We start from the raw sequence: 144,179 nt of genomic DNA, 5'->3' as shown, positions 1-144,179 counted from the left end.
TGGACTAAAATGTGATTAAACTCAGCACACACATTCTGAGCTTTAAATTAACTTTTAAGTATATATTTTTACATTATATCTGAAGGAGGAGCCAGGTGAGACTCAGTTATATTTTTTCCAAATAAAAAAGCTAATCTAATAAAATATTACTTCTAGTCGCTAACCTTGCTTGTCTTATCTGCTTAGACTATCACAGCTATAGTATCACTGCCCTTGGAAGTATTCAGACTTTTGTCTATTTGAAGATGTCTTTGATTAATTTGCTAAATTAGCACTTGTTTTGAAGAAATAAGCACTTATCTAATGTGGTTTTATTGCTAGTACGTAATCCTAGACAATGTCATCTAATCCTAACTCAGTTGTCTATTTTTGACATTTATGCCCTCCTGCAAAACTTTATATGACATAGTGTAGGCTCTTATCTCAAACCAGCTGATGTTATGTCCACCACATACTTCCATGAAGTGCAAGCCTAGTCGAAGGTATTGATTTGTCCTGTTACTCTGTGGCAGGTGGCTGCACACAAGTGATCGTATGAAGCACTAAGTGTATTTTGGTGTATTGTTTATAGCTGCTCTGTTGTCAAACTGTGGGTTGACAAATATCAACAAATAATGATGAGTGTTCAACGATATTACAGCTTCACCATTAGACTCTTAGGCATATATATCTGTCATAATTTATAAGGTGCTATTTTAAGTATTAATTTGTGATTAGGAGATATTATTTATTATTAATATTTCCCAATAGGGTGCACAAGTCATGGCTATACTTATTCTCATAAATAACTGACTCCTACAGCCGTTCTTTTAAATGTATATACAGCATACTATTTATGATAATAACGAGAAGACTTAAAACATTTGTTAATCTTCTACTAACCATTTATCAGGCCTCCTTTGGATTAAGGCTTCATTTATAAATCATGCTTCAGTCATCCTTGTTCTTTATACCATTACCATTTCTTATTTTCTGTAACATACCTTTTGCTGAATGGTTGTAGAGAAGTGTTGAATGATTTGACTCAGCCTTGTGGGCCTATTGCAGACTTGGGAATATAATCACAGACTCACAGAATGATAGGGGTTGGAAGGGACCTCTGGAGATCATCTAGTCCAACCCCCCGCAGAGCAGGTTCACCTACAGCAGATTGCACAGGAATGAGTCCAGGCGAGTTTTGAATATCTCCAGAGAAGGACACTCCACAACCTCTCTGGGCAGCTTGTTCCAGTGCTCTGCCACCCCCAAAGTAAAGAAGTTGCTCCTCATGTTTAGATGGCACTTTCTGTGACCAAGTTTGTGCCTGTTACTTCTCGTCCTGTCACTGGGCACCACTGAAAAAAGACTGGCATCAGTCTGGCAACAGGCTTAAGTCAGTCTTTGGAGAGTGTTTTGCTGTTACTTTCATTGGTGCTTTTTTTTTTCGTAACTCAACTATTTTTTATTGGCTATGGAATATATTTCAAGAATTGAAATGCCTTTAAGCAAGGTTTTTTGTTTGGTGGTTTGTTTTTTTTTTACTCAGGGAAAATATTTTGACTTACAATAGAGACGATACAAGCTTTTATTGTTAACATTCCAAGCAGACTGCATACATGTTTTTGTAACTAAAAAAAAAGAAGTAAAAATAATAATAGTAAATCCTATCTATCTTAACTACTTACACTAAGGTTACATAAGTAAATACTACTGTATTACAAAGATATCCTGTCTTGTACCTAAATCTGTCTTATGCCAGCTGAGATGAATTTTAGAGGGTATCATATTTTGCTGAATGTCATTCTTTGTACCGGTTTTTTCACTAAAAAAATGTCACGGTACAGACATCTAAACAATTTGATCTTGGGTTGCTTAGCTTTGGCTCTTGATTGAGACCAGACGCTGTGCAAACACTCCATTGGGAGCAAAGGTCAGCTACTTCAACTTAGGTAAAACATAACAGTTGGATTTCCTGAAGAAGTTATCACTGTAAAAATAAAAGCATTACTACTTTGAATATTGCCCCAAATGTTCTTAGTGGATACACCAGTGACAAAGGCCCTTTCCAAAGGAAACCTACAAGATGTAGTTTTATCACTTGTTGTTTGCAAGACTGTTGATATCCATAGTTTTCTTCGTATAGCTGTCAACTTCTTTTTGAATGTTATCCATCCACTTGTTGACATACTTTCCATTTCCCTTACCAGAAGTACATTTCCTCAGCTAAGGTTGTTTCCCTTGCAGTCATCAGATCACCTGGTTCTGCTCTATTCTTCTTCCTTGAATTGCTGTCTATAGACTTTATTTAATCTACCTGCCAAAGACATCTTTCTCGTGTTATTGATATGGAGGCACTAGGTCAGCCTTCAAAGAAATAAAGGAAAAAAGAAAAAGTTACTGTTCTAAACCAAGAAGAAAAAACACAAAACATTAGCTAGCGTAAAGTAAGAGTAAGATTTGCTTGTGGTATATATCAAGTATCTAAATGTGATGATTCCCTGAAACTATAGTTATTTTCTCCTCTGTGATACTGTAGGATTGTGTAGACTAGCCTAGTGATGTATTTTGGGATCCTATTCGTGGTGTAGGTCCAGTGACTTCTATACAATTAAATGGGGAATAATGTGGTTTATTTTTTAAAAAAGGATGTTGCTTTTTGAGACTGACATTCATAGTGGATATTAGTGGGAAAGGGGATGTTTACAGCTAGAGGGAATGCCAAGGGAGAGGCAGAGAGAGTCAGATTCAGCATGGGAATTGCTGGGATGCTGCCTTTCAGGGAAATACTTGCACTTCTGGGAAAAGACAGACAAATATGCAGAGCCTATCTCTTCAAGCTAAGCTCTTGGGAATAAGTATCGCTGTAAAGCCAAGGAGTTATGGCAGAGATAATAAACAGACACTGACCGCATCTGACTTCTGTACTGCATAGCAATGCCATTGTTTTTTAAGGTGGAAAAGGCCATTATCTGGTGACAGAATTCGGGGGGTGGGGGGTGCGTGTGATTGTGTGGGGATGTCTTAGTGATGTGTGGGCTCTTGTAACATGGTAAGATTGGGCAGAGGCTAGGAATCAATGATGTTGAAGTACACCTGTGTTTCTGATAGTGATACGGTTGGGCTGACTATCAGCTGCGTTGATTTTGGGGACACTTAAAATCAGAATTTGGTGAAGACATTCTGGTACGGAATAGGTACCAGAATAGGTGAGGGATCTTTAGATCCTACCTAATAGGTGAGGGATCTTTAGATTTAGCTTAAGCTGTCTGCGTTATCCTTGAGGTAACCTTAAATTTAGTTTGAATTTGGGATGCTGCAAGTTCCATCTGTACTTGTGGTTGGGACCCCTTGTAGAAAGGATCTTGGGATGATTTGGCTAACTATGGTTAGTTGTGTGGCAGAGCTGTGAGGGCAGGTGGTATATATGGAAGGAGAGTGTGCACCCACCAGGAAGGAGGTGCTGTGCTATCACAACAGTGGTCTCCAAGCTTTTCTAGCAGGAAAGTAATATGCAAAGTTGGTAAGTTTATTCTTAAACACAGCCTTGAACTTGTTTCTACAAGGGAGTCCAGCCACTTGACTACATCCTGGTACTGGCTGTCAAATCCTTAGGACTGCTCAGTCACAAGGCTTCTCCAGACTAAACTGTGAACTGGGGCTGCAGATGTGACTGGCTTTAGGACTGTGCTAAAGGGAGAAGCCGCCTTTGTACATGCTAAGACCTGATCCTAAAATTCTGTGTAGAAGAATGGCCTGCCATGTTGTAGCTGAAGTATAGGAATGAGGTAAATAAACTAGTACTGGTAATGAACTAAAATGTGAAGAGACTGTTCTACTGTTTCTCCTTTCCTGAAACTGAAGGCGTAACGTAAGGCACTGGGTAATGCAAAACAACAGTCACAGTTCTTCAAGGAAGTTCAGTGTTAATTTTGTTCCTTTAAGTGTCTGAAGTTAAATTGTTGTTACTAATGTTTTAGGTGATAAAATACTAAATCTTAGTAATCATAAACCAGAATATGCATGCAAAAAAGAAACCATTTTGTTGACATTTGTAAAACTGCCTTACACTGCTCTGGGACTGGTTTTCACACCAATGGTCAAAAAATTCCATTTCTATCGCTGCTGAGCACTGTTTAATATTTTGATCTTAATCCCAAAAATCTGCTAATGTCCATAAGTTCATGTGAACCAGGATGCTGTATCTTTGAGAGATGGTAAATATTTTTAGCCATGTTCAAGATGATGCAGAGTTGTACTCTGCACAGTGCAGAACAGAGCTAATGAAGCAAATACTGTTTCTGCCTCGGAGCCTGATTCTCTAGCACTAGTTCAGAGATCACTATGTGGCATGCTATAGCCATGCTTCTGATTCAGCAAGCTGAAGTCCCATTTTCTTTTAGGACTTAAGATTAAAGCACTTGTTTCAGTGCTCAGTTATTTCAAGACTGAACTGAAGAAAGTAGCTTTCTGCTTAAGGACTCAGCTGAGGCCCTACTCTGGTTTTGAAGGTGCTGCTTATAAATTACCTTAAGTGTAATGTATTAAGTCTAGGAGAACTGTTCTGTACATTTGGGAAATTCCTCTGCTGGTATATTGCTATAGTTTGCATCACTAAAACTCATTAATATATAATGTACCATGTGCATGATGCATATTTCAATATCCTGTATTTTTTAGAGCATAATATATGTGCATCACTGGATTTGTGTATACTCTACTATGATATATTCATTTCTGAACAGCAGTATTTGAAGTATGTTCCCAGCAGACTCTTCATGAACAGCTGAAGACTGGCCTTAGGGCAAAGAGCTGAGATATAATATCAATATGCTTGTGTTCAGATATTTAGCTGATGAGTGATGAGGGATTTAAAGGCTTTCTGTATTTCTCTGCTGAGAGACTGAGGGGCAGGTAGGGGGGAAGACGGGGGAAGTACAGGCAATCCAATTGTATGTTGCCCTAGAGAGCAGGGGAACCTGCTAGTAGTGAAGATCAACTAGGAAAGATTCAGGCTCGTTTGCTAGACTGGCTGTTTTCTTGAGGTGTTCATAAAAAAAAGTCACTCTATACATCTCTGGAAAGTAAGGATACTGCTAACGCTGAGCCTTTGAAGACTGCTGAATGAACAGGTGACACAGTGATGAGTCACTCCCTGAAGCAGAGAGAACAGATCTGGTCGTACAGTCTGGTGCTGCAAAGACTATCTTCTCCAAGATCCACTCCTCAGAAAACACATCAGCAAACACGTCTCTATTTCTGTCTACCAATGCTGAACTGTCTCTCTTGCACCTGATAAATACTAACAGACTGACTTATCCTAGGTTGGCTCACTGCTGTTTATGCAGACATGTAGGTAATGGTACTTTGGAGTAGAAAGCTATGTACTCCTCTGTCAGCCTTTTGCTAACAGTGCTGCAGTAAAATGAATTACTTCAGCTCCCTGTTCCAGAAAGGTTATGCAAACTAATAGTTTTTCTTTACTGACCTGATTTGATCTGCATTGTATGCACTCTTTTGAGGAAGCTTGGTCAGGCTGAACAGTATGACAGGGTAGCAAGTGCTTTTACATTAAAATCACCATCTCTCTGTTGTAACAAAAAAACCCCACTTTGTCATGATGACAATGGCCAGCAGCTCTGCTGGTTTTCACTGTCATTTCCAGCCTTCATTCTCTTTGTAACTCTTGACTATAAATTATCTTCAATGCTCACTATACACAGCACATGTCAGGACATATAAAATGCTGATTATTAAACTGTTTTCCCCAGTCCCATTCTGCATTAAAGGCCATTCTCTGCTGCCTTCAACTTAGTAAAATATTTTCCTGTCAACAGGAAATTATTCCCTCTTTTGTATAGAAAGAAGATGAGATTATTTTGTCATATTCGTGTAATACTGTGTTCATCTGGGACATTCTATAGACCGTTGAACTTTGCATAGCACAATAATATTTGATGCAAAGAAAATAAATCAGCTTCAGACTATTAGTCAAAGACAGTGGTAAGAATGGAGATAAGAATTTCCTACATCATATAAGGGTATTGCTGGGTGACTTTTTTTTAATTTTTATTGTAGTTGTTGTTGTTTTTTATTTGTTTCCGGTCCTCATTACAAGTTCTGCAGCAGTAGTTCTAGCTTCCTCCTATTCCATATCCTTCCAGTAACAGCTTTTCAACTATGGGGTGATGAAATGTAGACACTGGACAGGAACTGGGTTGTAAACCATATAAACTATTCTGGTTTTCCACACTGTTATTTATATTCTTGTACTTCTTCCCTTTTTAGGTCTTCCCTACCCTACTCCGCATTACAAACTTCTCTTCCTCTTTCTTTGCTCCATCAGGAGTCTTCACCTACATAAAATCACTGCCTCATACATACTCTCCACACAGAATCTTTCTTGTATTTTATGAGAAAATTGGCAGAATCCAGCATGACTCACCGCTTACAATAGCTTTTACAATTTTCTCCTTTTTCCTCTATTTGCCTTTTTTATCTCTCCATCTCTTCCTTTAGCGTTCCCTCAACCTCCTTTTCTTTGGCTGTCTTCATTCACAACTGCAAATCTGCTTTATTACTTCTTTACTCTTGAAACAAAATAAAAAAAGTTTGTTTACATACATTATTTAATTTTATTTTTTAAGTTCTTAGATGACCACAAGTGTTGTTCTTAAACCATTTTTATTTGTGTTCTAGTCAAAGCTGCAATGCATCCTGTTTTCACCAACTGTGCCCTGACAGGAAGCTGCAGTAAACATTTAATGCATCTTGCAACTTTTCCTTCACTATGGTTTTCTGGTGCTTTATAGGATGAGATAAACAGGAGTTTTCTTTCCAGGATTTGAGATTTAGTCCATGAGCTTTGTCTTCAGTCCTTTGCTCATCCTCTACAGCTACTTTCAAGGTAGTATCCTCTGCCAGCCCAAATTAAACTGCAGACTTGTAAGCTGCTTACAAATCCAGCTAAAACTCTTAGCAGATTCTTGCTTTTTCATTCCATGCAACATCCTTGTTTCTAGGCTTGACATTCTTCTTGTATGCATGTGACACAGTGTATTTGTGGCTGATTTTCACTGTATTGCCATTTACTCTGCTGTTCCACTATCTGTCCTTCTTTGTTGTACTAAGCGTATGGGACTTGCCTTTTGTTTCAAGTCTCAGGAATTAGATCAATAGTTCCCTATATCATGGGTAAGTATTGAGATGCCAGCTTCCACCTTCAGTCTCTTGTTGGTTATCTTCTTATCTTTTACTTTCTCTTAAGTTGAGCTTACTTGTCATGAATATCTTCTTTACACACATTGAAGGAGTTTGCCTTTAGTATCTTCAGAGGCATGTGGTGTATAACAGGAAGGTTAAACATGTTCTGCTTGGGTGGTGCAAGGAATCCTGTCTGGATAATTTGGAAGTCATGCTATCCCTATTCTTATACATAATTTCTTATGCAAAGACATCAGAGTATAATAATAATACATATTATAATACTAATATGTATAATATATAAAATAATATATGTAATAATACAAATAGACAATTTATTGCTTTCTTTACCCAACTAATGGGTGGGTTAACTGAGCAAATAACAGATATCAGATTCTAAGCTGATAGAAGGAAGTAGAAGTTTTTCCCATTGGTTAAATACCTTTCCTAAAGTCATATAGTTTGTGGTACTCATGGGAATGGAAACAGAAATTCTCAACTTCTGGTCCAGATTTTCAATGAGATATTACTAACATGAAAAATCATTGTGAATAAGTAATGTGACTCAAATGGACCTGATGGATTCTTGCAATGAGGTTTTTCCCTGTATGCACAATGCTGTTCCTAGATAGTGTAGGCACTTTGCTCTTTTCTCCATTCCCTTTAAAACGGCATTTCTAATGTCTTCCTAAAAATGTAGGGATTTTTTCTTTGCTGTGTAACTTCACAAATTTGAAGAGCTGGACATCAAGTATGACTCGTGCCCAGTACATTTGTGCTGTTGTAATGAAGTCTTGTGACCTGGATTTGCCCAAGAATTACAAGCTCTTCCTTTGGAAGACCTGCCTCATGAATGCTGTTGTAGTCTTACTGAATCTTGTGTTAAAAAAAAAAAAAAAAAAAACCAAAACAAAACAAAAACAAACAAAAAAAACCCTGTTCTTCACTTAGCTTTAATTATGAGTAATTTAAACAGATAGAAGGCAATCTTATGCTACTAATAACAGAACAGTCCTCAGGCTAAATTCTGTTTACCTCATCTCTGGTGTGTGGTTTTGGGTTTTTCTGGTTTTGTGTTTTGGTTTTGCCTTTTTTTGGGAAGTGTGGATTAGTCTTTGTATTGCAGTGCTCAAAGGCAGTGACCTCACCATGGTTGGTGTTATATACATGCAGGATATAAAGGCTGTTTATTAAAAAAATAACGTGTTTTTCCTTAATATTGGATAGACTGCCTCTTCCCCTGTCTCCCTGAACCCCCCCATCCTTACTGGTATTTTGACCCTGAGAATGTAACTTTCCAATTGCCACTACTTTAATGGTGGCATTCACCATTGCTTATAATAAGACCCTGGTGTGGTGTAAGAAGAGAGTCAGACATTGGTTGAGGTTGGAAGTCATTGCTGGTGATTGCCTCATTCAATCCCTCTGCTCAAGCAGTGCCAGCTAAAGCAGGTTGTCCAGAACTGTGTCCAGTCTGGTTTTGACTATCTCAAAAGATGGAGACTCCACAACCTCTCTGGGTGACTTTTTCCAATGTTCAACTACCCTCAGAGTAAAAACCATTTTCTTCCTTCTTGCATATGAATGGAACTTCCTGTATTTCAATTTGTGCCAATTGCCTCTTGTCCTGTCCCTGAGAAGAGTTTGTCTCCATCATCTTTGCTTCCCCAAATCAGACATTTACACACACAGTTAGCATCTCCCTGAGTCTTCTCTTCAGGCCGAACAGTCACAGTTCTCTCAGTCTCTGCTCCTATGTCAGACACTTCGGTTCCTTATTATCACCTTACACTTTGTGTTGGTCAGACCCACAGACGCTCAAATTTTACTTATCTGGGCAGTTATTAACAGCAGTAGGAATACTTGTGTGTTAAAAATTTTTGTCTAAGATTTCAATAGTCTGAATGGGGCAGCCGGTACAGTCTAGTACGTATTTGAAGGGAAATACAAAATTGGAATTTTCTCTTCTACTTTCTGTTCTACTTCAAATTGCTGCATCCTTCTAGCATATTGATCTGCATTGCACTAGACTGCATGCAGTTGTCTGTGCAGAAATGTTTTAAAGGGGAAAAAAAAGAAAGAACATGGTTTTAATGTGCTCATTCTGATATCTGACCTCAGTATAGCTCTCACAGTTTAATGATGGTTCTGTGTCTTATCAGAATCCTAACCAAGAAGCCAGGTCAGTCAGGTGAGTTCTGGTTTGCTTTTTTTTTTCAGATTTTATTCTTTCCTTTTATCGCTTTTTTTCAATCAGTACATTCATTTCAGTTGTTTCTCCTGTGTTACATTTTTTGGCTTTCCACAATTTTACTACTTCTGTGTTAAATCTAGAGGCTGTTTCCATGTAGGTAAGCCCTTCTTCACGTCTTTTTGCCTCAATTCCCTCACTAGCATCCTGCTCCATCCTCTTTTTTTTTGTGTGTGTTCTGTCTTTCTGCTTCTGGCAGTACTACAAATATCTGCTACAAGTATAAGCACCAAAGGTCTTCTGATACATCTTTTTTCTTTCCAAAATTGTTTGGGTATTTATACAGGAGTACTCTGTTATCTGCATCTTTTTCCTTTCTCTCTCTTTTTCCTTTTTTTTTTTTAATCTTTTGGCAGGTAGCAAGAACTTATTCTTTGGTGTTAGAGTTGAAACCAAAACCAAACCATTCTGACACTGAGGTATCTAGATCAGAGAGTAGATCTCCTTCATGGAAGACATCTGTACCACTCCTTAGGGTTAATTTAACAAAAGAATACTTCTAGTGAAAAGATTAATGTTGCAAAAGTCATTCCTGTGCCTCAGACTTTACAGTATGTGTGTAGGGACACCAAAACAGCGCTAATGTGACTTAACTGACTCAACTGAGTAGGCAGGACTGAGAAACAAATGACACTTAACAAATGCCTAAAATTAATGTGAATTATGATGCTCCACCTCTAATGTTACCTTGCAACCCGATTCAAAATTTTCAATGGAAAGACCATAATTGAGATTAGGAATACTCTAACATCACAAAGTTATATCACTATATCTTGTGAATGAAAATCTGGGTGTGTGATCTCAGATTTTTTTCACCCCTTTTTTTTTTAGCAGGAAATTTCTTTTTAGTGTTTTCTTCTTTTTCTAAATTATTTTTCTTTTTCATGGCTGGGATGGTAAGTGGAGGGACACTACTGAACTAGAACACTGTGAGAAAAGCTATTTTCCAACAGACTAAAATAAGAGAATTTTGCAACAGGTGTCATCTTTTTTTCTATAAGGCTATTGTTGCAAAATCATTATTTCTGTAATTTCACAAAGTAATTAACATAAAATTCCCATTTCCTGCGGCAAAAAGAAGATTTGACATTGTTGCCATGTATTGGCTTTGGAGTCCCTTACTTACTTGAAAGCTCTGGAACTTCCATCTCACTTAAATGTGGTCAGCTATGGAATGGGAACGGATCTTCCATTGACTGTAAGTGTTGGGTGGTATGTGTGCTTGGGGGTGTCATATTTAAACTCTTAAACCTGACAAAAGTTGGCGTTCTCTTTTTCTCACACAGCCATTCACTACTTTATGTGAACTTCTGTTATGTCAGCACAAGTGTTTGCGAAGTTGCTTAGTTAATTGGACCAGAGACCTAATGCAGCTTAAAACTACCCTTGAAAAATGTGTTACTTCCAACCTGGATCGGTTTGCTCCATCACTATGAAATGCTTTTGCTGACGTGGAGTGGGTATAGCAGAGACAAGTATTGTTTGGTGGCAATGCTTGTTGACAGCAACTTCACCTCTTCATTGAAGTATGTGTAAGGTGTATCAGTTCTCTTTTTAAGTTGGAACTTCCCTAACTTGCCAGGAGTATGAAAGTAGTATGGTTGCCTTAACTGTTGTTAAATATGTGTATTTGCAGAGGAATGGACTGTGATGAAATTTAAGCTTCTTTGAAGAGCTAGGACACCAATGACCTCTTAGAATACTTGTTAGGTTACATGTTACTTTACTAAACCTTAAAATTTCGTGCCATCCCAAGCTGTTCTTAAGTCTTGTTATATGAAAATTATATATTCTTATAGAAAATAAAAATGTTTTAATTCTCCCTTGCCTCCCAAAACCAAAAAAAACCACACTAATAAATAACCTTTTGCCACTGGATCTCTCTGCTTGTATTTTGGACATTAAATCAGTTACTGCTCACATTCCTTTACTCTACTGATAAAGCTTCACTAACCTCAGCAGCATGTTCTTTGCTTTCTTCACCTTTATCTTCTGTCTGCCTCATGTGCCCCACTTTGTTACCAATAAAGCTGAAGAGGTCATCCATGTACATGCTAGCTCTACACTTTGAAATCGTGAAGAAGGAATTTCTTTTATTGAGACCTTTTTCTCAATATTGATAGTGTTGTGAGCGTCTGCAGTATTTTTCTTTTGCAGCAACTGAAAATTAAAGTTCAGTGGAGAGCTCTGAAGGCATTAAGGGGATTATTCTTGGAGGTCTTTACATGCTCTGGGCTTGATTCATTTCATTTGCACCGTTCTAACTGAGAATAACACTGACAGAGTGAGAAAAGAATCAGGCCAGAAGATGTTCATTTACATTTTCAGCTTCAGAGCAAAACACAAATGCACTCTTCCAGGCGAATGTTAATAAGCTTTTGGTCTTTAAAAACGTAAATAATTTATTGAGGTTCTACTGCATGTGCCATGTTTCAGAAGAGCAAACATTAACAACCTTGCAATATAACATAATCAAAAGCAGTGAAAATGAACGCAGCAGTGAATAAAATGTGCATTTTGACAGTAAAATGTTAGTTAAAATTAATAATGATACTAAGTGTAATTATTAAATGTAAAACAAAACATGAAAGATATTTCCCACTTCAAATTTAATCTTAAAAAAGCAGCTTCTAGTGAGACACTTTGCTTACCTCTAACTTTCTGCTAAATCATGCTTTCAGTTGCCAATAGTATTGAGACATATAATGGATGGCAGAATTTGGTCTGTTATTATTTCTAGTGAAATGTCCTTGAACTAATCAACTCTTTAAAATTACCATCCAAAATTATATGAGCCTTTGTGGCATTTCAATGTTTGAGTTGTTATTATAATGCTAGTTATTCTCTAGGTGTAATCCTTTTTTCATTTAAAAGGGTAAAAAAAAAAAGTGGAGGAAACCAATCTCATTTGACTAATGTATAAGTAAAATCTGGCTCTTTAGCACTCTGAAATCTGACTTGTACCTGCTGTTATGTGCCAAGACGACTAAGGGTGATGGGTAGCTCTGGGCTATCTTTTCCAACTCTCTCTAAAACGAAATTGAGTGGACCAAATGTTACAGCATTAAACCTTTCTCAAGTTTGGATTTTGGCTTTTGTTACTATTATATCCAGAACAGTTAGTGCATTATTTGTAAGTAACTGCTCATTTCAAACATGTTATACAGCATTGACACTTTATTCATGTGAATTCATAGACTGTTTTATTATGAAGATTTTAAGCACCTTTTTCTAGCATCACATTTAGGCAATATAAATTTGGTGTTGTAGAGTGCAATTGCTAATTTTTCATTACTTTTCAACAGAATTATTTGGCCTTTCTACTTCCCCATGTCCATCAAGTGGGCTTTCTAATAGTAGTAAACTGTGACACTCGTTTTATGGTGTATGATACATCAGTACAGAAGCACAGGGATGCAGAGTGCCAAATTCTTAAAGGAATCCTGGAGTCTGAATGCAAAAGAAACTGACTTATAGTCTGGGTATAAACTGTGGGTTCTGCTTTATTCCTATTTAACTTAAATCTCTCACATTTTTATTTCTGTGTAATCAGGCCCGTAGGATTTCACTTGCTGGAGATGTCTCCATTTTATTACTCGTATCTGTTAATGCTCACAAAGGAAGAAGCGGAGAGGGGATAGTTGGCAGTGTAAGAAACATAAGTAGCTTAATTGGGTGTTGCTAAAAGTCCTGCTCTTTCTCTTTGCATCTTGTAGAGGTTACTAACAGCTGGGGTGTATTACAGTTTCACAATTTTTGTGCTAGGTATTTCTGAAGAAAAACCTTCTATAATAAAAATTTCAATATATAGAAAATATCTTAGATGTAGTTGAAGCTTACGGATTATAAATGCACAAGCTGGAAAAAAAACCTTCCATTGTATCAAAATATTCCAGCTTTTCAAAACTGTGGCTTTGGTTTAATCTGCTTCCTCTTCGGTAATGTCCTCTGGCAGGATGCCAGTCTGGCAAATATCTATCTTATGAACCTGAGAAAGGCTGAGCTGACCTTAAATTATACACCCAGGACTTAATGGATTTAAAATAAATTCTGGTTTTACTTTTGAGATTGCAAAATTTTCATTCTAATTTGGATGAGATTTTATCTAAAAATTACTGTTTAAATTAATTTGAAATGTTTGTAGAAAACACTTTTTAGAAAATAGTATTTTCTAAAGGTTGTAGGTGGAATTTAGATTTGGTTTTTTGCAGTCAGATATTGTTAAATTATTCAGAGCAATAGCTTCAAATAGAAATAAACCTTCTCATTCATGATTCTTCAGTAACAAGTCTGATGTGTGCTACTCAGCCAGTTTTTTACTTGGATTTAGTCCACTTGATGCAATTGGTTTAATCTAAATGTGATATAATGTTGATTATACCTGCATGCCCAGGAAAGAAAATGGCTATGTTCAGCAAGAGTTACCTTCCATAAAACTGTGCTGAAGGTGGTTAATTATATTTTAGCTGAGAACTAATTCTAATTATTTTCTAAGGTTTTTCCAAAACATCCTTTTTCTTTCAAGGAATAAGTGTTTGCTTGCAGTTTTTGGGGTTTTGGGGGAAATATCTATATTTCTAAACACATTCAATGTTTTGTGAATCAACATATCTTACAGGGTTTTCTTGTTTTCAACACCAATTCCTTTGTTAGTAACTCACCTCTTGAGAAGAATTTACAAGAGAAAGAATAAAGCATTATTTTACAAATGGAATATTGAGAGATGGTATTTCATCTTAAGTCTGACTACTTTAACTTAGCTTTGATCCTAATGTGCTACTGTAAGTGTAATTTTATTCCTGAACAGAACTGAGTTTAACTGTGGTTAAGGTTACAAATATGTTGTTCTCAAGCGTACTGAATATAATGCAGGATATCATTGGGTTTAAAATGACAGTTTAATAAGGGTCTGTTCTGATAGACTGAACGTGTAGTCCCCATGTAGCTTATGAATAAAAATTTCATTTATTTCTATTCTGCCTATAAAAGATAAACATTATGTATGTATTAGTTTAAACTAGGAACCATATTTAAGATGCATATTAACTCAGAGAATCTCTGTAGGCCTAACACAAAAACTTGCTGTGACAGTATTTCTCCTGTTATGCTAGAAGAGTAAAGGCATACTATATAGTATGTGTCCTCATTGTGAATGTGTAAATTATTTTAATCCTTTGATGTAGAAGCATGTCATGTACTAGTCGAGTGTCCACTTCCCTCTTGGATAGCAGTTTGCTACTTCTGTGACTGTTATCACTCAATACCAAGAACAGTGCTTTGAAACTTGGGTAAATGATGGTTTTATATTTTGTACAGTCTCGTAATAGTTACTTATGTCCGCAAGCAGCATTGCAGTCAGCCTGCGAATTCATGTTCTATATATTATCGCATTATTTACTGAAGTCAAAAGAAACCAATACCAAAATAAAGTATAGAAATCTATAGGTGCGTAATCAGTACTGTGGATATCTTGGAGGTATGGGGTACCTGAACAGTGTCAGTGAACAGCTAGCTGCCCACAGCTTCTGATGGCCTGCATATCCTTCAGCATGGGATTGTAGCTGAATGAAATAGATGTCTGAAATAAAAACTACAATGGTGACCGGGTGGTACTCCATTTTAAAGAGGTCTAATTCCTTATTTTAGGGCTTTTGTTATCCACTTTCTAAATAGTTTGCAACATACCTTGCAAGGGAGTATTCTCTGTATGCAGTGTGGAGTGAGCAGCCAGCATAAATATTTTAAAATAAATACCATTGCTGATCCAGTACCCTTCTGAAATATTTTAGAAAAGGTGGCAACCTTATTGCATTTTTTTTGTAATGCACATCTCAAGTCAGACTGATACATTATTCCTTCTTTGTTTTTTGCTCTGGCATTTTTCCTGTTTCCCCATCTGCAAATGTTTACTGAAACAGGCACAGATGATCAAAGATATTTGGGATTCAGTATTAACACCTTCCTAACTTCTTGTGGATGCAGAATTAATTGTGTTCTTATCTTACAATAATGGTAAAATTGTGTCCCTGTTGATGATTAGTTAGAAGATTTGAAAGAGATCTTATAGCCTTTCTTTTTCTTTCTATTCTTTTCTTTCCTCTATGAATTCTCAGCATGAATTAAGGGTTTGGGTGGTATCTTTGAAAACAAGCCTTATCCACAGAATAAACACAACATGATGCTAGCATGCAAGCTTCTCCACGGTACCTTGCCCGGATGCAATAACCCAGGGGGAGGAGTCTTGGCTCCAGTTTTGGTTATCTTAGATTCAGTATGGGTTCTGACTTGTTTCGGTGACTAGTTTGCCAGTTAAGCCTTGACACCACACATAAATAGACCAAAATTACCTATAAGGGTCTAGTTGCCTTGCATCATCACCCATAGTGTTGATTGTGGCCTTTGTTATCTTATAGGTTGGATCTGTCATTCCAGACATTCTGAAGACTGAAACAGCTCAAATTGTTTCATACAAGCACTCTGGTTAATCACAGATTTCACAATGTATTAAACATTCATTGCTTCAGTTTCATTTGCTGGTATATTCTACTTAGTTAACAAGCATCCTGCTGAATCTTCCCCCCGCCCAGGGACATATTGAACCAGTAAGAACAGAGGAAACCTTTCCTTTTGTGGAAGTGAGATGGTACAATTAGAGAGTTTCTTTAAAAAGTCAGATTTATATATGTATCTGTCAGAATTATAAAGTGGACATTAACTAAGCTCGTATTAGACAAAACCAGTTTGAGAAAAGAATACTAAAAGATCTGAGGCTGTTCTATCACGGCCCCCCCTTCCGATGCCCCTGACTCCCTGATGGTTGCATTGAGTGCTACAGAAATGTGATGAAACAATTCAGTTCTGTGTGGATTTGGAAGAATATAAGATAAGTAACATTTCCCATGTTTATTAAATTCTGGAGCTTGATTTATTTGGGTCTATTTATATCCATGTAACTAAACAATTATCCAGGGAAAGACAAGTAACTGCTTCAGACATTAAGTTCACATTTAAAATGTTTTTTTTTCCTCGTTGTTTTTAAGTGAACTGCCTACAAGAAAGTTGGAGTGGTTTCTTAATTCTGACATTAATATACACTGGGATGGCATTATAAAGTTTTATGAATAATGATATCAAGCTAATAGAAATCAATTAAGTTCTTATATGGAGAGGATAAATTATGTCTCTTGATTCCTGGCATTTTAAAGGAAGATTACACAAGTTTCATCTTGGTGAATTTCAAGACATTAATTCTGCCTAGGATTTGGTGTGTTTATAAAAGTGTGCAGCAAAATTTAGCTTCAAGATGCATTTTCCTTTTGAAAAAAAGTAGCTCTAAGGCTGAAAAATAAGCAGTACATAGTTGTTGTTGCTTCTTTTTTCAGACATACAGTATTTATACTTAGCTGTTCCAGAACCTGAATCATGCCTCTTCTGAGAAGGTGATAGCCATTTCACTTAACTTTTCAAGTATTACTCTTCCTCATGCTTTCAAATAAAGCCGGTTGAATTTGTCTTTTGAAATCTATATCCAAACATGTTGATTCTTTTGTATTTCTGAACTGAAGGAAAAGAAAAGAAAGATACCAGAATGATTAACAACACAGTATTTCTTAAAACTTCTTGATGTAGGGATACTTCCAAAATAGTATTCTTGATTTGTCATGGAGAAAGATTGGTCAGGAACAATAGGCTTGAGATAATAGGTTTGATCTCAGCACCTCTATACTGTTTTTGTACAAAGTATGTCTGCATTACCTTTATGGTTCTTTCCTTCCTTAGTAAAATTTCTTTGGAGGCTTTTTGGACCATTGAAGCTTTTGGCTTCACTCCGAATAACAGGTTTAAGGTAGTTGGGGGGTGAAAAAAGTTATCTGATGCTTAAGCACACATGAAACAACCAGTGGAGACCATGCTCATTACCAGGTGTTAAATTCCAGTTTAATGCTTTTCACCACCATGGGGAACGACGCAAGAGGTCCATTTCTATTCTGACTTGAAATACTGAGCATCTAGAGGAATCAAGATGCCTGTTTGTCTCCTTTTTGTTATTACTTAACATGTTGCTGTCGTTGGCAAAAAAAAAAGTCATGATATTTCCCTCTCTTGTAAGCCAGTATAGGATGTGTTTTGATCTCTCACAACCTGTTCACAATTTTCCAGTCAGCAGTATGCACTAGTCTGAGCTTATCCCTATACAAATCCAATATTCACAATTATTTAGAGAGTGTGAATTCTATCTCTAAGTAAATCTGCTGGGGAGGTAAAAACAGTACGTGTTTTGACTCCGTTACACATTGCGGGTTTCAAATGATGAAGAGAAAGAAGCTTCTGTTCTTCAAAAGCTCTGCATGACTGCTGGGGTGCTGGTGAGGAGGTACAGGCTGAAGTGCAGACAACACCAGTTTCTTGTGTCCTCTTTACAGACTCTGCAAAAACTCAAGAGTGTGTCAGCCCTCAAAGGCTATCAGAGCCCTTCCTGTTTTTATGGGTAGAATGCTATCAAGGAGATGAATAAAGATATGAATAGAACCAAGCATGTTTCTGATCTAGGATTCTTTGACCCTTCTCAAGCTCTGTTTGTCTGAATAGTCATGGCTGTATAAAATATTCGTCTAACAGCATTTGACCAAAGTTTTACCTTCTCTTTCAGATATATACCTGTCTATTGTAATCCATGTACTAACAACCTTCACACTTGGTTATTGCCATTCGTTATATCCAGGAAAGAAATCATAACCTGTGGGGAAAAAGCATAGTGGTTACAAAGTTAGCTATACTGATACAGCATAGGTCAGTGGAATTATAAAACTGCAAGTTGTAATCTTTGTCCTGGCTGCTTATGGAGTATAATAAGCAGCTCAAGGTGGTGCTGTTCAAGTTAAAGCTGATTGGGAAAAACTTTGAAAACAATTTCATGCAAAATTTGCTTTTTGAAGAATCTAGTTTTCCCCTGAAAAGCAATTTCAACTCACAGTTTTCAAGTAGCTGTATACAGTGCCAAGCAATGGCATTCATGCTAACTAGCTGAGCAGCTCATTCCTTGAGAAATGGAGATTACCTGACTTGGGGCTGTGGGGAAGTCACAGTACAGAATTTCCTTCTGGGGTAGACTGGCTGACAACCCTCAGATTACACACCTTTGTTATGCTAAAATCGAAAAACAGCAAAAATATTATCAAGGCAAACAAAAAATATTACGGACTTTCCAGTGCTTCTCTTCAAACATTACACTCTCAGCATCTTTCACCTATTTCAATGGCTTCCAGTATCTCTGATTGTCTGGGGTTATATATTACCAGAATAGTTGTTTGACACTATCCAGCATGACGTCCTTGTCATTAAATTGGAGAGACATGGGTTTGATGGAAGGACCTCTCAATGGATGGGGAATTGGCTGGATGGTCACACTCAAAGAGTTGTGGCTGGCGGCTCAATGTCCAAGTGGCGACCAGTGATGAGTGGTGTTCCTCAGGGATTGGTATTGGGACCGTCGCTGTTTAACATCTTTGTCGGTGACGTGGACAGTGGGATTGAGCGCACCCTCAGCATGTTTGCTGATGACGATAAGCTGTGTGGTGCAGTTGACGTGCTGGAGGGAAGGGATGCCATCCAGAGGGACCCTGACAGGCTTGAGGGGTGGGCCGTGCGAACCTCGTGAAGTTCAACAGGGCCAAGTGCAAGGTCCGGCACATGGGTTGGGGCAATCCCAAGCACAAATACAGGCTGGGCAGAGAATGGCTTGAGAGCAGCCCTGAGGAGAGGGGGTGTTGGTTGATGAGAAGCTCAACATGATCCGGCCACGCACACTTGCAGCCCAGAAAGCCAGCCGTATCCTGGGCTGCAACAAAAGAAGCGTGACCAGCAGGTCCAGGGAGGTGATTCTCCCCCTCTACTCCACTCTTGTGAAATCCCACATGCAGTACTGCGTCCAGCTCTGGGGCCCCAACATAAGCAAGACATGGACCTGTTGGAGCAAGTCCAGAGGAGGGCCACAAAGATGATCAGAGGGCTGGAGCACCTCTGTTATGAGGACAGGCTGAGAGAGTTGGGGTTGTTCAGCCTGGAGAAGAGAAGGCTCGGGGCAGACCTTGCAGCAGCCTTCCAGTACCTGAAGGGGGCCTACAAGAAAGCTGGAGAGGGACTTTTTCCAAGGGCATGTAGTGAATAGGAAAAGGGGTAATGACTTTAAGCTGAAAGAGGGTAGATTTAGATTAGACAGAAGGAAGAAATTCTTCACCGTGAGGGTGATGAGGCACTGGAACAGGTTGCCCAGAGAAGTTGTGGATGCCCCATCCTTGGAAGTGTTCAAGGCCAGGTTGGACAGGGCTTTGAGTAAGCTGGTCTAGTGGAAGGTGTCCCTGCCCATGGCAGGGGGGTTAGAACTAGATGATCTTTAAGGTTCCTTCCAACCCAAACCATTCTATGATTTCTGACTTCTGGTATTTTGGTATTTCATTTTGCTAGTGTATTTTTACATGTATGTATCTGCCATTGCCGAAAGTAGATACTTAATACCCATCTCAAGTGAGATCTCTCTTAATAACAGTTTGATAGTTTTATATCAACTACCAGACAGATGACTAAATAATCTCACTGCTCCCACACCCAGTGTATTTAAAGCAAGCCACTTACCTACAAACAAAATTATAGGGGGGTTTTATGATTTAAAAAAAAAAATATATGTAGGCTGTTAGATGCCATAGAGTTAATGGCAGTCTGTTAAGAGAATGTAGATATCTTAGAATTTACTTTTATCAGGGCCTCATATTGATAGACTTATCTCTTTCAAATGTTCAACCTCTTTTCTCCTTCTCAGTATTTTGATAGGCTCTCCCAATAAACATGTTTGCAGTGTAACCTGATGTCTATACTGCAAAATTACAAAACAATAATAAGAGGTAACACCAGGGAGTGATTTATCTAGTCAATAAAATAAAGAATGACCATATGCTTCATGCAGGGTCAGAAACAATGCTCAGCAAGTGACTTTGCCTTGCAATCAATTCCACAAGAGGTTTCCCAGGATTCCTTATTACAATGGGATAAATCACATTCTCGGCTTTCTCTTACTCTGAATGGTTACCGCTGCTTCATATATCTATACAATTTGCCTTCCATAACCAAAGCTTGCTTCCATCAATCAGTGATAATGACCCCACTGGGAAGTGAATGTAGTCTTTAAGGAGACGTATGCTTGATGTGCAGCAAAGAGGACAATTGTGTCAGCTTAGGCTGTTTCCATACTCCTGAAATTTTTAACAGCAGATTGCCAGTCCTGTCTAACTTACTTTTAGTTCTATGTTTTCTTCCTATCAATGGTTTTAGTTATCCTCCATAGCACATTAACTCATCACCTCAAAGAGCAAGTTGCCTGCTATCTTTCCACACTGTCCCTCCCCTCTTGCCCACAAATTATTGTGGTGTGGTAGGTGATTAAGGCTGCAGCAGCTACAAACTGAGTCAGTTAAATTCAAGGTTTATTGTTAAAACAGTGATTTAGTAATTTTGGACTTTTTTTTATTTCTGGCATGTCTTTGTTTTCAAAACGAAATGTCTAATCATTTCTTTCTTGTTTATAACTTTGCACAGGGAAAATAAAGGTCGTAAAATAATAAACTAAAAATTTAGACAATTTGTAAGTTTTTCTATTTTCCTCTGAAAATAAATATTCTTTATGAAGAATTCATATGATATTCCCAATAGAAAAAAAGCAGTAATAAATAAAGAGAAAATAGCATGTTTGTACAGCAATGAAACTAAAAAAGTGGTTTCTTGGCATGGAGGGAATCTTGCACCTATTAAACCCCACCACCCCCACCCCAAAAAAATCTTGTATAGGAAGAGAGACACTAGTTTCAAGCAGTTTTTCTACAAGACTAGTTTTATGTGAGCACTTGTTCTGGATTTACCTTCAGATGGATATTGTGCCCCTGTACTCTATACATAATGAAGAATAGAGCCATGAATGGGGTACACAGCTCTCCTCAGGTGGAAGGCAGCAAAGAAAGACTGTATTTTTTCATCCTGGAAATACTGCTTTGAACAAGGTTCTTAACATGCTAAGTGTCAATTTGAGCAAAATAAAAATTGAGTTACTTTTAAATGCTGGTAGCTAAACATGCATTGCCTTTGTGCCTAAATAAGTTATAGTTATTACTATTTATGCAAGCTGCCTTTTGCTGAGGTGCATATTGTCATGTGGGTGAGCTCATGCAGTGTTGTTTTTCAGATGGAACTGACACTATTGGTATGAGGAACACACTCTTGATTTCTAGTGCCTCCTGCCTCTTTGCTGTCTCCCATTTCTTAAGCCATTTAATGCTTTTAAAGAGTTTCTCTGTAACGCTGCAAAAGGCAGTGCCTGCATGGATTGTCTGCGTTATAATTGCCAGTCACAGAAAGCTAAAGCTGTTTAGGCCACTGTTCTCTGGCACTTTACATTTTAATCTAATTCTTTTAAACTGCTTTGTTGCATGCATGAATAGTAATGAGACAAATGAATTTCCAAATATTGGAGTGGTTTTGTGGCCCATCTTTTTTTTTTTTTGTAGTGATGGTCTGGACTCCACTTAGTCAGTGTCTTATTGGAGTGGAACAGTGTACGTGTTCTATGATAACACAACAAGACTGAGGAATTTTATGGCTCAGGGGGCAGAACAAGCAATGAGTACACATGTAAATCTTATGGGTTTTGGTCTCAGTTCTAAAGATCTTTATGAAATAAGACCATGTAAAATATGCAAGTTAGGTGGGGTTTGATTTTTGGCATATCTCTGAAAATACATTACCCTGTAGCCATGAGAATTCTGTTTATCTGTTGCAGCAAATACATGAGCTCTCTGGAAATAGTTTGCTTTGTAACCCTTCTGTAAAGACATCTATTTCCCCCATCCCCATCTTTTTAAATTAATTTGGTTGCTCCTCTTTTTATTAAATAGTCTGCCATCTTTGCATACGTGGTATTTATATAGCGAATATATATTTTAGTATTAGAGTTGGGGAGAAATGTTTTTAAAGCATTTTAGTGACCACAGAATTTCGTGTTTTACACCATTCAAGATTTCTGCTGAAAGTTGAGCCTCCTTGTAATTGAAAGCTTGTACATTATACACATATAAGGCTGGGAAGTGAGGAGTGGCTACTAGACATATTGTTTTCTTGTTCAGTTTTTTGTACAGAAGCTAAATTACTTAAACAACATGAGTCAACTGTACATTTGGCAGCTGCAGTAGACAGTTATTTCACTCTTATTTGACTCATACCTTCTTCCATTGTATTAGTAAATATGTGTAACTATAAATTAAGTTCCAGATTATGGTTCCTGTGTGGACAGTTAGTGATGTTGTATGTGTGGAGACAGGTGCAGATTAACTCAAGATATGTGTGGTTGAGAGAAATAACAGTTTCCATTAAATACACTTACTTAAATCCGTAGTTGGCTCTTCAGGATTGATGTTGCTATTTAGGTGAAATCATTGGTATAGCATTCACATTCCTTACTGTAAATAAAGAATTCTGCCTTGCAAATTCTTCTTTAATTTAGATCAAGCTTGACCAGCTGTTAAAAGCAGGAAGAACAGCCTATCCCAATTCAGTGGCTGTCTGCAGGAATAGGTCAATGAACCTCATGGACTTCTCCAAGGTTAAATGTGGTTTTTATTTTCGTCTGAATTGTGTGCAGTCAGCGAGTAGTCATGTGACAGTCACCATGAAGTAATAAACCAGGCTTGCTACATAGGTTTATTCACTTTTGATTAGTGTAATAGATCAGGCAGGCTGTATTTTTAAAGAACTAGAGCAGCTGTACAAGGTTAACTGGATTATTTTAACGACTGAGTGATTTCTGCCCCCACAGTCTAGTCTGGCTAAAAATATTTATCTAAAATGTTCCTCCTGTAGTCAACATTTAGTTGTGCAAAGCTTGATAAAAACCAGAATGATTCAATGTAATAGACATCCATCAAAAATAGACTTCGAGAAAAATGCATGCATCAGTAACATTTTAATTTTACCAAGAGCAGAAGATCTATTTTTCATGCAGCCTATCTAAATGAAGAATCCTCTGCCATAAGAAAGAAAGCATAAACGAGTGTGTCATTCTGTACACATCCCTTTGCAACTAAGTACTATGTAATTCTAAGCTTAATGCTTGGTCCTTTTTAATTCTATCATGAAATTTTTATCGAATTGAAAGAAAAAGATATTCCAGCGCCACAAATATAAATATATTGCTCACCAGTGCAAGGATGAGAAAGGCAATAGTTATTTCTGAAAGCTATTTTCCAATTGCATATATCAAATTCATTGCAGGGAAATTAAACTGTAGAAGCCATTTTTGAGAGTAGATTGTTGTCGTAGTTCCTTTGTATTGTTTTTATTGCAAGAGCTGAAGGCCCAGTTTGAATACAGGTTAGCAGGGAGAGAAGGAATCGCACCTTTGGTGTTGAGTATCCTGCAATTTGGATACTCAATGATATGTTGTGTGACCAGAGTTCAGCTGTTATTTTGGAAGATACCTTTTGTTGCTCTAAGAGACCAAACTGCAGGTGTCCATCATCATTAGGTGTTGATTGCTCTCAGTTATATCCTCTGAAACATGATGATGATACCAGAGCCCTTTTCTAGAAGCCATGGTAAAATAAGCAACCATAGATTACCTATCAGGTAGAAGATTAATGTATGCTGTGAGCAGTGCAGGAATTAGCAATATTATTCTGTATGCAGTGTCAAGTACAGCAATCTATGTTTCATGTTTCTTGTCTCTTAAATTGTAGTGAATATACAAGTTGCTGTTTATTCACTTGGGTAATAAGGATCTTTAGCAGTATGTCTGGGACTTAAAAAATGCACTGTTCTGTATAAGAACAGAGATCTTTCATTGGCACAGAGAAACTAGTGGTTTCCAGCTTTCAGAGACCTGATTGTTGGGATACTGAGGTGGTTCCTCTTTTGTGTCTTAATTACTTTCATTGACTGTTTAAATAGTTAAATATCTGTTGTGCTAGAGAGCAGCAGAGAAGCACTGATTTTATAGCTCAGTGGTTATAATATTCACGTGGGCTGTGGAAAACCTTTGTTTGTCTCTGCTGCAATTAATATTTATTCATCTAAAGTCAAATCAGTCCAGCAGAAAAGATTGAGAGGGACTGTTCCCAAAGCAGCCTATGGCTTATGGAGAGAAACCTGCCCGGTGAACACAAGGCTAAGCAGAACTGGGATCTGAATGTGGCTCTCCCACTGTTTAGGTGAGCCCTTTGATCAATAGTTTAGCGGTTATTGCAGGGCTACTGCCTCTCCAGTTTTGCTGACCATCTGCAAAAATCAGAAATGTTACTCAGTGGAGTTGTTAACAAAGCTATTTTGTTCATAAGAAAAAAAAAACCCACTTTTGGCAAATTAGTGTTTCCAGTTAACATTACTTTAAAAAAAAAATCCAATTTTTTTTTTTTTTTTTTTTTTTTACTTGAAAGCAGTGAAGTTTTATAAGGTTTCCTAGGCAGACACCAAGCTGCTGCGTGATGCATATTTGAACCAGGGAAGATGTGAGTGCTTATTGGATTTATTCAGGGAGATGCACAAAATCTTCACTGGGATTGTTCTCTTAAGGATTATATACTTGAACTGTGTCACAAAATGTGAAACTCAGTATTATTCCATCCCAAGGGGTCAGCTGAAAAACTGCAAAGTGACAATCCAACTCTGCAAATATCCATTTTCTGAAGATAATTGGTATGAACATTTTCTTTCGATGAGAGAGAAGATTATATTTAGCATAAGCGATTATTGTGCCCAAAACAATTGTTAGTGCTGACAATACTGTCAATCTGGCGCATGAATCATCAGAGCATTAAACACATTTAAAACTCCACCAAAACCAAACCTACTAAGATTGCCCAGTGATGGATTAATTGTCATTCTGTAACCATAAAAAAGCTGTGAAATTATCTCCCTTTTAATCAAAGTAACAATTGTAGCCCCTCTTTCTTTTAATTTGTTTTATATTTTCTGCCACAATGTTGGAGATATTAATAAATAAAATTATAAAACTAGAATAAGAAACATGTAAATTAAATATACAAATGTGCCAAGAGTTGCAATTTGACATGGTAATCATTCATTTATTAATTTGCACTTTGGCAATAATGAAATTCATAAATAGTTAGAAAATTCATAAATAGTTATGAATAACAGCGCTAAAACATGCCAGAAAAAATGATGCTGATGTTATCAGGTGTCTAAAGTTCTGATTGTCAGCTCCAGAGGAGAAACAGTTCGTGTAGCTGAGGAAGACAAGGTGAATAGCAAATCAATATATTTTGGAAATGATCTCTGTAACCTTTAAATGAAGTCATAAAATGTACTTACAGGGAGAATGATGAGTCTCAGATCAAGTGCCTGGCAGCTGAACGCATATGAAAATTAATATACTTTGAATACAGATTAGTTCAGTTTTTGTAGCTGAATTTTTGTCAAACCCTAAATTCCAGTTGATGTAGGATATATGCGTATGACACAAATTTTAAAGTCCCTCAATTTGAGAAGTATGTCTTGATGTTGAAAACCGTCAAAATGTTGAGGTTCCTCTTCACGTCAGTCTTCCACTTTACTTGGATTATATAGATGACACTTTTTTGTTGCATATATTTTCTTGATGAATACCCAGAATGCTAAGAATTTGCAGATTCCCTACTGTATTGTTACAGACAAGGTCTTTTTTGTTTATTTCAGAATTTTTTATAGCAATGTGGGTGAAGGTACTCAGAAGACGTTATGTGCAACATCGCCGACAAGACAGGCCATAATTGGATCTGTAAGTTGTGTTCCTTTCTAAATGGTCAAAATAAAAACATGCACCTAAATGTTATACAGACATGACCAAAATTTTGATGTAGAGGTTTTCTGTTGGCGTGACATCAGAGAACTCACTAAGTCTAGTAACAGTGCTAGAGACATGCCTCCACTTGTGTTATAACTTGTGTTAAACATGGCATTAGAGTTACTGGATGATTGTCTTAACAGAAGCACAAGTATCAAAAGATGGCAATTTTATAGCAGCTTCGGAAAATGGCTTCTTTGTTGTTTCGATGCCCTTTGCCACTCTCATCTCCTTTTCTGGTTCTGTGTGGGTTTACGAGTGGTGTCACCTACAGAATGTCCAGCTCTACACTTGGGAGGTGCATTATTTCTCAAGGTATCTAGACGCTGGTCTTGGATCTGTGTTTTGAGATTAATAAAACAAATCATTAATTGTGTGGTTACATTTGGGACTAACATGGTTTTGGAGAGGGTTACATACACGCATCCTTCCTGTTCCTAGATGCCGAACTTCATAGCACAAACCTAGTAATTGCCCCAAGACTCGTGGTGTGTTATGAAAGTTCAGATATTTATTTGCAAAACTGTTTATAAAACCAGAGTCCCAGATGGGGAAAAATATTGTTCAACCTAGAGCATAAGTATCTCTTTTTAGAATGGTGAAATGTGCTGTCAGGTCTATTACAACCTTTTCACCCCAGGCACTGTCATTGCAAAGAGGCTACTCCCCAAGGATTGCCTTTGATTAGTGTGCACATACATGAAATAAGATGTGTGATTCCTCAGAATTAAATTCCAGGAAGAGAAAGTGGGGGTGGAGAAGATTAAACTGTTCATACTTTATCCAAGTTTGATAATTACCTTCGTGGATTAATTTTGTCTAATCCATGTAGCTATTGATTTGGCAATAATTTGTGTTACATCACATACTTAGCCATGCCATAGCATCTCTTTCTTCACTTATGAATTATATTTCAGGAGGCTTTTTGTACTAAAACATTGCTGTTTGTATGTAAATTAGAATAATTAGTAGCTTTCGCAGTAGATGGTACTGTAAGGTGTTACCTTAATTTATATGATTTTCACTGAAGATCTGAATTCTGTCCAGCTTTCAGGATGGAAAATATATTGTTACTGCACCTTGAACACACTTACAGAGACATGAGTTGATAGAAATACTTTTCATTGCTAGTCCAACTATTTTTTACTTATGCTTTCAGAAAGACAGAGCTCTGTGCCTATTTCATCTGAAGGCACAACAGGTGCTTTTTGGTGAAGGTGAGGAATAATGGTTTCTTGTTTTTAGAATAGGCAATTTACCTTTGTAATTAATTGTTCTTGGTATTGATTTCAAGCATTTATCCACACAAATGGAGCAACTACATAAAGAATCTGGAAGTTGAATAGATGTGATTGCTAGAGTTAATTCTTCAATGGCAATATTATAGAAGTTGTAGTTTCTGTTTCCACCGATGAGCAAAATAGTAGTTAACCATTAAGAAGTTAATGGATTACAACAGTTGTTCTTGCCAGTGTTTCATAATTGATCAGTTGTCATTATGATGCAAAAAGTTAGTGTGAAATATCAGATGTCTTGTGGAGAAGTTTTTTTTGTGATGTTAAGAGCACCTTTTGTGAACTTATTTTGGTGAGAATTGGTAACTGGAGTAGACTATGAACTTGAACGTGTGTAGTAATTGGTAGTTTGTGCAATTAAACTATGAAGCTGAAGTTATTCATATGAATATTGATGGGATGAAGGGATTTGCAGTCTGATCTTTTGCAACCTAGTCAATCTAGAATGAATTTATGGGAGAAATAAGAGATTAATAATTGTATTTTATTATGTTTGTTTTTCAAAAAGTCCCAGAGGTATGTTTTGAAAGTTGAATCAAAAGACTTTACTAACCATTTGATGTTCAATAGCTATCAAACTTTTCACCATGGAACTTTTTTATGGCTCACAATTGCCTTTTTCTGGAACATAAATGTTCAAAATCGAAACAATGTATTAAGACTCTTAGCTTGTTTAACTTAACAGATGATAAATAAGACTGCTTTCTAGAAAAGTTTTGTATATTTTCTCATTACATGATGAGAATACCTGTACTTTCTCATGTTTTCATAAGTTGCCTTTTTCTCCACGTCATATTGGCCTTTGTGCTAAGTGAATTCAAGAGAAATTTCAGTTTCTGACTAAATCTTTTAGAAAAAAACATTTTGTTCTGTACTGTGCTTTCAAAATATTGGTATCACTGCTTCAGCAATCAAATCCCTGTGAATGCCACTGCCGTAAATAACCATATCGTATCTGCTGGTGGTTCTTCTACATTTTCAGAAGGTATTGAAGCCCCAAAATTTGAAAGGTAACAAACTGCCAGCAGAATTTAAAAGAAAAAGTGCATAGGAAAACTATTAAGAAATGTCAATGTACATCAAGTTTTCTTTTCCAGATAACAACTTGTTTTACCTTAGACTTTAGCTGAAAGAAGGAGAATTTCAGGCCCTTCAGATTTTAGCAACCATAACCCTGAAAGTGATGGTGGTTTTGTCCTTATATAAAGGGAGACTGAAACAAACCTTACATATTAAATAAGGAATCAGAATTTGCAAAAGTTTGTTTTCTTGCCAATTATAACTAAAGATAGCAAAGGAAAATATAGCACTTCTGCAGTATCATAAATCATATAATTAACTGACATTGGAATTTTGCTTTGATAGAGACTCTAGGGAACATCTGTCTCCTGGGATGACTTACAGTAAATGATGCCAATATTACCTTGTCTTAATAAGATTGATTAAATATTCAGATTATTGACTGAGAACTTTTGTTTGTGTTTACTCTAAGTTTGGATCTGTCTGTTCTTCTACTTTTATGTTGTATACCATGTTCATTCTCCTTATGCCTTAATGCAAGCCATTAAATTGTGAAAGCAGAAGAATATGACTTTCCTCAGTCCTCAAAAAATTTAGGGAAATGGTTAATTTTATGCACAAATGTAGACCTATTCTTTTTCAATAAGGCTGTTGCAATAAGTAAAGTTCAGCATAAATGTTTTTTACAGGATTGGGAACTTCAGAAATGTGCATTTGTCCCCCTCTTATTTCAATTCTCTGGTGATGGATTATTCCAGCACAGACCCAAATAAGGACTTTTTGGAAGCTGTTGCTCCTGTAATGTAACTAATGATAGCTCTCTGCTAATGAGATGATAATTTAAAGAAAATACAGAAATGTGGTAATTCTCACATTCTTGTTAGTGGTTTAGAAGATGATAAATATTAATTTTAAGTGTCTTTTTTCCTGGTGAAGTTAAGGACTATGAAATTGGCTTCTAAAGCTGGCTTCTATTTCTTTTCAGTTTTCTGCCTATGGACCTACACTTTAACTCTGATGTTGCAGTTCATGTGCCGAATAAATGCTGCAGCAGATAGATTTTTAACCTATTTACATGTTCAGGGCTTTTGGGGTTTTTTTGCTTGTTGGTTTCAGGACTTTATTTGGTCCATGGAGCAATGCACAGTTTGGACTAGTCAACTGTGAGTGCAAAATCATCAGTGTATTTTTCACCCTTGCCATAAAGAATCGGGCAAACATAATTATTTTATTTTCTGTTTGTATGTGCCTGGAATCAGTGGTTCAAATGAAACCACTGTATCCATCATCTGGAAAACTAACTGTTTATATACTGAGACATTGTACTCAGAGTACATTATTGTTGCACATCAATGTAGATTGCAATGTTTATCTCGGAACAGGAATTACGCTACCAATATATAGTTTCCCCTTGTGGAGTTTTCACTCTTGGAAGATTATATTCTTTGATTCTGTTACCTTAGTAGTGCTTTGTTTCTTTGCACAATAGGTTTACTGAAGCAAGAAATGCAGCTGCCTGACACGTAAGAGTACAAATTTTTAAAGTTTTGTTCTCAGATTTGGAATATTGTTGTTTCTTTTGTGGGAGGATGATTGTCATTTTTGCACAAAAACCTCTGTGTTCTCCGTTTACTTCGGCTGCTTTATGGCCACGCGTCGCAATAAGTATTGATCATTTTATTTCTACTATTAGATGAAAGAGGTAGTAATTAACAGCCAGCCAGTACATGTGAATCAGCTGTAGTCAATCCTTTCATTAGTTTTATGGTTTTGCTTCCTATCAGTTTCAGTATTGAGCCAGAACAACCCTTTCTGTTTGTTGTTCTTCATTAAACACGACCCTAGGTGTCCCCCTTTCTTCATTTCAGTAATGATTTCTGACAGAAAGTTGAAAAACAACCTATGCTATAGGTGACTTGTAGCATTTGGCCGTCAGGGGAGAATCTCAAGTGTCTTAAATGGAAGTAGTGATTTGATACCTGTTGATTTCAGCTGAAGCTGTGCTGATGCATGACTTGTTTTGACCTCGTTGTTTTAATGTGCTAAACATTTTCCCGTATGAGACTGCGAGCAAGGCTTGTAGGTATTTTCCTACCTCTCTTCCCAAACTTGAGTTTGAGTAGTGTCAATTCTGCTTCTTCCCATTAGATTTTGTGCTGATAACTCTGTTTATGTCTTGATGTATCAGAAATACACATGGAGTTTTGCTGCCTTTAAGGCTCAAGCTATGATCCATGTGATCAGGGCTGCTATTCCATCAAGTCTGTTACCAAGGCATTTAACTGGTTTTAGGAGTGTGTTTAGTACTTTCATAGGCAATTTTTCTTTGACTACCAAGGCATAATGTTGGAAGTGATATCAAAGTAGAGAAATCTTTGAGGCATCAGCTGAAAGAATGTAGATTTTTGCAGCTTGTTATATATAAAGAAAGTGCAAACAATATTTTATGAATAGAGCACCTGCATTTAAAAAAACCCAAAACAAACAAAAAAAAGGCAAGCCCACAAAAAAACAACACTCAAAAAACCCCACAACCTACCACAGTTATTTTTACAAATGAGTATTTGAAAACTTAAAACTTAATTTTAAGTTGGTCCTGCCTGGAATTTCCTGCCCTCTTTATTAATTTTTCACTGAAATCTATTTGGGGAATTTTCTTTCTTTTATTCTGATACCTTGACTTCTTTTCAGACTGGTAAATTTGTGGACAATCTGGCTCCTGTTAGGTCATGAAATATGTAAACTAAATGCCTGATCTGTGAGACTGAATGATTGACTGATATACTTCTTCATAAAAAGTTGGCACCATTCCTGGAACTGCTCAGTGATTTGACTGTACTCATTTGCAGAGTAAAGCAATATGAGACAGTATAAAACGTGTCCCCTTGGAAATAAATTTGGTCTTGACTGTCCGATCTATAGTCAGGCAAAACCACCCCTGAAACCTGTATCATATTTGCTTGTCTTCCATATACACAAGTTAGATAACTGTTCTACAAATATCCTTTCTCTCCTGGTGCCTCATACTCTTACTGTATTTTCTATTTGTTGTTTCTCTAACATAACAATGTCTTGTTTCACACAATTACTCAAAATTAAAGTTAAAAAAACACCTACAAAACATGGGTTACACTTAAGATCACACAGCCTGTATTATTTAGCCTTCTGTGTAAAGAGAACAGAGCTTTCAGCAATTGAATATTGGTTGTTAAGTACAAATGCATTCCTTTTCAGCCCTGCTTCTGTTCAGAACCCTACCATACAAATAAGGAAGAATTTTCTGCACTGGGACAGGAATGCCTCATTCAGTGTCTAATATCTACTTCGAGACATTGTGTATATGAATGTATTTGAATGTACTTATGTACATATTTGCGTTTACTTCATTAAGACAGAACTTGTTTTATGTCAATGTCATTGGCTGCTTTTCTGAATCACAAAAGTACCTGTCATGGTTTAAGCCCAGCTGGCAACCAAGCCCCACACAGCCACTCGCTCACTCCCCCCAGGTGGGATGGGGGAGAGAATTGGAAGAGTAAAAGTGAGAAAACTCGTGGGTTGAGATAAAGACAGTTTAATAGGTAAAGCAAAAGCCGTGCAGGTAAGCAAAGCAAAACAAGGAATTCATTCACTGCTTCCCATGGGCAGGCAGGTGTTCGGCCATACCCAGGAAAGCAGAGCTCCATCACGCATAACGGCTACTTGGGAAGACAAACACCATTACTCCGAACGTCCCCCACCTTCCTCCTTCTTCCCCCAGCTTTATATGCTGAGCATGATGTCATACGGTGTGGAATATCCCTTTGGTCGGTTGGGGTCAGCTGTCCCGGCTGTGTCCCCTCCCAACTTCTTGTGCACCCCCAGCCTGCTCGCTGGTGGGGTGCAGTGAGGAGCAGAAAAGGCCTTGACTTGGTGTAAGTGCTGCAATAACAAAAACATCCCTGTATTATCAACACTATTTCCAGCACAAATCCAAGCCATAGCCCCATACTAGCTACTCTGAATAAAATTAACTCTATCCCAGCCAAAACCAGCACAGCAGCACTTTGCTTCAATAAAGATTTTTTTAAATAAATAATTATCCTGTGATAGAGGAATTCTTCCCTTACAGGAGCATCTCCTAACTGTCCTTAATTGAAGAGTGAAATTTCAAAAGTAAATGTATATCTATCAGTGGGTGACAAGCAGCTGTAACAAGCAGCTAATGTAAGGTAGAAAATGGCACTGCATTTCAATGTTTGTTCAAGTAAATGCAACAGTAAAAAGTTTAAATGCTGTTAGAATTGGGCACACACACGTGAACATGCCCACACACACAAAAAAGCTGAAAATAAAGTTAGTCTACAGGTAACTTCCAGACAAAGTTGGTTGCCTCAGTTTTGCTTCCTGTTTTCACCAGAGAAGATTTCAGAAACTCAGTAAGAAATAATAAGGAGATTATAGTTAAACTTCAGAGGACTCATTCTGACTGTTCACATGCTTCATCCTTTAATGACTGTATCTTCAAAGAAACAGTGGCATCTTCATCTCAGAAGAGGCTTTATGAAGTCACTTTTTAAGCAGCGCTCACTGTTTTTTTGATATGCTGGTCAAGCAGTGATTCTAAATGCAGTCATTTAGGATTACAAGCTTCATATCAAACCATTTTGAAAGTCTTCCCATTGTCTTCAGTGAGTTTTGAATTAAACCATTTATCAGGCATTCTTCATTCATCCTTAAATCATATTCCTGATTTCTGCCTTCTAGACTTTGCGCTGCAATGTTCCTGCTTCTTTATCTTTTGCTCTGCGTCTGCCTTTTCCTCATGTGTTTTTCTGTCTATCCTTCTGCCACCTCAGGCACTTCAGGGACCAGCTTAAAGAAGTAGAAGACTCCTCTTTTCTATTTTGCCAGCATTCCTCTACCTTATTTCAGATATATCTGCTAGATAGCTAACTTTCAGATAGATTGCCAACAAACTTTGAACCTGATCTTTCAGAAGTGTAAGAGCTGGCATGCTGCTTATTGCTAGATATCCTTGCATTGAACTGATGACTTAGGCTTTGATGATACAGCAAGGACCATACAAATACAGTGTCTACAATGTATCTTTAGACTGGAACTGTAGGTGTCAAATTCTTGCTTTCACTACATTTGCTGAGGCCTCTGTTCTCTGCTTTCAACAGACAGTGAAAAAATAATTGCCATTTCCCTAGTGTAGACTGTTTTACAAGAAATCAATGTCATTAAGTGATTGTTATCTTTGCATAGAGATGCTTTTCTGGTGCTTTTCAAGATAATGTGTGTAGTTATGAACATAGGTATATATGTGTTCACTGTCTCAAGTAATTAGTGTAGAGAGGCAGATAACGCTGTTTGGAGTGTGTAAAGTATCTTTAAGAAAAAGTGAGAGCTGTACAACTATTGTTTTATAGCAGTCCAATTTCCTACTGACTTATTGTAACCCTAAAACTAACTTTTTATCTTATCAAAAAAGTTATTTTTTACACTATTTCACACAGCCTCAGAAATGCATATCATCACAATTCCTGCTCTCGCAGTCATATAATATATTTAAATGTCTTATGCATCTCTCGTACATTTGGTTGTGCATTGTTTTCTTTGTGCTATTGTGTTTTTCATAGCGCACTTACAACTAGAGACCAAAGAAGCGGAATACTTAAAGTTGAATAAGGCCTAATAATTTTCAGTTTAACTGTAATTTATGAAGAGGAAAAGATTTTTAAAATAATAATAAAATGATGTCATGGAAGATGAAGAAGAGGAGCCTGTAACTTCTGTGAGTAGCTCCTCAGAGTTTAATCTGTAGTACTGTAATGGTTGTTAGCACAAAGATTGAACTTGTCTTGGATGCAGCTACTAGAAAAGCAGGTCTGAAGTTCAAAAGGGTTGGATCTGGGGTGTTTATTACACCATTTACTTTGTTATTACCTCTCATTAAAAGTTAGATATATTTTGTATGTGGTTAAGATGAATCAAACCAGAGTCTAGAGATTTTGAGTCAGGTTTTTAAGCTGGGAAAGTAATCTTAAACTGAAGTATTGTGTGAAAATAAAAATATTTTTAAATTCCTTTAAATCTTGGTCATTAATGAAAATGGACTTTTTTTTTTCCTGGCCTCCTTACAAACTTGTTCTGCTTGACTGTTTGGGTGTTGTTTTTTTGGTTTTTTGTTTTTTTTGGGGGGGGGGGGTGTTAGGCAGTTTCAGGATTTACTGATTGAAGAAGCTTAATTGTATATCTGGGAAGGGTTTTTGTTAGATATTACACAAAACAATAAAAATATGCCTATTCATAAGGTGATTTATTTGTGAAACTAGCAAATATATTTAAGAATGATAGACTCCTAAAATATTCAGCCCTAGAGCTTTAATACAGGTAAATATCATAAATAATCATGTTAAATTGGTTACCAAGGAGGTGTAGCAGTATCAAGTTGCTATGGAAATGTTTGGTCCCTGCTCAGAGATGCCAGCACAGCTAATGCAACAAGGAGAGATTGCATCACTTTAGCCAGATAAAAATCAAGATGGGGGAAATATCAGTGATACGTATTGGATACAAATCAGGATTCTTGGAAAAGGACATGTAGAAATCATAAAACTGATATGTTCTGAGTTACATCAAACGTCCAAATTTTACTTCATATCCAGAGTATTTCACAGAATGGAAGAATATTCTTCATCTTGACAGTTAGAAAGGTAACAGTCATATTAAGGTGTGTGTAGATTTTAGTGACCAAGTTGCCATGAATCAACTCACCTTATCAGTCTTCAGCAAATCTCCAAGTACGATTTCTTTCATGTATGTTGTTGTTATGGAATGTATAACTCTCTCTGTAGTGGAGTTCTGTCATCTCTTTAGGATTATTTTCTGAAGCATGCAGTTACACCATGGTATTCAATAATGAATAGACACTGAAAAATGACATGTGCTACGACAGCCGTATAATGTGATGTGTGTCACTCTAGTTTCATAATGGACTTTCTATGTCATTCATTTTGAAAATAAAGGAAACGTGGATTAGAATCAACATGATGGCGTTAGTTCCCACGGGTAGCATGAAGTAAAATACCTGATTTATGGAAGATCATGCTACTGAAATGTTTAGCTTGGAGTAGAACAGCCCATTCTCACTGCCCATTCAACCATCCCATCTGAATGAATTGATGCAAGTTTCTACAACTGCTGTGCGTACTAACAAACTTGTAGCAGATGTTGTTTGTTTGAGACAGTAAGTATTGTATTTTCTTCTTGTATAAATAAGAAGAAATAAAGGCTTTGAAGCAGATGCTAGGTGTAGAAACAGTGACTATTACATAGCTTATACCCATTTCATTTGAAACAATAGTCTTATGCTTCAAAGAATGTGAGTTGAAATTTTTCATTAGTTCAGGATTGCTGTAGCTTGACAACAGACTAGTACTATACTTGGATGCTTACCATGTGTAAAAATGGTAAGTTTTCTATTCCCCTCTTCCGAATACAAAATTAGCACGTGTAATGCTGCTTTTATTGGTCACAGGTAGTGTGTTAATAGTACCGGTGGCCAGGCAAACGAATTTCTAATGACCGAGTGTTCTTGCAGAAAATATCATGACAGCACGATTGCAAACAAATGGTTTGAGTAATAGATCTATTAGAGGAGAAAAGGTACTATTATTCAAGAATGTTTTCAATAATTTTATTGTTCTCTTTAACTCTTGGCTTTCTTGGAATTTGGGAGATTTGGCTTTGGGGTTCATGGATGGGACTTAAGGGAGTCCAAACCAATTTCACTTGGAGAACATGCTGAGTGTCTGTAAAGTGCTCCCTGATGATTCAAGATTATAGGTTCAGATTAGAAACTAGAGTTAGTATCAATACTTAATTCAGAACTTTTATTCATCACTGTGTTTCTCACAACACAAGAGGCCTTCCTTTTCAAGCTGTATTGTGTCATATTGGGTTTCTTAGATTACTTTCTCCAAGTAGCCATATCTTTTTCTAGAGAGCCATTTTTATCCCTAATTATCTTCTGGTGATTCTCCTAAGCTCTTTGACTATCTACTGCAGTTGTCTTAAAGAAGTAAAACAAATATGAGATGTTTGCTTGAAATTTGCATAAGGATGACATTTCAGAGTGCAAGATTTACATAATAATGGAATAAACTGGAGGAAATAGGTGAATCAGAAGGATAGGGATATATACTTCAGGATAACTAAGCATGGTAGAACTCCCCTGGGGACTGGGAGCAGTGTTGATCAAAGCAGATAGGTAAGCCAACAGTGGTGTATGTGTCATTAAATATGTATGCCATTAAACTGCCACTAGAACTTCCTATTCTATCCCAATACATATTCGTGAGACTCTTGATCACAATTCAAATTTCAGGATTCTGCAGCTGGTTTGGCAAAGCTTGCAAAATTTATGGGAGCTAATACTTTTTTCTGTTGGAAACACCGGGTTGTATGGTTGCAGTACAGATCATCTGTGACTTTATGTAAAGCAGAGTGGAAAAAGAAATGAGTCGCACTATGTACCCAAACTGTTGAGATCTACAAAACATCCAACATCCATCTTAGCTATCTCTGCAAGCAGTGGTTCCAGAAAAAACAAAGACGTTCCTGAAACATTGTTTGGTTTTTTTTAAAAAAAAAGTGGAATTTGTATCTAGATAGTCTGTAAACTAAACTTACAGGACTTTTTTATTCTGCTGTGGGTTTTATCAAAAAAGGAAAGTAATGTATATAAAATTTTAGGAGTATCCAAATGCTTATTTGTAACTAGAAATTTGAACAAGGTGATGGACAGATTCAGGTTGTCAAATAAAAATACTTTCTGCTATTTAATCATGGATTTGATAAGAACTATGGCTGTGATTTAAAAAAAAATTACCCCCTCCTTGGTCTGTTTGGTGCCTCTAAATGGAGGTTGTGGCTGGGGGGGAAGGGAGGCAGAGAGCGGAAAGAGGAAGATAATGGGAAGCTATCTTTCTGTTTCTTAAAACACCTGGAAGATTTGAAGCGAACTACCTTTTAGTAGATCGATGACATTTGGCCAGGGATATCAACTACAGTTCATTCTGTTCTCAGTCAGAAAAAGAGACTGGATGCCAGCATTCAAAAGTAATTTTTCATTCTTGAGGTAAAGTAGTAGATATGTGGCAAGCTGTCAAGTGAAAGCCTGTGGAAATCAAGTAGTTAGGATGACAGATATTATGAGAAAAGTTGTTATTTAATAAAAGAAATTCATGGAGTTGTAAATACAAAAATTATCACATAACCCTTTTGTTGTTAGTGGATCATGTAAAACAGCCTATATAGTCTCTGAGGCTATAGCAACAGCAAGAGAGTGTGTTTTTACTTCCACTCGTCAATAGTAAATAGTGATTAAAGTCAAGCAATGCTAGCAGTTTTTGTTGACTACCCTTCGCATCAGACATAAAGAGGAAAGCACTAGAAGGTTGCTAGACTAAACCTGACTCAGAAGAAAATATTTGCTTCCTAGCAAGGTTTCTTAAAGGAATGGACAGAAAAGGATGAAGATCTGTCAGATCTGTAGGAAACTGATAGGCAGCTGATATGGTGACAGGACAAAGAGATGGCTCTATCAGGAGAATGCAAGACTGAAACTTGGAAATGACCAAGGTAATTTCTATGACAAATACCTTTGCATGGCCCATTCTCTACTTTTTATTAAATTCTATTTTTCTCAGCTGTTATAATGCCACATGCAACTTTTGCAATTTAATTAAAAAAATGCTCCTTGCAGTTCATGTAAGAATGTATCTTGTGTATAATGGGAAAATGGAATTGGTAGGACTACTTTACTGGAAAATGGAATATTCTATTGCCATGAGCTAAGTGGGAGTGATGTACGTAGCAGTGGGAGGGGAGAAATAAGGATAGGAAAAAAATGACATGCTGCACCCTACCCAGTTGTACCTTAGCTTTCTACAATCCAACTACATAGTGCAACTATGTTGCAACTGGCTGATACTTTCTGCATCTATAGCTGTTCTTTCAAATGGATACCAAGAAAGAACATTTTAAGGCTGTTGTGGGAGAACTTTAAAGATTGTCATAGAATACGAAAATAAGAAGACAGAATGAGAAACAACTTGACCCTAAACAAGCTGTCAGTCTATTACAGTAGAACTGGGGAACATTTTGATCTAGAAAAGATGTTGTGAGTAGCAGCTGTTGTGCCCTTGAAAATTAAATACAGAAGATAAACTGTTTCAAGTGCTACTTACTGATTTTGGTAATACTAATGATTGCTATTGCTGATAGCTCATGAAATCAGGTCAAACTAATAAAAATATTGATTTTTAAAAAAGCTTTTGGAAGCAGAATTCTAAAACATCTTTTTAAAGGAAAAACAAATTCCTTCACACACCCTCCCCCACTGCTGATTTCTGATGCAGAATGAAAGCAAATTTCAAAGTGGTTTTTGAAAAAATAGAATCTTTGACTTCTGGAGTAATGCCGGCAAGTCTGGCATCCTTTGTGAGATAATTAACTCTCTGATACCTGGAATTAATATAATACTTTGAGAAGTATGCACTTACAAGAACAGATGGGGGTGATTAAATGGTGGCTTATTATTCAGTCCCCTAACACCAAATACCATTGTTTGATTTCCATTTGGTAATGTTGGAGCTGTTGTGTTTGTATGTGTTCAAATTTTAATTACAAACATTTCCCATGTCTGATATTTTCTTTCATTTTTAATACATCTGATTAGTGCTTCAGGGCCTACTACCTCACTTTCACCATACAAATGAGGTTTAAATTCTTCAAGGGTTACAATATTCATTTTTTGATTGCTGAGGGACTTGGTTCTTTTTTATTGTGTTCATTATCGTATACTACTTTAAATCTTCTTTACTAAGGATTTTTCTTCTTTAAGATAGTGAAGGGTACATATGTTCAAACCCTGTGCAGGATTACATACTACCTGCTTCAGAGCTCTGCTTTAGAAAATGCATGATTTTCAGTATCTGATTTACTGACGCATGAGCTAATAGTTGACTCATGTCTGATTTCTAAAGGTTACTATTCTGGGTGCCTCTCTCTAGATACTAAACTGATGCTACTTTGCAAGGTATATAGATTTTTCGAAAAATCTAGGACCTTTGAAAATCAAGCTGTGAGGGTATAATCTTAAAGGCGATATTTTGGAGTTCCATGTTCATAGGCTGATGTATTAAGTGATATTATCATTAATTAGATTTTAGTGGCATTAGTATGTGGTGGCATGACCATCATGGCTTGGGGAAGACATGTTACCTGCTCTGCAGCTTCTAACAAAAGCTTTAGCAGAGGGACAAGTAAGCAATTGCCCAGAAGCTAACCTCTTCACAATCTCTAAATTCAACTGAATGAGTGAGTTGGAGCAATTTGGCTCCCAACAAATTATTTGTCACTAATAATTGCAGAAAATCTTGAAGATATGGCTTCTCCTAGTGTTGGTGTTTGTGTCTTTCCATGTGTCTTTATACTTGTATCCCAGATTTCAGAAGAGGCCAGCCAGTGCTTTGTAGTTGTGTTTAGAGCCAAGTGTTCAAGTGTTCTACATTACCTGCCTAAGATGTTTATCTCAGGCAGTGGATCTTGTGGTTAACATCGCAAGGAGAAACTCAGGATTTGGGCAACTTAGTTTATCCAGTAGTTCTCAATATTCTGCTTTCCCAACATCTAGCTGCATGAGCATTGATGATTATTGGTCCTGTTGGTTTAGGTCTCTGAATACTATGCAGTTCATCTCTAGTCTTTCCAGAATAGAGCTCTTGCAATATTTTTCTGTCTAATTCAACCAAAATCTGTAAGTACCAGAGAGATTCTTCAGATAATTCTTGTAAATTGATATACTTATCTGATTAAACAGATTCAGTTTAAGTGTTGAATGAGCAATTATTTTTTTTAAAAAATAGAACTAAGCAAACTCATGCTGTTATCAGTTTTGAAAGCTTTAATTAAGCCCATTTTTAATTGTTGCAGTAAAGAGTAGCTGAGAAATTAAAAGCAGTAGCAAACTGGCAAAATGGCCAACATTTTGTAAATGGGTTTCATTTGAGCAACATTACTTGGAATATATTTAGTACTAAAATTTCAGAACAGTGCTAACGAAATAAGGGTTGCTATGTTTGTATCTATGCAATTTGCATTTCATAAAATATTAAAATACTACTGTGTTTTTATGCTAACATAGTTCTGTTTGACTATATAGGTACCTTTACCTAGTTATTTCTGTAATGAGTTAATCAACAGTTGAATACAGTTTTCAAATGTGAGCAAGTGTAATCTCCAGACTACTTGACAATCCATATTTTGCCTTAAGTATGATAGAAGTGTATTTCATTCTAAGTTATAACTTTTCCTATAGGAAAAAAAGATCTAGAACAGTTTGAATAGAATTTGTGAAAAGAAAAAAAAAAAAATTATGATGGTTCTTCATCAGTAATGCCTTTCAACTTAACCCTACCCTCCCTGCCCCGAATCCCATTAAATAAATGGTAGCCATCTGTTGAGCAAATACCTAATGAAAAGCACTGATCAGGAACAGTTTACTTTAGAAAGCCAGAAAACAATTCCTACACTTCTTGTGGAAGATGTCAGCTATCATAAATCAGCAAGATGTATCACAACCTGAAAAAAGTGCTTTAGCACGTATCTTATGAATTGAATTGGGGACAAAGAAATGCCCTCTCTATGCAATCTTTCACTGCAGAGCATGTCAGCAGCTGGCAAAGTGTCAAGTTTGTGGAGAAATCCCAAACTCAAAGAATCAAAATTGGCAATAAAAAGCCATGCAGGCAGCCTTTTTAAAGAAGAGGAGTACACAGTATAGGGAGATGGTAAGTGAAAGTAGAAGTTTGACCAAATTATAGCATATTAGGTTTTTATTTTAATGTCCCATTCTTCGGCAATCTACATCACATAATTCCCTATTCGCCTTTTCTCAGCCCCCCACCAGTTTTAACAGCTTATTGTGCAAGGCCAAACATTTTCAGTGAGCAGTCAGTGTTACATCTTTTGTCGCATTGCTGTGCCTTTATATTTTGTTGCTTTTTTTTATTAAAAGCAACTTTTCTGCTGAATCACGTGCCATACCATAAATTGTTTGCAATTGCTGTGGGTCAGAATTTCCACTCAAGGTGAATTTCCATTGGCATTTTTAATATTTTCTGCTGTTTTTTCTGTGCTTATGGGTGGAGGGTCCTGTCAAACCAGATCCCTTGTGCTGTGTGAAAATGTGGGGAAAGCATAAAAGCCCCTTTTGTACAGGCAGAAGATCTTGGCCTGATGCATGCAATGTAGCAGATGGCTGTACTGGATAGCCCAGATAGAGGGATTTCTATCAAAGCCCAAGCCTGGAAGGTGAGATTTCAGCTTGCCTTGGAGTGGGAAAGGTATGTTGTAGGCAAGTTCATAACATACAGACCTGAGGTAGCTACTGTATTATAATCAGATAAGGATAAATTTAGCTTAGCATGATCTCTGTGCCATTTACTGTAAGTATAGGATTGTTGATATTCTGTTTAAGGGTGAGATTTTTAAGACCTTAATGATTTAATTACATGGCACCTGAAATTGGAACCAGAAATTCCAGCATTCTTTAGCGAGAGAAAAATTAAAGGGTCAAGCTTTGAAAAAGTGCTCAAGACATCCTTGCTTTGTCTCCCTCCCACTCTTAAGATGCTTAATGACAACAAGCTGAATTTACTTGATAATTTACCGATTTATTTAGGTGCTAAAATAAGAGCTAAACTCTTTTGAAAATCTGGCCCTAATACCAGATCTGTGAGAGCTACTTATGTATTTAAAAAGGCTTAAAAGTCTAAGAATAGAGAGCTGCAGTTTCTTTTGAAGGAAAGTGGTAGAAACCATGATATTTACTCTGTTGAGCGGTGTGCTTAGCTTAGTTTTAAAGGGAAGAAAATTGGCCAGACACTCTAGTAGTTATATGGTATCTATGCAATTTAGAGTTTCTTCTTGGACTTCCCTTCTGGTGAATGTTTAAGAATTTCCTACTTGTAGCCTCAGTTCTGTGCTACAAGAACAAATAATATACTTGTGCTCATTTTTTGGAAGAACACTTAGCACTGGAAGATATGAATTATTTGCTGGTTTGCCTTGACACAATTATTGAAATTGTTCAATGCTGCTGAACATTGGTCATCTTATTGATAACACCTGGATATCTCTTACGATAATTATGTTTTAACTTAACCTGACAAAAAATGAAAAGGAATAATATGAAATTTATTATTGAAACCTATTTTAAGTGAGGAGTGATCCAAGGCTTTTAGCTGTCAAATATCTGCACATATACTGTTTTCTTTAAAACACTTCTTTTTCAGTCTTGTCAGCCAGGTACTCTTTTTTTAAAATACATGTTTAGTTCTGTTCATTTCAGCATAGTTGCTTCTAATTTGCACTGTTCTGAGAGGCAAATCTAGTTTAGTAATTGTTGTAATAGTCTCAGCTACACCTGTGAAAACAGTGATACTACTTTCTGAATTGGCACATATTAGGTATGCCTCACAATGCCTCCAGAGAAACCTGCAATTTAGCCAATATTTAATTCGTAATTACTAAAAGTCATGCCACAATAAAGTGAAGTAAGTACTGGTTCATAAACTAAGACAAATATGCTGTCGTCTACAAGGACAGCACTTCAAATGTGAGTTTGTTGTTATACCTTCTTGAACTTCAAGTGCATTGAATGAGAGAGAGAGCACACACTAATTTTGAAATGTTTAACCAATCTTTATTAAAGAAAATAATGGATATTAGGCAGAGTTAACTGGAGAACAGTAGTTCTGTTTTGTGGAAGACTTTATGTCCAAACATATTTTTTTTGAGGCCCAAGTATTTTGAAATTCTCTGGGAAACAAAATGGTGTTCTGGTTTGAACCTCTTCACCTGGCAGCCTGCTTAAGAGCTGTCGATGTCAGGAGCTCGTGCTTAGTCTTCCAGGTCATCCAGGCTTTCAGCCCACCAGGTGAGCTGCCAGGAGCTAAACAAGCAAGCTAGTGAGAGGAACGGAAATGGTTTCCCATAGAAACAGGGTTTGGCTCTGTCGGACACTGCCAAAATTAAACTGTTTCATGTGACATTTCAATTTAAATAAGTCAGCAAATGCCATGGAGTTATATTTTCTTTTTTGTAGCCATCTTTAATTTTAGTTTCATCTTGGACTGGGGAAGGTTATAGAAGTGAGATAGTAGTTACAGCATTGATGCAGTTTAGGCCTGGACAAGAGTAGCTTTTGATTTGTGGATTAGCTCTACTCATAGAAGTGGTCCAGGGAAAGTGATTGCTATTTACACATTGTACTTTTGCAGCATATACATAGAGGCATAGTAGTAAAATAAAATCCTCATCTGTGTTTACATCCTAATTTTTACAATAAAACTGTGCATTTTTGGCACTGAACGCAAAGTAATTGGTACAGATACATGGGGGCTGAATACATGGAAGACCACCACTATTCTCTCTATTAAGTGATGTCCAGGATTTTGCCAGCTCATTAATGGAAGGAAAGCTGAGCTTGAAGGTAGCTTTTATGTTTTGCATGACAGTTTTTCCTAGATGAATGTTTAAATTCCCTCCTATCCTCTATCTAACCAATGAGCTGATAAGATGATGGAGAAAAAGAGAGTACCAAAGATGACAGGCAAGGAGGCAAAAGGAAAACTATACTGGTGATGTTGCTGGAGATGAATGAAATTGTAACAGAACTGGGGATTTGCTTCTTAAAAATAGTCGCTTTGTTAAAAACTCTGAGATTTAAAGAAATAATGTCAGAGGGAAGAAAAAGGGCTGACTCAGTGTGGTATAGTCAAATGCAAATGAGGAAGAAAATAAATGATAAAGTTATGATGTTTGCTCCATACCCCTTGTTATTAATCACTGTACCTATCTGTGTGTATTTTACATTAAAATAGCTCATTAATGAGTAACTAGTTGACACAATGTGCATTTAGGGAGGGCAACGGGACATTAACCATTTGCAATAAGACTGTATATCCAGACTGGGTTCCTAGGCATTATAACTAATTTTTTAGACTGCTGGGCAAATATTCAAACTGCAGATCCTGAAAAGATGATGTGGTTAAATATTTTTCGGTAAGGTAAGCCTGGAAAATAGAACAGCAGTAGAGATTGAGGTATTTTTTTATCATCACATACACAGAGTTTGGGGTTTTTTGCATTGATGGGGTTGAGCTAATAGTGATTGCCTTCAGAAAATAAAGGAAAAATTAACTCCCTCAGCTGTAATTTCAAGACCTGCTGCTAATACGAGAATATATTTACACATTTTAGGAAGATTAAAATTATAAAAAAAGAAGTTAATCAGTTTGCATTAATCATAGTCAGAGAGAAACTCCACTGACAATTGTAAGAATGAAAATAAGCATCACAATCCATAATTGGTATGGTTTAACTTACTTTGCAGAGTCGGCCTTTGATTTAATGTATCAGTTAATTAGGTAAAATAATTACAGTTTTGTATTAAATAGAAATTCTAGGCATATGGTAGATGTTAATGGGAAAATATGAAGATGAATAACGATACTGCAAACTGTACTGCTGCTCAGTGCAAATATGAGACATAATGTTACCAGTTACTTTACTGGACCCCAAAGTATTGTCATTACTTAGTTTTTTCCTTTCAAGCTTATAGAAATTTTGTCTTATTAAGTATGACAGGATTGTGTGATGCATTTTGTAAAAATAAATGTCTAAGAACTAAGCTACAGTCAAGTGTATAAAAAGAGCAATCTTTTTCTGTTGGTCTTAATAATATTAGTTGATTAAATAGGAGCAGACCTTTGGAAAAAAATGCAGGTTCATTAGCATCACCACATGGTACACATGATAGAATTTTGCTGAAAGTGAACAGAGCTGAGAAAACACCTATTCCCTTTGGGCAGCTTACATTTGAAAGCAGAAAATCAGGGAGTCGCGTACCTTCAAGATCTAGATTGGCTTTTAAAAGGAGTATATCTACTTCTGGTGTCGTAATTCCATGCTTTGTCAAAAAGGAAAGCTACAACTCCTTTCAATGCTTTCTTTGTTGCCTGCCTAAGCCTCATTAAATGGTCAGCTATTTGGATCTAATCTTCCCAGAATAAATTCCTGGCTATGTCAGTCTTAATTTGCAAGACCGTCGTCCTTTAGAAGGGCCAGTGTTTCTTCTCCCCAAATATTCAGCAACATTAAGATTAATATATGATTTCTACAGCACTTCTAAAGCCAGTTCAATATCAGAAACTTTTGCTTCTGATTTTTACATGGCTAGAGCATGAAGAGCCAGTACAAGCTTCAAGGCAGCATAATTTGCAGGGGTAGTTGCTCTGCAAGGTGTGCAATCCCCACTCAGGAATCAATTTTCTTGTGTGGGACATATTTCCCTTGTTGATCCTTGTCACTTTTAGCTGAGTTTCTCATCTCCTGTCTCAGGGCCCTGAGCAGAGTTTTTGTATACCTTATTGGGGGTGGTTTTCTTCAGAGGTGTCATTACCATGTCCAGGGGAAGTAGAATTGTGTTTCATCTGAAACACTTTTTAATATTTTCCTTAGATTAATAACTCCTTAGTGCTGAAGAAATGTTACCTGTGTGAATTTGACAAGAGTCGTATGCCTGATAAATGTGCAAAATACTCTTCGTGGTAAGTAAATGATCACTTGGTTTATAGCGCTGATTGGAATATCTTTTGTACAGTTATGCCTCTCATACTGTTTATTTTGTTAGTGTGCGTGCTGGGGGTCATATATTTAACAAGTTTGTGTTACCCTATATCTACTTCTAGTTCTTTTTTCTTTATTTTTTTCCTGATCAAAAGCAGTATCTGCAAAAAGTATTATTTTTATTAAGATGAATTCTGTCCACCAAGGCATTGTATTTGCAAATTCTGTAGATCTTATGAGTTCTCAACCTGTCAAGTTCTTTGCAAGCACTTTGAATTTAAATCTGACAAGCACGAAAGTATAGCTCCAACTTTTAAGTACACCACAAAGTGTTTATTTCAACAGGAAAATCTACAACTATGGTGGCTTATACTAATAGTAGAAGACATCTAGGCACATTGTATAAATTTACTAGCCCAGAGATCTTGAGAACGGAGTTCTCGGGTGTATTCGGGTGTCTAATGGAATAATTTTTACGGTACTGCACATGTGTTTTGCATAGAAGAATAGGTGACTTCTTTTTCCTATATGAAGACAGGTAAATGGAAGGTATAGTCTATCCAGCTGAGAGAAAAAGTACATATTTTTTTCCTTAGGAACCTCTTACAATGCAGCAATAAAAATTATTTATTTTAATAGAGATTGTTCATGAAATAGCTCAATAGATTAACAGTGGTTTCAGTACTGGAAATAATTGGTAGTGAAGTCAGGAAAAGCATACATTATTTCAGACATATAATTTCAAAGAAAGGAAGAATGCAAATCAATAACTGTCATCGTATAAAGGAGGCTGGATAATTTTATTTAATTATATGTATTATAGATGTATATATTAAAAAAGAGGATTTTCTCTATTGTCAGTACTTCATAAGGCTTCTATTTGACTGAAGTTCTTTTCAGTCTCTTCCACAGTTTAAGATAAATGATGCTATGCTTAATATAACGTCTTTTAAAAAAAGTTTTTCCTTATTGTGCAGTAATACTATCAGTGATAACTGCTTAAAATAAAGGGGATAACTTATCTAAAAATAAAGATCAAAGTGTAGAAATTATTTTATTTTAAGTATAATGGTTCACATACTCAGGTTTTTTCCTCACGACAACTTTTTTTAAGAAAAGTAAAAAATGGCATTCTGTCATAATTACATGATTTCAAGATCTGGGATTTAAAAGCATATCAACCAAGATGAAACTTTGATAAAATTCAGAGTTGAAAACTGAATTGGATCCTTATTCTATTCTCCAGCACAATCTGGATTTGTCTATTCAAATTTGACACCATGAAAAATGTCAACATGGTCTGGTGAACCATGAGGTAGTATTTCATTTGAAGCTCTATCTTCATAACTCATCACAAGACACTGATATTCTTGAATGTGGTTTTAACCTTAAATTGCTATGCGTTATAATATAATGAAATAAAAAGGATTATCACTAGAATTTTCCTTGTTTCCCCCTCTCCCAGGGGAAAGTGTAGCCACACGTGGGTAAAACCGAAATTCTTTGCTTTTCCTTTTGATGAGATGTAAACAATATGTTGTATTTTGGGTCAAATCATATCAAATGAAACAATTCATTGAACCAAATCAAGAAACATTTCATTATGGATCTGTCTGAACCTAATTAGTGCCTGCCTAATGAGGAGGCACCAAAGTACCTCACGGGAGTTGTGGAGGTTTGTCATGCCCTCCTTTCCCATGCTTTTCCTGGCTGGCCTACATTTCTTAAGCATACTGCAGTTTCTCCTTTGGCTAACAACAGTAGCAGATCACACACGTATTGTGTGCCCCAGAGAGAACAGGTCTCAATGGAAAGAACAGCTCTGCTAACTGTTTACCAGGGGAAAGCAATACATGTTGAAAGCCAGCAGCTCTGCTCTTACAGTAGAACTTTAAACTATCTCCTTTAGACCTTAAACTCTCATTTCTGATTCTGGAAAACTTCTCCGTGAATGCTACAATTGCATGCAAGAGCAGTTGTGAGGCTGTTGCTGTTCTGTGCTTAATTAAAATAGTAATCAGTTTGGTGAATTACCATGTTCCCCCTTGCATGGAAACTATAACACTGATCTTACTTGCTATTTTTTAACCTGCTGGAAATTCTGTTGATTTTGACAAAGTTAGTTCTTGTTGACCTGATAGGATCAGAAGTTGGACCTTGATGTGGCCTCACCTTGAATACTGTGTGCAGTTCTGGGCCCCACAATTTAAGAAGGATGTGAAGGTCCTTGAATGTGTCCAGAGGAAGACAACAAAGCTGGTGGAAGGGCTGGAAGGCATGTCCTATGAGGAGCAGCTAAGGACTTTGGTCTTGTCTAGTTTGGAGAAAAGGAGGCTGAGGCGCGACCTCATTGCTCTCTACAGCTTCCTGAGGAGGGAAAGTGGAGAAGGGAGGTGCTGATCTCTTCTCCATGGTAGCCAGTGATAGGACACATGGGAAAGGTTCAAAGCTGCATCAGAAGAGGTTCAGACTTGATATTAGGAAGCATTTCTTTACCAAGAGGGTGGTCAGACACTGCAACAGGCTTCCTAGAGAGGTGGTCAATGCTCCATGCCTGTCAGTGTTTAAGAGGCATTTGGACAATGCCCTTAATAATATGCTTTAACTTTTGGTCAGCCCTGAATTGGTCAGGCAGTTGGACTAGATGATCATTTTAGGTCCCTTCCAACTGAAATAGTCTATTTTATAATCTATATTTGCATCCTAATTCTGAACCACGAGACCTTGAGCAAATACCCAAGGGGGGAGAAAAGTATTTATATCTTTTTTCATGATTCTTTAAAAGGTTTGCACTTCTAGTAGTGTAATCAAATTTATTACTTGAGAGATTTAAAAAAAAATAATTAAATACAATGCTTCCCCTCCTCTTCCCCCCCTCCACTCCCCACCTTGTGAAGGTTTCCTTTACCCCCACAACATAATAACATCAGAGGTAACAACTGAAAGGGCTGCTATGGTTCTGTCAGGCTTGAAGTGCACCTAAATGGACACCTCCATCTGGAGAAGAAGAGCTATTCAGCTAGATTTGACTTGCTTGTAATGCTTACTCCAGCTTACCAATATTGGCTTGCAGTGTGTGTAAGAGGTAATTGTTCAACTGAAATCTGACCATGGTGGCAACATTTGTTATCATATTCATGAAGTGTTTGAGAACAGCTCGAAAAATAACATCGTAAGGTGTATTGATGTTTTGGAAGCTCATGACTAGGAGAGGTTACAATTTTCAAAGTTTTAAATCTCTCTCTCTTTTTTTTTTTTTTTATTCCAATTTGTCTCCACAAATTGGAGGAGCACAGTGAAGATAATCACAATATATCTTATCAGACAAAGAGGGAAAAGAACCATGTGCCAGATGATTCAATGAGCAAGGAGATGTAGTGGCCAGATGGGAATGTTTAAGTAATGAATGACTTTGGGGTAGCAGGAGGGAAGCAGATCTACTGTACAGATATTTATTGGTCATGAATAGATTGAAGTGTAGCAGGCTGAAATTATTCATTTCAGTCCTTTTATTGAGCAACCAGAGGTGGTATCCTGAAAGAGATGATAAACATCACACATGTGGAGTTTCTTCAGCCATTATGTGAGTACTGCAAAACTGCCACAAAATTTTACCACCCAAATCACAAAATATGCACAGCTGTTCTTTGCCAACATGACTAATAGGGAAAAAACCTCAGGTGTTGTAGTTACAGAAATCAAAATAAACACCCACCACCTAGAGTAGTGGGCAAGAAGAGATATACAAAACAGAACTTCAATGTTACTGTATTAGTGACATTGCTGTGGTTTTCCTCACATTAACTTCTTATTCTCCATATAGTTTGTTGTTTGACTACTGGGAAAACGAAGTACAGCAAATAACAGTAGCCTTCATTATGAGTAAATATTATAGCTGGGAAAATATTTTGGAAAGAAAGTCCCTGTAAACATTTGTTTGAATTTCTAAGTAGCTTTGCTTTGATCATACTTATGTTCTTTTTCTTCACTTGCAGAAGGATCAAATTTTAACAGAGGTGAATTACAAGGTTGTTTGAACAAATGTCTGAGTTTGGCATAGAAATGCTATCTCCATAGTGAAGATAGTGTAGTACCACCTCTTCACTTGTTCAAATATGAACATCTGTTAACACTGTTTCTTTTGGAACTAGGTGTAGCTGAGTTGGGCTCAAAGTAGAGTGCTCACAACTTTCAGGTGATTGGAAATCTAGGTGTCACAAAAAATTCTTAATGGAAAGAATCTGAATACATGGAATCTTTTAACTTGGGTAAATTTCTGGGGAATACGATATTCCTGAGTTTGGGATTTTGTGCACCAGAGCTGAAATTTTTCCAAGATTTTAAAATTAGAAAGAAAAAAAATCTTTAAGATTACTCTTAAGCAATATGTACTAGTTAAGTTCATAATAATCAGCAAGATGTGATTTATCTGAAAACCAAAGTTTAAGTGCTATTTTTAGCTCATCTTAAAGACTTAAGATGTTGCGACAAATTTGAAGGACTCTGTGATGTAAATGAAGCAATATCTAAAAAAGCCAGATAAACATGGGACCTTGTGTAAAAACGGATAGGGCATCTACAACTGTTTGGGCAACCTGTGCCAGTGTTTCACCACCTTCACCATAAAAAATTTCTTCCTTATATCTGCTCTGAGTCTACCCTCTTTTAGTTCAAAACCATTACCCCTTGTCCTATAGCTACAGGCCATGCTAAAAGGTCTGTCCCCATATTTTTATAAGCTCCTTTCAAGTATTGAAAGGCCACAATAAGGTCTCCTCAGAGCCTTCTCTTTTCCAGGCTGAACAACCCCAACTCTCTCAGCCTGTCCTCACAGGAGAGGTGTTCCATCCCTCTGACCATTTTTGTGGCTCTCCTCTGGACCAGCTCCAATGGGTCCATGTTCCTGTGCTAAGGACTCCAGAGATGGATGCAGTACTCCAGGTGGGGTCTCACGAGAGCAGAGTAGCAGGGAAGAATCACCTCCCTCGACCTGCTGGCCATGCTTCTTTTGCTGCAGCCCAGGATACGGTTGACTTTCTGGGCTGTGAGCACACATTACCGGCTCATGTCTAGTTTTTCATCCACCAGTACCTCCAAGTCCTTCTCAGGGCTGCTCTCAATCCCTTCAGCCCCCAGCCTGTATTGATACTGGGGGTTGCCCCAACCCAGGTGCAGGACCTTGCACTTGGCCTTGTTGAACCTCATGAGGTTCACATGGGCCCACTTCTTGAAATTGTTCAGGTTCCTCTGGATGGCATCCTGTCCTGCCAGTGTGTCAACTGTACCACTCAGCTTGGTGTCATCTGCAAACTTGCTGAGGGTGCACTTGATCTCACTGTGTCACTGATGAAGACATTAAACAGTGCTGGTGCTAATACAGTCCTTCTGTGTATTTCCTCAGCCTCCAACCAAAAGCATGCATGTACTGGACAGGAATGCAATGAAGATTAACATGCAAATTTCTCATCAAGTTTTCTTCTGAGAGAACATCAGATTGATAAGATCATGAAGATTAAAGTTGCTTCATCTGGTTAGCTTAAGTAAACCACAATTCTTAGTATTACTAAACGAAATTATATATCTACAATTGTAACTAGGTGTCATGGTTTAACCCCAGCCAGCAATTAAGCACCACACAGCTGCTCGCTCAGTCCTGCACAGTGGGATGGGGGAGAGAATTGGAGGGTGAAAGTGAGAAAACTTGTGGGTTGAGATAAAGACAGTTTAATAGGTAAAGCAAAAGCCACTCACGAAGCAGAGCAAAACAAGGAGTTCATTCACTACTTCCCATCGGCAGGCAGGTGTTCAGCCATCTCCAGGACAGCAGGGTTCCATTACGTGTAACGGTGACTTTGGAAGACAAACACCATCACCCCGAATGTCCCCCACTTCCTTCTTCTTCCCCCAGCTTTATATGCTGAGCATGATGTCATATGCTATGGGATATCCCTTTGGTCAGCTGGGGTCAGCTGTCCCGGCTGTGTCCCCTCCCAACTTCTTGTGCACCCCCAGCCTACTCGCTGGTGGGGTGGGGTGAGGAGCGGAAAAGTCCTTGACTCCATGTAAGCCCTGCTCAGCAGCAACAAAAACATCCCTGTATTATCAACACTGTTTTCAGCACAAATCCAAAACAGAGCCCCATACTAGCTACGCTGGAGAAAATTAACTCTATCCCAGCCAAAACCAGCAAGCTACGTCTAATTTTGTCCCCTAATGCAAATGGACACTTTCAACTGAATGTACAGATTAGGCTTCTGCATAAGTAAAGAGCATGACTTAAAGTCATTTGTCCAAATCTATAACAGGATATCTTAATTCCTCTGCCACCAGGCTGGAGGGTGTCACTGGTGGGAAGACAAAACTAAAACAAAGGAAACACACCTGCTCTTTCAAATGTACTTTGTGAGCCTATCAAGTTTCTAAACCTTCCTTTGTAAATCTTTTTCACATGTTCAGATACCGCCTTTTTGCTGGAATTGTTTGCATAGTTGTATTCGAGGGCATTTTTACCAGAGTTTGATTCTTCATGTACCAGGTTTCTCTTTTCTTTCTCCTACTTCACTGCCTCCCAAGAATCAAGCAGGGAAATCCTGTTTGAGAAGAATTCTGTGATGTTACTGCCCTGCTGTCTAGATCGTATTTCTTAGGTGAGATAAAAAATGACTTGGGAGAAATATATACATTATTCAATTCAAAATTCAGCATAAAATGCCCAGACTTTGTTAGTACCAGCTACTGGTACTTTCAGCCACTGATCTGACAAAATAAGTATTCTTCCTGGTTTAGATCAAGATTCACTAATCTTAAACAGATAGAATGCAGATGTTTTAGTGAAAATATCAATAAGCCTGATTTGTTATAAAGGTTCCTAGCTGGATCCTGATTCTTTGACTGTTTAGCCTTTTTCTTTCTCATGATGTGGTATTGATGCTAATATTTCAGCACCTGTAACTCTCTTTTGTTGAATGCAATTGGCCTGATACTTGTGATTCTTTGTTAGAAGGATTTTGCTGCTTGGCAATCCCTATTTTTCTAACATTAATAGATTTTTATCAATGTTAAAACTATTTCTTGCTATATTTCAGATTTTCTGACTCATAAATCTTAGAAAACTCATGCAATGGTTATTTTTAAAGAAACCAGACTGAGTCGGCAAAAATACTTATAATTGTCAGCTGCATTGATTTCCTAGGAATGTAAGAGCTTGCCCTTCTCTAAAGGAAAAAAAATCCAAACCCTCAGTTACTACGTTTTTAGTAATTGAGAAGTTTACGTGGCTTTCTATAGCTAAAATTTAAGGAACTTTTCTTCACTGAAATATTAGAGGGCCAAAAGTGTAAACTACAGGTATATAAGGACAGTAACAGATTAATGAAGTTGTGGGTAATTTAAATAAATACATACAAGAACAAGATAGTAAAAGAAAATCACTGAAACACCAGGGAATATAATGTAGAGTATAAAAATAGGGAAAACCTATGTATATGATGGATAAATGGCATGCTTTTTGGGAAGCCTAGAAATATGCATTTTGGACAATCTGAAATGTGATTTGAAAAGATCTGAGATTAGTAAACTTGAGCCATAAAATAAATTAATTAGATTAGAGATTAAGGGGTGATCATACAAATACACTAATGAGGAGTAGAGTTTGTAACTAGGCCAGATATTCACATTGGGACATTTAGGTTATGGACAAGTTTTGAAGTTCTGAACAGCTGCAAGGAGTGGGGGATAGGTATCCTAATGGTATAGGGGCTAATCTCTCACCTGAGACAGCTCTGATTCCAAACTTATTTGGTAAAAATATTTGTAGGAAATTGTCTTGGGACACATAAAACATTGCAGATCTCCACTTGATGTAGACAGAGAACAGCATCATTAACCACATAAAAAGTAATTTTTACAGTGTATTAGGTAGAATACTTTCAAAAATTTCATTGGAAACTTCTTTGGTTGAAGGTAACATCTTTCATATAATTAATTTAAATATGTTTGCTATTTTTTGGGAATGGCTATTACTTATTTTAGTATGACCTTGAGAAACTAAAAGATACGAGCAAACTAAGGGGGATTAAATTTTCTCCTTAGGGATAGAAGATGTATCTAGATCAGAATAAAATAACTAGGAAAAGCCTATTGTACCTCTGCATTCACTAAAACTATTTTAATTTTGTCTGGCACTCTCTGATGTCAAGTATTAACCAACAGAAATAAAACGATGAGAGTAATAAATAAGTCTAAATTAGAAGAAACTTAATGGGAATTGAAAGAATAAGTTTCAGAGATATGCAAGAGGACTAAGAGTGAAAATGATTGATCAAAAAGGAAGTTTTTTGACCTGTCACTTTGAAGTGAAGCATTGTAGGTGTTCTTTTCACCAGGCTGATATTCTGATATTGACATGATTTTAATAATGAACTTATATCTGCAATTTTCTATTCCAGTATGGTCAGGTTTTTACTTCTTTCTGTTGATAAATAAAATACCATGGCAAAACGGGATACACGTCTAGGGGCTTTCCATTCCAGGTTTTTGTAATTATTATTTCTCTCTTGTCTAACTGGGAGGCCTTTGTTACATGCAAAGTAGGTCAGAAAAAGAAATATTAAGTAGAATTAAAATAGGTGGCTGGAGGAAAATGTATTAAAAGAGAATGAATAGTGAAAAGATAGATTAAAAGAAAAACATTCATAACTACCATAAGAATCCAAGCGAAACCTACTGAGGCAGATCTCTTGAAGAAAAACAGAAGGAGACATTTATATGAAGATTAAAACTGCCCATGAGTAAAAGAGTTTTGTGCCTTGGAATTAGTGATGAAAGGAGGGCAAGGAACTCTGTTTTGTATGCAATAACAGTTCATACAGTGTTCTACATTAATCTTCTGTGTCAGGTAGTTTCCTGATACCGCATCTCCAGAGCAGTCCTCTGCAGCATGAAGATATATACTCAGAAGGAAAACTACAACACAAAAAAGAACAGATCAGAAGGAGGGGGAAGCCTTAAAAAAATCAAACCCCCAAATACCCGTGTGTTAAAAGTATATAAAGCAGTAAATAATGAAAGGGAAAATCAGACCCTTCTTAGACTGATTTTGAAAAATATTTTCCCGTAATATGAGTAAAGCCTTCCTGCAAAGCGTGAAGGAAGATTAAAAAAAAAACGTTATGAGATCAATATTTAATTTTACAGAAGGACATTCATAGGCACAGGAAGTCTCCTCTTCAAGATAGTTTGAAAAGCAGCAAACAAAAAAACCCCAACAATCTATCATTGAAGAATATATATACCTCTCCTGTGTCCTTCAGGGAAAAAAGGGAATTCTATTGTGCTGTTCTGCTTCTATTCAATTAAAATACTTTTTGGTGATTTTGATTAACAAAATTGAAGTAAAACTCAGACCATTTTGCCTGCTCCCCAAGGACAGTCTGATATGGCTGCATATGTTTATGACAGTATTCCTCATCTCTATGTGGATCAGGTGGAATTTCTTCCAGTGCTTGTTCAGAAAATGGTTTATTTCTTAATTTTATGGCAAGTTATGCAAATGTTTTCCTTTAGTTTCAACAAAATGTCATGTTTAAAGATCATTCAATATGCAATACAGGGAAATAAAGTTACAGTTAAATTACTCTACAGAATTTTCTACCATTACATAAAAGAAATGTTTTAAAATAGACCTGGGCAATATATTTTTAAAGTCACTTCATGTAAGAACAAGGCTATAGGAGAGCAGCTCAAAATATTTTGAACTTGGGTCTAATTACTGAGTATTCTTTTGCTGAGACAAAAATGACTATTCATACTTTGAAACACTGGAATGAAATTAATTAAAAGTTGAGGAAATAAGGGAATAGAGTACCAGAAACGCTGCTATTCTGGGGGAAAAAATAAAATATTATCTTCTGAATTCTGAGATTATCCAGCTTCTTTAATTCCTTTTGTTCAGGGGCATGTTGAGAAATCATTTATTAGTATGCAAGTCCTAACCAAAAGGTGTAATTACTTTTAACACTATGAGTGAGATTGTACTATGAATACAAAGGACAAACAAAAAAAAAAGTAGTATTCCCTGTTTTAGCTCCACTGGAAAAAGAAGATTGTGTTGGAGTTTTGCACCTCAATGATTTAGCTCAAGTCCAAAGAATACCTCAGGAACTAGTGGAAATCATAGCTGTTGATTGAAAGGTGTTGAGCTGCCATGTGGTTCTTGATATAGATGAAGCCTTATTCAGCTAAGTGATAGTATATATGATGATAAAACTTTGTATCTACTACTCTCCATCTGGCAACTTCTGCTTGAGTCTTGCAGGACTGGGCACTTCCTTAAACAGCAAAAATACATAAAATTAATACACTACATACTTCCCCAACCACTCCTTCTAGAGTTGGAAGAAAATCTTTAGTGGTTCTCAGCATTTTGCAGGACTTGGCCTTGAATGCAGAATATGCCCCTTTGGTGTCTTACTGAAATAATGTAGCATGTGAGTTTGATAAATATGCTGAACTGGACTGTATATCTACCAAAGCATATTTTGAATACTCCTCCAAAAAAAGTCATATATAAATAGGACTGCCTTAAAATATTGGAGGCATCTGGTTTTGTAGAAGATCTTTGTGCCTCTCTGGTTTCTTGTATGTTAAAATCAATTATTGCAAAATATCTCTGTAATTTCTAGATCATTACCCATTTTTTCTTAAGAAAAAACACCCTTGTTCAGAGATTGCTTAGTGTATAATCCCATTACTCTACATTTGTAATGCTTTCATGATATTTGAAGTATCTGTTACCATAGTATTAATGATTATTAATATGTCATAAGTTGTTTATTTTATTGTCAACTAACACCCCCTCTCCTCAGGGCTGCTCTCAATCCATTCTCCGCCCAGCCTGTATTTGTGCTTGGGATTGCCCTGACCCATGTGCAAGACATTGCACTTGGCCCTGTTGAACTTCACGAGGTTCGCACGGCCCACCCCTCAAGCCTGTCAGGGTCCCTCTGGATGGCATCCCTTCCCTCCAGCACGTCAACTGCACCACACAGCTTGGTGTCATCAGCAAACATGCTGAGGGTGCGCTCAATCCCACTGTCCATGTCACCAACAAAGATGTTAAACAGCGCCGGTCCCAATACCAGTCCCTGAGGAATGCCCCTCGTCACTGGTCTCTGCTTGGACATTGAGCCGCCAACCACAGCTCTCTGAGTGTGACCATCCAGCCAATTCCTTATCCACTGAGTGGTCCATCCGTCAAATCCATATGTCTCCAATTTAGAGACAAGGATGTCGTGGGAAGGTGTCAAATGCTTTGCACAAGTCCAGATAGATGACATCAGTTGCTCTTTCCTTATCCACCAATGCTGTAACCCCATAGTAGAATGCCATTAAATTTGTCAGGCATGATTTGCCCTTAGTGAAGCCATGTTGGCTGTCAGCAATTACCTCCTTGTTGTCTATATGCCTTAGCATTGACATTCAAAATTGTAGCCTTTCACCTCTGCTACATCGTATTATGGGTAGTGAATAATGTAATAAAATTTGATTTTCTTTTTTCCTTTCTGTTTGATTTGTCAGACACTTTTTTTTAGAAGCAGTTCATGGATGTGTTGCTTTTCTTTTGGATAATGTTTCAAACTTGCTCTTAGAGTTTTGATTTTTCAGCTTTTAAAGTACTAGTATTAATGAGGTATATACACACTTCTTATGGGCGGGTCACTGCTCTGGTTTACTGTTCATTAGTGGATATGAGGAGGAAATAAGTTTTAATTTTTGTTTTACTGTCTTAGTTTCTGTACCTCAGTTTATCTTTTGGCCAAATGGAGACAAATTAATTATCTTGCTTGTAAAGTGCTTTATGAAATACTGATGATCAGAATTAGTGATTAGAATTAATAATTTCTAACACTGTTATTGATGTATTTTTCTTTGCTTCTGTTAGCAAAGCGAACCTTTTATTTTGTTTCCATGTTTAGTACTGAAGGCTGAATTATGATGTTTTCTAAAATGGACAGTCAGCTCCAAGATATCTAGAAGCTATGTTTCCTTTCCTAAAAGTTATTTGGTATACAGAATGCTTGTACTTTTTCCATTTCCGTTCCCTGCAGCACTTTATAGTAGACATTAATTCTCAATTTTGGAGCTCCCTTCAGTCACCCACATACTTCTGATATCTGCCCACTGCTAATGAATATGAATGAAATGAAAAGCAATCCCTCAATAAAATAATTACAATAAAATAATTATTGTAGAGTCTGATAGAAATGGGCAGGTTTACATAAAACACTGTAAAGTATATTTTTTAAGAACCCTCCCTGTAATTCTTTGAAGAACAGATGTCAAAATGTGCTGCAGTAATTTCTCTGAGAAAGGAAATTTTATTAAATTAGAGGCATAAAAATCACACAAGAGGCAAATACTTAAATTCTTAAATTAAATTTTATACAGTACTGTGCATATGAATAGAGCTGCTTGAATTATTCATTGTGCATAACTCATTGGCCAAATTTAAGTCTTTTATGTTGAGGCACATCATGATTTTGATAGCTTTATTTTTTGATTATTTATAGTGCTTCAATGTAGTCTTTGTAAGAACTGATGTACAGTGCATCTTGCTCTGAAAAATACTTGGCCAAAATGATGATATAGAAATCCGATGTGTTTTAGAGGTCCATTATTAATCCTCTTTCTTGGAAATAAAAAAAAAATATATATTTTCTTCATGTGCATCATAATCAGTAATGGAAAAATTTGCGTAATGACCAACAGCACACTTACATCTGTTCTTGGGTTAAGACATTTACACACAAGTGTATGAAGAGAACAGATTTCAGGGTAAGCTGAAATGCAGAGTAAATATGGACAACATGATTAACCGGTTTTGAAAAGTATAAAGTCATTGTGGATTTTCAACAGTTGATAATTGATGGCTACTTTTTGAATTTTCTTATTCTATTTAAGAAGATTACTGGAGAACAATAAAGTAGACTCTGATAGCAAGTGGGATTGTATAAGGCCAATGTGAATGTAAACTGAAAATATTTATTAAAATACTGTCAAGACTGTAAACCTATGTGATAATCCACATAGAAACAGTTTGCATTAAAGCTTTAGCTTGCCTTGGGGAAGGCAGAGAGAAAGTACAAATACATCCCTTTTGACGGTAATGTCAACACTACTTGTTTGCTTTAGCAATAATGTCTAATTCTTTTCTAGGCAGAGTATGTATATAGTTATATACCTATAAGTACAAATAATAACTAAAGAAAATAATGAAAAGAAGAATCTTATTGCAGGTGTCTCCAAATGTGCCATATCTAAACAAAACTGCTAGGTTGTTTTCTTAGTCTGGTTAGTTCATTTGGGTTAATGAACTTGTGCACTGAGATTTAACAATAATTAGATTAGTTTCCCAAATTGCAGTCTCTAACATTCAAAGCCGATGTCTAGACTGAAGGAAAAACAAAAGATCCAAAGAGTTCAGAAATGAAATAGTAAGTGAGAAACTAAACCATGCCAACTCTGAAAATTCTGGCACCACTACCCACATATCCAATATGCATAGATTATGTTAACAAGGTCTGTGAAATTCTCGCAGTGTACTATAATGTATGAAAATAGTATGTGGATAGAAGACTTTTTATAACACTTGTACTGTTTCATTGTGATGGCATTAAATGCATTGCAGGGCTTAATGCTTAGATATCAATGTGTCACCCATTGAACAGCTAAATACATTGTTAGCAAATATTTAGTGGTCAGTAAGATGAAACACACTTTGAGTCTGTGCTGGACAGATACGAAAGCCAGTTTTCATAGCGGAAGTGGAAGTCGGTAGTTTGTTTTGTCTCATTTAAATAAGAAGTTGGGATAGTTGTCATGATGCTGACACATTATCAGGACACGGATGAAAAAATCCACTCAACATCAGCATAACTAATCAGAGTCCAATGTGGTTGGGGTCAGGATTTTAATCATAGCTGGCTGACATGATAGCCATGCAACTACTTTTGGTCCCTGCTGGAGAGTCAGTATTACAGCAGCTCTGCTGACTAGTTGAGGAGCATGCTGATTTTCTGCCATGTGCAGAAGTCCTTCAATAGGAACGGGAATTGCAGATGAGCAGTTACTGCCATGTTCTTAGGTAGCAGTTATGTACAACTCTGGATCAGACCTGATAATTCCAAAGAGCCTTTAATGTAACAACAAGCAAATTAACAAGCGCCGAAAGAAAGGAAGTGTGTTATGTGTTTGTCTTCAGTGAGTACGTAACATTGGCTTATCCTAAACAAAGTATTCCTAGAGCTCAAACATTTGGTTAGACTGGTTACCCTTGTAAGTACTGTTGAATTTCAGCCTTTTTCCTCTTAGACATGAGGAAAGAGCATGTTTTCATATGGGACTGTTAAATATATATCTTGTTCATCTTTAGTGAGATCCTGTGGGTTCATCCCACCAGCGTAGGTGGACAAGCAGTACAATTCAATGCTTTTTTTCCCTATTGCTGTAGTGGTCAGTGATCTTGCTTTGTGAGACCAAATATAATTACTTTTACAAAAGGAAAAATAGAAGCTGTTATTGAGGGAGGCTGTAACTTAGCTCTTTGCAGTGACTGGCATCCCAGATATCTCTGGAGCAAATTCACTTTTTGCAGGTATGAATAAGGGTTGCTACCTGTGGGACTTACGGCATGTAGCATTAACAGGCACTTTAACTCTTTTTTTTTATTACAATCAAACATCTTTGCCAGCTTCACAGCCTTTTTCTCCATTCCAGTCTCCCAAAGGATTTGCACCAGGCATCTTTTCCTTACTGTTTTTGAGTATCTTAGGTTTGGCCCATTGCCAGGAAGCTGCAGATTATTATTTCTGGTTTGTCTCAGTCTAGTTTTTTCTACTTTTCTATATCCGTATTGAGATCTCAGTGAATGTTCTCTTTCTTGGTCACTCTCTCTCTCTCTCATGCTTTGTTCACTCTTGAGCTTTCGCTTGCTTTTTCTCTCTCTTAATGGCAAAAGCCTAGATCACAAAGATGTTTTAATATTGAACTATTATTTTTTTAAAGTAAGACTTGTTGGAATCAGATAGCTGCTGTGCTGCTGCCCAGACTGGACCATGTTAATCATTTGGTACTTGGAGTTCATGTTACAGTCAAGCACATTCTGGAGCTGGGTCAAACCCCTTGCCAGTGCATTTGGAAAGTGTTGACAATAAAATGTCTTTTTTTTTTTTTTCCAAGTCCGCTTGGAAATCTTGTTGATTAGCTATTACTTTATCAATAATGTTTAATAAAATTAAGTTTAAGTTAAGCTTAACAAAAGTTTTGTTAAGTTTAACAAAATGCCATTGGCTAGACACCTACATGGTGCAATGATACATGGCAATAAGTAAGGTGGAGGGAGGAAGGTGTGAGGAAATGCGTCTTGCAAGAGGATGTGTAATGTATATGGCAGTAATTGAGAGCAGACATTTAGGGAAATTATCTAAAATGTAATTGTATTAAGTTTACAGTATATTTTTATTCTTAGTCCATGTTCCTTTAGGAGATTTCTTGACTCTCACGATATTCTTTCTGTCCTTGTTATACATTGTGAACAACAGAATTACAGAACAGTTGAGGCTGGAAGGGACTTCTGGAGGTCATCTTGTCCAACCCCCCTGCTCAAGCAGGGCCACCTAGAACAGGCTGTTCAGGACCATGTCCAGACGGGTTTTAATCCTGTAAAATATATAAATAACATTAATATGTTTTAATTTACATTCTCTGCAAGAAAAAAAAAGATAAAATTATTCCTTCTAAAACAACTTTGAATTCAATAAACTCTAATTTTATACTGAATTTTGGAATGATGCAAAGAAAGAAAAAATAGAAGCAGACAATAGAAACAAGAAAAAAAGTGTTCTGGACAGTTGGAAGAGCTTTATGTGATTGTTGACCGAAGGTTAGTTTCCTTTCCTTTTTGTCTCTTGAAGATCCAGATGGACTGTAGTTCTCATGGATATTGGTACAAGATTTTTATCTTTGGGTTCACTAATACCCATCTTTGTCATCAGTATATTATCAGTTTCAATTTGAAGTGCCTCTGATTCATGGAAAATATTCAGGATTATTATTAGTAGTGATAGAACTTCATATTTATTCCTCTCTCAACATGTTTCGGAATCTATTAGCAAAAGAAATCTTTAATGTCTGTCTTTACAGAGCAGTTTGACTTGTTTTGGTTTCATTTGCCTTAAGTTTGCTATAGAGAAGAATAAAGCTAAGGCTGGTTTTGGAGATCAGGTGAAATCTTAGGAGAATGGGAAAACAAAGGCAAGGACATTCCACAAATACTGTGATATATGGCAAAACAGGAACAGCCAGAATCGGTGAGATTCAGGGTCACGTTTTTTTAGCTACTGTATGAGCAAAGATCACGAATCTCTGTCCTGAGGAGCATAAAGGCTGAGAAAATAAGGTATAGAAAGGGATTTACAATAAAAAATGATTATTAGTATAAATCTGAAATATTTTTACATTTTATATTGCCAATTCCATTAAAAATGTATCATCCAGAATAGCCTGCAACATAAACAGTGTTTGATAGGGCCATTGCTGTTCAAAATCTGCCTTTGTTGGTTGGGGTTGGGCCCACATGGTTGTCCTCAGATTCTGGAATGCTGAGCCAGGAACTGAGGGAATTTGATTTTATTTTTTTTAACTGAAAGAAAAAAAGTCCCAATGCTCACCATTTTTTCATTGTATGTCTAGACCATATAAGATGAAAAAAATTCCTGCAATTAATAGTCATATATTCTCTGTACCAAGCTACCTTGAAGACTAACATGTTTCTTTTTATGGGCTTAAAGAAGAAACAGTGTTCTAGGAGATGATTTATGCTTTGCATTAGCGATGACATGAATGAAATCCTTCAAAATGGAATGGAAAATTGTTTCTTAAATTTAATTCTTATTTGAGATAAATGTCTTGTTAGCCTAGAACATCCTAGAACCTTCAAGATGACAGACTCAGAAATGGGAACTAATATGTAGGACTATTCTGTGGAAATAATTAAAAATTTTGATGCAGCAAAAGGCTTATGAACTAAGGTAATTTAAGCTCCATGATAGTCCCTTTGAAACCAATACACTATTTGAAGCACTTGGAAAGATTCTTTCTAAGCCTCAAACTAAGTGTTATTGGTGTTGTCTTATTCTTAAAGTGGTAGCTTTAGCTAAGAATATTCTTAAACAGAACAGAAATGCAAGACATTCCAGAGTATGTTGTTGGCTAGAGTCTTCATAGACAGCATGGTGGTTCCTTTTTATTTTCCCCTATTTTTTTAGTGGTTCATTTTATTATAAATACATTTAATTTTGTGAGGCATGTTCTGATTTTAATTGGTATTTAACATGATAGTTAAAGCAAGCAAGTTACTGTATAATTTATTTTATTAGCATAGATTTACTGTACTGTTAAATCTAGAATAAATAGTGTCCATATTTAAGATAGTTACAGTGTTATTTTACACTGGAGTTTAGTATTTTACACATACAAGTAAATTACTTTGGCTCAGCTGATACATATTAAATCCAGATACTTATGACATATGCTTGCTTAAAACCTTGTTTCACTATTTCAGAGTGTATATTGCTGGCAAATGTAATTAGTTTATGTAACTGAATTAGGGCCTACCCAAGTAATATGCACAGTTGCTCCTTTTCATCTGTTGAAGGAGATTCCACTAGAAAGTAGAAATGGCAATTGTATTTTTCCCCATAAAAGACCATTTTAAAAATTACAGAAGCTGACCATATTTTACTAGATTCCTCTTTAGGGAAATGTAAGCTTTATAATTAAAAAAAAAAAAAAAAAGTGTGTTTGTCTACACAAGGTTACTCTGTGGAATGATGTAGAATTGAGAGAGGCGTCTCTGAAACTGTTACGTTTCCACATAGAATGTGAATGCAGCTACATTTGTGAGTGTGTGTGTGTGTTTCCACGCTCCTACTACTATTATATGCAAGTGGTTTTCTCCAGCTTTGCGCATTGTGAAATGTTGGCCAGTTCCTCTCAGTGACCTCAGTCTCCTGTATGTATTTTTTTCATACCTTGCTGTTCAACATGTCATTCCCAGGAAATCTCCTTCCCACCTTTTCAGTTTCTTTGTTGTTTTCTTCAGACATTCTAGTGGAATTTGGTTCTATAAATTGTATGACTGCAATTATCTTTTAGAGTGGCAGACTGCTGTTTGTTTTTTATTCTGGATCAAGGAATTTTTTACACTCAGGAAAAGTTAGGCTTTGTGTGTTACCTTTAATGGACTTCTCAGTCTTTCTACAATAGAAAGAGACTTGTAGATGATTATATAACCCTGCTAATGAAAATGCGATAAATTATATAGTCTTTTGTTTGTCCTTTGGCATGACGAACACATTTTGCTTGTCAGCTCATGCATTTGATTTTTTTTTTTTGCACTTTTTTCAGAGGCTACAGACATCTTTCAAAGACACCTACCATAAAATCTTTAAATAGCACCCTTTCTTCTAGGGTTAATCAAGAATTACTGGACAAAAACTTTCTTTTCATCAGATAGCACTACTCTATCAAAACCACTTTTTAATTTTATTTTTCATATTTTTAGAGCTTTTATCCTTTTTTCTAATGACCAGGAAATAGAATATGTTGAATTGAAATAAATAATTTTTTAATCAATTATATACATTTGCAGTTCAAAGTGATGCTTTAAAATGAAAAACAAATGTAGTTATAAGAAAAAAGTTCAAAATTAAAACATAGTAATTGAATGTGAACCAAGGTGTTGGCTTTTTTACAACTGAAAAGTTTTTAAGCCTTTTTTCTTTTTCGTCTTATTAGGAGATAAAGTTTATTAAATTCTTGCAAAAGCTAATACTAGGAAAATTTCATCTCTACTGTTTTGGTAATTGACATTTTATATTACAGTCCCTTTCAAAAAATGTAGCCCATTAAATCAGTCACTTTTTTGTGTTATACTTATGAGAGCACTTTGCATAAATTTGTTCACATAGAGAAAATTCTTTAGCCAACTTGTCAGGTGCACATTTGTGCCCCCTTCCCCTTCCAATTATTTTCACTCTATCCAGGATTTTCCCTCTTCCTTTCTTACTTTGCCATAAATTGTGTGGCACTGAGAGCTGAGGAAGTTAAAACAAACGTTAGTAAATCACTGATTGATTTTTTCCAACTGTACTGATTGATTGCCTCTAAACAAACAAACAAAATCAAAAAACCTCAAACAAAAAAACAAACCAGTGTGAGCTGAAAACCCGTTTTTACATCTGCTAGGGACAGAGTAGCTACGAGTAAGAAAAGAACATCTTTTACTTTCTCATCTCAAAGTAATTTTCCCACAGTCCACCCATGGATCCTTATAGGTTTTATCTGTAAAGAAGAAGCTGTTACTCTATTCAGATATGATATATTTCAATACACCCTGCATTCTGGCATGTACGGGACTTAGGTGGAAAATTTGAACTCAAAAGCAATTTGAGATGATGCATGAAGCCTGCCAGTCCCACTGCATCATTTATTGTATCTGAAAGTTGGTTGAGGGGGAAGCAAACAAAAAGCCAGAGAATCTGGAGGGAAAAGAGGACTTGAGAGGGCATAGAAACAAGAATGCAAATACGTGGCTGGAAAGTCACATAGCAAAAGACGACTGAGGAAGAGAAGTATCATTTCAGCTCTATGGTTTCTGACATTTGAATAGACAAAATCACAGCACTGAGTCTATTTGTATTTCAGGGACTTCCAGTTCATAATAATGGGAAATGGTAACAAAGAGGACAGAGGAGATTGAAGATGTTGGGAAGAGTATAACTGGTCTCTTAATAACACAATAAATGTGAACTAAGACAGAGAATTAATATTAGAAAGGGGACTACTGGATATCACTCCAGATACGAAGTGAACCAACAGAGAGGAGGAAAAACTGTACTTAATAACTGATTTATTAGAAAACTCCCCCTTTTTATAGTATGTCTGCATGGTACCAGCAGAAGTGTAAGGCAGAGATCAGCCCAGGATAGCTGGGACTGGCTGTAACAAGTCACAGGAACGTGATGGAGCTTGTAACAGGCCCCTTTCTCATACTGCTAATGGGGAGGTTTCAGACGACTGTGAGAGCACTGCTACCCGAGCATGGAAAATGATGCTAAATATCACCCTTGGTCTCTGTCCAGATTGCTTGGGACCATTACATATACATATACATTATCAAAAACCCCCCCAAAACCCGCAAAACAACAAAACCACCCAAACAAAACCAAACCAACCAACCAACCAAATCCAAAAAAAGCCCAAACACCCACAAAAACCCCGACCTATACATATTTGGACGCTATTAGGTTATGAATTGTCCAAGATCGACAGCTATGCATGAGCCTGCCAGTAGCAATAAAGGAGTGAAACTTCCTTTTGAAAACTTGAGGATTATTTTCTGTCATTAGAAAGGTTGGAATTGCTATCTTTCCTCTTTTCTCAACCATTGGGTCATGTTTTCTTAAACAGCAGTGTTTTTGAAATCCTACTTTTTTTCCTAAAATGCACGGAAATAACATTGCAGCAAAATCAAAAAACCAAATAGCAGTATGACAGTTCTCTTCCCTATATGTATTAATTGGTTTTCCCTGAGCTCTTGCAATGTGGGAGGTTGTTCTTACTGTCCAGTGGTTCTGATCTTTCCTGAATGACTAGGAAATTTACTTTTATCTATCAAGTTGACAGCTAAAACAGCTGACTTGTGTTTCTCCCAATACTTGAATAAGAGAAGGATGTTGTCACAAATGGATACTGGAAGAGAAAAATAGGTCATGACAATCTTCTGCACCCCCTCAAACTGCCAGAGTTTACTATTACTGTTCCCTTTGGAGGGGAGTCAGATGAAGAAGTATGTTCGTTCTTTACAGGCACAACCTGTTAGTTCATTTAACTTTTTAAGAAATGCTTCAGTTAAAATATATAAATGTCCTTTGCTCGTTTTTATAGGGGGGGACGGGCCAGGGGGTAGTGGCAGTTTTGCCATTTTTCTGTGAGTCATACTCCTCCTCAACAAATGAGATGCATTTATTTATATAACCTGTGTCTTTGTTTCTCTTTAACAGTGACCTATCTCTAGTCATTAGCTTCACTTCATTGCTCTTTACTACACTGAAAGCAAGAGTCTCTCCGGTGTTCCTATGTAAATTCCAAATTTATATATTAGATTAAAAAAATCCCAAACACCCAAAATAAAAACCCCAAACCCTATGTCAGCCTAGTAACAGGCACAGAAGGTCTCCATAGAGACAGGTTGAAATAAAGTAGGTGTTTGGCTTTTATATGACAAAAACTAAAACATCTAAGAAGCCTAAATCTTAATTGACTCTCAAAAGTGTTGTGGGAATAATTGTTTTTTTAGTTTTAAAATAATTGTTTTTAATACTAAATAAGCCTTTCATTTTGGAAGGAGCAGCTATTGTGCCAGAAGCAACTCTTCAAGAAGATTATTTTGAGAAATTCTTGTTCATATTGCAGTAGCATCAAGACTTTATAGCTTATGGATAACTTGTAAGAAGTGCTATAGAAATTTTTGATTATAAAAATATTGGTTTAGTATTTAGTATCTATTTAAGGACTTATCTAGCAGTTTCATGAACGCATCTCGGAAAGGGCATGTGTTTTTTCTTACGGAGAAACTGAGGTTCAGAGAGGTGAAGGTCCTGTAACATTTGTCAATGCCAAAACCAGCAGCTAGAGCATTGGATCAGCACAGTCCATGTGGTCCATGACAGCACCGCATTTTGAAAGATAAATACTTTAAAAAGTAGGTGAATAAACAAGGAAAGAAAGAGACTGGAAGAGTTGAATGTTATGTTTTAGGATGCTTTGCAGTAAACTGTTTGAAGCCAGTCAGTAATGCAACACCTCAATCCCAGCATGTCATACATCTTTCTCTCTGGCCAGTCCATGCAGACTGTGGGTTTCTTACAGCTCTACTACAGATAGTCACTTTGCAATTTAGTCTGAAGAGACCTAGTCCTTCAGCTCTGGAGGCCTGTGAATCAGTCCCCTCTGTGATGGCCAATGTATCATTGTCACAGTAATCATAACCACAACGTGCCATCAGTTGTCAGAAGAAATTGTGATGTTAGAGCTTTTCATAAAGCTGTGTGAGCGTGGGGAGAGGCAGAGCTTTCCTTTCATCACACTGCGTCTGCAGGTGATCCAGTGAGAATCTTGTTTATTTTTTTAATCAGTACAAGGGTAATATGCTGTAAGTTCATCTAACGAGAATTTGAGCAGCATAGCAGATTTGCTTAATGGAGATAAACTATAGAAAACAATGGTAGAATAAGAGGAAATGGCCTCAAGTTGTGCCAGGGGAAGTTTAGGCTGGATATTAGGAAAAATTTCTTTACTGAGAGTGGTGAAGCATTGGAACAGGCTGCCCAGGGAGGTGGTGGAGTCACCATCACTGGAGGTGCTCAAAAAACATGTAGATGTGGCACTTTGGGACATGGTTTAGTGGGCATGGTGGTGTTGGGTTGATGGTTGGACTTGATGATCTTAAAGGTCTTTTCCAACCTTCGTGATTCTGTGATTCTGTGAATTGAGCCTTGAAGGGGGTTACCTTATAGTTAAACCCTACAGCATAAAGTAGATTATAATAATTTTGCTAAGCAGCTTCTATCTGTCTAGATTTTTGTAGTGAGGATATGAGGACCATATATGCTCATGGAGGCATCTCTTCCACCAACACTGGCAGTTGTAAACTGTTTATTTGTTGCAGCAAGCTGTGATGTTGCAAAATCACTGAAGCAAATTCACTTTCCCCACTGAAGCTGGGAAAGTCTTTGTGTGAGTGCTCTATAATTCAGCTGAAGGATTCATTCTCAGGCCTTTTAGGAGTAAACAAGCATGGCAGAATAGTTTAAGTATTCATTGAAAATGGCTTTGCACTGTTATATATGTCCCCTTCCCTGGGGGTTCCTATTTGCTGCAAATTTTCAAGTTTTTTTTTTCAAGCCTAGATGGTATCTCTGTGATACTTGAACAACTGAGGGGATGCCACTGCCAAATATTTATTATTGTGAGGTTGAAGATGGTGATGCATAGAATTTGTGAAGTTAATTTGTAAATAGTGATGTCATTCTATACTCAGTGACAAATCAGTAGATCTAGCTCATGTGTAGTTTATAAGATAAACTAATTTTTTTGAAGAACACGTTTTTGTCATGTCTTATACAATGCAAAAAAAAATCTGAATCAGTCATAACTTTCAGCTGATATGAAGTATATACACAATCCAAGGTAGGTTTTGCATAGATTCCATAAGCTCCTTTTCACATACTATTGAAAAGGGGCTAGTATAAGACTACTGATTTCCCTTTCTCCCTCCAAATTTCTCTTTTCTGGACCTGTCCTAAAGCTTACAAAAGTCAGTGAAAAGATGCTACTGTCTTACAGAATCTTTCTCATCAGGCATCCTTTCCACTGAATCCTATCTATCCAACTAAAAATAACTTCTAACTTTCTAAATTTTACGTTGCTTGAATTTTAAAACGGCAAAGATCTGGTACCAGATTTCCCATCAAGCAGTCTGATTTATCTGGTTGACACAAAACTATCAACTCTGTGCAAATCAGTGTTGTAGGGGACCATTGGGGATTTTTGGTACATTTTCATATAGAGGAATACCCTCAGATTTGCCCTGGCAAAATATCTATCCACAAGGTACTGTGGCAAGAAGTTACATTTATCCAAGCAGATGTTTTCCTTGGCATCATCAACAACATCAGCCGGTAGCTGCTGAGTGCAGAGTCCATCCTAAAGTATGCAACAAAGGTGCTAATGATGACAGAGCCAATTTCATCAGCATTATCAAACTAGAATATTGTTAATTAAATTATCACTCCTAAAAACTGTAAGTGAGCTTTATTGGATATTTTAAAAGTGCCTTGAAAGTAGGCATATGGTTTGAATGTGCTACTGGATTCTAATTTAATGTTGATGTTAATTTGGCAGTTATCAATCAAATACCCAAATACCAATGTTCTCTTTTTCTTTTCTCCTTCTCCTCTTCTTTTCTGTTTTTTCATTAATAATTTTAAGCAGATTTATTGCCTGGAAGCTGTCACTTATCTTCTATACCCAAGCAGACATAATTACTAGAGGATAGAAATACTGGTATGTCAATTCCATAAAAATTCATACCTTCAGTTAGCTGATGCACAAAAGCCAGCTTTTTAAGACCTATAAGAAGCAAAAGGTTCATTTCCTTGTCTCACAGTACCATCTTCTTAATTCCTTGCACAGTCTTTTCAATGAATGATAACTTCACAAAGCAACAGATGAATAAAAAGGTAATAATAAAAATTATTGCAAAATGGGTTCTCCGTCAACAACACCAATAATTACCTCTCTTGTCAAATGAGTTCTTTTGAAAAAGATTTTGTAACATAACATTTCAATTATATAACTGATACCCTACTTCCATACCTTACTCTGTCAAAGTCACCTGTCCCTATGTATAATGAGAAATCTTGTGCAGAGGGCTAGTCAAAAGGTGCCAAAATAGCTCAGGTTTGCTTTTAGTGCCATTCAGTTGTTAGTAGGGACTAAGAAAGTCATGAAATTCTAATGGCTTCAGTGTATTCATTCATTCTTCACAAATATTTCATCTTTTTATTAGGCTGTTTACAACTTTGCATAATTACTTTTATTACTGCTGTTTTTCTCTACATCTGTTTCTCATACTTTATATTGATTTATACCTTTTTAACATCTTGAAAAATACTGAGAACACTCAATTTCTGTTTAAATCAGGAATATTTTTGTTGCTTTAAAACTAAGCCTCAAAGTCAGTTTGTTTCTGGATTTATAGTCAGAATTGATCTCACTGAGGGTTTATTTCTTTCCAACATAATAGGAAGTATTTTTGTGCAAGAATTCTTATAGTCAGCAACAAATGTTTTGCTCAACCTAGTACTAAAAGTTTGTGTTTACACTAACAAACTTTTAAATCCCTCTTAGGTTTGTACTTATTTTTTAAATAGATCAAAAAACATTGTATAGTCCACTCTGCATATGGAAAATAATGCACCTAGATGATGCATTAATCCAGGGAGATTAACCTGGATTATACCTGGCTACCTGGATTATAATTCTGCAAATAACTACGCATGTGTTTAACTCAAGATGCACAGGAATTCACTTATGACTACAGTCATGGCTAGAATGAAACATAATGAACAGAGTGGTCTTATGTATCATTATAATACATAAAACCACATTATGATCTCTCAGGTTTTTTCTTGCATCTTGCATCTATTCAAATTTTTACTCTGTTCTGTATAAACAATTGAAAGGAATTTCTGGAGGTAGAAAATTAAACTTATATTCAAGTATCCTGTGGATTGCTAGTGTCTCCCAGGAGGTGAGCTGAAAAGAAACTGGATCACCATTTGTTTGCTTCAATGTTACAGAATATTAATCAAATGTTTTCAGGCCAGCAAAGAATTATTTTTCACTGTGGTACATGATTTGCCTTCTCAGTTTTTCTTTTTTTCACCTTCATTGGCAGTTTGTAATATGGACTGTAAATAGGGAAAGAGGGGAGCTACTATTAAAAGTCTTGGAGGCAAAGAAAGCCAACAGGATGCTGGGTTGTATCAACAGGGGCATCACCAACACAGATGAAGAAGTCATCATCCCACTCTACTCAGTGCTTGCCAGGACACACCTGGAATACTGTGTTCAGTTTTGGCCCCTGCTATATGAAAAAGATGTGGACAGTCTGGAGAGGGTCCAGAGAAGGGCCACAAAGACGATCAAAGGACTGGGAAGCCTGCCATGTGGGGAAAGGCTGGGAGAACTGGGTTTGTTCAACTTTGAGAAATGAATGCTTAGGGGAGGCCTTATCACCATGTTCCAGTATTTAAAGGGTGGCCACAAAGAAGATGGAGACTCCCTTTTTACGAGGAGTCACATGGAAAACATGAGGGGTAATAGGCACAACTTACTCCCGGGGAGATTCTGACTGGACAGAGGAAATTTTTTCACCATGAGAACAATCAGCCATTGGAATAATCTCCTTAGGGAAGTGGTAGATTCCCCAACATTGGACACTTCTAAGATTCAGCTGGACAGGGTGCTGGGCCATCTGGTCTAGACCATGCTTTTGCCAAGAAAGGCTGGACCAGATGATCCTTGAGGTCTCTTACAACCTGGGATTCTATGATTAAAAATCTCTTTTGCTTCACTGGTATGTTCTTTCTCATGAAGTCAATGTTAAATTGGGGCTGGGGGCGGGGGTGATATTTGTGTGAATCATTTTTGAAGATCAGCTAGAAATGCTACCTGGCAATTTCTAGATTCTTGGCACGACCTGGGATATCGATATTCTTAATCCCTCCTGTTCCCTCTCTGTGGCGTATTAGTTCTGGCTCCTGTTGTTCCACTGGCTCTGAAGCTTCTGAAAGGGTAATAGAGGTGTTTTCAGGCTTTGGTGGTAAGGCAAATTTTTTGCAAACCTTCTGGACTGTTGCAGTTGCATAAAGTTGTAGAGGACTACATGTTACTCACTTCCAGTCCACTAGGATTATGGATGAAATACAGGGATTTATTTGTACCTGATAATATTACATCTCAGTTGCTGCTTGTTCTTGCATCCCAGCAAGCATTCAGAATCACATACAGCAAGCTACTGGCCCGGAAGATAACATGTCATGCCTGTAACTTTCACTTAAGTATCCTTTGCAGGAGTAAACCCTTTAAAACAAGACAAAATTAAACATCATACTCAGTTTATAAAGGCTTCAATCACTGCAGATGTGGGGTCAAGTAAAGTTCAGTTTGAAACAAATTAAGAAAAAAAGGAAGATAAAACCAGCCTTAAAGAGGGGCAGAGACCAAGCACTTATTTGAAAAGCAGGTACTTATCTGAAGAACAACATAGCTAATTCATTTACCAAAGGGCGGAGGCAGGGAAAGTCAGGGGCTGGGGGTGGGGGAAGATGTCTTTACAATTGATATAAACTTAATGGACAGAGTGGGACTAGTACAATTGTTCCATTAAGTGCAGGTATTTTTTTGGCTTCAGCCTCTGAAATCAATGCCACTAATCTCAAAAATGAAGCAAGATTTGACTTTAAGGGAATTAATGCAACCCAAATGAGACTGGATATAGATTTAATGAAGGAATATATTTATATTATATATCTAAAACGATTTGAGAAACTAGGCTAAAAATAATAACGATCCAACCCAGAACAGGAAAAACTGGACGAATGGTAATGGGCTTTATTTAAATTCACTGAAATCTAAAAGAGAGACTTTCTTACATGGAGGATTATTGCATACAACAGGAATCTGTATAAAACTCCAAGATTTTTGAGACAAAGTCTTTAACTAAGAGAAAGATATTCTAAAGGGAAACATACTTATTTAGTACTCACCAGGCTTTTTAGTTAGATTGAAGAAATGCTGATAGAGTTTCACAAATCAGATTGCATTCTATACACTGCATAAACAATAACATCATCTTTTTCACAGAATCACAGAATCACTAAGGTTGGAAAAGACCTGTAAGATCATCAAGTCCAACATTACTCAAAAAAAAAAAAAAAAAAAACCCACAAAAAACCCCCAAAAAACCCCACAAACCAAAAACAACACACGCAAAAAACACCCCCCCCCAAAAAAAAACCACACCCACCCACACATGAAAACCACCACACAAAAAAAAAAAAAAAACAAAAAAAAACCACCCACAGCACACAGCACCATGCCCATCAAGCCACATCCCACAGTGCCACATCCACACACTCCTTGAATACCTCCAGGGAGGGTGACTCCACCACCTCCCTGGGCAGTCTATTCCACTGTGTTACCACTCTTTCAGTAAAGAAATTTTTCCTAATATCTAGTTTGAATCTCCCCTGGTGCAACTTGAGGCCATTTCCTCTAGTCCTGTCACTAGTCACTTGGGAGAAGAGACCAGCACCCACCTCTCTGCAACCCCCTTTCAGGTAATTGTAGAGAGTAATAACGTCTACCCTCAGCCTCCTCTTCTCCAGACTGAACAACCCCAGTTCCCTCAGCCGCTCCTCATAAGACCTGTGCTCCAGACCCCTCACCAGCTTCGTCGCCCTTCTCTGGACATGCTCCAGCACCTCAATGTCCTTCTTGTAGTGAGGGGCCCAAAACTGAACACAGGATTCAAGGTGTGGCCTCACGAGAGCCGAGTACAGAGGCATGATCACCTCCCTACTCCTGCTGGCCACACTATTTCTGATACAGGCCAGGATGCCGTTGGCCTTCTTGGCCACCTGGGCACACTGCTGGCTCATCTTCAGCCAGCTGTCAATCAACACCCCCAGGTCCTTTTCTGCGGGGGAGCTTTCCAGCCACTCATCCCCAAGCCTGTAACGTTGTCTGGGGTTGTTGTGGCCGAAGTGTAGAACCCGGCACTTGGCCTTGTTGAACTTCATCCCATTGGCCTTAGCCCATGGATCCAGCCTGTCCAGATCCCTCTGAAGAACCTTCCTACCCTCGAGCAGATCAACACTCCCGCCCAACTTGGTGTCGTCTGCAAACTTGCTGAGGGTGCACTCTATCCCCTCATCCAGATCATCAATAAAGATATTAAACAAGACCGGTCCCAAAACTGAGCCCTGGGGGACTCCGCTTGTGACCGGCCGCCAGCTGGATTTCACCCCATTTACAACAGCTCTCTGGGCTCAGCCATCCAGCCAGTTTTTAACCCAGCGAAGAGTGCACCTGTCTAAACCATGAGTCGCCAGCTTCTCCAGGAGAATACTGTGGGGGACAGTGTCGAAGGCTTTGCTGAAGTCCAGGTAGACAACATCCACAGCCTTCCCCTCATCCACCAGGCGGGTCACCTGGTCATAGAAAGAGATCAGGTTGGTCAAGCAGGACCTGCTTTTCATGAACCCGTCCTGGCTGGGCCTGATTCCTCGGTTATCCTGGATGTGTCCCGTGAGCGCCCTCCAGATGAACCTCTCCATAATCTTCCCTGGCACCGAGGTCAGGCTGACAGGCCTGTAGTTCCCCGGATCCTCCTTCCGGCCCTTCTTGTAGATGGGCGTCACATTGGCAATCCTCCAGTTGTCCGGGACCTCCCCCGTTAACCAGGACTGTTGATAAATGATGGCGAGCGGCTTGGCAAGCTCCTCCGCCAGCTCCCTCAGCACCCTTGGGTGGATGCCATCAGGCCCCATAGACTTGTGAGTGTCCAGGTGGCATAGCAGGTCGTTAACTGCTTCCTCCTGGATCGTGGGGAGCCTATTTTGCTCTCTACCCCTGTCTTCCAGCTCAGGGAGATGGATACCCTGAGGATACATGGTGTGGCTGTTAAAGACTGAGGCAAAGAAGGCATTAAGTACCTCAGCCTTTTCCTCATCCTTCGTGACAATGTTCCCTCCCGCATCCAGTAGAGGATGGAGATTCTCCTTGGCTCTCTTTTTGTTGTTAATGTATTTATAGAAGCATTTTTTGTTGTCCCTCACAACCGTGGCCAGGTTGAGCTCTAGTTGGGCTTTTGCCTTTCTAATTCCCTCCCTGCATGACCTAACGAGGTCCTTGTATTCTTCTTCACTTGCCTGCCCCTTCTTCCTTCTTTTTAGGACAAATGACCCTTCATTTCCCTCTTTGGAAGACTTTCTTTTCTCAGTTACTGAAACGTATCTATGTTTTAACCATTCTGTTCCAATATCCTTTGGAAAAGGGTAGCACTTGGTCAGGATGAGTCCTGACTAAAAAAATAAGAGGAAGGAGATTTGATGCCCAGTTAATGATGACTGGAACACCTCAGGATAAGAAAGAGAAAAGTAGCATAAGCCATTTTGAAGTAAGTTTTCAACAGTTTGAACCATCTGCAGAGGCAAAGAAAAACCTGCAAAATCACTGAGATTGAAATGTATCCTGACTTGGATCAATAACAAATACCACTACCATACTCCTGGAAAATCAGCCTTTTTTTTTTTTTTTTTTTTTTCTTTCCAGCAGGTCCTTGGCCCAGGCAAGTCTATTGCTCATCATTTCTTTGATGGTCTTGTGAGTGTGGGTTTTTGTTTGGACTAAAGGAAAAAGGTGGCAGATTACTTGGGATCTCTATCAAAAAGGATTAAGCACAGGTTTCAGAGTGTTATTGCAAACTGGCTGCCAGTAACGTGTGAAGGAACCAGCTCTGTATTACTGTCTTTACAGCCACTCTCTGAAGAAATGTATGTGCCTTTATTATGGTAGTGCTATAGGCCAACTAGACTGAGCAGGAGTCTTCACTCGTCAGAACCTAAAAGGCAGCCTAAAAGACTGAATTTGATGTGGAAAATCTAAGTATTCTTACTGTGACCCCCTTGTACATACGCAAGCTGTTGGCAAACTTCATAGCTACTTTCATGCTTTCGAAACAAAAATAATCAAACAGAAGTAGAGGACAGTGACAATTCCTTAACAGCTGTTCAGTTGTTTTAATGAGTAAAAGAAGGTGTTATTCATATGAGTCTCTTATGATTTAATTCATGGGACTGCCTATATGGAACCTTTCTCTAGATGAAGGGATATCATAGCTTAAAAAAAAATTCATTTAAAGAATTATAACAGTAAAAGAGTATTTCTGCAACTGAAGCAGAAGTGTTACTCTGAAAGGCAATTGTATGAATGAGTTTCAAAGTCCTTGTTGTCCTATATTTACATCATAAGTTTTCTAAAGAGAGTCTTCAGTCCCCTGTTGTGTGTTGTAAAACTTGATGTTCTGTTCTTTGGGAACAAGAGCAATTAAGATGTAGATCATGAAAAACATTTCTGGTTGTACAGTCATTAAAAATGATCTCTCTGGCCCTGTCATGGCACTGCAGGGAATGTTCAAGGGCTGCTGCAGTGACACCAGAAAACAATCCTAATGCTGCCCATCTCAGCCAATGTTAGAGGCTTTCAACGTAGTGCTGGTCTATCCAAATTTTCTCCTCCTTATTGAGAAGATAAAAAATATTGAAGCTATGGTGTTTATTATTGTAGCTCATATCATCTTTCATTATTTGTACTTCATTCTATTCCATCTTTTTGTTCCAGACGATTAAAAATTTCAAAACGCAAATTGTATTTCATGGCCTAATTGTTTTAAAGTATAATGTAGACAAAGCAATGAAATAGCATAAGTGGCTTTAATATAGTCTGTACCTGTATGTTTCATATACTTTATAGAGAAGCCTTATGTATAACAGGTACCTACGGTCCTTGTCTCTATAAATACACCTCAAAGTGTTTTTACCTGATGTTTATGGATGAAAGTGAGTTCTTTATTTCATTTTGTAGTTGCTCATAGATTTGAGGCACTATGTGAAGTCTATATCCTTTTACTAGAAGTGGTCCCTAAGAAAAATATAGATGAAAATCCAGTCTGAGATTGAAGTTCTATTCCCCATTTAGATCTGCGTCAGGCTGGAGCCCGAAACCACAGAGCAGATGATGGAAAGTTGTGTTAATGTTTTCAAAGGAGCTTTACAGAGTAAAGTGCTCTGTGCCATTTTCCTTCACTCAGCATCCCCACCTGATGGAGGAACTTGTTACAACAGAATGGATATTCACACCATCAGATTTAAGGCATCTAAAATGGTCCTAAAGCAGGTGCCTAGGCTGTGAATATAGCAAAGAGGGTTTTGTGTGCCAACTGATTGTACCAGGAGATATGGTCCTAGTTCACATACCTAGATTAGAAATTAATGTGCATAAACATAGTGTCCTACTGTATTACTTTCTTATTAAAAATATGTAGTGCAGATTTCATGCTGCTTATGTGACATACTTAATGTTCATCAACCATTTTCCAATGTTCTTTTTCCATTGAAAGTGTTTCTCCAAAATGGAAAGAGAAACAAAGGAAGAAAATAGTCCATGTAAAAATGGAGGAAACCCCAATTTCTGTTTTTCAAAGTTAAGGTATTTTTCCATTTGTCACATAGTATCTGTCAGGTAGGTTAAAATCCTCTGTCAGAGAATGGAAACCAGAAGCAGGAAAGAAGACATTGCTGTGCTCCAGCCTGACTCTCCAACTTGTAAGAATCTGCATCTGGCTCAGAGAAATAGTCATAGAATCATTTAGGTCAGAAAAGATCTTTAAGATCATAGAGTCCAACCGTAAACCTAACACTACCAAGTTCACCACTAAACCATGTCCCTAAGTGTCATATCCACAAGTCTTTTAAATACCTCCAGGGATGGTGACTCAATCACTTCCCTGGGCAGCCTGTTCCAGTGCTTGAACCCTTTCAGTGAAGAAATTTTTCCTAATATCCAATCTAAACCTCCCCTGGCGTAACTTGAAGCCATTTAATCTTATCCTATCACTTCAACTTGGGAGAAGAGACTGACACCCACCTCGCTACACCTTCCTTTCAGGTAATTGTAGAGAGCAATAAGGTCTCCCCTCAGCCTCCTTTTCTCCACACTAAACAACCCCAGTTCCCTCAGCTGCTTCTCATAGGACTTGAGCTCTAGACCCCTCACCAGCTTCGTTGCCCTTCTCTGGACACGCTCCAGCAACTCAATATCTTTCTTGTAGTGCCTTTCATAAACCCATGCTGACTGAGCCTGATCCCTTGGTTGTCCTGGTCATTATACTGAATCACTGATATCCAACACGCTTTCCTATCTGTCTGGAGTCCTTTCTGTATGATCAGATTTACTTCCCACAGCAGCTAAATAAAAGTCTACTTCTCCCTGGTAACTAGCTTTTATGTTAGGTATCCTATTCCAGTAGTTTATTATTTTCTATTGACATATGTTTTACAAAAGAAAAAAAAGCTGAGTCTAAAACTTGTCATAAAATTTGGGTCATAATGAAAGAATCTTCAATGTTTACATAGTGCCAAATAGCAGAGCATGTTTCTTTTCTTTTTATCTTATTTACACAAAGCCCAAAGCATTTTACATGAAAACAAAAAAGCATGAAGCCATGACGTAAAAATTGTTGCCTCTTTCACGTTGGTGGAACAGCACCACAGTTGTGGTTGTTGTGATGCTACAGAAATCATTTCAGACATTTCTCAGGTGGCAGGTATCTCTTCTGAGCAAATGAATGCTCAATGAGAAGTTACAGAGAAGTCTTGGGCATATACAGGCTTGTGATAAGAATAAGAAGTTGCGTAATATTTTTCATAGGGCAATAGGTTGCTATTCAGAAGACCTAGCTCTGCCATGAAGTGTCTATATATACAGTGCACGGCCAGTCAATTTGTAATGGCTTTCTAAAAATTATAGGCATTTTTTTCCTAATATTTCATGACCCTTCCTCCTTTTAGTGGCATCTATGGGACCTATGATTCCCAGATTGAGAAGGGGGACTTTGTGAACTAAACTACCTTTTCTTCCTGCCCTGTTTCATATTAATGTAAACCATTAGAATGGTAACATGCATGGGTTACAGTATTGCACCCTATTCTGGTGACAACATTATTTGAATTCCATCTCTGGCCTTAAAATTTCACATTTACATACAGAAAGCTTGCAAAATATCCTTGGATTCCATTATCCCTTGATAAAGAGAGGAATTTGAATCAATTCTTTTAATTATCTTTAGTGTAGACTTAACTACAAATTGCTGTAACCCAAGATGCTGTCAGATACTTCAGAGGGTAAAATTCTAATGATGAAGCAGCAAGGTATCCCAAATTAAGAATTTCTTCCTTCTAAATGTCCCTTTCAGTTAAATTTCTCTTCTAGTAATGCAACTACTTGTTTCCTAGGCCATTTTCCAAGTTTTTTTGTGCTATGTGAGCTTGTGGTCAAACATGTGGGTGTCTGTCAATATCAGCACATTTGGATTTTTTTCATTCATATAGCGTAAATCCATATTTTTGCTAATACTGTTGAGTTTTTTATAACTGAAGAATTTAATTTATGTTAAGAGCTATTCAAAGGCTCTTAGAAGAGGAGTAATTGTGTTTCATTTGATGTTGAGAAAATCAAAAAGACAGCAAAAAGTGTATTACATGGTTATATTTAAAGTGTAATAGTGCTGGGGAAAAAATTACATAGCTATCTACAAAGCAAGAGATAAAACTGTGTGTCTCAAAGGTGTTTTGACAAATAGTTCTGCAACTGTAAAACACAGTTTATCAAAAGGTTCTGTGATGAGTTTATTCACTCTTTAAGTTCCCTAGAAGTTGTTACCAATGTCTTTCATCTGCACACTTAGAATCACAATAGCAGGTTATTTCATTACCACCCTTAAATAAAAGACTTTATTACTTTCCTTCTGTGCTTTGACATGTTTAGTTACCTGAATATAGAATCCCTTCTTCCCTATAGAGAACCTGACATACTCTGAGCACTATGTTGTAAACTTCTTCCTAGAAATGTTCTCGATATAAAGTACTACTTCTGGGAATCAGACAATAGTCTGTGAATTAACCTTCAGTTATGTTCCAGTGTGATTCCTACAGGAGCTGACCCCAGGCTCAGTCCTCTGGGACAGCAACATATGCTGATGCTATCAGCAGGGAGAAACATGGATCTGATATTTGCTTATTGGTATATTATAGAAATTATAAATAGCGTTTTATCTGGCTCATATGTTTCTCCCCTCCCCAGTTTCTGTTTGATTACCGTCACTTTTCCAGTTTTCTCTCCACATGAATCAACTGTATTTTCCACAAACTTTCTTGAAACTGGACCACAGTACACAGTTTTCTTTCAATCAATCAAACTATCTTAACGACTGTAAAAGTTTCAAACCAGCATCCGCATCCCTCCTTTCTTCTTTTTAAGTCCGCTGTGTGTCCTAACATCACTGCTGTTTCTTTTATGCTTTTTTGTTGTCATTCAGATGCTCTGACTTTCATCTTCGATTTGGATACTGACACCTTTTTCTCAACTTTGACTTTCCTAAAAACATCATCCCCTCTCTCTGTTTCTCCCAAATGAAATTCAGGCCAGTCAGATTTCCCTTTACAATAATCTCTAATTCTGTTCAACATGTTCATCAAGGTCATCTTATCAAGCCTTTATTTTCCTGTAGTTTTCATGCATCTTCACATCACAAATGTCATACTTCATTGATCTCTGTCAGCACAAATATTACCAGCTTCTCTCCTCCCCTCACCCCCATTTTCAAGCAATTTTATGAAGTACAGAATAATTTTCCTAGATCAGCTTGGCTAATCACGTTCAATCCTTCCTAAAAGCCTGTGTCTTGCACAAGAATGAGAGAATTATGAGAACAGGAAACCAAGAAGACAACTGCTAGGATGAACCACATGGTGTAGTAGTCACAAAAAAATTGAAAGACAACTTTTCCCAAATTATCCCCTGGATTTCCCAATGTTGCCTGCTTATTATGTGTATCTTTTGTTCCACTGCTGCCACTCCAAGGACTTTCTATATTGTACTACAGAGTGTTGGAATGATCCAGGTACCTGCTCATAACTGCAAAGAGCTGTTTGGTGGGATTCAGCGGGACTGTTCCCATAGCTTCTGCGTAAACCTCAGCTGTTGCTTTGTTTCTGAGCACATTACTGAATACTTGCCCAGCGCACACAGCTCTCTGAGAGAACATCCCATAACGCTGCAAGTAGGCGTAGTAGGTGTTCATTTGCAATTGTGTACATTCTTTTTCAACTAAAATCTGTACCTCAAATCCAACTGCTAATGAGCAGAGCATATTTGTGTTGAATTTATATTCTTTCTGACACCCATCATTTCTCTTTTTCTGAGTGCAAAGTTGTTTTGAAACAACACTATCAGAAATGTACTAAATGGACTTGCTGTAATTCATTGTTATAAGGGCATGTATGAATAAGACAGTTTTCTTCCTAACAGAAATGTGTACTAATGGTCAAAAAACCTGCAAACACAATCTAACTCTCATTAAAGTTAATGGGAATCAGGTTTCAGACTTGTCTGACAACTGACAGGACACCAGTAGGAAAGTTTGTTTAGGGGAAAAAAAAGTTACCATCAGCTCCAAGATGTTTTAAATAATTTTTTTCTCTTTCTGTTTCCCCTATCTTCTGTTTTTCCAAAACTCATTGAAAAAGGCCTTCTAAAGTACAACATTTGAAGAATTCCCCCTTCCCAAAGCACTTTTTTTAGGTATTCCTTCTCCCTTTCCTCAGCCCCCAGAAACAAACATGAGCTTTTTCTAGGCATCATACTGTAGCTCCTAATATTTTCAAATGGAAAAATAATCTGTTTTAGCAGTTCAGCACAACGTTTTTGGTGAGACATTGCCTAAAATGGAAGGCTGAAATTTTTTGGTTACTTTACCATGAAGGTACTCTTCATAGCTCTGGTGCAGAAGATATTGTAATGCTTTTCTTTTCTTTTCTTTCTTTCCTGCTTGTTTATTGTTTCTTAGCTTGGTTACGTCCAGATCAACACTAAGTAGGCAATGCTATTAAATTCTAATCACTTGGTTGAACAAAAGTGTGCTTCATAAATCATTCTTTAATAGCCTGTCTAAAATTTCTTTAGGGTGTTGCAGCTGCATTGCAATGTTGCTTAGCCGGTCAGACTCTAATTATAGAAATTATATATCCAGCAGTTAAACCAGTAAACAAGCCTACATGTCAGTTAGGATCTTTCATGTTGATTCTGGATTTCTGTCACTCTCTAATCCTGCTGTGCCCTGAAATATCTACTATTACATATCACCCCTGTACTACTTGGACTTCATGTAGAGAGCTGTTTTAACTGCTGTTTATAGGCTGCCTGCCTAGATTACTTCTTTAGAAGTACACATAAGTGATTTAGCAATCACTCAAAAAAAATAAGATAATTAAAAATATTCTGTAGCATGAGGCAGTACCATTGAATACAGTATAGAATAAAAAAAATTATACTCATAGTATTTTCTGGATCATTATTTTCATCTCCTGGTTATGTTATGTAAAAGCTAAATAATACAAGAAATACTACTAGCACTGTTGTTTTAGAATGAGGAGTAAAATCAGAGTGGCAATAAGGTTCTTGTCAAATGATTTCTGTGCCATCCATCATGTAACCATTCTTCCTTCTCTATTTTTTTTTAAATAGTAGTTATTTCTATCACAAAGTTTGGCAGTATTACAGTTGCACCCCAGGAACTGGTAAAGGGATCATGTAGTTTACCAAATGTGAAGTATTAATTATTTTCCAACTTCTTACTGTTCGTATCAAAATTTCCTTTTAGCAACATAAGATGTTGCTAACTAAGATGTAGCAACATAAGATGACACTAAGACAATGATAGGGAAGAGTTGCAGGAAGAAGGAGATATGGAAGACAGCAAGAAGGCTTAACTAAGTATTTGCAGTATAAAATTAAAACCATTGTCTCGTTTTTCTCTCTTCTGCTATTTTTTAATTCTTTTTTTTATCAATTTTTCTTTATGACATTGTGTTGTGACCTGAGTGTTCGGACAAAACTTTAGTTTCAATTAATCAGTTATAGCCTACCTACAATAAATCTAATAAAACTGTTATCAGTTTTATGGGATGCCAAAGCTATCTAACAGAATGAGTAGATGGCTGGCAGAAACACGGTTCAGTCTTACTTTTGTAGAAACCAGCATACTCAGAGATCACTACTATTCTCAACACATTTAATTTAAGAATCTGACTCAGGATATGGGTCTGGGGGGCTGACAAATGGGAAGGGTATCTGCCACATTCTCCAAGACTTTGAAACAAAAATGTGGGCAGGCCTCTTCCTTGGTAATTTTGTTGAACAACACAACAGCCTTTTGTGTGTCATTATGGACTGTTACTGAGCTGTATTTTGTAGGATCAAGAACGTTCATGTTTCTTTGGGTTTATTTTAACAGTTCTCTGTATGCTTCTTTACCTCAAAGGCAGTAATCAAGGTTGTCTCAAATTAACATCTGTGCCTACCCAGAATTTCCTAAGTTATCATGTTTATAGCTTAACGGTCTTGAACTGGATGAACTGAAAAGAAGATAGTCATTAGTTGGCAGATGAAACAATAAAATGCTTCCCAGTGACAATCCAGTATTACCAATGAGTGTTAGTTTCAGACACTACATTGACATAAAACTGCTTTTACTCAGCCAGGAGGCTAAACTGAAGTTTTCTCATCTGGGGTTATTGTATAAAAAGACCAAAGAAGAGCCTATGTTTTTGTTTAAACCACTGAGTGGGAGAGAAGGTTTTTCTGAGCCTCATTCATGCACCAAGCACTTCCATGCACACAAGAGCCTCCCCTGACCCTAGTGAGAAGTAGCAAATCCCAAATCTCCCAGTATTGCTATTGTCTCTGTTGGCTGGAGGCCTCCCACTGCCAATACACTCAACCGTATGGAGATTAAGGGGTAGACAGGGTCTGCTGCCATAGGCATTAACTCAGACTGATTTGCTCCACTGGCTGTCCATCCTGACTTAAGTCCTGGCAGAGGAAGAATTACTAGCAGTTTACTTTTATGTCAGCATAATCAAATAAAAGCTGTTTGAAGGGTAATAGCTGGAACTATAGTTAAGAACTTGTCACAGAAACAGTTGAAGAAAGATAAAGACAATACTAATTATTTTACAAGTAATTTCACTGAATGTGATGCCATGATAAATAATCATGGTTAGCAGTCATCTAATTCCCCAGAAAATTGGTGCCTGTCCAGTTTATGCTGGTCTGTGAATTTGTTGACTACAAATTTCTTCAATGCTTGGTAGTTCATTCATTCAAAACCTTGTAGAAAATGATTCAGCAGTTCTTAAAAAGTTTTTTGAAAACTTCTGTATTGGGTAACTTTTCTGAAGCTATTTAGCCACCCTTACAGCATTCTGATAACAATTAAACAAGGATGATACCACAAGCTGCTTAGTAGCAGTATAATTTTTCCAAAGGAAAGTCTTCCTTCTTACAGGAAGATGAGACCACATCTTTGTTAGCGCCCCTGAGCACTACTGCAGTGTAGGTAAAATAGATACTGAGAGACACTGAAGTCATGTCATTTCTGTGAGCTTTGAATCCATTCCTAAATGTAGATTCCTTGCAAGGAGTGAATACAGCATTTACAGAGTAGTTTAATTCAGCCCAAGTTGCATAATTCAAATCAAAGTACAAAAAAGTCAAGAGCTCAGCAGTTTCTCATTGCTCACAGATCTTTTTTCATAATATCTGCTAGCTTGACTGTTGTGAGGTAAACTTAGTCATTTCTGCCTGCTGACTTCTGCCAGATTTTTATATTTGTATTCATTGCAAATATTTACGTAAGAGGCTACCTTTTGCTGCAAAGTTCTACTTGGATTGATGTTGTGGCAATTTTATAGTAAGTTAACAAGTTCATCTGATGAGCATAAGGCACCAGAATACCTTTAACTAACATAACACTCAATCAGATTTTATTTTTTTTTTAATCTTTGTTACGGGTAAACTGAAACAGATACTGTGTGAAGTCTAATGTTTTCCAGTCCAATGAGCATTTTCTTCTTATCATGTGTTTTAGCAAATGGTGTGTTATTAAATTTCAGTTGAAATATGTCCTTGGGCAGAATGGGCACCATTGCATAAAATCCCAGAAGTCTACACTGGCTATGCAGAAATCAGCATGGGTTGGTTTTTTTCTTTCAGCTTGGGCTATTTAACAAACATAATTAACACCATAAGCATTATAACTATTTCTTTCATGATAAACTACTCTTAAACTAATATTTTGCCTGAAGAGTCATGGGAACATCATACACTGATGCTCAGATTGTGGAAATCTCTCCATCACACATTTCTATGTAAAGTGCCCGGCTCACCGTGTCTGCTCATGGGTCCTTGCTGCAAAGGTTTCCGGAGTTTTCCTTTCTTGCTACAGTTCCTCACACAGCAATCAGGTCTGTTTTCTGTTAAGAAAATGGATCAGTAGCATTATGTGGTGTTGACACCCAGAAATGAATTGGCTCTGTGTCTTTTCTGGAAGACGCAGTTTATATCAGGTCCTTTGACTGCATGCTCCCTCTTGCTTCCCTTCTTCCTTTTCTACTCTACGTTTCCTGGGGAGAAACTGCAAACACAATAAGGCGCAGGCTGCAACCAGCAATGAACAAACCCTTCAGGAGCCTTCCATTAATTATACATTTCAGTAGATTTTCCTGCGTGGTGACTCATTTCCTTTCAGAAGTTTTGTGCTGGTATGATTGGCACCTCATTTTATACCAAGAAGTATAATTTTGCTTGCAGCTCAGTTTTGTGGGTATCTGACAGAGAATTTCTTCCACCCAGTGGTCATTGATCAGCTTATTAATTAGCAAGAGCTGAGAGGTTTGCAGTAGGTGGATGTAAGCCAATGACAAGAAAAGCAGGTTGTCTCTCTGCTACTACTCCACAAAGCAACTCAGTCCTGCAGAATCGACACTCCTGCTCTTACGATGTGAACTAAAGCAATCTATCTAATGCAATTAAAGTATAAATACATAGATGCTTAAAAATCTGGACAAATGCATTTCCTCCAGTACTGATATATTGTTGGCCAGTTTTCTAAGATCTTCTACAGCATTCTTACTTGTCTCCATCAGGGCTTGTTTCACTATGTTATTTTGGTATTTGACAGGTGCTTGTGTATTCAAGTTAAAAGGAAAATGAGGGGGAAATAAAAGACTATTGATTTGTCTAATAAGAAGTCAATTACACTTAATATGTGCTCTTCCTCAGGTGAGTATAAAAGGGTAATAAATCCTGATTTAAAAGAGAGTGATTAATTCAACCTTGTTTCATGCTGTCATTTTCAGTACGTAAAGCGACTATGAAGTGATCTAATAGCAATTTACACCCACTTCTTGCGTGCTTCAAATGCTGATGCTAGCTATGTTGAACAATACTAGTTATTTTAAAATATCTAATTATTTTTAATTAATATAGCTGCTTTGATGTAAAAAGAAATACACAGTAACTCAGATTTTTGCCATTTCTTGTATGCAGTTGCACACACAGGCAAGGATTTTGTATGCACATTGAAAGTGGTGTGTCTTCTTTGTATACATAGTTATATGCATTTACTAATCCGCTGAATAAGAAGTGGAAGTTTCAGCTAAATCACAGAACCACAGAATCATTAAGGTTGGAAAAGACCTGTAAGATCACCAAGTCCAACCACCAACCCAACACCACCATGCCCACTAAACCATGTCCCGCAGTGCCACGTCCACATGTTCCTTGAACACCTCCAGCGATGGTGACTCCACCACCTCCCTGGGCAGCCTTTTCCAATGCTTCACCACTCTCTCAGTAAAGAAATTTTTCCTAATATCCAGCCTGAACCTCCCCTGGCGCAATTTGAGGCCATTTCCTCTAGTCCTGTCGCTAGTCACTTGGGAGAAGAGACCAACACCCACCTCTCTGCAACCCCCTTTCAGGTAATTGTAGAGAGCGATAAGGTCTCCCCTCAGCCTCCTCTTCTCCAGACTGAACAACCCCAGCTCCCTCAGCCGCTCCTCATCAGACTTGTGCTCCAGACCCCTCACCAACTTTGTTGCCCAAGACAGATTTGGAGTAATGTCTCCAAAAATAATAATGTCATGAGAAATAGAATTATAAGAAGGAAAATAATAAACACTCATGTAATTACAGACATGTATAAACTAAGTGGATACATACTAGGAATATATAAATGCCATACCATCATTTACGCTTATTTTCTAACGTGTGGTTCTGCTGGAAAATGTTGATTAATTAATGTGGGAGCTAGAGACTCAGTTTTTTTAGTGAGGTAGGTTTGTTTCATTTTAACAAAAGCAGCTGATTCATACTTGTGTTTGCTTTATGTTGTTTGGGGTTTTTTCTCCCAATTAAGTTTTTGCTTGCTTCAACAGAAATCTGACTTCCAAAATGATTTTTACCTATTTCTATGTTTAGATACTTATTAAAGTACATCAAATGCATTCTGGCATTTTGTAGACTTTCCTCATTAACATGGACCAGGTCGAGAATCAGCATTTCTGATCAAAATTGTCAACTAAGTTTTTATTTATATTTTTTACATGGTGTATTAGTGCCAACTAAGAAGCCTTGAGTATATTTTCTGGTTTTCTTTCTAAGAAGTGGCTAAGAAACCTGCTTTCTATTTGGCTTCATTCCTGCTGCACATGAAAACTTTGTTCATTAAATTTTCCCTAATGATGAAAAGAAGAGTCTCTGAGGGACTGTTTTCCAAATGTAGAACATTATTTTTGGTTTCGGTGGCTTCATTTGTTTTAGTGAAGAAGCAAAATGGTAGGAGAAGGAAGTTAGGTAGGGAAATACTTTCAGCGTCTGCGGGAAATTCATCTTGACCAGCTGCACTCCTGAGAAAGTTATGAGCTACAAGAAGCAATTTCCTATATTTTAAAAAATATTAAGGTCTATTAGAATACACATTTAATTAGGGTTTCTTCAATGATGGTGAGGGTTACTGATTTTGTTGGGTTTTCAGGGTTCCTAAGAGAATTATGTTCTCATTCCAAGTGGGGAGGGGTAGAAGGGACAACTTACAAAATGTGTTCCACTATTCCTACTAAAACTATTTTAGTTTTTCTGTTTTAATACACTAGCTTATTTTTTGTTCCTCTTCCATTGTCTGGATGTTTACCCTCTCTTCTTTTCTCATTATTCTGTATTTTAGTCCAATCTTATGCTTCTCAGTATGTTCTGCTATTTGTTCCTTCCTTCTCCTCCCATAGCTATTATGCTGCAGTTTCCCCCCATCTTCCTTTTCTTGTGATATTCCCTGTGTTGCTTCCTCATCCCTCTTTTCTTTTGTTCTGCTGCTCCAATGTTTTTCTCCAATTCGTCTTTCTCATTTTTGTGTCATTATTGTGCTCACCTTTCCAAGTCAATTGCTTCTCTGTATGCCATGTTGATACTTTCAGGAGCTAAAATATTGTTTTATGTAAATTAGAGGGGTTCCTTTTTCAAGTATTCATGAAAAATTATTCCAGGTATAAAATATACTACACAAAACAACTGCTCCTCTATTTAGTAAACTGAACAAGCAAAAAACTGAACTGCAAAACTATTGTCATTGTATCACAAATGGGGGATGTTGTAACATGGAACATACCCTAAGACATTTGAATTATGCAAAGAAGAAGCTATTCCTAATCCTTTTAGAAATGCTATGATTTTTTAAAAAATTTTTATATCATAAGTTTACATTCATTAATAATATTAGCAGACAATATATAATTTAAAGAAAAAACCCTTAAGTTTAACTTTTTTTTTTTCCCTAGGCATGCCAATAAATAGTTTTCTTCCTTTCAGCAGGGAAAAAGAAAAGATATTTTAAAATGTTTTTCTTCAAAATTACATTTTGACAGTTGACACAGCTTGCAAAATATTTCAGTATGAATAAGCATGTGTTCCCAGATTGGAGGCTGTCCTAGCAAAGGTTTTTTGAAAGATTTGAACAGCTCTGGTGGCAGTTCAGCAGTTCTTGGAGTCAGAGTCAACTGGTAATTAGAAATAACTGAATATCTTGTTTAACTAGAATGAAAAATAACATAGTTCTATTTTGCAACCTAAAATGAATTTGAGTGGCTAACCTTAAAATTTTCCTTGCAGGACAGTTTTTATTCTGGTTCTGGGGTTTTTTGTTTGTTTGATTGATTTTTTTTAAACTTGACTACCGCTATCACAGTTTTTATATTCGGGAAGGAGTTAAAATGATCACCCCAATACATTTGAAGTCCTTGAAACATTTTAACAGCTATTATGGTGTACTCAACAGAAGAGGCCTGTTTTACTACTGCTTTGGGAACAAACAATAACAACCTCGGTTGTAAAATATGATAGGTTTTAAGAGATTGTGATTTCCCCTCCTCCTCGTTTTTCTGAACTCTGGAGCTTGTATGCTATTTCTGAGGCTGCAGAGGAAAGTGAAAGGATCCTGGCAGAATGTAAATCATGCGATCATTAACATTTCAGCCCAATTTCTCTCCAGCAATGTGTAATCTTGGCAGAGATGATTGATGGGATTGGGGATTCACAAGATAGATATTATGGGTCATTCCCCCGTATTTCCTCATTTTCTTTTCCCTTTTGCTAATCCTAGTTTCAGATAACATCGTTCAATCAATTTCACTGCTGATCTAGAGCTGTATTCTTCTTCTATCAGATATATCTCTGGGTAGATATATGTTCTGCCTTATTGCTTTTTGTGCATGTCCCCTTTATTTTTGTTTATGATCCATTATAATATATGGCAGAAATATTTACATTAATATCTAGTTTTAGTCCTTGAAACTGTACAGTCTTTTTTTTTTCCCATTCCCTCGATATAAAATCCCTCCTTAGTAGATGCAACATTTAAACCACAATGAATATCTGTCTGCACCACGTGGAAAACGAAGGGAAGGAAATGATATCTTTTTCTTCCCCTCCCTGTTTGGGGGTCTCATGTGACATGATAAAAAAGTATTCTATTGTAAAGTGCTCTTCACATTAATTTGTTCCTTTTCATGGGGCTGAGGGGGAAGCGAGGGAAATGGGGGATATGGGACATTGGATTGTCACATATTTCTTCCATGTCTATTCAATTCTAAAAAATTTTAAAAAAACAAACCAGGATTCTTAAGAGTTTTTTCTTTATTTGAAACATAATTTGGAAACAAAATAATTGGTTGACATTGAAAAGTACGTAGTATGTGCTAACAGTGGGTCTAGGACAACAAAGAGTATGAAAGGCATCCTGTAAGAAAGGATTTTGCTAGATACCAAAGCTGTGTCCATTAGAGGCAACGGCGTATGTGCAGAACGCTCCAGTCTCCTTGCTATGGGTGCTACCTCATTTGTCAGACCATTGTAATGGAAACTTCCTATGGATACATATCAGCTGTGCTATATATGGAGAAAAGATTTTTTCAGTTATTCCATCATCTTTCCAAAGGCCTGAATGAAAACTACAGAAGGAAACGGAAAGATAATTGGTTTATATGCATGTTAAGCATCTCTGTAGATTGTAGCTATGAAGGTGCAGAAGCTATAAAGTGTATGGGCTAACTATAGGGTAATCTTAATATACCTTTGTTCCACAGTTGACTCTTGACTCTGATTTAAATCTCAGTTCCTTAGTTTCTCTGCATTTTATTGTAGCATGACATGCTAATTAATTAAAAGTAATAATTTATCTACCAGTGTTTTTATACTGTCACTTTAGTATTTAGTGAGATTCATTGGCCCATATTAAATGCTATTTCAAGAATGCTTCCAAGAACAAAATAATATATTCACAATATTATGCGAAGAGTTTGTAGATAGGCATATCTTTCCTACAGCTTTTTGTATGCAGCTATGAAACTATCAGTTTAATCTTCAGTGGTTTTGTTTGGCAGAGGAAAAATGGGTCATGCAGCTGTGGTTATTATTATTTTGTTTAAGAGGTGAAAGGTGTATTGAGATGCAGGAAAATGAGATTTGGATTTAATGTTGCATGTGAAAAATGGCATGTCTCAATGAACCAACAATTCTAGATGACTAGTACTACCAGCATCCCAGTCCAAAAAGACAGTGTCACATGCATACTCTGGCTCTCTTACAAATGTGCTGGTTTTGGCTGGGATAGAGTTAATTTTCTTCAGAGAAGCTAGTATGGGGCTCTGTTTTGGATTTGTGCTGGAAACAGTGTTGATAATACAGGGATGTTTTCGTTACTGCTGGGCAGTGCTTACAAAGAGTCAAGGGCTTTTCTGCTCCTCACCCCACCCCACCAGCGAGCAGGCTGGGGGTGCACAAGAAGTTGGGAGGGGACACAGCCGGGACAGCTGACCCCAACTGACCAAAGGGATATTCCATACCATATGACGTCATGCTCAGCATATAAAGCTGGGGGAAGAAGGAGGAAAGGGGGGGACGTTATGGCATTTGTCTTCCCAAGTAACTGTTACGCATGATGGAGCCCTGCTGTCCTGGAGATGGCTGAACACCTGCCTGCCAATGGGAAGTAGTGAATGAATTCCTTGTTTTGCTTTGCTTACGTGCACGGCTTTTGCTTTACCTATTAAACTGTCTTTATCCCAACCCACGAGTTTTCTCACTTTTACTCTTCCAATTCTCTCCCCCATCCCACCTGGGGGGAGTGAGCGAGTGGCTGTGTGGGGCTTAGTTGCTGGCTGGGCTTAAACCATGACACAAAGCCAGCTTGTTGATCAGTGGTGTAAGGATGACACTGCTGACTACAAAGTCTATTATAACTTCATACACAAGGTAATACACTTAGTCTAGATGCTATATTCTGTAAGGAAAATAAAACACCCCAAAACTGCAGAAATTTCTTGATGAACTTGACTTCCCTCCATTTTAATCCCACTTCATTCAACAAAGTAGTTCTCAAAAGGTGAAGTCTTATGCCAAAGTGTTCTATTATACTGGGACCAGCATATTCTCTCAAGCTGCTTTATATTAGGTAGATGGGGTAGTCTAATACGGACAGTAATAATAGGTTATTATGAGTGTATACATATTAATATTGTTGTTGTTGTTATTATTAAAATGTTCAAGTAATAGTCCTGTTTAACACACATATGTTTGTATTACAAATACACAGTAATGAAGTAGAAAATACTGTAAATTTGTTACTCCCATACCACTCCATTCTCCTCCTCCAATGGATATCTATGACCAGATATGAAACTGGCAGGAAGTCCTTTTTATTTTTTTTTCCTCAGCAAAGGCATTTTATTACTGTCAGAACAATCTGCTCAATGATATCTTTATTTTATGTCATATTTTAGTTGACTGCAATATTAGCAGTTTGTTTTAATATCAGTGCAGCAGAATATGCAGCAGAACAATATGTCATTCTAAGGAAAGCCAGGAAAGGACATCAGATTGGGATTTTTCTGCTCTGAGTTTTCTGATTTAGAATAAGGACAGAGTGGGAAGTTCCTCCCTGTTTGATTTTGGGTTTTGTATTCAGGAGAGGAATTCCCAACTCCTTTAGCTGAAGCAGCGGATCTCTTGGGCAAGCTGGTAGTTTGTTTGTTAGGAAGAGTCACTTCAGAATTGCTTCAGGCAGCAGCTGGGTTTGATGGATCATTCTCTTCCACTGAACTGCCTCCAGACTGAAAAACAGTTGAAGAATATCATTCCCTGGTTTTAACAAGTTGTTCCCAAGTCAACTTTATAACTATAGATACCTTATAAGAGATACTTGAAATTTTTACCAATGTGAAAAAAATCAGCTTCCCTTTCCACCCTGCAGAAATGTCATGTTTTAAGCTTTTGGACACTGAGCTCAGATTCTTCCAGAGTTCAGTGTACATCAGTGTGTATCAGTGCCCCTCACTCAAAAGGCTTTTGTAGTTATAACTATCCTGACAAAGAGGAAATGTATGCTAATGTGCTTTAGCTACAAGAAAATGTACAAAGCTACAAGGAAAAAATTGTTTATTGTTAGAAAGTAAAGCATGTACTGATATCAAACTAGAGTTGTGCAAATCAATCCTCTTTCTAGTGAGAACAGACAGATTAGACTGGAGAAATAGGATGGCCTGAAGCCAAGTTACAAAAAGCAGAGAAGCTAAGAAAGATTGATCTTGCCTTATTTCTGAATGGATTAGATTTTAATTTAGTAAGTAAGAAAGTGCCTTCAGATTTTAAGGTTTTTTTAAGTATCATTCCAAGATATTTTGCATTAAATTTCTTATGACATTAACCTTTTATAGTGCATAGCAGGAAGATAGTTTGTAGACTTTGGGCTGAGAATCAGTATCTGAATTTGATTCCCACCTTAGCCCAGGTGACAAAACCCACGTCCATAGAAGGAGGGTAGGAGTTGGATGGACTCCCCATAAAGTAACTGTCAAGATGCTGCACTCTGCTTTCCAAGGGGCCTTACCTCGGTCCGCAGCCTTACCCCAGTCACCACCACAGTGAGAGCCAAGCTGCTGCAGGTTCATGACTGTTTATTCTTGCTGTTAGTATGGAGCTGGCTTGCACAGTGACCCCTAGCCAGTGCAGAGAAGATGCACTCCTGCAGAGTGCTTAGGTCAGAGAAGCTGGGACTGCTGTGAGAACTCTGGATCCAGATTTTCAGAGCCATCCATATCTTTGGTGTGGTGAACTTGACTTAGAAACTGGCTTTCATGTTGATGCGTGTTTGAGAAATCAGCTTGTGCCAAATGTGGTGTTGTTGTGGGTTCTTTTATTTTGTGTTTTTTTCTTCCCTCTGAATCGACTTTTAAAATATGGCTTGTCATATCTCTGGACCTCATTTCTATCTCTGTAAAGTAGGGAAAATATTGCAGCAACCCAGCAGGGATAAGATTTGAAAGAGGCCCCTGTAACAGGCTGACTCATACCATTATTTACCAGTATTATTAACATTAGAGCTATTATCATCACTTCTGAAAGAGAAACAATGAAAGACTAGATTTGTGTACCTGGGCCTTTCTCCCCCACTTTGGATGAGGTTCTCTAGAAAAGAAGGTTACAGACCAGTCAAGTCTCACGTGTGCTCAAAGATACGATCAAGATCCTTCAAACCTCTGACAATATATTCTCTCTTTAGCTTGTTTAAAGATGTTCATCTTTAATGGTCCTCCAAGGTTTAAAACTGACAGCAATACAGTTATAAAAAAGAACAATCATGCAGAGGGATGAAGCAAATACTTCCCAGCGCTGGGGCGCGCCTGATAGATACCATACTGTTTGGTAACACTTAATATCTGTTTAAACAGGATAAGATCTACCTTTTTTAGAGACACTTTCCTTTACCTGAATATGCAACGAGTCTTTGATGAAGTGGTATAGTCCTTGCTCTCCATTTTCCCCTGCTGGGCGGTGTTGCAGGAACTGTAACATCACATGCTGGAGTTTTTTTTCTGACTGGCTTTCGGCTTTTGTTTTTGTGTGTGTGCAGTTTTGAATCTGATTCTTTTTAGCTAGAATATGAGAATGACTAGTGATATCAGGTCTCTTAGTGATCCTGCTGAGATAATGCAGGCTGGTTGGAAGGCTGTGGTATTAAAAATAATAAACCCAACAATAACAGACCCCTTCTTATAGCATTCATCTTCCTTGTTTTTTAGAAAGCACCATATGCCTGGATACATTTATCAGTACAGTATTCATTATTCTCTAAGGAATGGCAGGCTGCTATCTCACCCTCTCAGCTGAGTACCACTCTGTGCTGTGGTTGAGCTCACAGCACGGCTGTTGCATTGGGTTGTGCTGGCAGCCTTGCCTGGGGGACAGAAGGAGCAGGGCAGCCTTTTTGTGCCCCATCACACGCCCAGAAGGAAGCAGGGTTTTTCTTTCATTAGCCAACTGTTCTGTGCCTTTGTTCCTTTCTCCAGTCTAAAATTTTACAGATACAGCTTGGGAAAAATAAATTATTAATACATGCAAATTAAATCCCAAGTACTGTTGTTGGGGCAGAAATATATTACAGAAAGCTTGCAAGCCACTGGAGGTTTTAACTAGGGAAAGTGTATTACTGAAAGTCATTATCAAATATAAATACGTAGGCCTGAAGATGAGCCCTTTAGTATCTAGATTTAGTTTTCCAGAGTATTTACTATTGTAGTCCACATTATGCTGACTTTATAGACTGGCAAGTAGTTGATTACTTATTTCCCAAATGGATTTACTACAAACTACTTTAGCCATGTTTGTTTGGAATTGTGAATTTTGCAGACATCACTACCTGATGTGTAATCAATTTCAATTGCTTCAATCTTACAAAACACAGAGCTTTTACCTAGCGCTTTCTTTCCGTCTTTCTGTTTTTCTTTCTTTCTTTCTCCTCCATATTACACAGTATCTGAGAAGCTCTCAGCCTTTTGAATGCATGCACAGGCAAGAAGCTACCTGCAGTCCCAGGCATCTGTGCTGGGATTTGACATAAAGGGATGAGTTTTGTGAATACCCCTCACTGAAACGGGGAGGTAGGGAGGTTAATATAAGAACTGAGTATTCAACTAGGAGTGGGTTTTTTCACAGGTCTGCAGCTGCCAGTATAATCTTTCCCAAAAAGCATCAGAGGCTCTTTAAAAGTTTCTCTAGTGATTATCTGAAAGCAATTTATTCTTGTCTGGGTGGGCATGTTTGGAAGTTGCAAACAGCACAGGACGTTACATGCAATAACACATTTCAATAAGTAGAGAGTCTTTGAAAATCTTTCTTAATTAATATGTAGAAAAGATTTTTTTTTTTATTAGCAGTAGTATAATCACCAACCCTAACAGCGAGTCTGCTATTGGGTATTTCTTAGTATGCTGTAGTTTTGTTATCAAAAAGCTAAGGTAATATGGTCTGTTAACTTGATGACATTTATAAATGACTCTACTGAGAAAGAGTTCAAGAAAATAAAATGCCAGTTCTTCAAAATCTAATGAAGGTTTAGGAAAAAAAAAAATCATTCCCAAACATGCCTTTAGGTTTTTCCACACATCTAGCTCTGTATAATGAATACACCTGACATGGTGTATATCTGTAATGTGCAGGACACGAACAAAAATAAATTGTATTCCAATATTAATTTGTTGTGTTTTGAAAATACATATTTTTATTATGTATTATTTTTCTTTTTACCTGTCTAACCACTATCACTAAATTTAAATATCCAAGACAAGGGACTTAGGTGGTGTCAATCAGCACAACTCCACTGACTTTGGTCCTGCTTATTTAAACCAGCTGAGGTTATGGCTTTTACAGTATTCTTTAAAAAGTGATAGTGAAACACTTCCTTTTTGTTAGCTTGAAGGACCGCACCACATTTTATTTTTCTGAAACTGATTGTAATGGAACATGTGTCACCTAAAACTAATTATATCACCAGTTAGGGCTTCTGAGCTGGTGTTATGAACCATATTAGGAAAAGCTTTAAAAAGTGCCTATGAGACTTAGGAACCTGATTTCCACTTCAAAACTGATGCTAGCACTGAGACATTTAGTTTCAGCTGAAATAATGATACAAAGTTATTTTGAAAATTTACTCTCCACTCAGATTAGAACTCTCATAGTTTAGTAGGAGTTTCGTAAAACAGCTAAAGCACCATATATCCTTGGTGAAAGCCAAATTTCGAGGGCTATTATGACTCACTTCTAGCCCATGGGAAAACCCAACATACACTTTTTCCACATACTTTTTCTCTCTCATCATTCCTTTTTTTTTTTTTTTCCCCTAAAGAAAGAGCAGAGAGAGAATCTGGTGGTTCATTTCTCTTCCTCTCCTGCTTTTTACAGTTAGTGTGAGCGCTGGCATTGAACCCAGGCAAGAAAAGGTCATCACTGTAGGAATGAACTGCACATGGGACTGCATTTCTTTTAAACAGATGGAGGCCATGTACTGTTGCAAACAGACAGAGTTGTCTTGCTACATCCATGTGCAAATTTGATGATTAGGGCATTTTTGTGGCACTCGAAAGAAGGAGCTATAGTTTCCTTCAAGCCGAGGAGGAAAAGATGCCTTGTTTCCCACTTCCTAACTCTGTACTTCAGCCAGAAAGCTGTTACGTGGAAGATAAGCACAGGCATTGTTACTGCTACTATCTTTGCTTGAAAAGAAACGACTGATCCTTCTGCTTCTTAAACAAAACCAAGAAAGGCTATACAGTTCTAGGTAGATGCTTATTCTGAAGAGAGGAGTTTTGAGTCAGGATCCTAAGCAGACAGCAATGCCTGCATACAGCCCCAGGGGAGGCCCTTAAGTTTTGGAGAGATGATGTGTCTATATCTGTTGTTTGGTTGAAGGCTTCACAGTTCCCAGTGCCAGACTATGGATTTGGATCTTGCTCTAGCAGGAAGATTCCTAAAATGTGAGGTGTTGCACCACCTGACTTCTGACACGCTGGTCATTCTTCATGTGTCTGGCCTTTACTAGTTCCTTGAGATTAAAATGTGCCAAAATTTTCAGTAGTTATTTATCAAAATAATAAGACAAAGCAGTTGGGCTAAACTGCCATGCAACATAAAGAAAAGGAAAGTTTTTCCAATTGACTGAAATAAGCTTTTGATTTAGGGCTACGGATAGCTACCTGTTTTCTAAGCGTGGTAAAAATGTCCTTAGCCAAGAGTCCAGTCCACAAAAGTTAAAAGAGCAGGGGAGTAATTTGCATTAGACCATCAAATAGATTATGAAGGGTCATCATTAAGATCCACACCCCCTTTTTTTTTCTTTTTTTTTTTTGTATTGGATCATAATCATAAAACCAACATATAAAATCACCTGCCTGGGTTCTGACATACCCCACATAAATTTGATTCACCAAGATCTTACTCTATCTAATCTGACAAGAGTCCAAACTGCTTTATGCATAATAAATAAAGGCATTTGTGACATAACCCAGCCTGTGTTCCCATGCCCTGTGCTATTTTTCTGGGCCATCTGGCATGTTGAAGGTTCTTGAACTTTTATTGTTTTGGGTTTTTTTCCTGAGATACTTGTGCTCAGGTGGCTGAAGAAAAATGTAATTATCTGATGTGACAAGAAGCAGCTAGTTTGAAACCAAAATGAAATGTCAGTCAAAATAAAAGACAATGTTATGGAGTGGTAGTATCCTCACTATGACTAAGGTTTGAACTGAATTTTCATTATGAACTACTGATGATTGGTATAAAATTTTCAGGACACAAAAGGGCACCTTTACAAACCTAGGTTAGGTAGGTAGGCAAAATCCTCTTTCAAGTAATTAAGGTGCTCCCTCAGATGCTACCTGGATGAAGGAAGAACAAGGGCTTAATGAAATTTCCAGGTTCTGGTTAGGTCAAAGATAGTATTCTGGATGTGATATAATTCTTATTCAGTAGCCACATAATGTTACAAAAGTATGTTGTATGTTGGAACCTTGCTTGAATGAGCACCCTGCAGAGCAGGGACGAGTTTAATGTTGGGAAGGATTTTTATCTTGGCTCTTCCAAAAGAGATATTTGATGTAGCGAAGATCTTGCAAGTTCTAGCAGCCTAAAAAAAATTGCACTGTTACCCTGATCACAGCAATCTTTCAGTGTTAAATATAGCATTGTGTATCTACAGATTTTTTCAAATGTTTCCAGTGCCTTTTTATTATTATCTGACTGCATGTCATTGGGTCATTTTGTGTCCTTTATGTAAACGCGGAACAGATCTGAAACAAACATTGTGATTACTTGCATCTTACCTCCCATTCATAGAAGTGTGTGTGACTGAGCAACAAATCAGGACCCATCGTGTTGTCCCATCCTGCTTGGGAACCACATGATATCATGTGTGGTTCTGTAGCTTACAATTATTATCTACAAACTAATGTAATGAATCTTCATAAAACTTCCATAGCTGATCATTATTGTAAACGGGAAGAAATATTCCTCCAACATCATAGTCATAATGTTTTCTGTTGTAGCATTAAATTGCTAGAATTTAAATTACATTGCATTTGTCGTTAGAAAAAGGATTCCAGCTTTAATATGCAGTAGGTTGCAGCACTAATGGTGAGCTTTGTGGTACGGGCTGCAAGCAATTCCCGAACAATGCCTTTGAGATGAGAGTGTTTGCCTCCTCAGAACATCATCTGGGAGGCATCTGTCACCAAGGTGATTATGCTTATCAACACGTTTTCATCAAAGCCAGTGGAAAGATGGCCTAATAAGCAATGGTTGCTAGAGATATATAGTAAAGCACTTCAGATTTGCATCATTAATCCAGTTCCTTACTGTTCTTTGGCAAATTCATAGATTCAGATATGAAGATATCTAAGCATTTGTACTTAATTCAGTGGGAGTTAGGTGCTTAAGCTATGTTATCTGTGAGAATCTGGAACTTGCCACCCTGGGGCTTTGTTCTCCTGGTAGGAGAAGAGGGAGACAGCCATTCCCTCCCTGTGGGAGATGGGGGAGAATAAATATGTTAGCCATCATAAGGTGCTCAAAGAATGTAGAGGTCAAGAGGTATTCAAGGTAGAGAAATAAAATTACAAAGCTGATTAATGACAAGTGTTGTCTTGGTTGCAGCCATTCAGTACAACTTGGAACAGGTTTTTGATTTGGACTGTGGCATCACTGTAGTACTTTGTGCAGCTTGTGCTTACTTGGAAACTTTCCCTGCCCATGTACCACCCTAACAAAAGCTTAATAGAAAATTCAGTTTTTCAGCTGGAGACATCCAGAAGCCTCTTTGGAGCTACTAGCTGCATGTGTTTTGGAGCCAAACATTTCAAATATTTTATCCCACTTAACGGAAACAGTCTGGGAATAATTGCCACATTTGGTGGCCACGACCCCTCTCTCATTTTTTCCTATAGCCAAAACAGCACTGCTGAAAGATGTATGCAGCCTTTCATATTCCATCCAGTCGGGAATGTTTCCACTTGCTTTTGATAATATTGTCACCCTTGATAGTGGTGATGACATTTTCTTGGAGATATGCCCTGTGATTAGATCCATTTGGACCCATTATCAAGGTTTAAGGGGTTATACAACCTACTTCCCTTCTTGTTATAGTCCCCTGTTACATATTAACCATCTGGCTTGGTAGAAGCTGCCTCCTAACAGTTTTTCATAACTGTGCCAAATTTCTGTTCCCATGGAACCTGTTTTAAGAGTGCTTTAAAATTTGAGAGGTGTACCATTTGCTATCTAGAACGGGTCATATTTCCTTTTTCTTTAGTCTTTGTATTTTCTTTCTCTTTATTACTGGTTAGTGTTGCCACCTATTGTGAAAAAGAGGAGAGTCGTGAGTTTTGGACACCAGTCTTATATCTCAATTTCCACTTTTCTCTTTTGTGAAGAACAGTTCTTAAAGGGTTTAAAGCTGCTTTAGTGTATCATTTAAGAGCCAGCAAGGAAACTGCACACATTAATAGAAGGTAGAAGAACAACAACTTCAAAAATATGTAGTTTTAAGATTTTTTAAAGGGGATTTTGGAAAACTTTAAAAATGCTTTTACCATCCATGATTAGATAGGCTTATTAAATATGAAAGGAATTGTTCTGATTGTATCTGAAAGTATGTGCAGTGTCTATACATGTATAGTGTTTAAAGGAGTTATGTAGGCCCATTTCACACAAAGGTTTTCAAAGTTATTCAGCTTTGAAATGTGTTACCTAGCAGTTCCATAGAAGAAATAAATCTTTGTTTTTCATTCATGGGAAACTGATCTGCTGCATTGGTTAAATATTTTCTAGAAAGAGATTAAATGTCACAGTTGCTGAGGTCTACTCAACCATTGCACTAAAGCAATGTACTACTTAATAATCCCATTCTAGATTCTACTCATGCAGCCACAGACTTGGAACTAAAGAGCAGAAAAAAACATACAAATTTCGGAGATGTCTTCCAGTCATGAAGAGAGCAAAGGTTTTGAACATTTCTGTGTTTACATGTTGCCATAAGATGCTATTTGTGGTATGCTATAAAAATGTCATCTGTCTTCTACTGTCTGTTGACATATTTTCTGTGAATTATTTACATATATGTAGGCTTCAGAGAGGACTCTATGAGGATCAGGAGGGCAGAGGTAGCCTGTCATGACGGTATCTCTATTTGGGCTTAATATTAAAAAGATTTAATACCTATTTCCTAACCAATGTAAAAAATGCTGCTCACTGCTAGAACAAAGGTTTGCTCAAGGTGCTTAATGGGCAGAATACTAATTTCCAGACCATTGGCTTACCTTAGTTTCTCCCATAGAATCCTTCTTTCAGAAAAGCACTTAATCAGGGAGTTGAATTAGAGCCCAAGTAAAAGGTGCTATGGGGCTTAAGTACGTGCTTAAATATTTTCCTGAACAGTGATGAAATTAGGAATCATAAGCCTTTCGCTAAAGCTCCAATTTTGTGAGCAATCTGTGCTTATGTACTACTTTTCGTTAAGAACGCAACATGGGAAATGATAAGCATATAGGCTTTGTAAAGGTTTCAAAAGCTGATTTACTCTTTGCTTTAGCTACACAAAACAGAGTACTTTTACGTATTTCTCTTTTTCGCCTGTAGCAACTTTCAATCAGATCTGAGGTTTTCTCTAAGAATCCTGGGATCCCCTCCCTTCTTTCTCTCTTGCATGGTTTCTTTTACAGTCAAACTTCTGCTGTCTTCTGTGCTGCTCTTCTGCCATAAAATGGCTAAGAAACGTGCCTATTATAAACCTCAGTTTATGGAGAGATTCTGAGACCAGTCTCAGTGTAGTTACATTTCCCCTCAAGCCAGTAGTGTTTAATTGCCTCTTCTAAAAGATCAGAATTTAAACATGCTTTACCCTGGGCTCTTCCTTGAGAGTGTTACTCCTTAAATAAATGATCACGAAAGTGGAGAGATGTTCTATTGTTTAGCACAAGATACCGATAGAAAGGCAGAAGAGAAGGCAGTCAAGATGTAAGCTCAAAATGGAGTTTGCATACTGAAACAGAGAGTCTCTGATCTCAAACAAAAATAAGTTGTACCAGGATTTCTCAAATCATCAAATTGGTACATCAAACTAAAGGTCAACAACTGCTATTTAATCTGTTGTGAAGCCAGGGTCTGGTATAAATCTGAAGGGCAACACAATATAATTAATTATTAACCTTTAAAAAACTGTGTAAATGGAGAAAAATAATATGATTCCAACAACCCCTGAGTAAAATTAGGGATTTTCATGCCCATCACAAAATGTTAAGAAACTTTAAGTTTGAGCAGAATGTACAATCAAACATTTTTCACCACATTTGGAAACAGGGACAAAAATGATGTGAAATTGTTTATTAGACAACTGATACAAATCCTTTGGGAAGGACCCACTAGTTTTGTGGAGCTTTGTATCAGACTCTAAATATGTCTAATTAACTGAATGAGACAGGAACTCTTAAATAACAGGTGCAAACAATTAAATAATCACTCAAGCTGTTGTGCAAGATAAGGTTTAAATAAGGTACAGCCTGACTCTTTGCAGTTTTATTGAGGAAAAGAAAGAGAAAGGGATGGATCCTTAGAAATGCAGTATATGCCCTTTTTAACTGAGAGGGGAACATATGTCAATACTGCTTGCTATCTCAATGAATGGGTGGAGGGCAGGAGAGGACTCAGGGTCCAAGGGAAGTATTAGATGCACAGCTTGTGCTTCTGCATCTTTTCCTACTATGTCATATAGAAATTCCAAGCAGGTCTTATATGGCTGTTCAGGTTTAGGAGGAAGAGAGAGAAAATGAAGCACAATAAAGTCCCAAAATAACGAAAAAAAATTCTCACTGAAAGTACAGGAAGAACAAGTGTAGGAAGAAAACTGCAGTTGGTGTACTTCAGTCATGAGTCAAGATTTGTTATATAGTCTGGTGTGCATCACTAGACTGTATCGTCTCTGAGCTGTTCATGTGGGAAGTGCCCAAGAGTAGGGAGCAGCATCTAAATGAAAAAATTAATTGATGGACTTGTTATATAGCAAAAACCAGCAGTATGCAGCTGAAAGAATCAAAAACTTTTCAATCTAAATTTAAATTACAGTTTACAGACTTTCTAGAGCCTTTGCTATGCTGCAGCAGTATCTGTTTTAAAAAAAATATTAAAGCTGCAAAAATATAATAAAAACAGTTGGTACGAAAATCATTGAGAAATTCTTGGTAATATACAAATGCACAGGAAGGTCACCCAAGTGTGAAAAGGAAATTGAGAGTAAAGTTGGAGGAATGAGGAATAGTTCCTGCTAAGGTTAAACTAGAGAAGATTCTTTGGAGTAGAATGGGAGAATCTATTGTAACCACTAAGACTTGGCTAGGTAGATTGGTGGGGGAGAGAAAAAACAAAGCTACAGTAACAAAAATATCTGCAGGAGGCTTCCTTTCAGAACTGACTGCTGTTCTCATCAATTCCTGTCTTTATGCGCTGTTTTGATCCAGTAATCAATGCCCAGCATATGGTAGTATTCTTATCGTACAGCACAAGTGCCCCTCACTGTGTATTAAGGCACGTATTCCTAATGATAAGGCAAATCTTCGTGGACTATAGAGACCTTTCTGTTCCACTATCAAAAAGAAAATTGAACACATAACAAGAGCATTAACGTATGGGGCCAATAGTTATGTTAACATTGTGGAAAGGATGTCATGAGCAACATGCATGAGAGATGCCTCTCTGTGGTGCAAGAACAGTAAAGCTGCCTGACTGTGCTTCAACTTCAGTGACAATTGCTGGATTTCCAAAGCAACACAAATCTCTGACCTGATTCAGGCTCTGCTTGTAGGAATAAAAGGAATCACTAAGTTATTAGTATGTGGGCAGGGATGCCACTTCAGGTTGCGGACAGTTGCTTCTCATTTTTTAGCAGAGACACTTCTACAAAACAGTTCCATTTTCACTAAAATGATCAGTTGTTCCATCTCAGCTGTGTGCTACATTATGGAGGCGGAACTAGGATACTGGGAGTGAAGACCTGTCTGCTCTTCGTGGGCACCATACACACCAGTACTCTCCTGGTTCTCTGCAGTAGAGCAGACATGCAAGATGAGCTTGTGTGATGAATAGAAATCTGCCTGTTCTTGAGCCCTCTCCCTTGAGCTTTGGAAAGTGAGAGCTGGTTTACACAGTCTGTCTGCTCCTTTCTATATCAACCTTAACAAGACTCTGATGCAAAGGTAGCCCACTGCTCTTGGAGCAGCAGTGGTGATTGTGGCACTGCAGAGTAGAAGGCAGCTTTCATAAAAGTGGAAGGTTGGTAGAACCTGGCAGGATGTTCTGTGCCAAAAGAGTAATAGAACAAATCACTGAAGCCAGCAGTGCTGGACATGTTGGGTATTTACTATCAGGGTTCACACCCCAAGCCTGAAAAGACTTGCAAAGGTTTAACTTTGCAGAATGCCTTATCCTGCTGTTGGCACAGACTGGCCGTTTATACGCGTGTAATTCTTTGAAGGATCAGGGCCTTAATTCCCAACAGATGAAACCGCTGCCAGGGGAAACAAATGTGCAGTATTCAGAGATAAAGATTCAGAAGGTGCCATGCCAGTAAGGGAGGAAAAATAAAGGGATTCAAAGCTACTTAAAATGGCTTCTCTTTCCATTTGCAGCAAGCTTCATCCTGTTTGTGTTTGGATGTATTTTACAAAAATGCAAATCTAGCCAAAGAACTGGATTCCAATATGTACAAGATATGAATCAGAGCTTTAACCCATTCCTGATGTATAAGTGCTGTAAAATGCCAGCGTATTTACTTCCCACACATTTTTTTCATTTATACGTTTCATGTAATTATCATAATTGTAGCAATTAAAGATATTCTTTAAGAATAGTAGATTTTTCTCATTTAAAGTACCATCCCCTTATAGGGATAGTCGTAAACATATTTTAGGAGCAAATGCTTGGAAATGTTGTTATTCTATAGGAAAAGAATGCATTATCATACTGCAATTACATAATCATGAGCACAAGTGTATGACAAATGGTTTGGAATAAATAGTGGGCAGAAACCACTTCCAAGTAAGAAATAACCATTCATAAGTAGTGCATCTAATTGCTTATCTGCCCTACCAATCCCTATGGAATAGATGGATAGGAAAGAATTAAGTAGCTGCACCAGCTGCTCTGAATTCAGAAGATAAAAAGGAAGGCTGAAAATGGGACAGAAGATAAAAACTGAAGTGTAATGAAAATACAAAAACATTTATCCATAATATATTGTTTTGGTGACTTGATTGTGGCATAACTGCCCACTTAGAGTGATGGTGGATATAGCTACAGTGGACAATTCTAAATAAAGTTGAAACTACTTAGTAGTACCTAAGTCAGGATAAGAAAATGATTTAAAAAAAAAAATTTAAAAAATTGCAATTTAAAGAAATAAAGTAACATCTTTTCTTTGCCAAAGAATGACTTTTATGAAAGATTTTTCTGAATAGATTCTTCAGTGGGCCACAGCAAGGTGATTCCATGTGTTCCAAATACAGTTTTCGATTTTTTTGTTTACAGAGGCATCCACTTACCAAAAATCCAAAAATGAATTGCCCTACTTGTCACTCCTGAATTAGAAATGAAAGTTAAGTAAGTGGAAGTATCCTCTTCTGTTATCACTCCATGTACCCTGTCAGACAGCTTGTTCCTCGGGAATGTGGCTGATGACATGAAGATGACTCTCTAGAATAGGCCAAAAGGATGCTTTAGACACTGAAACAGTTACAATGAACAGTTTCATTTCCAGGCATAGATTTCATACACTGCTTGAGTAGGGAGCTCTGATTGTAATGATAGGAATGGAAGAAACATCAGCTTCCTGTCCAGAGGAAAATACTGATCCCAGGTGAGTGCCCAGCCGATTGAGTTTTCTGTGCCAGTTGGACAATGTCAGTAATGGCCATTTCCCAAAAAGTGATACAGTCACCTGCCAAGGTTCAGCCTTTGGCTGTCTCCCTGGGGGGGCAGCCAATTTTTGCACCTGGTCACCGCATGGTAGTATTGGAATTGATAGAAGCAACCCATAGTAGTCAGCTGCCCACAGATGATTGTCATCTTCTGTATTTTGTTAATTGCAGTTCCTAAAGGTTAAACCCATGAGCCTTCTATAGCTAGAAACTGGGAAGAGTTTGACTGACTTCCTTGTTTATTGATTGTCCAAGCTGAAAGAATCACAGATAAACATGAGCCAAAAGAAGGAAAAAATTACCTATTTCTTTCACTTTTTGTAATATTGGAATTCTGGGTACAACATATCATTGAAATTTGTAGCTTCCTTGGGACTGTAAAAAAAAAAATCTGCAAAGGACAGAGCTGCACAAAACTCTAAGGTGATGCTGACTTCCCCCCACCTCCACTTTTGAATTCAGTACAATGGGTGTCAAGGATCCTGGGTTTTGACTTGAGTTTGAAGGTTGCATGAACATAAAATCACAATGCAAAACCAATTTGACTACTGAGTCTTACCTGGATTAATTTCAGAACCTTGTGAAATGGCAAATTTAGCGTGTTTTTGCAGCCAGGGTTGTAAAATGAGCCAGCTTTATTTGTAACTGGATATTAAATTGAAATTCCTGTAAACCAAAAGAGTGGCGGGGAGGTGTCTTTACCTGGTTCCATGTATTATTGTCCACATGGTGGATTTTTATTACTGATGTCAGAATAGTTTAGGACATTTCATGCTTTCAAATGCAATCAATAGATAGAACATACTGGCCCAGTCCAGGAATGGTGATTTCAAAATAAATGTTCTGATTCACATGGTTTTAGCTGAAAGATATAGTGACACTGAAGTCAAATACTGTATACTTCTATTCTTTGATATTTAGAAGACTGGGAGTAGGCTAGAAGAAAATAAGTGGAGGCAGTGGTGAGTTTTTTAACCTCATTTTTTTCTTGCTGCTCAGTGATGTTGACTTCTGAGGTGCTGTTCAAGAGAATGTTTGTATTGTCAGGTGCGAGAGGCTGTGTTTGCTGCAACACCGGCTTTTGCATCATTGCCACTGAAAGCATGTCAGTTATGCAATGAGTTTTTATAAGCCCTTAAAGAAAAAAATCCCTTTCTGAAATTTAACGGAGAGTTTGATTTATGCAGCAGGTAGCAGAAAAAATATTAACCTTTCAGTGTCTTTATTCTGCTGCAAGCTGTGTTTATTTTAATTGATTGCTTCATTGCATTGTTCCGTGAGTAGTTGGCAGTCTCTTGCTCCTGTAACCAGCTGAAGTAAAGAAGAATTTAAGCCTGCATTTCTCAGACAAGCCTACTAGTGCTTGTTCAAGCCTCTTGTGTACAGCTCACAGCAGCTAAGCTAATCTCTCTAATGTGATAGAAATTACTTCACCTGACAAAATCTGCTTTTGGCAAGGTTACCAGAATGAAAAGTGAGTGAATGTGAAAGTATTAATAGAAGCTGAAAACATAGGTCTCTAAATAGTTAAAGGAACCCGTGCTGTAAAGAAGAATGAAAAGGATGGACTGCAGGAAGGGCCAGGAAGAGGAAGCCAGGCAGTTTTAGATGAGCATTGCGCCAATTTTGGGAGTAGTCTTATACCAAAGTGCTCATCTGGAAACAACACATGTCTGATTTCAAGCATTGTGCTTTCCTCCAGCACTCAGGAGTCCAGATGAATTCAAAGGAAGTGTGTGGTTCTTTGGTGCGACACTACCAACAGAGCCAGTCAAAACCAGTGTCACTTTGAAAAACTGGTTCTAGGTGTTATTACAAAAACAGTTTGTGAATGCTGGGTGGTTTCACAACAATAAATGAGAATAAAAGGAGTAAAGAATAAGAATAAAAAATGGCTTAATGCTTCAGATTTCAATGTACAAAATTACATCTAAATGACAAGTACATCCCTATTGAGATGCAAATATTGTGCCTGGGCAAAGTAAGGCAACTTGTACTTTCTCAAGGGACTCCACAGACCACTTCAGGCCATACTGCTGGCCAGAGTAGCTTTGATGATAACATGAATGTACATGCTAGTATAATTTGTCTCTCGTCCACTGCTGAATGCGAGAAAGCCCAGGGTAGAAGTAAGTCCTGCTCATACTACCTTCCATGTCTATCTTTCATCTGTCCCAGAATATGCAATATTCAAAGCGCCATATGGCAGGAGAAAAGAGCTGGGGAAAATTTCTTTCCCTATGGAATGGTTGGGAGACACTCCAAGGCTGATATAATTCTTTTTGTTCTGCAGTTGTACTGCCCATCAGCAGCTTGATTTTGCACCATGGAGGACAATGGTATTTTTCTTTTGTTTATGATGGAAAAGAATCAAGTCCATAAAATGATTCATTTATTCATTTGTTGGGATATTTTGTTATTTCCAGTTACATCTGAGAAGGCAACACATGTGATGATAGTTTGATGGTTTGACACATGGGAAAACGTACAGATCAATACTTGGCTTTGCAAGTAGGTATGTGAAAAGGCATACAGGAGAATCACAGATAGTACATATTGTTTGATGGCTCTGCATAGTATTTTTGGAGGTACACCTACAAACCTTTCGAAGTGACGAAATTTCTTGTAACTTTTACTAATGTGGCAGCAAGCCCAGCTCAGTGTACCACCCTCTCAACAGAGCTTGGCCTCAGTGTCATGCCAAATGCGTACACAAGTTCCGGCTGATTCAAGTCACAGGCAAATTTCCATCTGTCTGCTGAATTCTGGATAGACATTCCAATAATAGTAGCATGCAGTAAATAGACAGCAACAATTCTTGAGATAGATTTGCTGGAAGTGCCTGAATATTGGGATTATAGAATTAGTCAAAGGGATATTTGTTCATTTGATTTAATCAGCCCCCTTTTTGAGTGTGTAGCTAAGAAAGGCAGACAGGAGAGTGAACTTCATCAGATGCTATAAATGCAAACGTGTGACTCCTAAGAAAACTTTTACAAGAACTGCTGTATTAGTCCAGCACTGAGGTCTACCTTGTCCAATATCCCATCTGCAGCTGCAACTAGAGACACTAAAAAAAAGAATGCCGTAAATAGACTATATATAGAATAATTCTCCCCTGCTTCCAGTTTCTGCCAATCAGTGATCTGGAAATGGGGAAAGAGAGCTGATGTTTTTGGCACTTTTGATGAAGGAAATGTGATGTTGACCTATTTCTTCTATTAAGTACATTGTATTTTCAGCTTGCTTGCAGTTTTGGTGGAAAAGTTCAAAGGTTAGAAGTGTATAGACAATTAAAGGTTAGAAAACTGACCTTGAATTAAGAGAAAGGAAACATGCGTCTTTACTGTTTGTTAATGTAATAGTGCCATATTTCTTTCTGTTGGCATTGTTAAAAACAAAGCAAACAAAGCCTCCCTTCCCCAAAAGTGCAGATATTTCCCAGTATTTATATTTATGCTACTTGAAGTTTCTAAGTTCCCTTACTAATGATGCTGAATTAAATGAATAGTAGATATTTTATAAGTCTTGTATAGCTGAAGGTCAGCAGTATGCTTGATTTCTGGAACTTATTTTACAGACAATTTTTGATATAGTTCAAGCAAGATCACTTGTTTTACTGTCCAGTCTTCTGTACTTGCTTCTGTAACATTCACATGATTTTTCCAATAAGATGCTCCCTGATTCTCTGAGTGTATTTGAAATTAACATAAATTGGTTATGCTTATCACATATTATGAAGTGCATAGTATTTTGTAGATCTAGGCCAATAACTGTGCTAATATTATCAATTAATCATTTTGCAGTAGCTCCAAGGTACCTCTGTAGAAGACCAGAGCTTTTTTCCTGCTACATGCTGTAAAAGTTTAGTGAAAACTGCACATATTTTTCTTAAATCACACACAGTATTTAGCAGTTGCATTCTCATGAGTACGCCATGTCTTCAACTGCAAAGGAATCCATTTTCAAGTATTTTAATGCTGTTCTATATTTTACTTTTTCTATATCTCTTTCTGTAGGGCTTTCTCATCTTACTGCTTTTTACTGTCTGATACAAGAACTACTGCTACATTTTGAAGACGAAACTAGCATGACCATAAGTATCAATATTTTTTCTAACGTAATGTTGTTATATGTTATTTTTTCTATTTGATTATACAATAGATGGAGACTGGCACATGTTCTGCATTCAACCTCTGTTTCTACTTTGACCCTAAGACTCAGTAGTGCTCAGGAGTCCTATCTTCTTTGTTCCTTTGTTGTTTCTTGCACTGAATAGATTTTCAGGTTCTGGAAACAAAGTCATGGAGAGATAGTGTTGAACGTGTGTGGCTTAGACCATCTGTCATTGTTCTCAGTTCTGCTGATGTCCTCCTCTTAGAAAGCGAAGACATGTAACGAACACACGATATCAGATAAAAGAACCAAACAAACTGTACAAATGCATATTTTTGTTGGCTTTCTTCTAAAGTATGAAGAACACATGAGGCTGATACTACATCATTAGCAGAATTTTCATCTGGGCAATCAACAGTTTGTCAAATGTTTGCACTGGATTGGACTATCATCTACTCTACAAGGGCATGAAAGAACATATATCTTTGTAAAGTAACTATAAAGTAGGTGTGAATCAAAGGAACTTGGTAGCATTATATTTCTATTTGATAGTGCTACAGCAGCAAACATATAGCAAAAACAGCAGACAGACATAAATGACTAGCAATCTGATTTTCTGATGTTGTAACCCTGAAAAATTAAACCATCAAACAAAGAGAAGTTTTTCATGAGATTTCTGTATATTTATAACCAGCTTTTAAAGATTATTTTATACAATTAATAGTTCAGGTCAGGGATTTAATGCAGCAGAAATATCCAACTCAAAGCAATTCACTATAGTCTAGATGAAACATCTGAATAATAATGGAGAGCTGTGCATACGTACAGAGCATCTACCTTGTCTTTTAAAATTGTTAAATATACCTAAATTCAGATTCCTTATCGGTGTACTTGGACTATTAGGAATGTGATTTTTATTTATTTAGCTTTATGATAAAAAGGATCATTACATAGCCTTTAGTGTTTCTTGAGCATGCAGAAAACAACACTATTAGAAAAATACCTTTACAAATGCAGAAGGTACATCCCCCGTTCACTGCATGGGAATAAGCTATATAAGTGTACAAAAAATTATGATGAACATTATGGACAGAGGTCCTGCCACGCTGGGAGGGAGCCATGGTGCTTTGCTGAGCCTTTGCAACCTCCCCATCTGCAGCATCCATCCCTCTCAAAGTAGAGACTGTCCTCTTTTAGGTAAGGAAGGAAAGTTGACTCGGCCACTTACCTCAGCTGACACAAACTTGGTATTTAATGGCCATAGCCATTGCTAAGCCTTTTCCAGCAAGCTAATTTCTAAAAGGTCCTGGCTTCTGGCATGTCCCTTGGACATGACTATGAGGAGCCATCTCCTGGCCAGCTGCTAACGACTGTCCTACTGTAATGGGTCTGTCAGCAACTTTTCTACCCTTGTGAAAGCAACGCCCTCATTAGAGTTTAAACATCACAGCATCATTCTTAATGCTGTAAAGCATTTCAGATAACAGCTGTATTTTATATAAGCATATAAAGGGGAGCAATGCATGCCATTTGTCTCCAGCTGCCGATAGAGCCTAGACGTGACAGTAGCCGAGCAAATCCAGGGTGATGAAGGGCTTCAGGGAATGACTCGCAGCCTCACTTGTTGAGATTGAAGAAGACAATGGCATATGTCTTATAATTTTCTGAGTAAAATATGATGCCCTAATGTTGTGCTAATATGTAGAAAAGCATTATTACTCATGTCACAATGATCTTGCACTCAGCTGGGTGAAAAGGATTTTGAGAAAAAAGTATCTCTGATTGAGGGCTTATCACAAGACACATTCTTCTGGCTAAAATTTCTATTAATCAAAATAGAAATTTTCTACTAAAAAAATGCATCAATATATTCTATTTTAATCTTTATTTTTATCACATACTAAACAAAAGTTAGATTGTGATCTGCTTTGAACACGAGATTCTGAACTACTTTATCTTTTCACTATGTAGGAACAGGATGTATGTTTTGCCAGAGGTTTGGGGTTTTCCCTCCGCTTTTTTGGGTAGCAATTTTTAAGCAAATGGAATTAATCTAAATGCTGATAAATATTAATGGCATATGCTGATATTTGAAAGAAATAAAAATCAAATCCTTTGGAAGAAGCACAGTCAAATCAGTGGATATTAATTAATAGGAATTAATTTGGCCCAGTGAATCCTGAGGGAATAAGTATTCAAAAAGAATATCCCAATAACCTTAATTTAAGTAGATCTGGAAACAAAATTAATTTTTAATTTCCCAATAAATTTTGTATTTTTTTGGTCCTGAATTGGAATGAATAGTAAAAAACACTATATTTTCTATCAAACAGATTTAAACTACTGGGGGTGATCAACTGAAACATTTTTGCATTGTAAAGTAAAATACTTAATTAAGTTTTGGCTTTTCAAGTCTTTTGTTCTTTAAAAAAATTTAAGCTGTATGTTTTTGTGTAAATAATTCAAAAAGAAAAATGAAAATGTCTGTTTTAAAGTGCTCCTTTTTCTTCTAGATACAATTTGAATAAGATTATCATTAATTTTTTAATATATATTTTATTGAAATAACAACATTTTTGATCAGGTTTTTTTTTAAACTTTTGGAGATTTAGTGCCTGGATTTGATTATATAAACCAATCAGATCTGAGCTCTATTTTAGAGGTTTTGGTTCTGTTTATAGAATCTGTCAAAGAAAAATTGACCATAAATTCACACTTTTAGAAATAGAACAATTATTTTAGGAACCTTGACCTCTGAGATAATGGGCCAAGTTTTCAGCTGATGTCAACTGATGTCACTTCATAAAGGACAAAGTCTCTGACCCAGAGTTGATTAGGGTTTGGGATCCTGGAATTTCAACTAAATGTTAGTGGATTTTTCTGATGAAGCCTCTTTATTGCTCAAGAGTTGGTTGTAATTCACATAAATATACACTCTGCCAAAAAAAAAAAAAAAAGAATGATTTGGCACAGAAGTGCTGTTACAGTAATAAATGTCACAGACTTCATTCTCCGTGTAAAAAGAACCATGCAATCAATAATGTCTGCTGCAGAAGTTCTCAGACTGTGGCCCATGGAGCCCTTGCCTGTGGTCTGGGGAGAACCAGCTGGTCAAAGGAAGCTGACTCTCCTGGTTTCAAGCTGACAAAAGACATTAAAACATAACTAAAATGGATTACTCTCCTTTTGCTTCTAAGCAGTTGCTGCAGTTGCCACAGGCTTATTATGCAGTCACAAACAGTAAAGGGGAAAAATAACCGCGAGCTTGTGTGTCAGCATTGCTGACTGGAAAAGTGTGAGGACTTCTGTACTTTCAGGCCACCTTTGTTTATGCTGATGAGATTTCACTTTCTAACACTGAAATCCCAAACTGAAATTGTTGTGTATTCCTATTAGCTCACTCAAGCTTCTTAATAAGCTCATTGCAGAATCAGGCTGCAAGAGGCTTCATTTATAAATGAGCATATTTTTCCCCTGTGGAAGACTTTATGGATCTTTATTGTCAGTGGTTTTAAGGGGGTCTGTAAACACAAAAGGGATCTTTATCTAATGAGTTACCTTCCTCCTTGTCTTTTTTCTGCATTGGCTATCTATAAAGAAGTTGTTTCCACCCCTGAGTGAACCTAAGTCATATCAGATTAATAAACCATCCAACAGAAAGGTAAGAGATGTTATTGCCAAAGATGATGTTACTACTTTTGCTACTACTGAGAGCATTACGCACTTTCACTGCCCTGAGTGACCCCAGCAAAAAAAAAAAAAGCAGGGGTTGGGGGGGTGGGAGGAAGAAAAGAAAAAAAACTTTAACAGAAAGCATGAGTATTCATGGACCTCACATCACCAGTCTCAGCATCCAGACTGGAAGAAGTTGGGTGCTCAAGTCTAGCCTTTCGAATTTCCAGTGGACCCTAAATAAAGATTATCATCAGCAGAGCTCTCTTCTCAACATCTGCAGCGTTTCCTTACCCAGATGTGTGTATAGCCAATTGTTTCCATTACATCTGTTTCCCCTCTATTAAAGAATTTTACATTAGCTTCTGCATTTGCATCTTCCATGCTGTTGTTAGCAGGGTTCTGCGAGCATTGGATGCTGAGAATCATTAGCTGACCTACTTTTTATCAGCTTTTATCTGGTGCCTTCTGGCTTCTTCAGAATATGATCTTTTCTCTGTGTGTGTCTCTCTCACTCTCTCTTTCTCTCTGCTTAGTTTTCAAAGAACATTTTCTCCAAAATATTAACAGGAACCAGAGGGACAACAACATCAAAGTCAGTGTATGTTTCTTCTTTGTTTTTCCAGTTTTAGTTGCCCCTAGGTAGCATTTTGAAATGACTAGTTGGTAATGATAAGGAAGGTTATAAGCAAAATATCATAAGGTAAGTTATTTTGGAAATAGAAGTAGTTTGTGGTTTTAATACTGGCTTCATGGAGAGAATCACCTGCACAGACCTAGGGCTCAGGTTGTGTTGACTTTGTAGTCTTAGAGCTGATGGTAGCTTATGTAGTTGTAAGTTGTCAGTATCTGAAAAGGCTTTTTCTCTGCAATAAATAATTCTGTTGGCATAGTGTGTTAATGTTGTTAGTAAAGCTCTACATGTGGCTGTTCAATGCATCCCATTGCAAGAACTTGCTAACAGGGTTTCTTAGCTTTTTAAAACCTTAGTGACTCAGTCTGAAAATTGCATTGTCAGGTATCTGCCCAAGGCTGTATTTTTCCGGTGTCAACCAGAATGATTCAGCTGTTTCAGAGAATGAATTTAGTAGAAAATATGTTTTCTCCTCCATGAATATATAGGTCAAGACAGGCCAGGACCTACATGTTTTACAGTAGGAAGTAGAAACTTAGCTGAAGTGTTGCTCTGATGACAGAGAAGTACCTTCTCTTGTCTTCATTGGAAAAAAAAGTTTAGTTTTGTTAAGCTATGAATCTAGGGGGAAAAGAAAATCTGTACATACTAGCCTTCATGCAGACTACACAGATCTTGTTCCAGCCCAAGGCCCCAGGAACAGAGGACATGGTTCCCCTGCCTTTTGTAATGTGAGAAGAGGTCTCAGTGGAAGAAAATACTGGAAAGAGACTTGGTAAAAGGGAAGAGAGTAAAACTGAATGCAGGTGAGGGAGAGTAGTTGTTACTAGAAACCAGAGATCAGAGAGGAAGACAGATATTAGCTGGATAGAGAAACTAGGATGGAAATCGGAGGGGGCAGGAGGGGGAGGAATAGGGTAGGAGGCTGAGAATAGAGATTAGCAAGTAGAAAACACAGAATTAAGCTGTGAATTATGAGGAATTTGATCACAAACTTCAGGATAATCCACACTTAGTTATTCTGGGGCTGGATCAAGATCCTGGCACTCAGCTATGTCTTGTGTCACACTTCACATCCCCACTGTAGCAGCTTCCATGCTCGGTTACTCCTTGGCCATCTTTCTCTGGCAGCAGCTTCTGCCAATTACAGTCTCTTGCGACACCCATGCTCTGACAGGGAGCTGAGCTGTCACACTTGAATCCCTGCCATCCCAGAAAGCCAGGCTCCCCTGGTCTCCCATGCTGCTGCCCCTTGAGCGGGGAGGGCACTGCCCCAGCAGCTGCAGCATCTTCCCATCTGTGCTGCTTGGCCTCCAGAGACATTGGCAGCCGCTGCCACATCCCAGCTCTGGTTGTTACAGGGCAGGAGGCAGGAGAAGCCTTTTTTCCTAATTGAGCAATGCTATCTGCTGAGCAGCCTCATCTGCTCCGGGGAAAAGGCTGTGGTCTTGATGGAAGCCCCCAGCAGGCTGGGTTCAATGTCCCAGGCCACCCTAGATTAGCTCTCTTTAGACTTTATTTACTGTGCCTTGCTCAAACCTTAGAGTGAATCCAGGATCCTTTATGTCCTCATGGGCTTTTCTCTGGCCCTCAGCGTTATTGTGTCTGATTGCTCAAGCAAAAGAAAGTCCAAGTGAGGTTATGCAGGCTACTTTAGAGACAGCATTTCCTAACTCATGTGTGCTTGACTTTATAACCCTAATGCTCTTGCAATATAGAGGTTTTTTCCATGTTACGTGCCTAGAGCTGTAGCTGGTTCATATTGATAAATCTCCATAAAAACAGGGAACTGAGTTTATAGAAGTCCTCTTGTGGCCTGTTTTTATAGTACATACGCTACTTACATGAAAACACTGTTGACTGAACAAAAAGTTGCACGTAGTATATGACTATCTTGGGTACATAATTAATACGGCTGGAACCTTACTGCAGAGTGATGAATAGTTATAGTTCCCTTAGTACAAATATTTTAAAAATTAACTTTTTGTATTTTATCCACAAGCAGGATATTATGGTAGAAAAGTCATCTACCTAATTCTCAAATTGTGTTAATGCAAATGTAAATGAGCCAAAGATTGGCATATAATAACCATAATATATTTTAATTTTGTCCCTGTGGCATGGTTAGAAATCACAGGCACACACTTAGATTTGCTATTCTAAAGTTTTATTTTATTAATTATTTTTATGTATTTATTTTTCTGGCTAAAGACCTCCGTGTAGATATCTTGAAATTTGTGCTACTCTCGAGGCAAGCACAGTTCTAAGAAACGAATCAACTATTTAGAAACTAGCAGCTCTCTGCAAGCTTCAGCTCAAAAATATGACTGTCTACAAAGCAGTGGTGTATTATTAATCAAAAGTTGATGAAGTTTAGAACACTAGTTGCTGCAGAAACTTAATTCCTGGCCCATAAGACTCACAGACTCCAGGAATCACAGAATCACTAAGGTTGGAAAAGACCTGTAAGATCATCAAGTCCAACCATCAACAACAACCAAAAAAAAAAAAAAAAGACACAAACAAAAAAACAAACCACACACCACCATGCTCATCAAGCCATCCCACAATGCCACATCCACACGCACCTTGAATACCTCCAGGGAGGGTGACTCTACCACCTCCCTGGGCAGTCTATTCCAGTGTGTCACCACTCTTTCAGTAAAGAAATTTTTCCTAATATCCAGCCTGAATCTCCTCTGGCGCAACTTGAGGCCATTTCCTCTTGTCCTATCATTTGTCACTTGGGAGAAGAGACCAGCACCCACCTCTTTGCAACCTCCTTTCAGGTAGTTGTAGAGAGCAAGAAGGTCTCCCCTCAGCCTCCTCTTCTCCAGACTGAACAATCCCAGTTCCCTCAGCCACTCCTCATAAGACTTGTGCTCCAGACCCCTCACCAGCTTCGTCGCCCTTCTCTGGACACGCTCCAGCACCTTAATGTCCTTCTTGTAGTGAGGGGATCTACTAGAGGAGAAAAGATAAAGAACTTGGGAGCAGACATGCTCCCAAGCAGATATGTTCCTGCAAATTCAGTAACAAGAGTTCTTCTCTATTAAAAAAACAGGCGGGGAATGGGGCACATGGCAGATATATAAATAAAACTAACATTGGATTCAGTCCTGAAATAGCATCAGTGTAGGCCAACACCTGCCTAGTCAGCTCACGCGGTGAACATGGCACACAAGCACTGTTCTCACCTTTTCTTCCTTCCAGCCAGGTACCTCCAGCTATTTGCAGCACAGTCAACGCTGCATTGCTCCGCTCCTTGTACAGTGATAAGGCAGATGCAGTAGATTCCCTTTTGCCATACTCATCTGGAAGTTTGCTGGACTTAGGAATTCCATATTCCCCTCACAGGCGCAAATGTTATATTTTAAGAAGACCGTACTGTCACTGCTATGAAAGAGAAGACAACTTCTTTATAGTTCAGCTGTGGGTAACGGAGCGTGACTTAACAGTATTACATAGCTAACTGATCAAAAGAAAACCCTGACAAGTCTTATCGTGTATTTAAAAAAAAAAAAATCCTTACAAGTCTAACTGTCTTTAGTTATTTCAGTAATGTGTATTCTAGAGAAGAGGCAATGAAACAGAAGCCTAATGCTATGTTTATTTACATACTCCAAAGGTTCATAATAAACATTGATTAGCTCTTCTGGAAGAATAAAAGGCATAAAATGTAAAACATTCTTTCTAGAGGAATATACTTTGATAAAACACCTTGAATTAAAGCCAAGATGAAAAATACTCTTCAAATGTGCATATGCTACAGCAAGAATTATGGAAATGGAACAGAGAGAAAAGCTTTTTGTGCTACAAAAGAGGAAAGTTCTTCATGGCTCTTACTAGTAGTCCAAATTAGTTTACTAAAAGGTTTCATTTAGTTATATTATTATTTAAATTATACATTTAATTTGTAAGATATGTCCTATCACTGAATCTCAGGGCATTTTACCTGCATTAATAAAATCTTAAGACAGCCTTAAAACTGTTGTCATCTCTTTCAATACGGATTTTCTCTTACTGTGTTTGTGCATGATGTAGCGTAACTGAGCCCTAATTTTCGGGCACCACGCTAGGCTTTGCTGTAGTACAAATCGTTATCATCAATAACATCCATAACAATGTTATAAAAATCACTCTGAGATAAATATTACCATTTTAGTGCTGAAGAAAGTGAATTACCTTTATCTCAGACTTTTTAAAATCAGACAAGGAAAAAAGGTAAAACTTACACCAATGAGTAGACTTTTATCGTATAGAAATTGCTGCTAACTGAGATTAGTTAGGCGGTGCGAGACAGAAATTTGGGAAACCACAGAAAAGAGACACTGAAATATACTTAACCCCTAGACATAGAAAACTCTTCACCAGCTATATGAAGCTTCTACCAATCTGAAATGCAAGTGAAGTAATCTGTTAAACCTGTCTTTTGGTTAGCTCACAAAATGGTTGGTTGCATAAGATTCAGCTAGTCCAAAGTCATAGCTCTGATGTGGGCCCTCACCAAAGACTGGAAATTCAGGAGTAGTTCATTGTTCCCATGAATGTCAGCCTTCTTCCTTCCCATATCTTTTGTTTCATCCTGTTCTCTTGTAGTTAACACAGATCATTTTGGTTTTGAGACTTTATTCCTCTTCCGCAAAACTGTTTATTTTATTTTACAATATGTAGAACATTGCTGTAAATTTTTGATCAACTTTTTAACCATACTAATGTCTTTGTTCTCTATGTTCCTTTGGAAAAAATAGTAAGAAATCAGGTGGAAAAAAATTCAGTTGTTAGTTCTGAAATTTCCCTCTTATTCCTGCATGATTCATCTTTTTATGACTATTCTTTATTTCACATGCTGTCACTGTGTTCTCTTTTCCATCTTCTTAGAACAGTTCAGTTCATGGAAATCCAGTTCATTTTTGCCATTGTCTCCCTTCCCTTAACCATTACTAGTATTACAATACCTTTTTGACCTATATGTATGTTGGTGTCCCATTTTACCATGATTGTCAGTCAAAGGGTTATCGAAGACACTAAACAAAATCTCCCTAACTCAATTGGGAGTTTCTTGGGATACCCTAAGAGTAACCAGATAGAACCAGTTCCAGTTTTGCAGCTATATAAGCACGCAATTTTCCTCCAGGGATTTCAGATGAACTGTTTACATGTGAAAAATTAAATTATGTTGCTGTCACAAACTATTCTGATATTGTGTCAGAGCAGGGCTCAATTAAAGGATAAGCAAGGTATACAAGATGCACATGTGAAGGAGAAAAGAAATTTCTCTGCTGAGCTACTCCTTTGAGAGACTGAACAATTGCTGTAATTCCCATAAATACCTATTTTCTACCTATTGTTGACATGAGATATTATTCAGAATACATGCCTATCCAATCTTATATGAGCTACTGTGCTGAAAGTTTCAATTAAATATGAAAGCTTAAAATCAAGTAAGTATCAAAGTCATTTCTTGAATGATCATCTCACTTTGTTGTTTGAGGCAAAGACGTACGTAAACCAAGAACGTGTGTTTCGGCTAACAAGGTAAAATAAAAAGTTGTTGAAAGGCATTGAGACTTTTCCCTTAATGTTAGTTATGTGCAGTAGAATTAAGTGAATAACCTTAATACACAGCTAAGAAGGATTATAAAGGTTGGGGTCTGACACTTTGAGTTTAATTCTGTGTGAATAATACAATGAGGTATTTTTAAATATTTTTTATTTTTGTGAATAAAGATTCTTATTTATTAGCCAAATGTTAAATAAATATCAAAGTTATTCAAGTTCTATTTCTAAATTTGTTGTTCCTAAAATATTTGAGAAGTGTCAAACTGTGAGACTGTATTTCAGTTCATCTGTAGATAGGATTTTTTGTATAATTTTAGAGTAGATATCACAGGCTGCCTAGAATAAAGCAACTTTAAGTTTGTGGTCTTTTCTAAAGATCACAAAGTGACTGGTGACAGTAGGTATCTGGGATAAAGGCTCTGCCATGCTGCCTTGCCTTGTCTGTTCAGTCAGTGAAGAGAAAATTATAATTGATAAGGATCACAGTCCATGACCCCTATTCATGCACTTGTGAACAAGAGGCAGTGAGTAGTTCTTCAGTTTGAACATACTAGAGATGCAAAGAAAATTAAGCATGTCAGAGATAAGGGCATAATTAGGTTGGGAGGGGACTAATTATGAGAAGAAAAACTATGATTTTTGGAACATGACAGACCAGAAGAAATGCCATGTTCTGCAAGTGAACAGATTTATCTGTCTCCCAGCACTATCCACATACTTTTCCAGTGGCTGTGCATTTCCCTAGTACTGCACATTAATGCATGTTCACAACCTTTTCTCTTTTAAAGTTAATAGACAACATTCAGACACTAAATGAACCTTTCTTGTTCCTTACTACATTTTTGCCTAGGAAATAACAAATAATTAAATGCAATAGTTTTGGTGACTCTTTATAGGCTGCATCCAATGCAAGATACGTATTGTTACAAGGGCAAAATATTTACTGTAAGAAAAGCAGACATAAAAAAAAGATGCACCAGATAATGTCACCTGAAATGTGTGAGTTACTTGTAAGGACAGACAATCTAAGATTAGCTGTCTGTATCATCAAACTTCTTTACAGTCCAGTGTGCACAACACAGCACCATGGAAAGTTACCCTTGGTGCTTGACATGAACAGTCTTGCATTCTAAAATAGTCACATTAGCAGGGTGGTTCTATTAAACGACCTTGGATGGCTTAGCATAACAACGAACTGTTTTACTGCTTGGTTTTACGAAATAAATATATATTGGGTTGAGAGACGATCATTGTGAAATGGAAATAAATATTTAAGTAGGTAAGGTAAAAAGAAAGAAGTGCTGAAAAAATAGAGTAGAAATGGAAAACTTTATTTTTATTTATGTAAGTAACAAACTCATCTAAATTTTAAACAGCTAAGATGTACACAGAAGAGTACCAATGCCTTCCAATTTTGGCACCCTTGCTAGAAACAACATTATAATAAATGAACCTTAATATTATTGATAATCAATATGACTTTGAGCAGCATGGCTTAGAAATGATTAGACCACTTTTTTCAATTAGCTGTAATCTGGAAAATATCATGAAAGAAGGAGGAAAATGTAATTAGGCAGCCTGAGATACTTTGTTCATATGTCATACTTTTAAAATTGAAGTATTACAGAATTACTCGCTTTTGTCTAGTATGTGCTTTGAAGTCTATTATTTTGCTTGAGAAAATATTCTCCTGGGTAGCTCACTTGCAGGAGACAACATTTAGAGAGCTGTACATGCCCATGTAGATTAGACATGAGGTATACATTGATTAGAAGCCTTTTGGGATCTGTCCTTACTTCAAGCAGTCTGTATATGGCTGATGCAATGAATCCCATCTTAGCCATCAAGGTTAAACTCAAAACAGGTATAAGAAGCACAAAGATATCTACTCTATGGCTGCATCGCTTATTCGACAAACCACAAAAAGGTAATCCAGTGCTGTACAGTCTGTACTAATTCTGTCCAGAATGCTGTGGCCAGACCTACACATGGCTGATACAGGGATATACGTACACACAGAGCTTTTCTGTCAGTAGTCAGCCCTATTGCACACAGGAATCGGAATTCCTTGGTGCTTTCTCTGTAGTGAATACATGCTTGTTGATTTGAATGAAAAAGAATTAAAGGTGTAAAGCTAAGCATGAGGAGCAGAGTATGCCTTTGGAGGGCTGGAATCCTATTACGGGATCAGGTTGAGGACTGTTCTCTCCTCTGTCTTGAAAATCAGAAGAAGAATAGAAAAACCTGTCTTTTGTGTGATATTTGGGCACTGAAGTCCTGATTCTTGCATGATGGAATTACGGTATTGTAACCTTGGGAGCTGAAATGAGTTGGAGATGTTTGGAACTTATTGAGGTTCAGCCCTGTAAGAATAATTGTGAAGTTCCAATGGATCCAAAAGCAATGCTCAGGGTCCTGCAGTTGTGCAGAGGCAAGCATTGAGAATAAGCAATACATTTGATTATGTTAAGTAGTGCTGCACTTGAGAACTGACTTAATTCCGGATTCATTCGATCTTGCCTCCAGGATCTTCAAAGACAGTTGACCTTTTTTGACTTCTTATGGGGGAGAACAGCTTCTGGGTTCAGTTGGACCAGGAAAGTTGATGACATTTTAAAAGAACTCCATATTCCAAAACATAGATTATTTTTAAAAAAACATATAATAGCAGCAGGTTGTTTGCTTAAAAATATGGGCTTCCAGCAAAAGAACTTTTCAAAGAACTGTGTTTCCTCTTCGTGTTTTCAGAGTGGGGTTGGACTAACAAGGTGTGGATAGTAGGGGGTGTTCTTTATGAATGGATGACCCTTACATAAGCAATGTAAAGTTTGAATTCATAGCTTCTCACAAGTCATCCAAACAAATCTGTGACCCAGTTCTGCAGTCCCTAATTCACTGAAACCAGCAGCAGTTTCTCTTTCTTAAAAGTAACACTGAAAAGTACAAACTTCCTAATGCAAAATCACATCTTACTTGTCTCAAAAGGGCTAGATTCCAGTACTTCAAACCAAAAAACTCCTTGACTATCTCCCCTCAAATAAATGGGCTTGTTGTGCAATTAAACAGTATTAAAGGAATGAGAAAGGTTGTCAGATTCTGGCTGCTACCCAATGGTCCATGTTTATCAAAGCCATGCATATCTCGTAGGAAACGTTGAGATCATCTGTTAGTACCATTCTGCCATTAACATAAAAAAGTAATAGCTAAAAATAATATCTTATTGACATTTAATTTTCAAGGAAAAAAATAGAGACAGACAGTGTGGGGGTGTTTGCATGTGTGAGATCTTGATCACTCGGATGTTTGAAGTTCATGTAATTTCTACAGAAGTGTTATTCAGCCCATGGCCTGTGGGCCACGGCTGGACCATAAGACAACAGAAGGCTGTCCACACAGTAATTACAGTTTGCTAACTACTGATTGTACCAGCTCATTTGTAAGTCCAATGATTGTGCTAATGTTTTAATTACTAATATTTTTAGTTATATTTTTCATATTAACAATAGAATTGCAAACTGCTAAATAAAAATCAACAGAGGGTATTCTGCAGGTTTCATTTATTTATTTATTTGGTTGGTTTTAATTAAGTGGACTTTCAGTTAAAGGTTGAAGAATGATGATCTGGGTTACTGGACTCCAAGTGTATTGGTGCATATTTATTGGAAAGAGCTCAGTTTCTCCAGAAGAATAAAAGGATGAGAGAGGTAGTTATAGCATAAATGAGCATAGCTCTGTTGGATTTGTTACAATGGCAGCTACTATATAGTTTAAATTTGGCCTCTTAATTGAGAAATATAATGATAAATTAGTGTTTTCTTTAATTCAGTTGTCTGAAATGTCAAGGATGAACATCCTTACCTTCACTGCCAGTAAGGGTAGCAAATGGGTGAAGAAGTCAGATGAAGAGCCAGGAACAAATCTAAAGGTTTTATTTCAATTAACCCATAGTTAGAGGGACTACCAGGATCTCTGAAGTGGAGACTTGCTTGTTTTTATCCTGGTGTAAGAGAAGTGAAACTCCCAGCAAGAGAGGTGTTTGAGCTCTGTGATACCAGAAGTTGGTGAAGGATTTGTCAGCGAGAGCAAAATAAATATTTTTCTTTTGTGTTAGGTTTTGCCGTATTTGTGCCTAAAAAACAAAACACTTTTAATATGTCCATGTTTATAAAAATAAAAAAGCAAATTATATGTATTTAGGACTCTAAACTTTGTTCTTTATGACTGAAACACGGGTCAGCATGTAGGAGCTGGAAAAACATGTTGTTTCCATGTATGTCCAGGGCCAACAGGGTTATCTTCTAATGTTAGAAATAAACCAAAATAGTAATGCATAAAAATGCCTCACAGTAGCAATTCTGCTGTTGAGTGTGAGAGTTTGGTATAGCTGTGTGAGTCCTACAGATAGTACTTTGTTTACCATTCAGGAAATCCTCTTCTGTTAATATACTAAACAGAGAAATGAGAAGCACATTATTTATGCAACAGATTTAGAGTAAGTTGCAAGGAGCCTTCCTAAATAAAGCCTATAAACTGTCACCACCTCCTCCAAAGCAGAGTTGCTCTATATTTATATTCTCATAAGTGTGAACAGAATTTGACACAGTGAATCTGTGTCACTGAAGTGCTGAGAAATCACCAGGATATTTTTGCTGATTCAGGACCCTTGTAAAAAATTTTGCTATCCTTATGCAAATATTATGCATAAATATTAGAGCTCAAAATTGTACTGTTTTCTAAGCAATAAAGCCAGCAATTCTTTGCTATTTGACAAACTGAAAAAGCCTGTCTAAAAGTTTCTTGACTTTCCTGTGTGCGCATAGGTATAATACGTACATGTCCAAAAAGGATACTGTTCATTTTGTTGATGTGTGTGTGTGTATGTGTATTTCACTGCTCTTCAGTTATGTGCAGCACTACAGCCACCACTTTCAGCTAGTTCACTCTGGTAAGCAGAAGCAGCACAGCATTACAATCTCTACCTCTTTCACAAAAATTATCTTTTTCCTGTGTTCTCACTTTTTTCCTTGTATAGATTGCTGTTGTAGCATTTCCTACCCTCATTAACAGAATTTTCATAAGACTAAGCTGAATTTTGATCTTAGCTGTGCAAGTAATTTTACTGAGTATCCTCCTGTTTTCTATTTCTGTACCAACACTGCTGTAAACTACTTAGGTAAATGTTGGAGAACTGAAGAAACAGGTTTTATAGCAGTGTTTGATCGGGCTGAAAATTATGTTTCCTCTTTCATAGTATAGTATCTAGCCTATTATCTTACTGTATAATTTTCAGGTGTTTTGCTATAGCAGGAGTGGGGAAGGGAGTGTTGGTGGAAAAAAGGTAATGTGAAATAAAAGAACTTGCAACATGTTAGTCAAAATATACTTAATTTGAACTAAAAATTGCCTTATAATCTTTTTATTGCTGCTGAAAAAATCATTGCGTTTAATAGAATATCATGCAGACTGAGAAAAGATACCTTGGCTTCTGGTTGTGTAATACTGACTTAGGTAAAGAGAAAACGTTTTATTCATTTTAATACTCGAAATGCTTAGAAATCAATATCTAGTGATGCATTTAATTCATATCCATCTAGAACCAAGCAGATACACAACAGCTGAATTTCTCTGACTAAAGGAATAGACTGACAGTCTCCAGGAATATAAACTTGTATTATATAAATATTTAGAGATTATAAAATGGCCTCTGAGATGGCTCACAGTGCACTCTGCTGTGTTAGGTCAGTATTAAAATATCATTTTTCATAAACTAATCCAAGTGATTATGAAAAAAACCCCAGAACTTGAACCAAAATAAATACAGGCACCTGACTCTGAATTCATGGGTTAAACTCACTAGTCTTGTCTAAGACATTGTACCTTTACTGAGTGCTTCTTTGAATTTAAACGTCACTGAGAATCAGGCCACTTTCTTATTTCAAGTAAGTGGACAAGGGATCTTAAAATCTATAGTACAAGAATGCAGTCAGAATTACAGCTTTTTGTGTTGTGTACATCATCCTATATGGCTTCTCTTCATGTTCATGGGTAGTAAATGATATGCTAGCCATTGGCAGCAGCAGCTTTACCTGCTCTCCTCTCAGCTAGTCTCCAGATGCTTTTTTATTTTCTCCTCCCACCCTGGCTTTCCTTTAAGTATTACCCTAAATGCGAATGGAGAACTGTATGGATAGCTCTGTTATGATTTTTATTTCTTTGTTTTAAAGAGGCAGTTCAAAGATAGCATGAAAGCTACTACTTTTTCAAAGCTGTAAAATGGCAATATGCCTTTTCTCAGTATGTCTGATGTTATGATTTTAATATATTGTTGACATATAGTCAACGTGATTGTTGAGTTTGATTGCAAATACATCAGATAAACTTGCTTGTTACATATGGAGGACCCTGGCTTCCACTTAATCTGGAATCATTTGAGTTAATTTTTTGACAGACTTGGAACTGAGAACAGATTAAATAGAGATCAAGATCTTTATCTGCTGGCCATCCTATATTTCTACTGCTCCATTTGATAGCTTGTAACCAGTATCCAACACCATGTTTAGTGTTTTGGGCAGATTTTTTATAGTCTTTAATACAGCTTGTCGAGTCTTTCACATCTATGAGCTTTGTCATCTGCACTTCATTATGTTAAAGTACTTTTTCCCCTGGCAATTCTTAATTCATAAAACAGATAAGTTAAAATTAGTCAAATATTGTTTGTGGTTACAGTGTGAACTACCACTCCCTCCAATCCAGAATATTCAAGATTTCCCACTCTCATTATTTGTATAGTTTCATGGGGCAATCTGCTCTAGTAGGTTGTACCAGGTGCTGGTCAACGTCAGGTCAAAAAGATATGTCACAAGAAGCTGATAGTCTTAAAACATTAGGTAGCTGTACACTGTGTGTATGAAACACCTATTCCTAACAAACTGTGTCCTGTTTTTCATTTCCAGACAGTGGAGCTATGCGAAAGATGTTAAATTAAATGCTATAGACCTTACTCTTTCCTTTTGCACGTGAACAATTTTGTTCTCAAAGTTTACCATGTGCAATCTGGTATTTCAGCTCTGTGATTATCTCCAAGATTAATACCAGGTAAATTTATTCCCTTGATGGCAGATGGTTAGCTAGCATACATGCTTTTTCATTTTAATTAGTTGCTTCTAACAAAATTTGTTATCTCCAAGTCTCAATCTCTTTTGTCTTTTAATATTTAATATAAAAATCCTACAACATTTTTCTGCCCAGCAACGTGTTTTTCTTTCCTTTGACACATACCAGGACACATCCATGTGCAGAAAGAGAAAATTGCTTTCCTATTTCCTGTTCATGTTTATGCTTCTGAACTACTTAAATATATCCTAAAATCAAATTTTCCCATATATCTGTGCTGTATTTAAAAAAAAATCTTATTTATATTCAGGAAGGTTGAAATTATTAGTGGTGTAAGGCATCTGTGCCAAGCTATATTGAGAGCTAGCAGTGAGTGGAGTAAAAATATTATGTACGAGTGGGACCCCACCTGAGCAGCAGGATTTGGTGTGGTTGTAGTGTAAACCACCTTTTGGGTACTGGGATGGCCTGATTTTTTTATTGATTATGACCTTGGACTTTCAGGCAGGAACTGATATTGGACCTTAACCCAGCCTTCAGCATTTTAAGCACATTGACTTCTGAGGGAAACGTATAAGAGCAAGTGCTTATGTATGTATAAGTATCAATTTTAATCTGTGCAGGATAGGGGCTTTGCAATGAAAGTTTGTTCCAACTGGAGTCATTCTGTTATTCCTTGGACAGAACCAAGCCCTTGCCTTTGATGAAAATCTTTTTTGCTACAGGGCCTAGCATGGCCCAGATCTAAGTGGGGAGATGGGCAGCCATCCAGCTGCTGCTTTTGAGAGTCCACAGAGACTACAGCAAAGCGGTACTTCTGATGTAATGTAAATAGAAAAAGTTAATAAAAATTTATGTCTGATGTTTGGGTTTTAATCATTAATGATTTAATATAATCAGATATATGCTATGTTAATTAAATCAGATTCCAGACATATGCATCCCTTAAAGAGAAACACTGGTAAGACTGCGAATTTGTTACGTTTTCCAAACAATTTTTTCACATTGCAGATTGAAATGTGTATGATTTGGGGGGAAAAAAATATCCCACTAACAAAACTGACAGTAGGTTATAGTGAAGTAATATCTGGATTATACAAAATACAAGCTCATGAAGGAGTCTTGAGTATTGATTATCCAATGTACTCAGCTTAAAACAAGGTAAGCAATGTATTGTTTTATTTCTACATAACAAATTTTTAAATCAGCCACCATAACTCTATTACAATTACTTTGGCTTTAACTTATCTTACAGTTAAGGTTACTGTCTAGTATACAAAGAAATTATGATTCCTCTAAGGTTAGAGCAAAGAGGATATAAAAATGTGCAGGTGGGCTACTGTCTCCAAGATAATGTTTATTGACTCTGCAGTAAGCCATCTTTCTCTTGTTTTTACCTGTGTTTAAAAACCAATCCTCTAATTAGGGAAGTAGGAACAAATTAAAAACATATGTAACAACTGTGCTCTGCAAGTTGCTTAATGCATCCCAAAGCAGGCAGTCAGTGGTCCAGTTCTGGAGAACGCAGTCATTTGTCGCTCGCTTTGTGATATGGTTTTAAATGACCTTTGCTGGTGGGAAAGGCTGCCAATTTTTTCAAGACATCTGAGCAACACAGTTCTTCCTTTTATTTAATAAAATATCCGGGCCCATGCTGCATGTGTTATAGGAAAATACCATAAAAACTCCGAAGTTCAGTTGGGATTCTCATCAGCAGAACAGTCCCATAGGAGACTGATTCCCTCAGAAGTGGCTGGAAAAGGCAGCTGGGCACGGAATTCCTTCCTATGGGAAATGCGCATTTTAGAACTTATTTCATGGGGTTTCAATAACTTGTGGGTCTTTTGTTTGCTTTTTTTTTTTTTTAAAATAGTTCATCAATAAAACCAACTGTTATTGCAAAAGGGTCAATTTAACCAAAACTTACCTTAGGAAAAAATATGGAATTTACTGACATTTTCACAAATTATCCTTTTTTGTGAACTTTCTCTGTGTTGAAGACTAAAAATTGTGGAGTTTTGAAAGGTTTTTTTGTATTTTAAAGGAAAGAGGCCACAAGGAAAATAAAGACATTTCAAACTGTTTAAATGAAAGAGTTTGTCTAGTCACAGATAACTATTTTTTGGACTTCTGTTTTACCAAATGTTCTAAAACTTCAAGATTTAACCTATTAGAAGATAGGAAATATTCTGAATTATTCAAGAATTCTCTTCAATTAGGGAGTTCAGTTAGGGAGCAAGTGGAGGTCCCCCCACTCCAGACAACTGTTTTTGCTCAGATACCAGCTTCCATCTCCTTTCCCATATTTTCTGTTTGACTTCCTGGAGACATTCTTGGGAGCATTATGGCAGGATGTCTACAGTTCTTGATGGCTGTCCAACAGAGAGTTAATTTTGTACAGAAGGATCTTAGTCTGGAATAAAACACACGAAAATGTAATAGGGATGTTCTGACTTCCTTTCATATCCTGGCCCTTGTTGACAGTGGTGGTACTGCTTTCACCAATGTAGGCCTGCAGGGAAGTGTGCATTCCACACAGATGAACTTCTGTCCATTTACAGCAATTAAGCCACTTTAATTATACTAATAAGGATTCTAAACCCACCTTGTCAGTAAAGTAATCCTTTAAATCCAGGCTATAAATACTATTTTAATTCTTGTTAGCTTGAACTGCACTGACATTTATTATTAGAAGGGTTATTACAGGAAAGTTTTCAGTTAATTTGTGTTCTTTAAGAAATTTTTTAAGATTTGCATCCAGTTGGAGATGTATTTGAGCAACAGATTCAGTGAGATTCTGTTTTTCCCTCTGAATCTTACAGGTCAGATGCTCAGCCAATATTAGACCAGAGGTAAAACTGATTATATGTGTCTTATTAACTTTTATGAAAAAATCACTTGAGAGGTCTTTGTCTCAGCTTATTTCATAGTAAAATAAAAAAATATTTTGTTTCCATTTTATTTCCATTTCACATCATTGTTTAGAATGCCCTTCACTTAATAAAATGCTGCCAGCTGTACTCAAAACTCTACTTAATTAGGAATTTCCAATATCACTGTCTTTTTAATATGTGAAATTTTGTGCAGGGACAAAGGAGGACTCTGGCAATCAGTACTTATCTACTTTCTGTCACTTTAGTAAGGGGGAAATCCGAAATTGTTAATAAACTTGCCATTTGCCAGCAAAAGCTCCCAGCATTGATAATGAACTGGTTTCCACAGGAAAGGACATACCTACAGGTAGGCAACTGATAATGTAGCAGTCTTTTTATCCTCCTCCCCCCCCCCCCCCCCCCCGCCCCCCCCTTTGTATTTCTGGAGAGCCCTACTGCATGGGGAAGGGGATGATAATTATTTGTGTATGATTAAGGGTTATTTATATGGATATTTAGTGAGTTTCATGGGGCACAGTTCTGTCTTTGTTCATCTATGATCTGAAAATTGTTGTAAATGTAACTCTTCATAACCAGAAGCTTGAGATGTATCTTATTCATATCCATAAACGGAGAGGGAGGAAGCAAGAGCTGGACCTTATGTAGTACTTTGTCATCTTCTATCACAAAACAAAGCTTTTATACCCAATATGTTGCCATCTAAACTCTGTTCAGGAAGTGGCCTGTTGTCATCACAGATGCAGTAAATGTTGAGAATCCTGGGGTTCAGGAATATTACTCAATTAGACTAAAAGACAATCTGACTATGTCTTGGAATGCATCTTTCTGAGGGAAGCTGACCTCCACCAGAAAAATGCTTTAATTATTTCTTTTTAAAAAACTGTATAAACTCAAACGCCTGGCCTTTTTTTTGGGATTAAATAGGGAGGATCTGTGGGACAATCATCTACAAATTTAGTATGTTATTTTTTCTGGCTTTCAAGGTAATACGATGGGGGAATCCTTCCTGGCCTCCTTTAGAATGCAAGTCCTCTAGCCCCTGGCATATGCAACTGCAATTGGCGACTGAGACTTTATGTGAAAGGATTTTATTAGCATTCTTCATGCATTCAGCTGCATTCAGTGGAATCATACCTATGAAATGAGGAAGTTTTGTTCTCCCCTTGAAATATATCCAAAGCAGGAACTGAAGAATATTGTCCTTCAGGACAGCAACAGTAAAATTTTGTGATTTTTTAAATTAATAGGCTTGTTGCTTATCTAACTCACTAGTAAACCTGCCCTCTGTATCCATGTCACTCTAATCCATTCTTCTCTCCGCACTTCAGAAGCCTGATTTTTCTTGGATTTCATTAAATGCTCTTAAAATACCTTGCTCCCTCCCAGCTAAATCAAATACTGACTGATCCCAGTTATCTACTTAATTTAAATTCAACATGTCTTTTTAGTCCCTGTTGGGTTAAAGTTTCTATTCTTTAGCTCAACCTTTGTTATTATAATGTAAATATTTGTTCAAGGAAATAACCCAGTCGAACGTGGGTATCTCTAGGTTTGCTTTATTAACAACTCAGAGTTGGGCCACCGCCACAGTGAATGGTGAATGGCCAAATCTCCATACAGTTTATATACCCTTCTCAGCCCATTACATAAGGTCCAAAGTCTTTATAAATTTCCAATCAACCTTTCTGTTCTACATTTCTCGTCATTTATTACAGCTCATCACAATTCTTGTCTCAGCGGAATGCTTCTTTTCTGGTTTCGGTTCTCGGTTCAGTTTTGAGGTCCTCCTTGGGTCATCATCTTCTCCATCGCTCTTTCTTTTGTACAATGCTGAGAAAGGACTTCAGGATGTTCTATTAAAACTTAGGTTACAACAGGTAGTTTTACATATACATTCTCATTGTAGTTTTACATATGCAATCTCTTTATCTAATTAAGCACCTTCATTTCATTAATTAATCATCTTTTGTTGAAAACTGTCTCTACTTGATTAGCCTGGCTGGGTTTTAAACCAGTCTTGGGCTGGGGCTATACAAAGGTTTGTTTGAGCAGTTTGGGTTGCATTTGACTAAGACAACTAGACCCTAAAATCCTAAAGTAGAGTTTCTTATACAATATTGCAGAAGCCTATTTCTTTGCTGTACAGTATGCCAGATCTAAGATCTAATGGGGTTATCTTACGAAAATTTATTTCAATACATTCATATACAGGTGATAAGTTTGTAGGTAATTTCCTTCCTTTGCCATCCTCTTCAGATGAAAAAAACCCTATTAATGCAGCAGCTGAGAGTGGGCTAGTCATACTATAGCGGTGAGATTTTTGCATTGTTCTGCATAGAATTAAAATCAGTCTACTACAGTACCAGAATATCTTCTGGAAAATGGCCTAAGTGACAGCGCTTAGCACCCACATTCTTAATATTCCTTGAGACTGGAATCTTGGCTATGATGAATTCAACAGCAAAGCTACTGTTGATTGGAGATGAACTTGGATTTGATGACTGAGATGAAAAGAGAGCAGCTGGCGCTGACTGGGAGGGAAGGAGGAGAAATAGCTGATAACTTAGAAGGAAAAAGAGATTGCTACTTAGTTTTTGAAGAAGTAATAAGAGCTTTGTTTCTAACAGTGAGTAGAGGGACCTGGAGTAGGAGGACAAGAGGAAGCTCTTAATAGGAGCACTTTGAGAAAATTCTGAAATTCATTTTGTTTCTGTATACTGTACATATGAGGGTCTGAAAAATGAAGCTGTTTTCACTGGCTGGATGTTAAGACTGAATTCTGACTTATTCCCTGTCTCCATGAGTTTTCAGAATAAGCATTTCTATTGATTTTAAAAATAAATTTAGCCTTCCAAATGATAAGCTTTTATTAAAAGACTAGGTGTTTCAGTGACTTCAATGGTACGAACCCATTATGTACTTCTAACCTAACATACACAAAAGTAAGTAAATCGGTTGGATTTTATTACCAGTTGACCATACATTCATTAACTGGAAAGTCACTTTATTTTCTGTAATCTGGCTATCAAATTCTTCTCCCCCACAAGTACTCCTGAAATGCCAACCATTCTGCCAAGCTGTTTCTTATGCTTATTGTACTTCTGGCATTCTTTCTTTCCCGTAGGAGGAAAAATATTGTCCTAATCAGTACATTTCATAGATCCTGTAAAAAATATTAGAGCAAAGCTTGCATTCTGGTCAGACTTAGTTTTTTTTTTTTCTTTTTTTCTTTGAATTTCCTCTCTTCTGTTGCTTTCAATTTTAGGAAGGGGGTAAAAGGGATTAATTTTGCCCCAGAATTTTACTGTGCATGTTTCCAAAACATATCACCCAAATGATAGAACAAGACAATACTCTTCAGAAATACGTTTATTAATCAGAACCGATCTAGTATTCTTCATAGTCCAGTAATGTAGTGTTCAGGGTAGAATTTAATGGAATGTGTACAGGATCTCTCTGCATCTACAGACCCTTTTAAAAAACATGAAGTGAAGAAGAAATAATTTTGTCTTTTCTCCACTGAAGTTCCAATATTGAATTATTTACCATGGCTATTTTGGCTTCAAATTTAACAGAGAAGATTAGACAATGTAAGCATTAAAAGCATTTATAAATGTATTATGAGCTCATCACCTGGACACTGGCAGGACAGAAAATAAGAACTATTCAGTGTAAACCTAGTTTAATTGGATTTAACTGAAGATGCTATCAGCTCATATTTTTAATATACAAGATGAATGAAAATCAAATAAAGAGTTGTAATAACTTATAAAAATGAAAAAATAGCCCTAGTGTTGGGTCCCAATCTGATGAAAAGTAATGGGAACCATAGCAGAAATCTACCTTCTTACAATTAAATAAACTGTTTGGATTATAATGCAGAAATGAAAGAAAGAGCTTCCTTTGCTTAAATAATGGTGTGCAGGCTCTGTTTTCTACAAAAATAATTAAATATAAATCATAAATTCAAAGTGATAGTGCAAGTCCATAGGTCTTTCTTCTTGGAGTAAGCAGGAATAAGAGGCAGTATTTTATATTTTTCCCCCTTTCTCCAAGGAAAAGAGGCATGCAATGATAAAGGAAAAGATTTTGAAACCTTCCAAGTGGAGTGAATGACTATATTGATGTGACTAAAATGCAATTAGTAGAGCTAAACTTAGTTCTCCTCCCTTTAGTAGAAAAAATGTGTTTAGCTCTATCTGCAGTGGGAGAGACAAGCAGCTGGTGTGTTAAGACCATTGCCAAAGTAGTCAGATGTATGGCATTATTTTTTAATGTAACGGTATCAAGAGCTTTGCTTTCTTGGCCTAAAATATGAGTGTTTTACTATTAAAGCCAGTCTGAAAAATGGGATAGTTTTGTAGAAAATTTCAACTTTCAGTTAATAACATTGAAAAGAGAAAATTGTGTCCTGAAAACCATGAGCCAAAATTGTAAAGTATCGATTCAGGTGTCTCCAAGATCTGCCAAACTGGTGCCCCCTGCTTAATCAATGGTGGGCTACTCAGTGTCTCCAAGAAGTGCCCTGGCTTCTCTTGCTGACCTGTCTTGTGTTTTTGCCCTGGTTGTGATCATCAGGGAAGAGGTAGACCAGACGGGGAATATAGGACATTGAAGAGGATGAAGGTATCTGAACTGAATTCCCATAAAGCACATCTAGAGATGTTTAAATTGCTTGTTTGGCAGGAATGGAGAATTCAAAGGGGACAAATACGAAAGGTTGGGAACTCAAAATAGTTCATCTGCAGTAAAAATTGCCTTTCTTATAATGCGTACTTATTTGACAAAAAGCATTCACCAGTCATGAAAAAATAAATTTAGTTGAAACCCAGCTTTTCCATTAAAGTCAGTTTCAATGAAAACTTTCTCATCAAAGTCGTTACTATGTACTCTTTGATTTGGCTCACAGTGAAACATGCAGCTGTTATTGACCAGACTTTTGAAATGGGTTTTATTTGAAGCATTCATTTGCTTAGCTACTGGCACACTCTTCCAAGAAAGACTTTCTGGGGATTTTGCCATTCTTGTCTAAGAAAAAGTAACAATAAATAAATAAAACAGGTAAAATGAAATAACCCAACTGAAACCAAGAGACATCCAAACTGAAGCTGTTGGAACCTGTTTTCTTTTAACAAGCCCCTTGAAGCCTGCAGAAGGGAAATGCTCTCCTCCTTTGCAGTTCTGATGTTGAAATCACTTTGCCAGAGCTTCTACTTTGAACTTGCATGGAGCAATAGCAATATTTCCTGTATTTTCAATGCAGCATCGAGGCTAGTTTAAACAGCAAAAAGCTCAGTTACTTCTCACTTCTGCATAATTACACAGGCCAGGAAGAAATTTAAGAAAACAAAATACTAATACAAATCAATATCTATTATTCCACTGCAGACTACATTGTCAAAAAGACCTTCACTGCTGCAGAACACTGCCACAAAAAAAACCACATTCCAAAACCTATTTTCAGGTTTGTTGGGAAGTAACGATTCATTTCCTATGATGGCTGAGCCATAATGAAACTGTAAGCTTATTTGAAAACTCAGTAGTTGTTAAGAGTGATTGCAAATGTTCCTAGGGAGATAGTGATTTTGCTATTCACTCACTAAACATCAGTTGTACATATGATTAAGTACATACCAGTGCGGAAAAGAGAAACTATGGATAAAATTCACAATCATGGCATTTTCTGAGATTTCAATAGTATTCCTTATTTTCTGAATGGAGAAACTGAGATGCACACTAGCTTTGGACTCTTTGGGAGTCAGTGAAAGAGTAGAATGTGTCCAATATGCTTCCAAATTACAGTTAATTAATACACTGGCTCTTGAAAATCAACAAGAAGAATGAGGTTACATAACAGAGCAAAATTAACTCCATCTCTTGAAGATTTGGGATTCATTCGTATGTGCAGAATTTTTTTTACTTTCAGGTAATATGAATCATTGCCATTTAGAAACTGGACTTTATACTCTGTCCAAAAATGGACACTGGGTAATCAGTGCAGGTCCTTAATGGAGGACTAAACAATATAAGGGGACTGAGGAAGGATCTCTGGGAGTGATAAAAAAGCCTGGAACCTTCAAATATTTAAAGAAAAGTATATCCTGACAGCTTCATGAGAGGCCTGTAGACTATACACATTTGTAGTGAGAAGGTGAGGCTGAGAGCTTGGACACAGGTCCAAATGGTGAGACATCTATAGGCAAAGGGATCTTTTGGGGTGAACCAACCCATTTTTATGTCCTCAACATGTTGTGGGCTCTGCATTCACAACTACTTTTTGGAAATGAGCAAGGTTATAGTTTAATCTCCCGAGTATTTCCTCATGCCTCCTTCTGCCTGGAAAATCAGTAGAATAGACCAAATTTATGCTTTTTGAGCAAAGTGTTTCGGCACATGTTCAGCATTTTTGTGTTTGTATTTCATCCTCTACCCTTCAAATCCTGCTGCAGGCATCTCATACAGCTGCTCTTTAAAAGATACCTCACTGTTTATGTGTTTCTACTAATCTCTCTGTGTCTGAGACAATGGAACACAACTGCACAAAAATGACAAGCACTCCTTCAGTCATCCAATCTTGTGGAGAATCAAAAATGAAAACACGACAGTAAATACCTATTTTACAGGTTTTTGGAGTGACAAATACCTTTAGAAGGACATTTCCTAATGCGTATATTCAGGGAACATTATTGCCTGTATTAAAACATGCATCTGATTCATTACTGATATTTGATCACAATATCAACTTAAATGACCATATATTTTAATTCAATCAGTTTCTGGTTTCCTCAAGTTTAGCTCTATGATTCATTGGAGGCATAAAAAATTAATAGGCATCTAATTAAACATATAATTCACTGAGAATAATTGTGGGAATTAATCTCAGTAAAAGTGAACATCCCAAAGTAAGAGCTTTTCCCACTGACAATATACACCATGAAAAATGGTACAATATATCTTCTTTTTTCACAAAATCAGATAAAAGTAAAACATGGTAATTGTTGTTTGGTATAACAAGACATAGTAGAGAAATGAGAGAATTAAGGATAGAAAAGAACATATATTATCTTAAAAACTCTTTGAATTCATGACTGGTTTACATTAGACCCCAGGATTAAAAAAATAAATCTAATCACATCCCATCTACACTTTCCAGGAAAACAACTGCCTTACATGAAATACTTAAAACAGGGAAATGGAAGGTTTGTTGAAGGGCAGGCAGGTGAGTGTAAATGAAATAGAACAGAACTGTCTTTTGAGATATTTTGAGTGTCCTGGCCAAATAGGCTTGTCATTGATCACACTCATGCTGAAGCTGACAGTGGTTTGATTAGCCAGCTAAAGCTGATCCATTTTCCAATGGCTGTATTTATTGGCTGTTTCCCAATTTTTGCTGCTTCTATTTTTGTCATTACTTTTGTTCCTTTTTGATTCAGGACTTCTTTGTAGATGACAAATGTTTTTGCAGGAACAACTCATGGTATGACCTGAATAAACTTCTAAAGTATTTTATCAAGTTCCTAAAATTATATTCTAGGTTAGCCAATGTTTAGATTTGCCCAGGTTAAGTTGTATTGGTATTTGGAAACCACTCACAGAACTCTATGGTGGTGGTTTTCACTGAAAGGTGTAGGGATCATTTCAATCCATACCTTACGCACAGTAACTAAGGTGGTAATTCTTTAGCAGTGTACAGCAGTACTCCAGAAAGGGGACTGAAAAATGCTGTAGCTACTTGAAGTAACAATGGGACATTTAAAAACTCAGAGTGCAACTGCTTGTGCTGGAATTTGACATGAAGTTTAACCTTGCCTTTCTACTGCCTATCTAGTAACCTCGGCTACTGTAGATCTTTTATGTTTCACCCCAGATATGAGAGCAACATATCAAATGCAGCAATTCCCTGCTTTTTATGCTGGTGGCTGTTACAGCCTTGAGGTCAAATATTTTCAAGTTGCATTCAGTCAACACTTTTCAAATGTCAGCATTTTGAAATTATTTTTCCTCTCCTCCTTCCCTACATAATAAGAGGAAAAATGGCAGATCTACTCACAAGGTCATGTGAGAAGCTGGGCCAGGGAGACCAAGTTGCATTTAGTTTTTGAGCTACTTGTTGCTTTGTATCAATGACTGTAAAGCTTAGACATGAGTTTAAAAAAAAAAAAAATCTTGGCTGTCTAATCACAGAATCACAGAATGATAGGGTTGGAAGGGACCTCTGGAGATCATCTAGTCCAACCCCCCGACAGAGCAGGTTCACCTACAGCAGATTGCACAGGAATGCGTCCAGGCGAGTTTTTAATATCTCCAGAGAAGCAGACTCCACAACCTCTCTGGGCAGCTTGTTCCAGTGCTCTGCCACCCTCAAAATAAAGAAGTTCCTCCTCATGTTTAGATGGAACTTCCTATGATGAAGTTTGTGCCCGTTACCTCTTGTCCTGTCACTGGGCACCACTGAAAAAAGACTGGCCCCATCCTCCTGGCACCCACCCCTTAAGTATTTGTAAGCATTAATAAGATCCCCCCTCAGTCTTCTCTTCTCCAGACTAAAAAGACCCAAGTCCCTCAGCCTTTCCTCATAAGAAAGATGTTCCAGTCCCCTAACCATCTTTGTAGGCCTTTGCTGTACCCTCTCCAGCAGTTCCCTGTCCTTCTTGAACTGGGGAGCCCAGAACTGGACACAGTACCCCAGACACTGCCTCACCAGGGCAGAGTAGAGGGGGAGGATAACCTCCCTCGACCTGCTTGCCACACTCTTCTTGATGCACCCCAGGATGCCATTGGCCTTCTTGGCCCCAAGGGCACATTGCTGGCTCATGGTCATCCTGTTGTCCACCAGGACTCCCAGGTCCCTTTCCACAGAGCTGCTCTCCAAGCAGGTCAGCCCCTAACCTGTACTGCTGCATGGGGTTATTCCGCCCCAGGTGCAGTACCCTACACTTGCCTTTGTTGAATTTCGTAAGGTTCCTCTCTGCCCAACTCTCCAGCCTGTCCAGGTCACGCTGAACGGCAGCGCAGCCTTCCGCTGTGTCCGCCACTCCTCCCAGTTTTGTGTCATCAGGAAATTTGCTGAGGGTGCACTCTATCCCTTATCCAGGTCATTGATGAATGTACTGAACAGGACGGGACCCAGTACTGACCCCTGGGGAACCCCACTTGTTACAGACCTCCAGCTAGACTCTGTGCCACTCATCACAACCCTCTGAGCTCTATCTATCAGCCAGTTTCCAATCCACCCCACTGTCTCTTCATCTAACCCACACTTCCTAAGCTTGCCTATGAGGGTGATGCGGGAGATGGTGTCGAAAGCCTTGATGATGTCAAGGTAGACAACATCTTATACTGATTTCATCTGTTTTCTTTACCTTATAAAGGAGACATTAGGTCACGTCCTGGATCGTTGCAAAAAAAGAAATTCTGACAGATGTAGCTGGAAAAAAGTTGGGTTGAGGGAAGGCATCCTGAGAAAGAATTTTAGGAAGTGTTTTGGAACTAAATAATGTGGTATGGTAAGGAGGATCATGGCAAAAGTTAGAGGAAGAAATCAGTAAATTGCAAGATTTTCAATGGCTTTTTCTGATTTAAGACACTGTAAGTCTTTGATTTCTTAAAAAAAATAGAAGGCTGAATACATTAGTGATGAGAAAGTCTGTATACAACATTGCTTTTGAACTGTAGAGCGAAGGGTGAAGACAACATGGAATGAAAATTTGTTTTGGATGGGAAAAAGAACATAAATTTGAGAGTGAATATTAAGTGGGGAATTGAACTTGGGATATTTTAGATATTTGACTGTAAGAATGGATGTTAGGTGGAGTACTGAGTCACGAAGAGGTGAAGCTGCTTGTTCAAAGTCAATTTGCAAGTTGATAGAAAAATGTGGAAACTGCTGGTTTGTGTACGATGGAGCAGGTTTACTTCATGGTTGGCCTGGCCCATGACCAGGTGCAGTGGTAGGCACCTGGTTTTGCTGGTCCCTGTGCAGACTTTCTTTTGTAAGGAAATATGGTCTATGAGGAGTTCATGGTGCACTTCAGCAGGTACCCTGGTCTTGGATATTCATGGGCTCAGGATTGCAGGACACAATCAGTTACATCCTGCTTCATGTCTTAACCAAAAGAACAGCCTTATCGGTATTTTGCTGGAGCTTTTTACCATTACTAGGTTAATGATATCCTTAACTGTCATACATGGAATTAAAACACTGAGGTACTTCTGTGAATGACTTATTCCTTACTGAAAGCAACATACAGCAGTTCTTAAACAAGGCAATAAAGCTCTGTTGGGATGTCGTAATTCTTTTCTACAAGACATTGCTTGCTCATTCTGGAATCATTAAAAATCAGCCACCAAATCAATGAGTCTCATTAGAAATCTGTCTTTTTGCTTAATGCTATTGATTCAATCTGTTTTAGAAATCCCTATTAACCATTCGTCAGTTAAACTCATGACAGTTATATAGATTAGGTAAACCTGAGCACTATCTCAGAGAGCTCAGAATAGATTAAGTGATTATCATGTAAGATTCTTTTAATTAAAAGACACAGTTTAGATACTTTGTACCTTCTAAAGTTTATATGATAAAGTCTTCAACTAACAATAATTATATATTAGTAATACATGTATTGATATACTAAAAACTGAATAAGTGCCTGATAGTTTAAACAAAACAGTTTGTGCAGTTGATACGGTGTATGACCTGCATAAAAGTGAAAGGCAATGATTTGCTGACTAAATTTATCTCTGTGTCACAAACGCATTATTCCTAAGCCTGGCAATCAGGTTTAAATAGGTCAATAGTGTGCAGGTATAACCAGTGAAGCCAATGCACCCTTGTATCTTCTGAATCTTACAGCAAGCATCTGCCCACATTGTCTGTAGTGATCCCAGTATCCAGAGCGTCTTCTTCTCTTGACTCATATCTCCAATTACTCAAATGCTGGGTTTATGTGTTTGTCTATCGGAAAGGTAGGGGTGGACTGGGGAAACCTTGTCTCTTCCTCCTGTCTCTCCCTTGCTGACCCTTTAGTCAGCAGTTAGTAGGTGCAAATGGCTCTTTCCATGCCAAGAAGCAGAAATAGGGACTAAGCAGTCTATAAATCTCATTCCATCTCCTATTCTGAGATAAGGGAAACTTTCTAGTCAAAACTAGACGTATCTTAGTGATTTTTCAGAATAAGAAATCAAGTAATACCAAACCCGGGACAGTACAGCTTTTCTCTGGGATACAAGCCTGAGTTTTCTAAGCAAATTACATTTTGAATATTCAGTAGTGTTCCTTAAAAACTTGCTTATTCCTCACATTTTCGTCCGTCTTTTTAGAAAAAGGGAGCTGAATATTCTCTTTGCACATATTCAAAGATTAAAAAGAAGCCCTTTTTAAACCATCGTCCCATTCTTTTAATTCATATTTGTAGAGACTGCAAAACAGAGGAAGAAAAATGTCAGTTCTGGCTTATTTCTGTTTACCACATAATTGTGCTGAATTGTTGATGGTTCTCTGTGAAATCCAACTGAATGAAATGCCCTGAAATAGTAGTGTTTGCTTTAAATAGGTTTAATTTTGTGTTTCTTGTTCACTAATAATTTGAAAAGAAGACACTTTACTTGTGTGGTAGGCTTCCTTAGCTCTAAATACTCTTTCTCTTCTTTTTGAGTGCTTTTCAAATGAGACAATATGTGTTTCCATTGCAGAACACAGTGTACTGAGAAGCACTGCTGGAAATGAATTAATTGAAAAATTTCTAAATCATTTGTTTAGGCTCAATCTCCAAAAAGACTTGGGTGCTGTAGTGCTCAGCACCTAAGCTGATATTTAAATGTATTTTTAAATTCAGTCCCTAGCCAAATAGGCTAAAAAGCATTCACTGTCTTCCCTCATGAACTGTACCTAACGACTCTCTTTTCAAGGCTTTCTTCCTTCACATCACAATTGTTTTAAGTGTAATTATATTATACTACTATTATACTGAAATTAAAAAAGCTCCTTCATTGTTGTTCTGTATGCTTTTCTGAAGCATCTAGTTTCTTCCACTTTAAAAAGGAGCATGAGATATATATATATTTCTGTGAGAACTGCAATTACAGGCGTTTATGACTTCTGTAACTTGCATTAAATTGTTGCCAATAGTGGGATAATTTTTACCGTGCTCCCTCCCTGCCCATCTCTCTCATTGTATATACATATGTAGGTATATTTTTATAGGCTTATATATATGTGTGTATATGTCCTATCGCTAGTTTGCAGGTTTGTGGATTCTTTGGTATGAAAAAGGTCAGTGTCTCTGGAATTATTACGGTGATTGTGCAGACCTTTCCAGCATCTGTTACAACTGCTGATCTTATTTCAGTGAATAGCTACTGTTGTGCTGTAGCCAAAACTTGTACGGGCATTTCCTGGATAAAAGAGTTTGTGCTGAATTTTAGATATCCATGTTCATATGTCTACATCTAAGGCACTCATTACAGCTCCTGTCATAAAGGGTAGAGTAGAAGTGGGCACTTCCAGGGATGTTTTATCTCATCTAAAGATAGATTACTAAAATAGCTCAGCAAAAATGTGTTTTAGAAGTGCCTTTTCTTTCCATTTTCTATAAAGGGAGTCTATAATTAGATCAGACATAGATGGTTACATCACAGAAGTCTAAAGTTAGGTGATATGAATCCCACATTAAAATTCGGTGTCGGCAAATTTTAGATCTAATTCTAAGAAGTGTGGCACACATTGATAAAGAACACTTTGAAGGAGGTTGGGCCACAGATATCTATATCACTTTTACTTTTTGCTGGGATTACCAACAGCTTTGATTTCTCAGCCTAGCTCTTGCCCATACAGAGAACTTAGCAGCAGCAGCCAAGAAAAAAAGAAAAGTATTTTAATGCCTATTAATTTAACCAGTTAACTAGAAAAAAAGCTTTTAAAAATGAAAACAAGGTATATACTATGCATGAAGCAAAGGAATATGAAAATTTACACGATGTCAGAGCCTGCATGGCTATGAAAGTCTACTTCTGATCATAACCTTATATGGAGGTTAACCTTATATATGTTTGGTGCTATATAAAGTGTGGAGAGCTTCTTCATGTTAGTAAACATCAAAGAAAAAAAAAATCTCTGACCACCAGGAATACGACATCATTAAGATACTTGTTACATGCTTCCACAATTCACTCTCTTAGCTGGCTGCTATTCCAAGCTATCTATTTCTTTTTCCCTCCCCCACAAGTAACTAAGAGAATGTCCTGGCTCTACTGAAATCTCTGTGAGTCGCAGCCAGTGAGGTTCCTATGTGACCGAAGTGATGCAAAAGTACTAAAAGCTGATGTCCTAATTCAAGTTCTTAACAGGAGGTTCAAGGGGAGGCCTGTACTGTCGGCTTTCTAGATCAGTAGCAATTTGTGAGATACTTCAAGAAAACAAACACGCACACACCCCTCCCAACCAGCCCCTATGACTTGGTCTAGAAATTGGGCATTTTGAAGCAAATAAGTTATTCCAGATAATTTAAAGTTTTTCACGATTTGTTAACTGGCATCTAGGAAATGTGCAAAACCAGCTGATAGTCTAGAAAGACGAAGTACAGATTAAAGCTGTATTCAATGTTTGCTCAAAGATCTAGAGATGAACATCCTTTTGATTCTGAAAGTAAAATTAATGCCTAAGAAAACCACACCATGAC

The sequence above is a fragment of the Gavia stellata genome, chromosome 14 (assembly GCF_030936135.1).
Source record: "Gavia stellata isolate bGavSte3 chromosome 14, bGavSte3.hap2, whole genome shotgun sequence".
NCBI classification, from domain to species: Eukaryota; Metazoa; Chordata; class Aves; order Gaviiformes; family Gaviidae; genus Gavia; species Gavia stellata.
The sequence above is the reverse complement of the archived record's forward strand: the minus strand, read 5'-3'. Positions refer to the sequence as shown.